General features: G+C 42.2%; 1 protein-coding gene and 4 long non-coding RNA genes across 14 annotated transcripts; 3 read left to right on the top strand and 2 right to left on the bottom strand.

The window, feature by feature from the left end:
• The first annotated feature begins 2,895 nt into the window (after positions 1-2,895).
• On the top strand, positions 2,896-9,603 carry LOC137481842 (uncharacterized). Its single transcript, XR_011003710.1, has 2 exons — positions 2,896-5,143; positions 6,600-9,603. It is a non-coding gene; the product is annotated as an uncharacterized lncRNA (long non-coding RNA).
• On the bottom strand, positions 6,770-12,114 carry LOC137481843 (uncharacterized). Its single transcript, XR_011003711.1, has 2 exons — positions 10,779-12,114; positions 6,770-8,730 (listed from the first exon to the last, which is right to left on the bottom strand). It is a non-coding gene; the product is annotated as an uncharacterized lncRNA (long non-coding RNA).
• An 18,253-nt stretch (positions 12,115-30,367) lies between these two features.
• On the bottom strand, positions 30,368-123,212 carry ARNT2 (aryl hydrocarbon receptor nuclear translocator 2). Of its 10 annotated transcripts, none has more exons than XM_068203768.1 (20): positions 122,790-123,212; positions 98,243-98,354; positions 92,536-92,583; positions 89,506-89,550; positions 86,771-86,984; positions 84,663-84,876; positions 67,528-67,630; positions 65,464-65,529; positions 64,982-65,067; positions 57,851-57,927; positions 55,774-55,908; positions 54,955-55,029; positions 51,110-51,261; positions 45,268-45,340; positions 44,987-45,110; positions 40,899-40,995; positions 38,183-38,321; positions 35,592-35,757; positions 32,950-33,086; positions 30,368-30,627 (listed from the first exon to the last, which is right to left on the bottom strand). In XM_068203768.1, the coding sequence occupies exons 1-20, from the start codon at positions 122,818-122,820 to the stop codon at positions 30,529-30,531; spliced, it is 2,193 nt and encodes a 730-aa protein (XP_068059869.1). In that variant the 5' UTR covers positions 122,821-123,212; the 3' UTR covers positions 30,368-30,528. The 10 variants fall into 10 exon arrangements, with proteins under 10 accessions (XP_068059869.1, XP_068059868.1, XP_068059871.1 ...); XM_068203767.1 differs by having other exon boundaries at positions 40,899-40,998; positions 122,790-123,031; XM_068203770.1 differs by lacking the exon at positions 122,790-123,212 and adding an exon at positions 116,079-116,252 and having other exon boundaries at positions 40,899-40,998.
• LOC137481841 (uncharacterized) lies at positions 80,792-82,710 on the top strand. The gene is made up of 3 exons (XR_011003709.1): positions 80,792-81,002; positions 81,804-81,892; positions 82,498-82,710. It is a non-coding gene; the product is annotated as an uncharacterized lncRNA (long non-coding RNA).
• A 1,326-nt stretch (positions 123,213-124,538) lies between the features above and the next one.
• On the top strand, positions 124,539-126,174 carry LOC137481572 (uncharacterized). The gene is made up of 2 exons (XR_011003552.1): positions 124,539-124,655; positions 125,870-126,174. It is a non-coding gene; the product is annotated as an uncharacterized lncRNA (long non-coding RNA).
• Positions 126,175-126,849: the final 675 nt, after the last annotated feature.

The raw sequence follows: 126,849 nt of genomic DNA, 5'->3' as shown, positions 1-126,849 counted from the left end.
GGGGGCCATTTCGCGCCCCCTGAGGGGTCTGTGAGGGGACCCCCGGCTCGGTCACCCTGGGGCCCACGCCGGCGGCACTGCCAGCCCTCGGAGCGGGGCGCGGCGGGCCGGGCGAGGGGCTCCCCGCGGCCCCCAGCATCGCTCCTCGAATCGCCCGAGTTGTGCAGCAGTGCCAATGGAGCTGCTCCTCCGCAGTGCCCGGCGCTCCGCTCCCCGGCTGCCGGGCGAGCTGTGCGTCCCAGGCTCAGATGCTCCGGAGGATCTCTGGATTTGCCGACAGTTTCGAAAGATACCTCGGAAAACTTAAAATGGTGCAATTGCAGAAGCCTCATTTCCTTAGGAAATGAGGGTAATGGTCCGTATCCCAAATAATTCATTGAATAAATTAGCCAATTGCTTAGAGCATATGGCAGACCCCATGCATAAGTGGTACTGCATCTCCAATGCATGCTTCGACCCTGAGAGCAGAGCACAAAGATTGTGGGCAAATGATGTTTATGTGTAACATTCTGTTGGTAACACAGGCTATAACTACAGCCCTTAGTTAACGAGTATTGCATGCTTGCTGAAAAAAAAAAAGTCACATAGCCAAAATGAAAATATAAGGAAAATTTCACCTCTGCAACTGCATTTACCCTGCAATTCTTACACTTCCAACCAGTGTCCTTGAGACATGGTGAGCATGTTCACTCCTTTGTCTTGCTCTCCTATTGTTTGGCCATTACCTAAGTGCTACACCTACGAGGAACAAAATTTCAAAAACTCAGGAACCGGGGTCATTTTATAAGTTACAAACCTGAGATGCTCTTTCATTTCATTTTTGTGGAGTAACGCTTGCCACCTCCAAGAAAACTCAGTTCAAAACCTGTGTACAAAAAGTTGGTCATGTGTGATAGTCCTTTGTCTTTGGAACTGGAAAGTCAGAAATGAGCTCAGCCCCCATCCAGAGCAGTCTTTAGTTTTGCTAACAATGGGAATTTTAGAAATGCTAAAATCAGCTGGCAATAATTGTGTCTATGCTGACTGTTAAGGGAGAAAATGAAAGGGAGAAATGTGTTATCTCCATCCAGCTTGAACTTGTGGCCTCTGGCATGGAGAGGATGTCCCTCCAGAGGACAGAGAATACCCAGTTAATTACACGTGTCCCAGGCATGTCCCACTTGGAGGGTGACAGGGTCCAGATATCAGGCAGGGTAATGAAACGTGTCCCACCTACTTGATGCTGGGTTCCTTTGGGTGGCAGAGACAGCCAAGGCACCCTGTATGGGTCAGGAAATGATGAAAGGGACTCCCAACTCCACAGACTGCGATAGGAAAACACGGAATAGATAAATGAGGGACCCTGTGAAATTCCTTGAGGATGACAAACGCCCTCAAGCTCCACCTCAGCTATTACAAGAGACATTATTGATAATCTGTGGGAAGACTGATACAACCCTGAGAAAAGCCTGACTATACCCTGAGAAGTGATTTGGCTGAGGAAAGCTGCAAAGAGCCTCTGTCTAGTGCTGCCCCTACGTGTCCCTCTCCCTGCACACACACTGAACTAAGATAAGAGCTGGAATCTGGGCATCAGCACCAACTGAAACTAACGTTCCTCAGAACCCTTTAAAAGGCTGTATGACGCCCAGAGCCAGACAGCAGAAGTTGTTATATTGTGAGTAGATTGCTACTCCAAAGAACAGGCAATTAAAAGGACAGTATTTCCCATGCACCACCCTGGCCCTTCCTTAGTTCATGCTTGCAGTAATGAAATTAAAGAATTAAAGAGTCCTCTTTGAATCAAAGGGGAAGTGTTAGAAATTTGCTCCTTGAGCTAATAGGGCTGTGCAAACCACATTTACTATCAGCCTTTAAGTAATTTTTGATGGACCAAGAAAGATGCCTCAGGCGAGCAGGGAAGTTCTTCAAATAGCTACCAAAAAGGCAAATAAACAGACCACACTGTAGTTGGTTATGTCTTGATTATTTCCATGTCCTGGAGCCTCACCATGCCTGTTGCAGGGGCAGAGCACTCCACACCACACTTCCTTTTCCTGAACACTGGATAGACAAAAGAATAGGCCAGAAGACAGTGAGACTGAGGCCAAAGAAGACACCTGGCAGCAGCTCTGTGAAGATTATGTATCCTGAACATCAGCTATGCCTGACTTCCTGCTGTGAGGCTGTTACAGCTGGATAAACACTCCTCATACCTGCACACCTGCAACTATCGTCTGCTTCAGGACTGGTTACAAACACCAGACTCAGACTAGGAAGTTCCTCAAAGCATTTTTTCCTATTTCCTGGACAAATTACTGCTCTTGTAATTTAGTAACTGTGTATTCCAGGCCTGTTCTAGGATATGTTAAAGCAGTACCTGACAAGCAATGTCTCTGTCAGCTCAAACACACTGAAATTTACCAAACTCAGGTGCAGGGCAAATAATGAAGCACTATTAATGAGCACATGTGGCTGTGTTCTCATCAGCCATGTCACTGTAAAGTTCTTTGCAGTTTCTGGAAAAAGGTGTGCTTGAAGGAAGTATTTAAAATAGAAAAATTAATTTGCTTTGGGAATGGAAGACCATCCCAAACACAAGAGAACCAAATGTGGCGGGAGCGGGTGTGTCTGGAAAAGAATGAATAGGCAACAGAGGGTGGCATGAAGAACTTAGTGGAGACATACCACTCTGGTGCTAGTGAGAGACTCATAGAATCAGAGTAATTTAGGCTGGAAAAGACCTTTAAGATCACAAAGTCCAACCATTAACCCGGGACTGCCAAGTCCCTCCCTAAAACATGTCCCTTAATGCCATGTCTACACATCTACTAAATACCTGCAAGGATTTACCTGAACCACTCCCCTGGGCAGTCTGTCCCAGTGCTTGACAACCCAATCCCAGTGAAGAATTTTTTTTAATATCCAATTTGAGCCTCTCCGGGTGCAACTTGAGGCCATTTCCTCATCCTATCACTTGTTAGTTGAAAGAGGCCAACTCCCAGGCAGCTACAACCTCCTGTCAGATAGCTGTAGAGAACAATAAGGTCTCTCCTGAGCCTCCTTTTCTCCAGGCTCTGGTCTCCGTATAGCCAAAACTTGAAGATGTAACGCCTAAATTAATCACCCAGGGTAAGCAAGATAAATACAGCCTTTGGTAGATGGCCCATACTTATGTTTTTTCTGTTGGGTGTATTCTTCCCTACGCTGTGCCAGCAGAAAGAACTTGGATTACTTATTTCTCTTTCTGCACCTGAGCGAGACTGTAGCAATTTTCTGCCACATAAACCCATGTAGCATTTAACTTACAGGTCTATATGGACAAAAATGTATCAATTGCTTTACCAGAATGAATAAAAAAAAGGTAAAAATAGAAAACTCATGGAGCTTGAATGATCAATTTCTTCAGAAATATGAGTCTAAGACAAATGACACTCTTCAGGGTTTAAAATAGCTTTCTTCTAGGTTTGCAGGGTTTTAGTCAACACTCAGCTATCCTCAGATTTGCTGTGAATACAGTATGAGAAGAATGTGGAAAAGGAAAACAAAGATGTACAAGTATCAAAACTTATGGGAGGGATGGTGGGGGAAGGGAGAAGTGGCAGCTATGTGATAATATACAATGAGGGTTTAGAGTCTTGATTTGCAGTGACTGCACTTTATGCCTGTCACTGGCAAACTGACATTTTAAAGATATGTTCTTGACTGCTTTTTCATGTCAGTATCTTTGTTCAGGCTATATCTAGGCTGATGAAAGGAATTTCAATTAAGGATGAAATCTTTTCCATGCTGTATTGAAATGCACAGGGTGGGAGCAGAGGGAGAATGGAGCAATGAAAGCTCTATAGAGAGTTCTTTAAGGCATCTTGCTGACACAGGACAAGATAGTTTAGGAATGCCTGGGGCAGTGCACTCTGTAGTGGTTTACTGTGCCTTTACAAAGAAACAGTGTGCATTCACCTTAGTGCCTACTGCCTGAGGCCATATATCATTCAAACAGGGCACTAAGGGTTTAATAAATCCCAATCTAGTTTAGTCCTCAAGGGAAGAGCAGTCTGGAGTCATTCAGGAGTGGCAGGGAGGGTGGCCACATAATGTGGCAGGAAAAGGCTGATTTTCACCCTCTGTATGTAAGCAGTATCCTGGGAAATGAAAGGGGTTATAAATCTGCATAGTGAAAGCCTTAGGGAAAAGAAGTGTGAAAAACAGTAAGACGTGGATATGAAGACAGTTCATGAGAGACAAAGAAAGACAATAAAAAACTGAGAGCAGGGAAAAAAAATAGAATACTAATTGTATGAAACCACATCAAACCCACTTTATCCACCTACTGTGCAATCACCTAATATTTGGGGTGAAATACAAACTAGCTCCCACTGAGCACTTTCATGGAGATGTATTTCTCCTTGCATGTTTGTCCTTGTCCACCATTTTTCCAGCCTATGTCATGGTGAGAATTTTTAGTTTGCTGATATATCCAGAATGCTCACCCAGCCCTTCCAGCTGGACTCCAGCTGTCATGGTGACTTTCAGAGAGCAGCTGATCCACACTCCACTCCTACCCGTGCATTCAGAGTGGGTGTAACAAGTGCATTCCAAAGGCTCCTTAGGACCTCAACATGTACCTGTCAGTGGTGCCTTCATTCAGGTCTGAATCTGGGCATTGAGGCATTACTGCTCAACAAAATCTGGACAGAGGCAGAGCTCTGTGTCACTGTGGCCAGACCCATAATCAAGCTACCAATTAAAAGTCAATTTGTGTATGTCTACAGCATTACAGAGTCATTAATGTGACTGAAGCATAGACATACATTTCATTCACTACAATAATTCAGCTGTTAAGATGATCTGATTTATCAGCAAGAGCCGGAATGGCTGTTCACATGGTTTACCCGTGTCCAGTTATTCAGGGCTGAGGCTGTCATATATGAAATCCTGATCTGAGCATTTGCATACAACTGCCAAATCCCATGTATGTTACAGGAACTGAAGTGAAAAACTGCAAAATTCTCCTGCAATAATGTGGGAGCTCTGATGGTGTATCACACTGTTCCCTGAAAAAAATTTAAAACTAGACCAATTGGTTTTTGTGTTTCCCCACTTTCCAGAAATCGTCAGAAAACATATGCTTCATTTCATCATAAACCTCCAAGGCATTTTCAAGGTCAGTGGAGATGGAGTTCAGGCTCACATTAATGAGTACTGGTCATGTAATTAAAATAGAAAAACATATTTTGGCTTCTGCATGCTACTGTGCGTCAGAAATCAGCAATGCTTTCTTGAAGCATGTAGACTCTTCCAACTGCATGTTAATCTTCACATCCAAAGCCTGAACCATATTCTTCAGCTGGAATAAACCCATGATAATCAGCCAGAATTTAATTTTTAAAAACCACAAGCACAGAAAGGCCAATGGTGATTATTTAAAATCTGTGGAGATCTATAATTTTTTTTTCTTTTTGACATCACTTAAATTTGGTTTTCTGAAATCATACCAAGCAAAAACACCGTTAGTCTGAGACCATTCCTCGACTTCCTGAGAGATGTAAATTTGAAAAGTAGGTCACATGTTTTTACCTGAAACATGCATTTGAGACTGAAAACCAGACAGCCCAACTCTTAAGCATTACCTACTCCTCTCTTCCTTCTCTTTAAGCCCTTATCTCCCCAGTTCTCCCCAGAAATCCTGGATAAAGCCTGTTGTTCTGTTAACATGCTTTTATCAGTTCATGAGGAAGCAGAAAACTGAAAAAAACCTGTGAAATGTATTCCCTCTTTGGTGGTGCTGCTGGGGGTTACTTTACCAGTCACTAGATGCTGGTGACACTTTCTGCCTTCTATGGCAACAACAGCAAAGCATCAAGAACTGCTGCCTGTCCCAAGCGTGATCTTTGATTTTGTGGCACTCATCTGGAATTCTCCACCCTGATGTTCTGAAAGCAAATAGAGAAAACTTTGAACAGATATCCTGTCACAGTGATCTGGAGCGAAGAGGTGAAGTGACCAAAACTGCTGCAGTAAACCAGCGTACACTCCACATGCAGCACTGGCTGAGTGGATTGGGCACGCACGGCCAGTGGAAGAAGCAGGGTTAGAGACAGATGAGCAGAGATGCTCCTCTCTGTGAAAAGAGTGGTAGGAGGCAGCAGAAATGACACATTCTGGCTTCAGTGCTCACCAACTGCCTACAACTATTACCATTATTTAAAACCAAATATTTTTCCTTTTAGCTCGAGGACAAATTCTGAGAAGAGAAGAAGGGGAGACAGTGAGCTGAGAGTCCTCTGTGCTGTCTCAGAGTCATTTTGTGGGCAAACTCAATTCCTCCACATTGCCTTTTAGTCACTGTGGTTTCAAAAGGTCAGATCCTGATGTTCATTGTCTAGGGGATATTTCCTAGAGAAGTCTTCTATGTTTGGTCCCTAATGTCTAAAAAAGCAGTACAACTACATTCAACATTCCCACAATCAACCTTAAGAATAATTTATTTTCCTCTTTACTGCAGTTATTTACATATTTGCCTCTATTCTGTACTTTCTTCAGATTATTGCATACAGTAAAGTATACTACTTTTTCATTCTTCAGTTTCAGAGTCATTCTTGTTCTTAATCTCTCTCAAGCTGACCCACAACTATTCTCAAATGCTGCAGGCTGGATATGGTACCCAACTGTGGCCTTACTCATGGTGAGTAGAATAGTAGGATGAGCTCCTAGCTTGTAGACTGCACTTTCATTGATCTACCCCAGTATGATGTTTGCTTTTTTTTTTTTTTTTTTTTTTTTTTTTGCATTTTCTAAGTAAGAGCTGCATGACACTGCTGGTTCCCATTGAGCCTGCAGTTCTCTCTCCCATACCTTTCCAGCTAACTCCTTCTTGCTCTGTTGGCTCTTTCCTCCATTTCTTTGCAATTGATTATTCCTACCAACACACAGACCATGGCAGTTGTCCTTATCAGGTTGCAGTTACCCACTTCTAACACAGTCAACACACTCAGCACCTGCAGAGCTGCAAACAAACAGCGCTGAGCACAGAGTCTTGGTCAGGTCAGCCCAGCCTTTTTAGGAAGCACTTAATATTCTTATTTTCACACCCCTTCTTGTCTATAGAGAACAAATGCTGCCATGGCTGTTGGCCAGCTAGGATGACTGAGAAGGTTTCCCTGGGAGCCCATTACGCTGCAACTGCTGTGGGGCAAAGTGCCAGCCTCAGCCCAACCCATATGCCATGAGCCAGCCCTCTGCTGAGCTTTGAACCATGACAGGCAGGAGCAAATCTCACATTTCTCCAAAGAGAACAAAGATTTATTTTCTTTTTGACTCACAGTACCTGAAAATAAAAAAACAAACCATAAACACTATTTACCATCGGATGAAAAAACAACTGTTTTCTCTTTTTTTGCTGAAACTGTGATGCAACATCTGCTGATATGGGGTACTTCAGGGCATATGTGCTTACTCAAAAGATAGTTTTTTCTGATGTGTATAAAGCTTTCTACAGATTTGTCCCCCATCTTCCAAAACCTCACACTGTGTTATATGTGATTATCAGCCTATACACACGTGAATGCTGCCAATACAGAACAAGTCTCGTTGTTCTTCATACTTTTGTCTGACAGGGGTGTTTAAAGAGATGTGCTGCTAATCACTTTGACTGCAGGAGTCTGGGTATGTAAGTACAAAGAGATTCATTACTTACCGGGGAAGCAGCAGCAATGAAATCCACTGCCAGTGACGTGGAGGATAGACCTAAAATGAGAATAATCCAAGCTACTGTGATAGCAGATTGATGTTAAGTAAGTAATTAGAGAAGGAAAAATGAATGGAAAAGGAAACAGATGTAAACCAGCTTAATAGTTATTTTGTATCTTCTTGCCAAATATATGTTATTATGGTTATGTTACTGCTGCTTTTAAATCTCTGCTAAACAAAACATATCAAATATGGAGAGCTATAACATTTTCCTTCAGGGCTACAACCCTGGTGGTTCTGCCAAGCTCAGCTTATTGCATGAACCTGCCAGGATGCTAAATAGTTAATGAGGAAACAACAACTACATTTATAAGAAAGAAAAAAAGGTAGATGGTCAGTTCCTTTTGGTTGAAGTATTTGGGTTTTAAGAATTAACACCAAGGCACTGATAAAATACATGGTAATTTCCTGAGGAAAGATTAGAAGCTTGTGCTGAAGATAAAACCCCCAAAGTATATGTTTCCCTGCCTGGGCTTTCATGTATTAATCCTATATGGATTGAGGGTGTAATTAGAACAATTCTGTAACAGTCACAATTTGATAAGCACCATCCTATAGCTAAGCACACATTCCTTACTCTCCCAAGACACAGGAATATCTCACTGCTTTCACTTTGTCCAGTACCAAAAGGGAGTTTGGTGCTCATGTTTGTCAGCAGGTAATAAAGACTGGATTCCACAAATGCGATAAGAGAGAATGCCTCACAATCCTCCAGAGCTGTGACCAGGCTGACAGATCTTTGTGCACTGGTTATCAAGAGATGAACTCTTCCTTCCCACAGCTCTCAGCCTGGTTCACATCAGCAAGACTTTCAGTGACTGCACTGATGACAGAGCTTCATCCTAGACCAGCCTCGTGTGGGCTCTGAAGTGATTTCTGCAGGGAAGGAACTGTCATGAGGTGGTCCAACACTGGCTCATTGCTCTGTGTATCTGCTGGTCCAACAATCTCTTTTTAGTCTGACCAAGGCCATTCTTGGCTGGAAGGACAAACATTGCAGAGCTGGAAAGCAGAGGAGGAAGGTCTGACAAGTTCAGTAAGATACAGGAAAATGTCCCTTGTGAAACGCAGCATTTTCCTCTTCCTGCACATTGGTCACTCAGGGAGAACAGAGGAAAAAAACCTTTTGTCTGAGTCATTCACACAATACTAAGAAAACTACTTGGAACTGTACTCCAGGGAGTAGCATTACACTAGGATAACGGAGTACTTGAGTGAAGTCAGGTTCTTTCATTTTACAGCAAATATTGCAACCTGAATGCTGTTGTTCATTTCCAGGCATTTTGGTGATTCAGCTAGGCAGGTGTCTGTGTTCACAAATTGCAATAACTGTCTCTATTTCAAAAGGGAAACGACTACAATGCAGTGCTTTAGTTGCACTGAAATGGGATTTTTTTTTCTTAAAGAAATTGGATGAATTTTAGCTCTGATTAAGTACTTAATCTGGTGCTTAACTTGAAACAGTTTGGTTTCCATTGACATGAATAAAATTCTCCACAACCAGCTAAGTAACCTTGCTGCTTTTCTGGACTGTGTTCTTTTAGAATTGAACAGTTCTCTTAGTAAATAGTAGTCTAAGCATAACTGTAGTCTGATTTAAAAAGAAAGAGTGTTTAAAGGGTAGATCCTCTGGCTTCTGTAATTTTTGGGTTTTTTTAAGAGAAAGCCTTCTGCCTCCCACTTTGGGCCAAAATGCAATTTTTTGAGGTATGGAATTCCACTCTCACAGTTCAAATTTCAACAGTGATGGCAACATTTGCAGTTTTGTTTGCAGTAATTTCTAACAAAAGGATTACTTCTCCCTCTTGGATACATTTGTTTCTTGTAATGCTTGATGCAGTGCATCCATTTGGCAATAAACTTCTCATTGGGGAATTACAGTCTGTTGGGTTTTTTTCTGTCTGAAGTTTCTCAAACAGAGCAAGTCCCAAGTTAAATTTATCTGAACTAACATAAAGCATGATTTGCACAGATGTTAAGGCACCAGACCCTCCTTTCCCTCACAGCACCGCCCAGGTGTTCCTCCTACAGAAACCAATCATAAGTCTGGTGAAATTGGGGTGAAAATGCAGCTTCACATGTCATCAAAAAGGCTCCTCTGTTCAGAGTGAGTTGAGGTAACCCCTTGCTGAAGCCTCAGTGTACACGATGGACGGTGACCCACTTCTCCAGCTTGGGAGGCTTGGCCAGTCTTCACAGAAATCAGTGAAACCAGGTCAATTAACCACAGTGAAAGAACTGGCCAAAGGAACAAACAGGATGGAAAAGGGATAAAGTGATAAAGGAGCTAAACACAGATTGAGCTGAAGTGTTCAGGGACCACAATTCATGTGGCCAGAGGATAAAGGTGAAGTTCAATGACAAGGTTCCCTGGATCCTCTTTTGTCCCCATCTGCGCATTCTTTAGTGTGACCCAGTTTCCCCTTGGCTGTTGGCACTGGGGAGAGCATGGTCCATTCCGATCAGGATTTTATTTCTAACCCCACTGCACTGAAAGGAGGATCCAAGTTTACACTGACAAGGTAACTGGGCCCTTGGGGTTAGATAGGGGCTCAACACCCCCTTCCTCTTCCCAGCAGCAAATAGCTCAGCAGGAAAATGGTAAAACAATTGGCTGGGCTGACAGATGTTCAGTCTGACTTCAGATGATGTAGGAAAGCCTGGATCTGCAGATGTTGATAGTTTTCTGATTGAAAATCCTCTACTGACATACAGATAGATTAAAAAAATAATTCTTTAAAAGCACAGCAAACCCTTGATTTATGTATGCACACAGAAGAGTTGTCACCAGCTTTGATACGCACTTCCTTCCCCAGAATCCCACCGACTGTGCAGGGCAGAGATGCAGCCTGTCCTCCACTGTCAGGGAAATGCTGGGATCTCATTACAGCCTCTCAGGTCGGGGCATGGGGGCATTGCCTGTCAGTCCCTTCTTCAGCACCCTGACAGGAACTGCACTGCTGAAACCCAAAGATGATTGAAATGTTAATTGCTTCCAGGACAGTGTCAGCAGCCTTGCCTGGCTGAAAGAAAAGCCCCCGGGCATTTACCTGAAGGCAGACGAGGATCCTCCTTATGCCAGGTCAAAGCAGACCAACTCCATTAATTTCAGCTGAGTTTGGGCTTTTTCCCCTGGAAGAGTGAGCGCTCAGAATCTGTTCTCAGTTCATTAGTACAGCTTAATGTGGAGAAACCAACTCTGCAAGATGGGAAGTTAGCCATGAAATACACTGTTAATACAAGTAAGGGAGCAATGACAGACATCAGAATTACTCTGCTATGCTTATGTTCTGGGAGAGGCAGAATCTCAGCAGATCATTAGCAGGGGGCAATGAAGAAGTCCTTGGGCAAAATTTTGCCATTGCTCCCAGTAATTGCCTTCAAAGCAACTGGGAGTTTTTAGGTGAAAGGTCTTGTACAACCAGAATGAGCAGTTAGTGACTGAGTTTTTCTGGCTGTAAATCAGAAGCATTGAGACCCCAAATACTCATGGTTTTGCTAATGCTAACAGAGCAACACAGACCTTCAGAGTCTGCTTACCTTCATTTTGTTTTATGTTGTACAGCCAACAGACAGATCACACTAGCTTATTCCAAAGATATATTTTCTTATACACAGATGGTATTCGAAAACAACTCTGTATATAAATTCTCCAAATACACAATGAATTAGTGATCTGATACACAATAAATTAGTTTTCTGTGCAATCCTCCCAACAGGAAGCGACGCATGTCCAGTGACTAAAACCAATATTATTACTTGCTTAAATAGAGCAATGCATCCTGTTGTTGTGAAGGATAAGCTTTGATTGAAAAGGGCTGTTTTTGCAGCTTCAAATAATTCAAAACACTTTTTTTTTTCAAAAGAGAAAAAAAAAGTAAAAGTTTTATTCACTTCTAAGCAGCAGCTTTTGGCATATTTCCTTACAGAAGACACTGTTGTGTCCGGCTATTACTCAACCACTAACATTAGAGACATTAAAGTTGCAGGAAACACAGTTCATCTTTTGCGTAGTTAGAAAGGACTTGGCTTCCCAATTACCCTGGAAACTGGACTTGCTGCTGGGCAGAAAACCACAATTCACAGTGGAAAATAATAGTTGATATATGAATATCTACCTAAAGGCTAATCAGCAAAACAAACAACACAATGACGTTGTTTGGAGGAAATTAGTCATCAGTATTCTCTAGCTTCCTTTTGTTTTAAAATCACTGCTCCTCACCAGTTTAGATAAGAATGGGTTAATACAATCTGTTGAGGATAAGAAATCAAGCTGTTTTCAAGGGCCAGGCTGTATTTTACAATTGTCTGCTGTTGACCACGTGCCTGTCGACTTCCAAGGGTCAGTGCTCCAGGCTAGTCTGTAATTCAGATGTTACTGCACATCATGTGATGCTAAGGGTCCTAGCAAGCATTACCACCATGAAAGACATGAGAAACTGAGGGTAGAGTTGGATCAAGTTGGTGCATGTTCCCAACATATCTTCAGTGGTTTCCTGCTGTATTCAATGAACACACCTTTAAAAGTTTTCTCCCAGTTCCAGCTTCATTGCACACAATTTAGGGAGGATAACCAGCTGAATAGTACAGTGACATAAACGTCTCTGGATCTGAGCTAACTGCAGTGACTTTGATTTCCAACCTAATTACACCAAGAGCACCAGTCCCTCTGCGGCCAGCTGTGTGACTTAGAGGCAATAACTCTGAAAGGGTATGTTTGCTTCCTTCTCCATTGAGAGACCATGCACACAGCATTCCAGAAACCAACTACTATAGGACATGCTTACCAAACAAACAAAAAATGCCATGAGTCCAGGACCCACTGATGTAAATGGAAGTTTTTGCTGTTCATTTCACCTTGGCCAGTGTTTTCCTGTCCCCAGTCCACAGGCAAGACAGGACAGAGACAAGTTGGTGCTTGGAGCTTCCTGGATGGTGTGACTTCTCCTTTAAGGTGGTTAACTCCTGTTTATTAAAAAAAAAAATAAACCTGCTCTGAGACTGGTAAGCCCCTTTGCCTCTTACATTTTAATTAGGCTCTAAACTCTATCAAATAACCTTGATTACAGATCTCCATTTAAAATTTAAGTAACCCATTGTATTTACAGCTTTCTGGCCAAAAAAAAAGATCCAGACTCACCAGTGTTTCACACTAGGTTTCCCCAGGTCAGCACATAAGTTCTGGCGGCTTTAGGCAGCTTTGCCCTACATCCACTATAGTGCATGTGGCTCACACTGAACTGGAAACTGCTGCCAAAACAGTCCATTTTGATGTGTAAACCAGAAGAAAGGTCACTGTGCTGAGGAGCAGACAGGCACCAATACCAGTGACGTGTGCAGGACCTGGAAAAAGCATCAACCTCTGCGGGTGAACACGATGACAAGACAGTCTGGAGCTGGGCCTCTTTGGCCAGTCTCACCCTCCACCCTGTACACTGCTTTGGGCTACCTGGTATGGACATCTGACCAAAGAGCAACTCTGGCACAAATTTAGGGGTTGTTAACCACTGGCTTTTGTTTTCATGCTTTTTAAAATGTAACTGTTTCAGTGAAAGAAAGAGAAAAAAACAAACAAAGAATCCTTAATCCAAACACTAAAACTCTGTTTTAAAACTTCGATAAAAACGTTACTTTTTTCTCACCCCCCCACCCCAGGAAATGACTCAGTTCTAGAGAAACATCCAAAAAAATCAGCTCGTCTGTTAGTGTAAAAATCAATTAAGAAACCCCAAAACACGATATGAACAGCTGGCTTGGCTGAATGTGTCTCCTATCTGTGCTCTTCCCTTGTCTTGCCTGTTTCTCCTTTGGCCTCCTACCCCACAGCTGTATCTGCTCTGTCCCCGTCCTTCCAACTGCTACTTCTTCGAACAAATTGGTGCTACTGAGTCATTAAAAGGCCAGGCTCCTACTCTTTCACCTCATCTCCTGCTGTCAGAAGCTCCTGTGGAGCTGCCCTTCTGAGCTCACCTCCTCCTTCCTCAGCCACAGCCCCTGGCACTGGAACCACAGTCATCTCAGACCTGCAGGAGTTCAGGACAGAGTCAGGGCTGCTGCCAGCAGACTACTGGGAAGAGGATCTTCTTCCCAGTTTGTCCTGAGGCCATGATTTGCCTGTCCCAGCAGCAGGCTGTCTTAAGCAACTACTTGCTGGTTGTACTCCATGGATATATCCTTTAAGCCCCATGATTTTCACAGCCTGATAAACAATGCAAATATTTTCTGTGATCACTATCCACCCAACATTTTCAGCCTTGGCCATCCATCAGCCCCACACAAGCCTGGGCAGGATCACACCAGTCCCTATGGATCACTATGCTCCCTCACTGTGCTGTGGCTGGCTGTGCAGGGATAATTGTGTGTAACTCATGTAGCCACCACTGCTCCACACGAGTCTCTTGGGAAGGGGCTGCCCTGGCCCAAAAGAGACCTCTGGGAACAGGCTGGGTCCATGCCAAGTTTGGCAGCTCCCCCAGCAGCTGTAGCTGCAGACCAGGGCAGCACATCAGGGTAATGGTCAGCGGTAATGAGCTGGTAGCAAAGTTTGAGTATGCATCTGCTGAGGATCACAGGGCTGACTTCATTTCCTTCCTCCTGGCTCCCTTGCCGTGCTCTGCCCAGCCATTTGGCCCAGGCCTGGCTGTTATCCAGCCAGCACCTAGTTTCATCAGGGCAGAGCCACAGATAACACTGGCTTCCCAAGGTGTGGGACAGCTAGTAATCACTCCACTGAGCCTTTGTGAGCATATTTTCTTTCCCAGGAGCCACCAGATCTCCCCAATGGCATCTGGAGAACATCCAGAGCTGATGAAGCAGTGAACAGGCACTTCCCTGTTATACCTGCCTGAACTGGAGACCGCAACCAGTAAAACAGAGAGGAAGATTTCCAGTCCCTTGGCCCATGAGGCTGTCTTAAAAGCTGGAGACAGGAAACATTATCTGTTAGGCAATGATCAGTATTTGTACTGCAGTGGCTCTGGAGGCTCCCACTGACATCCTGCTCCTGTTATTCTGGGCACAGCCACCAGATTGAAAACAGACCTGGCTGCAAAGCCTTTGCAGTTGAACTCACCTATGTGAATAAATCAGACCTGCCCTACCAACAGACCGGAAGCTATGGGCTTGGCTCTTCCTTTATAGCCAGGACCACTAGTGATCTTTGGAACCTGCCCAGCCTATTCCAAGCCCAATGTACCCATCCCCAACCTGGAGGATGCTACTGAGTACCTGGAAGGACTGCAGCAAAGCTGAAGGAAATGCAGTAACTTTCAGGCCTCCTTTTCCTCCCCAGTAGCTCCTCATTTGATGGATGGTTTCACTCTTAACCCCACCACCTTTTGTAATTCCCACAATGTGAGACAAACACCAGAGCTGGGAGAGAGACAAGAACTTTAACTCATAGTCACAGCAGGCAGGTCCACAGCACAGCCAAGCGCTGTACCAGGTCATCTGAAACTCAACCCTGTGCCCAGTCAGCTGACCAGCACCACCTTTCATGCTTTTTCTTCTTGTGTTTGAATGACAGAAAAATTGTTTCATCAAAGTAATTTTCTGGGGTTTTCAGCTTGGAATAAGAAGCTTCCAAGAAGTGCAGACCTGCCTATCTGGAACAGAGTGCTTCTTGTTTTTGAATGGTAAAGATGAAGTTAATTGCCAGGAAGTGGAAACTGTGCTTTAATATCTTGGCAAAAGCATATATGATGAGGAGCTGTTTGCTCTGCTGGACTTGCAGTGTTAATAACACACATGTGTCTGCTGCACTCTGTGCCATCAGGAGTCAGCAGGAACTGGATGACCTGCGTGGTGTTGGATCAATCGTTAATCAAAACCTGGCAGCTGAGCCCAGGACGGTGCAGTGAGGAGTTAGCTGGGACAGGCAGAGGGGTGTGCACAGGGATGTGCAGAGGGATATACAAAGGGATGTGCACAGGGGTGTACAGAGGCATGTGCACAGGGATGTACAAAGGGATGTGCAGAGGCTGTCCCCAAATCAAACGCTGCCTTCCATCCCTGCAGGCAGCATCACTGTGAGCCAGATCCTGCACACACACAGACCTGGAACTGCCTGGATCTGGCATCCTTTTCTGGACTGAACAAGGACACCAGGGCAGAAATACCTGACCTTGGGATCAGTCAAGTACATGCCTCTTAATTAATAAACGTAACAAAGTGCTTATCAGTCCCTCATTAGTAAAGATTATTCTCCAATGTCTGCACCACTTGCAAAACCTGGAGCTGGCTGGGTCTGTTCCTTCCTTATTCTTCCCAGGAGGTATACGTGCAGTCAGCACTATTTAACCATTCCCAGGAAGAGATGAGCTTTCCTGAAAGGAAATCAGTGTTTCATCTCCACCCAGAAAAGTCAGCAGGACTGGATAAAATCCACAGTCCTGTAAGTAAGCCCAGGGGCACAGCTAGTGAGCAAGGCTTGTACAAGCACTTTTGGTCCAGATGAAAGGTTCATGAAAAAAGACTTAAGCCTCTGAGTTTCCGTACTTCCAGTGTGAAACAGAGAACACCCAGCCTGGTTCTGCTCCCCCTGATCTCCTTCTTTCCCCTTGGCTTCCTGCCATTGTCTTTGGCAGAGCTAGGATGGTTGTGGGAGCCTAGGGAAAGGGGGCATTTTCTTCTCCTGCCCATCAGAGCAATTACTCGTAGCCCTTTTAGGTATTTTCCAGCTCAAGTGGAGCTCAAGTGTCCATATACACACAGACATATGTGGACACATTTATACAGGAACACACACCTACTTTAGATATATATTCCTGCCTGTGCACGCATTTTTATGGTGACCTTGGTCTGTCAGAAAGCGTGTCAGACTCATTTCTGCCATGCTCATGTAATTCCATCAGCAAGCACTCAACTCCCAACGTTTTTCCTGCAAAATGACGATGTGGAAGGACAAGATGAACACACCATGGGAGTGTAGCCAGTCCGGTGCTGCCTTACACACTGACACCACATGATGAAACTGGGGGCAATGGGTGGCCAAACTGGTTTGATGGTTGTGTAACACAGCTTGTCACAGCTCAGCTCCCAGTTGCTGTCCCCATCCAGGAAGGACTCAGAACACCACTTGACTTTTGCAACAGTTGGCCTTTAGGCCAGGCTCTGGGCTCATCAGGGCTTTGCTTAGTGCACCTGAGTGCCCTGAAGCAGTTTTAGCATCCTCCCTCCCCTTCTGGCAAATCCTGGAAGAAGTTCAGCCCCTGGAAGGTGTTTCAATTTGTGGCAGCAGCTCCAGTCCCCTCCACTGCCTGTACATACCATGTCATAAACACACATCCCTACTGCTTGGGACACACTGGGTGCTGGAGCAGATTCCTGTAACTGTAGATTTTTATGCTGCTGAGGTTGGTTTTTCCTCCCTTTCCCATTTCTGGGACAAGCCAAGGCACCTGGATTTCATTAGTTTTGGTGCTCTACTCTAGGAAGCAAATTCTAGTTTGAGAAGGACGCTTTGCTTTTCACATCTTGCTTTGAAGAAACTACTGTTTAAAGAAAAATGTTTTCTCATCCAATGTCATCACCAGTAATGCTGAAAGGCTGCTTTCAGCCTGCTGGAAACTGGCCTCAGGGAGACCTCAACACCTGCTAAAACCCTGCCAGAGCTGAGGCCTCTACAAAACTCCTCCACCACAGTCCTTGTCAGCAGAATTCAGAGCCAGTCCATCATCTCGGACAGCTTACAAGGCATCTCTTCCTCCAGCCTCAGCCTCAGCATCAGGGAGAGTGGAGGAGCCCTGTGTGAGAAAGTCAGGTCTGAGGGACCCACCTGCAGCTTCACACAGCTGCCAACAGCTGCCAGCTCAGGACAGGGCTGCTGAAGCATCTCCTGGTGAGACTGGCAGGACTCCCCAGCCTGCTCGCTCTGTGTGGGGCTCCACTCCCGTGCTCAGCTCATCCTCACTCCTGGTGTGTGAGAGACCCAGAGCTGCCTACCCAGGGAGCAGAACACTCTGCTGGTGCACTGAGGCCAGGTAAGAGGTTAATCCACCTCGTTGCTATCACTGTCAGCTCCAAATCTCTGTACATAGGGCAAGTACCACACTCAACACATCCACAGAGGCATTTTCTCACCCACTGGGTGGGGTCAGCCCCTGTAGAGAAATCCAGCCCAGAGAGGGCTGGGGATGGGAAAGGGAAGGGCAAGGAAGAAGGGGGAAATCGTGGAAGCAATGGTCCCAGCAGGAAACCCTGATAAGAAATAAGTCATGAGAACTCCCTACCCATGATTTGCTCTGTGAGAAATATCCGCTCTCAGCATTGCCAACCCAGGCGTTTTCTCTAACATCCAACACTCAAACTTTCTTCCTGCCTGTACCAGGCATTCCTGCTTTGTTAGAACACCTGGAATTTCTGAATCATCTGTGATTTCTTTCACTGTGACAGTGCCTTTTGATATCGATTATCCACTGCCCAACAAGATAGCATGAGTGGGGACTGCAGGCTCCAACATGGTCCCCTTGAACAAAGAATAAAATAATTCCTTATCAATGCTCAGAGCCCCAGCCTGAGCTGAGTTGTACTTTTTGCAGTGCTTGGCTCATTACTTACTGCTGTCATTCAGACTCTAGCCCCAGAAAACCTCCGTGGACCTTGAAGACTGTCAGACAAGTTTGCTGCAGGTGACACAGCAGGTGAATGTTTCTCTTTCCTGTTGTCACCGTGCGCAGCAGAGGAACAGTGTTGGATCTCCAGCCCTGCAAGGGTCCACCTCCCTGGGGAACCTGGCTCTGCATGTAACTGCTGGAGAGGAACAGAGAAAGTACTACTGATAAACACTGCAGAAACAACGTGATACATATGTGGAGAGCAAAGCTGAGAGCCAGAGCCCGCTCCTGCGGCGAAAGCATTCCCGTGCTGTAGAGCAGAGTGTGGAGCCGTGGGATCAGGGAAATGCTGTCACTTAGCAACTGCATTAACACAAGAACCAGAACCAAACTGTCTGAAGTGAGAAATGTCACTATTTTTTTGGTGCAGCTGTGCCTACATGCTGGAGCAAAGGGAAGCGATTTGAGTCCTGGGGTGCTTCACAGCCAAGAGAAGGGCCCTTAACAGTGAATAAGGGAGTGAATACAGCAGTGGTGCTCCTCTTAAGATGTGAGTCCCACTACAAACTGAAACATTTTGTCAGAGGAATCAGGTCATTCAGGTTCTGAGGCACTTTACTTACCCAAACCTTTTTATCCTTTTTATCCTCAGAGTGGTAGTGAATGGCAACCCATCCTCTGTTTTTTCTAACAAAACCCAGCAAAAATTCATTGTATTGGATGCTGCTACAACTGCATTTGGGAGGATGGGTCACATTAGTGGTAAATACATCCCCTGTTCTTCTGCACCCTGCAATGCACAGACAGAAAAGAGGCATTTCAATAAAAGAATAAAGATCGTTTGTTGGGTGGTTGGCCATGTCCTACACCAGGCAAAGTTTTGTCTTGTCATAATACAGGCAGAATGAGAAAACACAACAGTCAGCATTGAGGGTGCTCACTCATTAACTGATACCTTTGATTCTTACAGCAATATATTCTTAAGCAGGGGTGAGTGGTCATCAGCTGAGGAAATCTCGTAAGGTGAAAAGAGGTACCCTTCCTACCTGCTATATGGACACCAACCCATCTGTCCCCAAAAGCAGCTCTCAAATCAGGAACCAGGATGGAAAGCAGAGTCTGGTAGAGAGGAAGAGGTTCACTGTTCCAGGGAAAATGAACTTGGTCATGTCACCCATAGCCCCAGATATCAACATTTTCTGTAATGCTTTTGTTTTTCATTTCCTTACTTTTTGTTTGTGAAAATATCATCCCACAGGAGGGATTAAGGATTTGTGCTTACAAATAAAATAGACTATAACTTGCCTAATGGGAGCAGTTCAGTTTTACATGGTTGTCTCTTGACATGTTTACACAGCTGGCCAGATACCATTAAAACATATTTTCTCAGGAGGCAGTGTGGTCTACTGGAATGAGCACGGGCCTAGCAGTCAGGAACTCCCACGTTGTAATTTTGGGTCACCAGTGGTTTGGCTTGGTGCACAGAGCCATCTAACCCGACAGCATGTCAGCATCCCAAAATGACACCTCCTCATGAGAGTGTGATGCTGAAGATCCACGTGTTAGTCCTGAGGTGGGAGAGGATCAGAGCCCTGATGTGGCACCCAGGGCCAGAAACACACAAATAAAGACTCTGGAGGGATGGGTTGGAGATGCTTCTGCATCTTCACCTCTGGTGGGTTTGGCTTAGGCAGTCCCTGAATCAGAAATGATGCACCTGACATGGTCCTGTGCAGGCTGTCCTGATCCAAACTGAGATCATCCATGAGCACTCCACTCATTCATGAGTAGTACTCTTCCCAGAATGAGCACAACCTTCTTGGAGAGACCCCCAGAGCATTGCAGATCCTTAGTGAAGTGAAAAAGTCAACAAGCAGCAGCGCTAACTTTTAGCTCAGGAATATTAATGGCTAAAAACCATCAATTTCGAAAAAGCTGATGAGCCTATCAAATATTACATCTGAACAGAAGCTTGTATAACAATAGGATTTTAAGTACCATGGAATGGTACTAGTTCTAGCTAGCTCTAGTTCCAGCTCAGGTGGTTAAAAATCAAAGAAAACCAAAACTGATATAATTGATAGTTCAATGATACTGAACTAGGGCCTACACTGTGACACCACTGAACTTCCAGCCTTCCTTCTTAGATTCCTTCAATCCAGGATACTTTTGCACAGCATCAAGGTTACAGGGTAGCCTTCACATCTGTCCTACTAATTGCATGGACACCAATCCATAGTTCTGGGTGATGATCATGGAATTAATCCTATAGGAAAACATTTCAGCTGCTAGCTAAATTGTGATCTCACCCATTAAAGATCCTCCTTGTTTACTTCTCCCACTGGTCACGTCTGGTAACTGCTGTGTTTGTGTTTGACTGCTGTTAAAAGGATTTTATTTGATGGGATATTGGAGATTCTCCAACAAAACAACGTTCCAAACCAGGCAGGAGCTCTTGTGCTACATCAAGATGGTCTCTCCTTTCTTGGTGTCTCAGGGCCTGTAATAAAAAGTTGCTTGCAGAATTCAGGGACTGGCTATGCTGACAGACTCTGCCTGGGCTTTTGCCAGCAACCTCAGGGGACTTTTGTCAACAACTTGAGTCATTTTAGAAGAGAACTGGTCTGCTCTTTAAAGAAGGATGGGTGTGAGAACAGCTCAGCAGCAGAACATCTGACAGGTGATGTGGTGCAGAGCACTTTCTCAGGGCTTCTGGATAAGGGGAAAGGATGAGTCAGTGGGTGAGGAGGTGGTCACAGCCTGAGTCTTATGGCCATGGCCCACAGTCCTGGGCCCGCTCTGCCTGGCTGAGGGAGGCCACACGGACTTTTTAACTGGGTCAGGGTCAGCAACCACGTCTGGGTCTTCCTGCTTCTCTGACACGGTGGCTGTGCTGAGGGCTGGAGCTGACCCCACTGAATCCCAGGAACACTGAAGGTACAGCACCACATGGACCTCCTGGGAAAGCAGGGCTCTCCTCAGCTTGAGACCTGGTCAGCCAAGGCTCTGTCCAGCCAAGGATGGAGACAGCAGGACCTTTGGCAGCCTTTCCCCAAAAACTCTCTGATAGAAGATGTCCAAATTGCCCCTCCTGCACACTCCCAGCTGTGCCCGCAAAGCCCTGCTGTGACCAGTGTGATTCAGCAATCAGACCTTCTCCTCCTCCACTGCCCAGCTCCGAGTCTGGTGACCAAACAGAGGAAGCTGGAAACAATTTCAGTGGCATTTCTGGGCACAGTTGAGTAAAGTACCATTTTTACCTCAATTTCATAGGTGACAGGGAATCAACAAATCTGACAAGCAGCATTTACTTTCTCAGAGAAACATGTTCTCTTCTGGGTGGCAGACTTAAACAGCAAAGAAATTTGTGCCTTCAGGGTATCTTTAACCCAATTTTAGAACCTCCTGGAAGTCAGAGCTATTAATGGACTTGTTGCTGGAAGCTCAGCTCCAGTGTTTTAAATGGCTGTGAAACATGCTCCTGATGGGAGAACAAGCACAAAACCAAGAGGAAAACAGGAATCTGTTATCTGATATTCCCACCCCTGCTCATAAAGTTCTCTTTTTCAATGCTGGAGTCTTGGCTGCTGTTAAAAAGAGTCCTGTAAAATTGCCTTGACACCTTATCAACATTAGTACAAAAATCCACCCACCCTTCACCAACACGGTGGTGCAAGGGACAAAATGGGGATTTTACTAACCTGTCAAAGAAAATCTGCTTCCAGGACTTGACAGTTCTGCGATGAAATGTTGTGTGTCTACAGTGATCTATAAATATCAAATGCTACCTTTCACTGAATTAAGATTTTTTGCCTTTTAGTAGCCTTATTTATATAGATGACACTTGCTTCAGTGGGTTTGCTCCAGTATTTCATTACCAGCTGATATATCCAGGTCAGCCTTGGCAGGTTAGTGCAGAACCCCACTCCCTCAGCAGGATCTGAAAATTTAGGCCAATTCGCATAACTTTGATGAACCTTTAGAACTAAAATGATTAAAATGACAACTTCCATTGATTCCCTGCTGAGGCTGCTGACCTTAAATTAGAGAGGTCACAAAAAATATGTGAAGAATCTAAATAAACTCCAATTCAGAACTCCATTAGATTAAACATCTCTGTGCAGTGGGGGGATGAATATGGCTTAAAAGAAGTGCACAATGCTTTATAGTTTCTCAATAATTAAAACTTCTCATAGGAATTTCACTGAATACTTTTTTCCTCAACCTCATCAAATGCAGTTTTTAAACAGACAAACGCAAAGATAAGCACTTCAAGTTACCAAAGTATCAATTCTGCAAATTTTTCACAAAACTGCAACCATCTATCTTCAGGGTTTCATAGATTAAAATCCAACCATTGTTCAGTCAGAGGGCTTGGTAGTTTTCCGTGCCATATCAGAAGGGATGCAAACATTCAGTGTTTGAGCTTTGTGGGTGCAATGACAACGATCCCTTCCTACGTCACCAAATAAATCATCGGGCAGGAACTTTTCCTGACTACACAAGACAACCACGATGACACATGGGCTTGGTATTGAAGAGGCCATGACTCCTTGACACTGCACAAAATCACTGTCCAAACCCAGACTTTCTTTCACTATAACTTAATTTTTTCCATTTTGGAACAGAAGCTGAGCAGGAGCTCTGGTGGGCTGAGGAGGAGGTCCAGGAATGCAATCCCACCTCTGCAAGCTGTGCCAAGGGGACATTGTGGGGAGGTGACAAGCTGGTGTTTCCAGGTATCCCTTATGCAGGTGAGCTCCATGTCACTCCCACTTCCCAGAGCACAGCATGCTGGAGCAAGCTGATTCCATCTGTCCCTCACATCCAGGGACCAGCCTGAATTACCACAACCAGCTCTAAATTTTCAGAGTAGTCTGCACTCTCTTGGTGGCTGGAGAAAGCACCATCAGGTTACAGAAGAAGGATGGGACACATCCATTAACAGTCCCATTTTAAAATGAAATATAATTAAATCAGCAGCAGCACTGTACAGTGCTGCCTCCTGATGAGTTTTGCTCTGAATTATGTGAACCAGAAACAATGTAACATTTGTTGGAGTGTGATTTACATGAAGGAAGGAATCCCACAGCATTTACAATCCCTCTGAGAGTCAGGCTTTGGTATCCCTGGTCTGTCACATGCAGGAGGTGTTGAAGAGAGAGGAGGGCTGCTTCTGAGACAATTCCACTGGACAAACTCCTCCACTGAGTGGGAAGTATTATTACTCAGCCTTTGCACCCTGCTACATGCACTGCAGTGAAGGCAATGGGTTGTGTTTACAGGTGCCAGTGCAGTGTGTTCATTTAGCAAATTGGAGGCCTCAGACAACAAAGCAAACAGCAACTCAGGTCTTCAAAATCCTTGCTCCTCAATGGTAATGGGTCTATCAGGCTAGTAATTCCAATGCTAAATGGAAAATAACTATCCTGTGATTTTATTTTGTAGACTGAAGCTGCTTCCCATCAGGGCCACACAGAACTGCACTGAGCTCCAATGGAAGGGTCATTAGCCACAGCACAGCCAGGGATGGGCAGCAACTGGGGGAGGCTCTGAGAGCCACCCAAAACATGTTTGGGATGACAGAGTGCACCAAGAAGTTCAACCTTGCACTGCTTCTTGTTTTCAAAAATGATCCAAGTACTTAAAACCTCACCTTCCTAACTGAAAAGAGGTGCTTGCTATTTCTAACAGGCAGCAGGATACCAAAGTGATGGGGGATCTCTAACAAGGGGTATGTGTACTGGGGAAAGCTCCAAAGCTGCAGTGGGGCTGTCCTCTGTCCCCAGGCTCTGTCTGCACCGTTGTCATTGCAGGGGTGTGGGTACAGCCCTTACACTCTTGTCTGCAAAAGCCATGGCAATGCACTTCTGCATTGTCCAGGGTGAGCCTAGCAGTGACATTTTTTTTCAACTGGGTCCCAAATGGCACATTTTGTATATCAGTATTTAGTGCCAGTCTATAATTAGAAGATAATTTTTTCCAGAGCTAATGAAAAGATGCCCTAGCAACCCCTGGATATGATCCCAAATCCATTAATACAGCTCAAGTGATTCCATTTCATTTTATGTGGGACAGACCACGAAGTCGGAGGAAAGATGCTGCCAAGTATTTTCAACCAGGAATATGTAGAAACTTGGTAAAAAAGGATAGAAGAATTCATCCTGTATCTGTCCCTGTTATATACAACTTGGAGAGAAACTGGGAAAATTAAATGAGTATACTTCCTGAACCATGATGGTATTTTGATAGAAATAAGGCTAAGAAATAGCTCTGATGGAAAAATAAAGAAATATGTATTTCTATCACCATAATGAAGTTATGATTCATTAGTGCCAGCTGATAGAGGCAAAGATGTTGAGTGTACCAACACAGTGAGCCTTTAGCTGCATTTTATCCCTGCGTGCCAGCCTGGATGGATTTCTACCAGTGTCCTCCTGAGACCATCAGTGACCATCAGTCACCAAACACGTGGCTCCATTCCACATCCAGCATCACCAAACCCAGATTCCACACCACAATCAGTACCTCCCAGCACTCCCACACCCAGCTGTCACCACAGTGCCCAGAACTACACTTGATTTAGCACGTGAGAGTACAGCTAATGATGACCCACATGAAAGGAGTGCTAGGAGAGATCTTAGAACAGCCCAGCCACACTGTACCCTGCTTGGCATGGGTGCAACACCCATTCTGTGTGTGCCTTTCCGTTTGGATAATGTTCTTCAAAAGCAACTACAAGCCTTTTAAACTGCACCAGAAAAGCAGCAAAGAGCTGCCAGGATGAAAGTGGCTGCACTTCCAGATGGGGCTCAAGGTCTGGCACATGCCTGTTCATCAGAGATGCTCACCAGCACCTGAGCAAATGCCAGAAGAATGTCACTTCATTGAAAACCCAACTTTCACAGCAGAACAGCATGAATGGCCCATTTTCACTGACCAACCTGTGTCTCTGGGATGAGCACAGTGAGCAGAGCCCAGTAGAGCAGGGGGGATGGCGGCTGCATCTGATTAATCCCATCCCAGTGCCCCAGTTCCCTGGCAGATCCCAGCAGAGCCCACGCCTGTTCTCCACAGGCAGAGCCCTAAAAATGGATTATGAGCTGTGGAAGCAGCACCTACCCCATGCCAGGAATGCAGGCCCTGGAGCACAGTGTCCTCAGCTCCTGCCATGGCACAGTCACCAGCTTTTTGGATTTATGAGCAAGGTAAGTCCTGCTCGCAAAGTATCAAGCAGACAAAGAAATAACAATAGAAATGCAATGAAGACCCACAGTGAAAGGCAGATGTACCTTACATAGGCAATCTGAAAAGGTCACCAGAATGTTTGTGACAGGGATACAAGTATTTTTTAACTTTGAACAACGAGACCAAAAGGTAGACAAGGAAACCACTGTGATACCACCCCAGGGAGCAAATAAATTCTGCCCCAGACCATGAATTAGCTCTAAACCAATTGTGTTCTAATGAAACCCTCTACAATACAGCCACCAATTCACACACCTCAGCATCATCAGCAGAACAGGCTGTTAATTAATGTATTTCTGGAACACTTTTAGAAGTTGAGCTCTCAAACTATCATTCCTCTCCTGCTCCCTCTGGACAGCCTTTACAAGACAGATGAAAGGGGAACATCCTGTCCCCAACTACACAGCACTGGAGGAGATTTCAAAGACAAAGATCAATGCTTCATCTTCTGATTTTTGGCATGGATCTTATAATTCAGGGTTATTTCTTACTTGAGAATTCCCAACAGCACATTTTACTTATTTACAGAAAGACAGGAATTAACAACAGCTCATGACATTTTTATTTTAATGAAATTTAAAAAGGCAGTTATTAGTTATACATACACACAACTGATTCTGTACTTGTTAGTCATAAATATAGAACATTCAGAAGTACAAAATACACTTTATCCACAGCACAATTTCACATCAATATGAAGAGTTTAAACAGATACGTAACCAAGTGCCTAACAATGACATAAGCCCATTTTCGGAGTTGTTTCCTATTTTTTTCCTTTCCCTTTCTTTTTTAAAGACCATTAATCTACACAAAGTAATCAGTGCCCACAGTAATCAGTTTCATGAAATGCACTCTGGTTTAGAGTAGGAGAAGTCTGACCTTTTAAAGACAATTAGATGCCATCACCTTTTCTTTGCTCCATTAACAGCAACAAGTCCAAGCCCACATTCTTTTCTTTTCACAGTTAACAACTGTGAAAAATGGGGCTCTGGCAAAAATCACCTGAAGCCAAACTTGAGCACTGCCAGGAAAAGTGAAAATATCTGAACTAGAAATTAGTCCACTCGATACCTTGCAAACAAAGAGCAACAGCAGTATGACACCGATAAGGCATTAATGACAAAATGGCTGTATCATTCTTGAAAAAAGAGTACACCTATGTATAAAAATATATGCCATAGCAATTGGGTAAATCCAACACTATTTAACACTGTGCCAAAAGTAATTAAGAGTTAAAAAGGCAGTTCTGCAAGAAGTATTTACAGTTTCATACTGTATTTCAAAAGAAAAGAAAAGGCAACAAAGCTACAAATGGAACTATCTGGTTAAAGCATCACTGTAGGTACTGCCAGTAGCATTTGTACAAATAATGTGATGGAGTCTTGGACTGTTTGTCTGAATAAATGAATATAAATATTTTAGTATCTAAAACTGTCTCAGTCTACATGTCTGCTCCTTGAAATAACTCACCCAGACCATCACTATTTGCAGTTTCCTGCTCCATGAGTTTAAAACCCAAAAGATTCAGTTTCAAGAAACACTGTGTTTGCAACAGTTCAATCAGAAATCACAGCTTTATTTCCAGCTTAGGAAAAAAATCCACAAAAGAAATGAGAAATCCACCACCTACGAAATTCTGGAAACTGGAAGCCGAAGTGCCACCAAAGCTACACCGACAGCACGTAATAAAAACATCAGCATTCCCAATGCACCTTATAACTGCAGCTATAGGATAAGTTAAGTTGCTGTAGTAACGAAACACAAGATACAGCACAGCCAAGGCTACACAGCTCTGTCAGCCACAGGACCTGGGGTGGCTGTCTGGGAGCAGCAGGCACGGACACGGCAGGGCCAGGGCAGAGCCCTGCAGCACGAGCAAAGCCTCACCTGCAGCAGCTGCTGCCGCAGAAGCACAAAATTGCCGAACTCGTTAATTGCTCCCTCCTCGCTGGCTGGCAATGGCAGCCCAACGCCTCCCACCCGGGCTGGGGAGATGGGGCAGCCAGGAATGGCAGAGGAGCAGGGCAAGGGTGGAAATGCCAAGAATAAAGCGCTGGCTCAGGATGGCACAACAGACAGGGAAAAGCCAAACCTGGCACTATCCACACTGCCCTTAACAGAGCAGCCATCGCCTTCCCCAACCAGGAAGGCAGAAGGAGCCCACAAGGTGAGAAGCAGTCCATGCTCTGATCCCTCAGGCGTACTGACTTCAAAAAAACAACAAGAAAAAGAGAGATGTGCTTAAATTTCTTCTAACAGTGCACTTTGAATTGCACAGCCAAAATCTGTACACGGGAAGCCTTCTCCAGTAGTAAAAAACCCACAACACACTGAGGAAGTTATCATTGCTGATGTCAGGAGAAAGAAAATTACTTTAAAAACCTTATTTTAAAATTGAATTCAGGAAGTAAAATAAACTATAAATATACTCAGAGCAGTTTGTTCGGTAAAATAAAACACAGGAACAGCACTTTTTAGCTGAATTCATTATTCACTTTACAGAAAAATTTATAAAAATTTCAGAAGAATTGACATTTATCATGTCAAGCATCTTCCGTGGAGAAACAAACTGCTCACCTACTGCTCCCTCCCTCATAAGTAGCCCCTTTCAAAACCCTGCAGAGACACTGAGCACCTCACTCACTGGTGCAGAATCCAGGCACCTCTTAGAGACACCAGTGAACTTTACTCTGAGACAGCAGAACTTTCTTTGCCTCTCCAATTCAATGAGCAGTCATTTATTTGAGCAGCATGAGGGGAAAGGGAGATGGCTCCAAGAGAATAAACATCCACGTATTTAAAAGCAAAGTGCATAAGCACATGGCTTGGTCACCTAAGATGGTATTTTCCTCATCTCTGGGGTAGAAGAGATAGGAAGATTTTTGTTTGTTCTCAGTGTGATTTGGTGAGGCAAGTGCAGACCAGGAGATCTGAGGCCTCTCCAGTACCTCATCTAGAGATACACAAAACTGTCCTAAAAAAAAGACTCCCTAGCCCCACTTGCACATAGGGTAAGAGATTGGTCCCAGATTTAGTGAGAGAAACAGTACGGAGGACTCTTCCTGGCTACTGAACACGACATGCTGATCTGGGAGAAGGCTGGGACAGCAGAGTCAGATGGGGACAGCAGAGTCAGAAGGGCACAGCCCCATCTGTGCCACCTCTGTTCCTGGGCCACGCTCACCCGAACCCTGTGTGGACAGAGCGGGCTGTGGGGCAGGGCCTGCCTGCTCCCCAGGATCTTATCCCAAAAATATGGACTGTGGTGATGTGCACCCTGTCCCCACTCAGAGACACCCCAGAATTCAAGAGTGGCTATGAGAAGGCAGAGCTTAATCCTGTGAAGTCTAAGAATTGCTGCACACACTGAGATCTTCTGGATGGGGGCTATGCCCTGGGGCTGTTCTTCCCAGGTCCGTGATGGCCCCTGGATGGCCAAAAGCTGAGGAAAGCTGCCTCCTCCTTCTCCTCTGCAGAGGCTGCCTACCAACACCCAATGAACAACCTGCATGCAGGAACTTGGGGCTTTGTGAGTGATTCTTTCTCCTCCTATCCCAGAAGAAATGATCAGGATAAAATCCTTACAATCCAACCTCTGTAACTCATCACGCATATGAAATACTGACCAAAAAAGATTCCTACCACATCTCTCATGAAGACATATGGCAGGTGACTCGCCCAAGAGGAAGATGATTAACTTACCTCTGTGGAAAAAAGCATACAGCATTCAGAGCAGTCAAGAGTCCTCAACAAACTTGGTATGCTGAAAATCCCATATTTAACAGAACAGGGTTAACAGGGTTTAATAGAAGCATTGGCTTGAGAATCCAAGCAAAAATTCAAGTTATCACTGTGTATGCAGTGGACAATAGTCCAATCAATATCTATTACCAACTCACCCTAAAAAAATTATACACTACAAAACAATCTCACTGCTTGCAGCAAATGAGCTTGATTGATTTCCTAGTAACAGGCCACCACCTTCCACTGTTAAAATGTGAGGTTTCACAGTATAAAAAAGTACTTCACAGAAATGAAATGCAGCTAATATAGAAAATGCAATCTTGATGTGTTTACAGTCATTTTTAAGAGGCAATATTTTTGGGAAAGCAAGAACAATAATAATTAAAGCAGCCAGTGAGAAATGTACAAGGTTATAGGCCTCAATTCAGTGCAAAACCAGACTAATAGCTTATGTAAGTAAATGTTTGTTCTGAATAGAGAACCACCTGAATTAAAAGTAAGAACACCTATGTGAAGTGATGGAGACTCCCACGATACTCAAATCCTTCACATACATCATCAACCTTTTCAGTACACTCCAGAATGGACCCTTTGTAAAGGCCAAAGAAACCAGTACAGGAAATCACTTCATACAGCACAAGATATACATAAAGTACCAAAATGTACACACATTCAAGTTTAAGTTAGAAAAGGCAGAGATGAATCTTCTGGTGAGAGAGGCCTACATTATGTTGCTTAATCTCAACATTTAAAGTGACCTAAAACCTACAAGAATCAAAGAAAACAGAATATTGTGTCTGCTTTCAGAAACTTAAGCTTAAAGCAAGGCATCGAAATTGAGCGGTAGGCACTGTAACGAGACATGACCTTACCTTTTCTCTGTTAGTCTTTGTTACTTTGTTATCTATTGAAAAATTACCATTCAAAGGAAATATTATGCATCATTCACATTCAAATATTTGAGACTCAGAGATTTTTTTTTTTAAAACAAGCAAAATTTTTATCTCTGAGGTAGGTGACAATAAAATAATTAAAAGAATGGAGCTGTCAATGAACACTAACAAGTGCTGGAGCTCCTCTGTTGGCACTGACGCACCCCAAGGAGGAGAGAGCAAGCCCTACACCACTATCTGAAACGTGAGAAATGTGTCTTCTGGTTTAGTAGCTTCTACAGAAATGCAACACAGAAAAAGCAGCGCCAAAATTACACTGAAATGGCCTTGGAGAAGAAGAACTTCCATTTCTGCTTCGCAAGCTACTCGGAAAATGGTGGAAACATGCCCAGGTCAGCAAAATCTTCAATGTTGTAATTGCCAGTACCCTGTGTTGGATCCCCAGGCATCGGCAGCATGTCCTGCACAGTAAGGAAAAACCAAAGTGAAGTCTCACTTGCCAATACATTATCCAGACACAAACTGGTTACTGTTCATCTTTTCAGTGTAAAACCGGAAAAGGGCAAGTTTAGATAAATAAGGTGAAAACCAGACCTGTGCAGAGGGTTGGGCTAAGGTTTACATGCTACTTATGTTTTGCTGGAGTGTTTCTGAACAAGAAACGGGACTTAAGTAGGGCAGTTTTGGATTGTTCCTCTGAAATAAAACACATCTGAGCTGCCTCCTACTCCTCCCAGACTGAAACAGCTCCCCTTGGGATGGGAGCTACATATGGAGAGAAGCAAACTCTCTGGGTTCTGCATGGGGAGTGCATGGGGATTGTACAACATCTCACACACTGGAGATGCAGCTGTGTCAGGATGGGTTTGGGCAAGTCTCACATCCTCACCAGCACTCTCTAGGTGAACGCTGCTCTGTGGAACACTCAAGACTGGACATCACCCCAGCTAACAAGGTATTCAAGCACCTTCATGGATGTACAGAGGCAGAGGAAATAGCAGGAATTTCTCAGGAGAAATGGGATTTCGTGGTAATTGCTCTCACGTGTCTCGAGCCAAGTGAAGTCTCTGCAGGAGGCTCCAAAAAACACTCAACCTTTCCTCTCAGCCGGAGACTGAAGCCACAGGGAGAAGATATCCCTTGCTGGGAAAACCAGAGTTTATGCTTGCTTTTCCTGTCAGTCCTTACAATAACAAGCTCTTACCACAAAGCCAGGGATGGCTCACTGTCCTCACAATAAAACAAAACCAAAAAACAAGTAAGAAAGCTCATGGGATCTGCTCTGTGAAAGAACTGAGAGCTGCTGTGTACTGGGAAGTTCCTCCAAAATAAATACTGATTAAAATCCATCCTAAATCTTCACAGCATCCTTGTCAATGTGGTGAGAGAGACTGTGAACACAACTGGCAGTGTCTGAGCTGCCAGAGTCAGACTTCATTTTCTGACCAAAACTTGGACTTCTTTGATGTTTTCCCACATTCTCTCCCAGCCAAGGGAAGTGTAGCTGCCCCCTCCTGCCCACATTTCCATCTCCATTTCTGCTGCTGGGGCCTCTGTGGCAAAGTCTCCTCAGGCACAGATCCAGCAAGGTCTCCTCTTGAGTCTGCTTCTGTCCTTAAGCCCAGCTAACCCAGGGCTGACTTCGGGCACAATCCAAGTAAATTCATGGAGGCCTTTAAACTCATCCAAGTTTCTTATCCCATCCAGCTATTTCCTAATTCCCTCCAAATGCATGCTCACCTCCAAGAGCTCTGCAGATAAGCCCAGCTCTCCTTTCCACTAACTTCATGAGAAGTTTGTTAAGAAACAAGCAAGACACTGCTTGGAGCCCCATGTCTCTGCTGGCCATCAAACCATGCTGTCAGCAGCTCCACTGAAATTACCCTGAATATCCTCTTGGATAGCCATTAACCTTTGCCAACACAAAGAGATGCAACAGACCAATCTTGCCTGGGCCGTGGGCTAAGAGCATGCAGACAGATGAAGTGCTGTTGTTTGATCTTGTGTGAAAGCAATGGTTCATCCACACAGGAATATTCCCATGCTCACAGCTCTTCTGCAGCGTTCTTGCACACGAGCCCAGTCTTGCAGGTGAATTTACTTTCCAAAAGACAAGGAGGTGCCCCACTTCTAAACCTTGTTTGGGGCTTGAACTGTCTTTCTTGCATTTATCTGCATTGTTTTCTTGTAAACTGTCTTCTTCATCTAATTCAAAAACCAGTTATACAGGGACAGATATGTTATTAGTCAACTTATGAAGTCCTACTCTATAGTAGGATTTTACTATCTGTAGCCAAGACTCAGAAATATAATTAATTAGGTAGTTGAATATGATTGTTTACCACCTATCTGATATCTGACTGGGTTTAACCTTAAAAAATTATTGTCCACTATCTTCTGTGCAGTATCAGACTCCTTTCCTGCTTGAACTGTCAAAGAGAATGACATTGATATCTAATTGAACTTGAGATGTCGGAGGCCAGCACCAGGATAAGGAAGACACTCCACTTGGGAATACTTCATAGGTTCTCTGCAAAAGATGAAAGCCCTAAGTACAGGGTGCAAAGAGAAGGGAAAACAGCATTCTGCATCAGCAAAGATGCTGCTGTGTGGCAGAAACCCAAAGCACCTCAGTAGCTAAGGGCAGCTAAGAGCAGTGCAGGCCTAGGGCAGCACGCAGCAGCAGGGAAGGGCTGCCGGCCCTGCTGCACCTGATCCTCTGGGGCCACGGCTCTAACTCAGAGCTGAGAGGTGAGCAGAGGGACGCTGGGCTCACTGCTCACCTGGAACACCTCGGTCTGGTTGGGCTGCGGGTGCGAGTGCTGGTCGCCGCTCTGCTGGTTGTGGTGCTGGCTCTGCCACTGCGACCACACTTCGGACGGCCTGCCCTGGAACTGCCCGCTGCTCTGGCCACCTTCAGCTGGATGGGGGAACAAAAGGCAGAAGTCAGAGAGCAGCTCCTCCAAAACATCTGCCTGCTCTGGGGTGGCATCCATCAGTGCCTGGATTTGCAAAGGAGCCTTGGAGAAAGGCCCTGGGTGACACCAGCCCTGGGAGGAGGAAGCTGGAGGGAGTTTCAGCCCCAGAGCAAAGCTGAGGGCCATGGCTGCACAGCCATGAACTGCCCACAGCAAAATGCACAGTGACACTGTGAGCCAGGCACTGGAAGAAATTGTCAAGCGTGCCCCCCATCATTTTAAAATCATAACAAGGACTATTTTTCATTTCACTTAAAAGCCAAACTTCACCATCTGAATGCTGTTTCTCTTCAAAACACTAAATTCTTATGGAATAGTGGGTGCAGAGTTTGGTACTCATCTAAGAAGCATGTAAGCAGATCCAGGATTTTTTAAGCAGATGTAGAAACAGTATGATCAACAGACAACAGCCTTGCTGATTAAATACAGGTATTGCTGGACTGTCCTGTCCTCCAGTGATACATCTGCAAAGTGATTTATTTAATATGCAGTTCATAGCATATTATTATCCTGTCAATATGGTGATACTTTCCTAAAAGTCTCAGGCCATTTACATCTGACAGAGTAACACAAATAGCAAGGCTTTATTGTAAATACACTTCAAATGATGATTTCAAGGAGATTAATTTCTTCTAAATGGCCTACCAGAAAAAAAGCATGTTGCCACACATTAATTTGGTTACCTATTACATATTACATACATTTTTCATGAGTACAGCAATAGATAGCACTTAAGCTGGACTCATTTTACCCTGCATTTCTACAGACTGGCACTGAATTATAATATTTTTGGATAATTTCCCATTCATTAGTTACAGTATCTCCTTCTAAGAACTAGCATTTTAGAAAGCTTGCCACCAGGCTTATGCTTTTCCTCCAAACATTTCTTCCTCTTTTTTCTTGATAATTTTTCTTTTTTCTTTTTTCTCTATAACTGCTCCAGCTATTTTTGCCTGTTTCCCTCTCACAGCAGAGGATCAAGCTGTACATGTCTGGTTCTTCCTGACCACCAGCATCCTCTGCCAAGGGTGCCAAATTTCCTGTGCCAAACTTCCACACCTGTGCTATGCCAAGTCTATGCTCAATCATCTCAAATCAGCCACTACTCACAGTCATGACTTCAGAAAATACAGACACACATATTTAACCCAATCCCTTTGGGCAGCAGCTAAGCCATGCAAAAGAGATAAAGGGAAGGTTTTACAGGAAAGCAAACAGGCTGTAGTGATGCATTTCTATCACATCCAAAGTAGATGATTACAATTCTTCCCTCACTGACATTACCACAACCAGTAATTCAGCTGACTCAAAAACCCTGCAGACATTTTAAGAGCCAAAATAAAATTCATCTAAGCTACCCTTTAAAAGGAAGCTGCAAGTTTGTTTTGTTTTATTTCCCCTCAGAACAACACACTGAAATTAACTGAGTGAAGCAAATGATGCTGCTTTTCAGCAGAACAGCTCCTGCCAGCCGGCGGTCGAAGCCGCTCGTCTCCGTGAAGGCTGGGTTATTAATAGCACCCAAACTGATGTAGGTCAGGAGATGTTTCTCATTAAGTGAAAGGGTTCTTGCCAAGTAGCTTAAGCCTGAAATACAAAGCTGTCTCATAAACAAATGTACAATGCCTGGTGGAAATGGAAATGGAGGGAGGGATAAGCTGGGTGGGAAGAGCTCCATCTCAATGCCCTTTCTCTAGGCTCAGGTCTGTGCCAGGTCTGTTCCCCAGGGACAGGAGCAAACAACACACATCAGTGCACTGCTACCTGTGCCTTTTGGGATTGCACATTATTATCACCCAGTGACATTTTTAATGGAATCCATTATATATTTTACTCTTGAGTATTATTCTTCTGGTGGCGTGCAAAAAACTTACCAAGGGGTTACCTACTGGGTCACGGTCTGAAAGCCAGCAAATTAGCATGTAATAGGAAAAGAAAACCATTTCAAAACATGGTACCTACTCTAATTAGGTTGGTAGCACTGGGGGTACAAAATAAATCCTGTTTTCAGCCAAACTTCAACATGCAATCTCAGTGTAAGAGGATACCACTATGAAGAAGATAAAAAATGAAAAAAAAAGGCAAATGGAACCAGCTGACCACAATTTGAGAGGATGGTTACCAGTCCCATAAGCAAATTTTGGACCTTTCAGGATACCACTTACTGGGAAAAAATAAAAAAGTTCCCTCATATCAGAAAATGACAATATTCTGAAGTGTGTTGGATGTGAAGGAGATGGAACATGGAGAGAACAGGTCAGTTCTGTCCTCTCTACTCAGTAGCAGAAAGCAAAACCCTTTCACCACCTGGGCTTCCCAACTGATCCACCAAAAGAACAATAAAAACCAATTTTTACTGATTAAATTTTGGAAGATTTTTAATGAAGTCAATGCTGAAGAGTTTTAATTTCTACATGCATTTTTGTGTTACATCATTTACAACTCACCAAAGCCAGCACTTCGGTTTGCTAAGCTGGAGTAGGCATTCCCACTTGGAGAAGAGGTGGCTGGGCTGGACAGGGGGCTGTAAGATGATGGGTCAGCTGGGTAGGTGTGACTTGTTCCAATGCCAAAGGGAGACGACTGAGCCTTGCCAGACTGAGATGGAATTTGCTGAGGAATATAGCATTAAAGAAGGAAAATGTTTTATTGTTGGGGAACAGCACACCAGAATTACTTTTTACATAAAGCAAAGACTAAATAAACTCTGTGGATGCCAACAGGCACATTTCTCCTGTCTCAGCTGTATTTCATTTCTGTCCAAGAAAGCTCACTGCTGCAGGAGTACAACAGACTATAAACCAACACCTACAGCTCTCCTGCCGATTAGCTCACAGGTACTCTGTATCAGAGCTACTTGGAAAACCAGCATTTCTTTTACCACTATTATGAGGATTAATCTCAAACTCAACAGGTATGAAGAATTCATCTTTATTTTCCAGGTGTATTGATTTTGCAGTGCCACAGTGAAATCAGTTATCTGGATGTCTTGCAGGACACATGCAGGTCTCAGTGACCAAAGTCTCCAGTGCTTGGGGCTAAACGGCCAAAGAAGTTTCAAAGCTAATGAGCTGCTTTCTCTCCTTGCCTGTGAAATACAGACAGCAGTTACTTTGCCTTGTAAAGGTCTTGGAAGGGTGAATCACCAAGTCCTGGCAGAAAGGAATAAACAGCCTATCATTGCTTTAATTGGGCAACTGAGTTAATTTAAAAGTACTAAAATCCAGCTTACTGTCATTTCACCTATAGAATGGCTCTGTCACAGGACCTCCCAGAATGTTACACAAATGGTTAAACACTGCAGAGGCTGCTTTGAGACATGTACAACTGGTACAGTGAGACTAAAGGGAGTGAAGTGTTCCATCCAAAGTCATGTGCTAATGTATGGTGCACAGACAGGATCTGATTATAAACCATTTCCCACATTATGAGTAAGTCCAATAGTCCTAAGAAAAACTCACTGCCTAAACAAGCCCACAAAGAGAAATTGAAGGTGATTACACCTCTGGATACCTGTAATGATGTGCACTGGTAATCAATGCATGCAAAGGAAGCTGTTCTTCCCTGGAAGAGGGACAGGGAGCAGAATGAAGCCCCGACAATCCAAGAGGAAAAGGTCAGTGACCTGCTACACCACTCAGACACACACAAGTCCATGGGTTGGGCAGGATCCACGCAAGGGCACTGAGGTAGCTGGCAGAAGTGCTCACTGAGCCACTTCCCATCACTTCTCAGCAGGAAAAATTCCTTCACCAAAAGGGATGTCAAGAATAGGAAGAGGCTGCCCCAGGAAGAGATTGAGTCACCATCCCTGGAGGTGTTTAAAAGATGTGTAGATGTGGCACCTGGGGATGTGGGTTAGTGGTGAAATTGGCAGCAGTGGGTTAATGTTGGACTTGGTGACCATAAAGGTCTTTTCTAAACTTAATGATTCTATGATTTTTGGGCAAATGAAGGGGAGCTGGGGGAGGAAAACAGATCCCAACAGGCATATAACATGTGGAAGATACTATTAAGTCTTCAGTTCAGTTCCAAGCTAAGAAATTTTACAATTCTGAAGGTTTCCACAATGGCAGCAGGAGCTCGGCATGTCACTTTTGCAAGGCTTAGCTATATTTTACTCTGTTTAAGATGGAAGAATTAATTCCAATTTCCTTACACTCACATCCAAACTTGGTTGACTTGGACAGAATTTATGCAGTAAGAGGGATGAGTAATTTTAGTAATTTTCAGCACCTTCCATATCACTTGAAGAAATGAGTTAATGTTGTGACTGGATTTCATTAACCTGGTGTGACAGAGAACCATGACACTCTGAGGGCTGGGAATAATCACTGATTAATGTGGAAACAATTCACTTATTGGAAATTTATTTAGTGACCACCCCAACATGCCATTCCAGCCTGCCAAACAATGAGAACTCAGGAGGGATTAAGAGCATCACCATTAAGATCAAACTTATTTCATATTATTTGTCTTTTAACAGAGTTTTGAACCATTTTTTTAACTGTTACACAGAACAAGAGGTGATTTCTGGGCTAACAGTGACAAGCACAGTGCTATGTGCTGTTTCCTCCAGCACACAGCAGTGTGAGCCACAATGGGCAGTGCTAATGGAGGGGCACCAGGCTGAGCAGCCTCTGCTCTCAATCCATGCCTAGATTTGCACATGGCCCTTCTGCCCACCCTGATAACAGTGGGTAACACTGCTGGGTGCAAGGTCCTGGCCCAAGAGAGATTTAATTCATAGGATTAATACAAAAGCAGAAGATCTGTCCTTCTTCCTTCATCCAGTGCACACATAAAACAAATGCAGGACAAGACCTTCCAGTGGGGTTTGGGTCAGTGCCACCTCAATGACCACCATCCCAAACCAAGAGCAGTTACACACAGAGCAGCTGCTCACACTGCCACACCTCCGCCCCAACCACAAATTAATTACCCTGAAGTCATAAATGGGTTTACTAACACCTCCGTAAAAAGCACAGAGAGTGAAAATCTTCAATGCCCACGAAAATAAAGCACTTGAAATCAATACCTGTCCTGGAAATGGTGGGCGATTTCCTGTCCAGGCCACCTGGCTCTGGTTGAGCTGCCGGGATATCTGTGTCAGGTTCTGGCCTGTTGAGGAGGAAGACTGGATGTCGTTGACACCAGGCACGTGCACCACGGATGAACTAAGGGTTCAGAACAGACACAGAGCCTCATTTGTAGGGCCTATTCTCAATGCAGAAATTGTATCCTAGATAAAGAAATACTGACAATACATTAAAGCTAATTATTCAATCTGTCTTGATAAGAAAGATGACTGAAAACCATCACAAAACTATGGAACATACTGGCATTCTAAATGTCAGTCCTAATAGACACAGCAGGCAAAGTGATTTTGAATTAGACTTCAGTAATCTCTTGGAAAGGGCTTCTAAGAATAAATACAGTCCCACACATGGTGCATACATACTTAGCCCCACACCAGTTTAACATTTAATGCATAAAAAATCCAGCTTGCAGAGAGTACTGCAAGTACTTCATCACAAATTTGTGCTTAAAGTCAACAGTGTTTAAGCATTTGCTTAAATGCCATTCTAAATGAAGATGGGCACAAAAGATGATATTTATAAGCACTTCTTTATTTGTTTCCTGCCTGGGAAATGAAGAATTATGTGCTACATATTAAAAATAAGGGCTTTTAATTCCTTTTTTCACCAACTGATGCTAAAGAAGAACAGGCAGTTGTATACCCAGGCAAAAGAATAATCAAGACAGGAGTTAAACTCATGTAGTAACTTTGGAACAATAATAATAATAATAATAATAATAATAAAAAAAAATATTTTAAGGAACTTGTTCATATGTTAGCTGTTTCCTACTTACAGAATTTCACTACAGAGAAACACCCAGAAATCCCTAATTACAAGAAAAATTTTATGAAGGAACTGCTCCACTTCACCATTTTATTCTCATGGAAGTCTTGAGCAATGGAATCTAGACAACTACACATTGTGACTGTACTTTTATATATAAAACCATATTTTTTACATGTCATATATAAATGAATAGAAATGAAGACAGCACACAAAACCACTTTTGTGGATCCACTGAAACAGCTTGTTCCTTTCTCCTATCCCATCCCTATTGTTTATTTTCACAATCTTACAGAGAGAAAAGAACACAGATTGGGAAAAGAAGTAAACAAGCCTCTGAGCAGAGAGAAAAGCAGGAATCTGAATCCTTGGAAAAGGCTGACAGAATCCCTCCCAGAGTGTAAGCAAAACGTGGCAGGCATTTGAATATGTGAGTTCTTAATCTGGATTTCTTACTGCCTAAAAGCAAAGTGGATGTTTAGAAATTCTTTGTAGAGTTTCCTAATTTTTTAAAAAATCTGTTTTGTTTTTATTTTATACTATCACAGAGTCTCCAAAGAGGGAAATGTAAACCAGAAAGTCCATCTAAATCTGGCTGGAGCACACAGCACCTGATGGGGAGGGCTGGCTCTACTGCCAACACCTTCTCAGCTGGACTGGCAAGTCCCATCACCTAAGGAGCTTGGGCTGTATCTGGAACTGTACTTTGAAAGCAGATTTCTGCAGAACAGTGCCTAGAGGCTGCCCAGGCTCAGTGACTGAATGGGCCAGGCTGGAGATTATACAGAGGACAGGGCACTGAGGGTGGAAGTGCTGGAAGAAATGAAAGCCATTATTTGATGTAACAGAATAGCAGTAGGAAAAAAGCTACAGTTAAACATCAGGAATTAGCAAAGGAAATGAACAGAACACAATCCAAACCACCAGATGGCAAGTCAGTCACCCAGTAATACACAATATCCAATTAAAAGACATTTTACTTTACTCTCATATCTCCCCAAGTTATACTTGGTTTAATTTGACAAAACACACTCACATGGATCTTATTTCTCTTCACTGAGATTATTAGCAATTACAACTTTAAGAGCACATTGGTTTAAATAAAATCAGTGTTTGCCAAAGTTTTCTAGTTTGAGGATCTGGCAGGTTCTGAGTGGCTGTTCCTTCACTTTCACAGCCTTGGCTGGTCTGAACAGGAGAATGAAACTCCAGTAAGACAGTGGTGATATCACAAGGCACTAAGGTCAACACGATTGCTGTTACCACACTCTCCAAAAGCAACTGGAACCTGTATGCCAGCTGGTAAGCAATGACTCACACTCAGAAGAACTCAAAAATGCCTTGGAACATGCCAGACCACCACCTTACATGTATTTGGAAGCTGCCTTAGAAGAGTATTCATGCCCCTGTCCCAGTCCTCACCTGGGATTGTGGATGCAGAATCCCTCTGTTCTCTTTAATACCCACATCAATGCCCTTCAAGGCAGCCCTTCAGCAGGAGCAGTGACAGCTCTAAGTGCAAAACAAATCTTTGTACCCTCTTAGCTTGGTTGAATGTTCCTCCGATCTCTGACCCTGTCCTGTCACCTCAAAGAGTTATTTCCCTTCAGAATTTGTTGCTGCTCCTTAGCTTTCTTCCAGCTACAGTATCACAGCAAAACGTACCTACTTACCAGCCAATATTTTTAAGAGAGATACCCAAATAATCTCAGCTTGTAAGCCCAGCCTAAGTGCTGAAACATCACCAGCAGTGAAGCGTAAACAAAGTAAAATTCATTCATGTAAAGAAAGCTCTTGCACCTTGGGTTGGTTTTGTTTCCACGGTACTGCAGGGGGACAGTTTCCCCCTCTCAGACAGGAACTGACACATCCAGGATCTGCACTAAATACCTGAAAGTCTTTCCCGAGTGTCCTGGCTGAAATGGGCTTCCCTGTGAGTAAAGCTGCTGGTTTCCTGCTGTGGATGCAGAGGCCATCATTTTTTTATCTGCTACAAGAGAAAAACAAATCACAGAAAAATAATTAATTTAGGGGTTAGAGAATGAAGGAAAAATATTTAAAGACAATTGCAATGTATGTTTTCTTCCCTTCTTCAGGCTTCATGAAGAAGCCCTGTGGAACACATTAGGAACGACACAAAGTGACAATTTAGTGTGAAAGCAGAGGCACAGTTGGTTTGTGTCACCTCTGTGCTCTCCTCACAGGCTGTGCCTCGTTAATGCCACTGTTTGCATGGCTCAGAGCTGGGAGCTGCTCCTGACTGCACAGAGCACAGCTCTGGCCCAGGTGGGGAGCGAGGGGTGCCCCAGGCACAGGCTGGAGACGGGAACAAAGCTGTTCTGGAAGAAAGGTGTGAGGGGCTGCCCAGGGGGATGGAGGCATGGTACAGGAAACCAGCCTGGTCTGAAGAGGGTGTGATGCATGAGCACCTCTGTGGCTCAGGTGAGGGCACATTTCTGCCACCAGGAGAAGTCCTCCAGCCCCACTGCTGTTACCACAGACGGTCTGCACGGAGGTGGCAGCTGAGAGCCCCCACCCTGCTGTGTTACAGAACCCAAGGAAAGGTGTCCAGGAGCTCTCTCCTAACCAGCTGACAATCTGCTTCCCGGGACAGCCCAAGGAGCACCCACCTCCCTGACAGCCTGGTGGCACTGCCTGCTCATGGCAGGGTGACAACCTGCAGCCTCGCCTGCATCCCAGGTGGCTGGAGGCACTCTGCTTCTGAGTGTCACCAGACCTGCACACCTGAGCTGTGGCAAGGCAAAACACAGGTCTGGTGTGGAATTTGCTGTCCTCATGTGGCCTGGGGGGGAGCCATGAAATAGGGTGGAAGGAGGGGTGGAAGACAAATGAGTGTAGTGAATAAATTGCACAAAGAGACGCCATTAACTTTTATAGTTTACCCTTAATGTGGCAACTGGAGATCAATCTCTAATTGAATGAAACAAGACTGGGTGAACAGCACCATTTGGTCCCTTAATTTAATTTTCTGGTACTGGATTATTCCAAAGCTCAGGGAAATCTCACTACTACTTCTCTTTAAATAATTTACAGGTCTGCTACACCACCCTTTATTCACCTTCTCCATCTCCCCTCCAAGTGCAACACACCCTACAACTCACTGATGGTTTTGCACCCATATGTTGCCATGTACTTGACAGGCCTAGAAATCAAGTCTGCCCCCTCACTTTCCCCTTTGCTCTTTTCAGATTCCCACTCATTTCACAAGATGCTCTCTCGGACAAAAGGCCCACTCAACTCACAAGTAACAGAAGTATTTTTTAGGTGTTTAAATTTTTTTTTAGCTTTCTCTAGCTTTTAGAGACCTCCTGAGTGTGACTCACCAAAGGCCTCCAACACACAGCAGCTCTTCTCTGTTACCTAAGTTGTACTTACATTATGTTCCCAACAAGAACCTAACCTTGCCTCTCAAAAGAAAAATGTCACCTCAAATTCCCTCCCAGGAGCCTCCGAGTGTGGAAGTCACTGATGGAAGCTGGTATTGCTTGGCTTTTTAATACAGAAATTTGTAGAAATTCCTCCCTGGCTACCTACAGCCCAGCACAGAAACCAAGGCTGGGCTGCAAAGCTACATGCTCATATGTTAAAAAATACAGCAGGGAGAAATGGGGACAAGGTGTGGAGAAGGTTGTGCATACAGCAGGAAGAACTGAGAATGGGTGGGCGTAACTCTGAGAAGGACAGATGAATTTGTCTTTTTCTGCAGTAATGTCATCCTTGCATGAGATGTCCCATTTTCTAAGGCCACCCTTTGCAGGGACACCAAACTGTCAGGGCTAGAAGAGACTCAGCCAAAATCCTGCGGGTGCTTTAGATATTTGAGAACAACTCACCAGAAAAATTGAGAGTGCCCCAAATGAACTGTAATTCCTCAAGTGGAGCAGAGTTGCCATGGCAGCTACCAGGGTCTGTGCCACAGGATGAGGCCAAGACAAAGGGAACAGCTAAACTAATAGCAAGCAGCTAATTCTCCTTCCTGAGTTACCCTGAATGCTCTTTAGCCTCTGAATCTGGCCCACATCTCTCCCATCTGTATTCCTACCCAGGATTTTTCCTACAATTCTCTGCTCTCACCTTTGGTACAGCACTGATTTTTTTGTTTGTTTGTTTGGCGTTCTTTTTGGTGAATTTTACCTGTTTCTCTCTAAACTCCACGGGTCAATGATGTCCCTTCCCCCAGCAGGACCAGTACCTCCAACGTTTCTGCCTCTTCAACTGAATCTCTCTCTAAGAACTGCATCATCCCATGTTTCAAATCACTTGCATGAACTGATGAAGCTAGGTTTCCACTCCTAGCTTTTGGGGTTTTAATGAAGTGGGGCCACTACATGCAATTCTAGCAGCACTCTCCCTGTGTCAGCCCATGTTCTTATAGAACAAGATCGGGTATCAACATAAGGCCAATGTCTGGCAGGCTTGTCAATATTGGTTTTGGACAGGGTACCTCATCCCTAACTGGGAACCATCCTTTATCATTCAGAGGAGACCTTGATCACAGCTCCCATGAGAAATTCAGAGAGGAAGAATGTCCCAAAAAAAGCACAGCCTGTAAACTGATAAGAATGAAAAGAGAAATGGCATTTCCAAGAACATAACCTCCCAGCTACCTCACAGCTTGTGACACCCTTAACCCTAACCCCTCCCCACAAACAGCTGAGAGCTGCCTGAAAAAGAGCCAGTAAGGCAGCCAAAAAGCAAGATGTTCTTGCTTGGAAAAACATATTCTGGTGTTTAGGGCTGGAGTCTTGCTACCTTCTAATGGACCCCTTTTATGGCCTCAGCTGTTGACTCCACTGCTGGAGTAAACAGAGAAGGATGAAGAGGAATAGCAGAGAAGTCCTAGCCACAGGAGGACAGAGTATCAAGTATATATTGCAGTTGCAATGTCTTCTCCAATTGAAAAAGCCAATCCAGACATAAGAAACCAAGAGCGAGGTCACCTTCCAACACGCCTGGAGTCAAACCCTGTGGGTCTCTCCTCCCTGCACTGCATGACACTTGCACATTGATTTATTTAAAACAAATGTAAAAATTCCTCTTTTTCAGTGAGGACAGTTAAGAACAATAAACAATCAGTGAGCTCTTCCCCAAGCCATGGCATTGGCTGGTTTCCTAAAGATGTATTTCACATGATCCCTTCAGCTGCCAGTCTTAGTGGTTTCTGTCTGTTAGAGCAACAGGCAGCACAGGCTGGGGCTACTTCGAGACAGCTCCATCTGTCTGACTGACAAGTTAACTGGCTCTTACCTCTTACAACAGGGCTGGGAAATCCTTTGGTGAGGGCACCAGTAAGGACTCTGTCCTCACAGTAATTTCCAAGGAATACAGAACAACGTATTGCTTCTGAGACTCCTATCACTCTTAGAAGAACTTGCTAAAATTTTTAAAAGTTGTGGGAAGAAGAGTAAGGACTCCTCACAACTAGGTAACATCACTGGAGATGCCTCAACTGACCAGAGAACAAGTAAATTGCTGGCAGCATATGATTCTGAAAACATTGATACAGAAGCTGGTGATTTAATAAAAAACTGCAGCCTATCTTAAGACTATATGGTAACTTTCTTGTCCCTTTTTACAGAAATATGTCCCTACTTAGAAAAATGAATTTACCTATGCTGTTCAGGAAAGAAAATATACACTTAGAAATGGAATGGTCTGCTCAGTATATTTAATATCTAGGAGCACTGCCTAAGGTGTCCCTGTGAAATGAATAGAGAATCAAAGCCAGGCAGCTCTGGTGACACAAAAGCCATCCTTCCCTCTTTGAATTTACCCAGTCATCTTTAGGGAAAACACCAACTAATGACAAATGCTAGGAAATGTCCCAAAGACTGATGCCGCTTAGAAAATTCTCTGCCACGCAGCAGTTTCTCTTCAGTCTCCTGAAGCTGTGCTCTACATCATGTAACCAAGCTCGACACAGTATTATAAATTAAACATCCGGCACATTCACTTACAAGCAGTTATTCCAGCAAACATCTCAGCAAATCTAGGATCTCTCTCTTGGGAGAAGATAGCATCAGGCTTTTCCACAGACTTTCCACCCTCATGAACATTAGCTGGTATACTTGGAACAGGCACCTGTTGAGATACAGAGAGGAAGGTAATTCCCTCTACTGTATTTGACAAAAAGGAATTCAGGGACAGTCACAATGTACTTTTAGTTTTGCTGAAATCTGCTGTTGTTTTACATCTTAAATGATCAGAGGCACAAAAAGAAAAATCTGAGAAATTTCACCTGAGATAAGTCATAGGATGACAGCCCATCTCTTTGATGTACTTCGAGTTCTGCTTGCTGTTGCTGAAGTTGTCTGCAAGGGAGACAAAATGACTTTCTTACAAAAACCAATTCAGATACAAAAAGGAATAGTCATGGTCTCTTATTTTACACTCCCAGTGAAACGTGTCTCAGATGATTTACTAAATCCTTTCCTGTGAGATCCATCTGTTTTTACAGCTTTCTCATTGAGAAAACCTGCACCACAGGAATGCAACAGGGCACAGGAAGAATTTTGCTGTGATAGCACTGAATGGTAGGTGGATAAGTAATACAGGATGGAACATAATCTCCTTCTAAAGGATTTAAAAATTCACTATTCTTAATTCACTGTCTTCCTCATGTTAATGATGAACACACCAGACCCCCTCTCTGATTCTGCTGAAGGAAACAGTAAGCTTGCTCTCCAGGAAGATGCCCAATGCCAGAACACCTCAGCAGCTGGGAAGTTATCCAGATGTTTTGCACCTTTGATTAACAGTCCCTTTCTGCTGCTTGGTCACAAGCAAAAAAACTTCTGGCATGGAGATGCACAGGTAGAACACTCATCCTTGTGAGGCTCTTGGCTCAGTTAGCAAAGAAGATATGAACCCCCACAATTATGCTAGCGCTCAGAGACTGGATTAAAACTGACAAAATACTTGGGTTTGGTATCTGTAAATGATCCTTGACAGTGCTCACAGTTTGTGTATGTTTCTGGCTTCTTTCTGAAGGAAAAATCACACAAAAAACGGGAATTACACACCATGTGTGTCTTTCCCCAAGAGATGATACTTGGACAGGAAGGAATAGATGAGATTTTGCAAAACAGCAAAATCATGGATTTGAAATTCTGGAAAATTATACTGTATTTTTAGCCACAGGCTTAAATTTCAGATTTTCATTTTAGATTTTCAAACCTTCTTTTTAATTTTCAAATAGATTCAAATGCCAAGGGACTGAGAGACAAACTTGCAGACAACGTCAAATGACAAATTACACACAAACTGGTGGAAATGTGAGGAATCACTCAAACAAGCTACTGAAGTAAGTAATGCATTTTTCTATCCCTTGAAGCTTTTCCAGGAGACACTTTGGTCAGTTTTTATGCTCCATGGCAAAAATCTGCATCCTGCAACAAACAGCAGGTCAGAGTGAGTGGCTTAAAGCCTTCTGCAAGCCTTACAGTGTGAGAACACATAATACAGGGAATAATTTTTGTCCTAGCAGTAACATGCAAAAAAAGGCAGTCCTCCAAGCCATTAGAGAGCCACAGATTTTCCCTATTATTTTAGTGAACAGAAAATTCCTAAAAATTACCTCTGGAATGCAAAGACATTCCTTGTTCACAAGCATAAAATGCAAACTTTTCCAACAGAACTATGGGAGGCAATTTAATGGTGGGGAATCTATGGGGAAGTTTCTAAATACCACCCCGTGGACAATAAACACCCATTAAATCCCGTTGTTAACGTGAAAGCTAATTACACTGTTTCATTTGTTTTTATTACCACCGACTCGGTGCGTGTGTCAATAAACAGCACATTAGGTTCTCCTCTGTTCCTTATAAAGAATGTTTTCTTGATTCAGCCATATACATACAAATGAGCCAAACCAAACAGCACACTCACTCGTTATTTGCTTTGTAGGCACTTCTCTAACTTAGCGCTCCTTTGCCCCTCTCTATCTTTCATCTCTAATACTCATTAAGCTGCACTACAATATAAACACCACACTGTGCTAACAGCACTGAACTTTGGGAACAACCTCCCAAAATCCATTTCCTATAAAAACCAAATAGTTGTGTGTATCTTTACTGAACCCTGTGCAAGCTTTGCTGCACTTAATTAAGATTGAAATGCAAAGCCAGGGTAGCATCTTCTTTTGTTGTTGGCTGCTACTGCATAAATAGTTTAAATGGTGCTTGAAACCTGAAAGAAAATGTGCAGCAGTTCATGGAGCAGCCGACCAGAGAGAGCTCAGTGCTGCTGCTGCGGCTGCTTGAGACCCTGCCATCTCACCAGCCCTTCTGACAGCCAACACAGTCACCCAACTGCTGGACAGGAAAAATGAAACAGAACAAGGATTATCATCAGTCTGGGGCAAAACTCAAAGTTGCCCTCTAACTTTGAACCCAAAAATTGTCCTTGGTTTCACTTTCAGTTTCAGGGGTTCAAAAGTAAATGAACAACTTCTTGGCTCTACAGTTTACCCAACACAGCAAGTGAGGCATTGTCTGGGTCAACAGTGGATTCTGTCTGTACTGACCCACAGGTTCAGTATGAAACTAGGAAAGCCCCTGGCTTGGGAAAGAATGGTTCAGCAAATCTGAAGGCTTTGACAGTTACTTCAAATTTACTTTAGTAAATACACATGGAGGAAAAAGGAAGACAGTGTGGAAGTTCTTCTGACATTTGAGAGGATGCTAAGCTCTGTCTATGAAATCTGAAGTCACTGGTTCCCTTTCCAGGCATCAGAGTAAACAAAAATGATTTGAACTTTAAAATTAACAAGCTCTTTGGTGGGAGAGAAGCAACAGTCCTGCATCCCTACCAAGCTATTTTTATGTAATACAGGCACACGTGTTTCCTGTGTCTGGTTTGGACAAAAGCAGAGTAGTAAAAGCCTTGGGGCTGTGGTTGTAAAATCCTCTTTAAGAAATTCTCAGTATCTCCCTCTTTTAGCCTAGAGCTTCAACTCACCCCTGTGAAAGGGTCTAACACCAGAATCAGACAGACCACAGATGACATGAGAGCACGAGAAAGTCATTACCACCACTACCACCAAATGCAATTTCATCAGCAGAGTTGATCTCTTTAGGATTTTGGCCCAGAAGAACCCAGAGCAGAAAGCATCTCTCCCAGGCTGATTCATCCAGCAGGCTGCTTCCCGCAGCGACCTGGGCCAGCTCACTCCAACACAACAAATCTCGAGGCTCAGGACAACCACAGGACTCATAAATTCACACAGTGCAGCCCAGGACTTGCGGCTTCCAAAAATGAAACATCAAGTATTCCACACAGGCCAGAAAAATACATCTCTTCTTCATTTTGATGTATATACATATGAATATATGTACATATAAGACCTTTATATAACCTGTCACCACAACATTATTTTATTCAAACACTGCTCTATCTGTATAATAAATAAACACTGATAACAATTATTTTTTCTCTTTGGAAATCAAACAGTCCCAACTACACAGGAAGATGTGGTCAAATAGGGGACTCTTCTTTTCAGCCCAACACAGCACAAATGTGAAATGTTAAATGCTTCATTTCTCCAGGAAGTTTCTCTTGGATGACTACACCCAAGTGAAACCAGGAGAAGTTTTATTTGCTTTGCTTTTTTTTTGCAAAGAACTAAGTGAACATTTGAACCTAATATTTCCTTGTCCTTCTGTACCAAAAGTAAGTTTGGACATTGCACTGTGTGAAGCTCCAAAGGAGTATCTTTATTTAAAAAAAGAAAAAAAAAAGAAAGAAAAAAGAAACAAAAAAAAAAAAACAGAACAACCAAACCAAGCCAACAAATAACAGTAAAAATCAATGAATCCCTGCACAACTGGAATCATCACTGCCCTCTACAGTCTTTTGGGAAAATGCTGTTCACTGACCAACTGGAGCTATTCCATTAACAGATGCACACAGATGTAAGTACTGTGGCTTTAAACTATCCTCAGTTAAAAACTGATTTAAACTCACTTTTTTGGCTACATTGTCTTTACGATTTCATGCTGAATTTTTAACTACTTCAAGCCTGGTTTTTATGGGGCTGCCTAGGTTACCACAGTGATAGGCATATCAAACCTGTCTCTGTGCCTTCAGCTGGGCAGAGCAAGGCATCCCTGCCTGGTCTCCATGAGAAGCACCTTGCTGGTCCCAGAGCACCTTCCAGGAACACGTAAGGATGTCCACACACACCAGGGCTGGTGCCAAACCACCAGTCCCAGCAGCAACTTAATGAGAAGTTGGCAGTCATCAGCTACACCATGACGTACAACTCTTCAGGGCAGCTAGGAAATCAGAAGTCAAAACATGACCCCAAATGTGGGAAAAAAAAAAAGCCAGAAACAGGCAGGAACTGCAGTACTTTACAGTAAGTCCTCTTTGGAAATCTGAGAACTGGGAGAGAATAAGGGGAAAACCAAAACCAGTCTGAATAATGCATTCTTTCTACTATTCAAAAGCAGGAGTATAATGGGTTGTATCTTGCCCATTTCAGAACATTTTCAACATGACAGGAAAGAGGGAACATCCTCTGTCAAAGTAGCAGCAGGCAACTTCCATATTAGGTCAGCATTTCTGGGTTGTTATTCAAAGCTAGCAAGAGAGATGGAAGCAGAGCCAGGAGCTGGCACAGTCCTATTCATCACAGGGAGTGCTGTGGTGCCAAGCTGAACTGTACAGTGCAGGCTCAGAAAAAAGCATTCCCACAGTCAACGCAACACAAGCCTCCAGCCCCACTTTTTCATCCGTGGCCTCTTGGGAACAAAGCACAATTAAGCCAGCCTGGGACAAACCTCAGAAGATGTTTTTTTACTTTGCAGGCCTGTTTTTGCATATACAAATTATTTGAAAACGTATTATGGGACAGCAGAAATGTGAAAATAGCTATTTTGATGCACAGTGCAGACAAGCTGTCTGATTTCAAGACACATTTGCCTGTTTTCAATGAGCTTAACTATTCAGTTTAAGCCCAACTTTTTGGGTATAGAGAAAAACAAAAAGAGGAAAACAATTGTGATGCTGGGTTTCACATAAGTGAATGCACAGCCCTTCCAGTCCAGGTACGTGCCAAAGAAGCAAGACAAGGAATGCCCAGAGGCACTTCCAAACTCCAGTGCCAAAGCCCCAGGGGTTTGGTTTTGCAGTGGAGCTCTCAGCAGGCACCTCCAGCAGCAGACTGCTCGTTCAGCATTTCCGATATATGGTCTAACAGGCTGAGATCTCAAACCCAGTAATTTCCTCCCAGCTAAAGACTTGGCAAAAAATCTCTGGTCAGACCAGAAACAGATTTAGTTTTAAGAATAGATTAAGCTTACATTGGGAAGAAGAAACATTTATTACAGAAACTCGCAATATAAAGCAATCAAGGCCAGATTAGGTTCTGCAGTTATTGGCTGAGAACTCAGCAGGCTCCAAAAGCATCTCTGCTCAGTCCACAGAGATCAACCTCCACCATACTCTGAGTGTGACCTCCTCCTAAGAGGCCAAATGAAAGATTTTTGAAAATATTAATTCCAAGACAGATAATTTCATTCTCCTCTTAAGATCAGGAGTTGAATCATCCTCATACTTGGGGATATTCTATCAAATCTAAACTATCAGGAACCCTTCCCAATCAAACCTACTAGGAAATAATTCTGCCAGCTTCATTAGGTCATAAAATAGACATAGCTGAAGCAGAAGAGCCCAGAACGACAGAATGGTATGATCACAATGAACATGGACATGGAATTTTCTTTTGGCTCAGGACTCAGGCTAACCTTGCTCCAGTATCAGGACAGCTGTTGTGCTGCTGGAAGCTCTGCATTAGTTCAAGGCAGCCTGGACTGAGATCAATGGCCTTGTCTAATGACATAACAGATAAGTGACGTTTCCCCCCAGTGCAGCCAGGCCCTGGAAGCATCACAGGATAATGACACAGGGAAACAGCTACACTGGGAGATCTCCTGATGCAGCAAAACCCTGTTACAGCCTGCACTGCTAGAGAGAAACAAAAACTATCTGCTTAAAAAATTGGGATGTGCTTTGCAGCGGAAAAGAATGGTTACAATTCCTTCAAAAGCACGGAGGGGAGCACCCAGAAAAGCACATACTTGACGTTAGTGTTGGTGCAGATGATGTATTCAATCTCATCAGAGTAAGGATTCTGAAATGTGAAGCTGCTGGTTCTGATCAGCATCCACTCCCGGTTTTTGGTGCGAAAACGATACATCACAGACAGGACTTGACCTTTCAGTTTCACCACCTGCAAAGCCATTTGGAAAGGTTAATAACAGGAGATTGCTATCTGCTGTGCAAATGAATAATGAACAGCAGCAACTGGTGCATTTTAAACTTGAAATCCAGAAAGCTATGGGGACAGCAGAGGAATTTTTAATTTGGAGAGAATATGCAAAATCCTATCCATGTTTACAGCTATCTCCTTCAGATTGAAATCCTCATGCTTTGTCGTACAAAATGCCAATTTTCAGCCTGCTTATAAAAAGAACACAGACTCAGGATAATCATCAGGTTGTGCTGTAATCCCAACACAGAAACTTTTCAGACTTTTCAGCAGAAAAAAGAGTGAGCCAGTGTCTGCATGGAGAGAACACTGATAAGCCACTGCCGATTTTAATAGTATAAATTCCTTGCTTGCACAGGCCATTTGTTTGTAACTAAGAATTCAGATGTCTGGGTTTGGTAGCTGAAGTTTTGTTCAAGTCAACAGCTGGGCACCAAGTGAGGATTAAGAAGCAGCCAACTAAAGTACATTCAAAGCAATCTTCTCACACTGGCCCTGGAACTGCATTTCACATGTTATCCAACAATCTGGGGTTAAGCCAGAAGAAAACTTTCATGGTTTTAGGTCATTCAGCTGGCACTTACCTGGCCTATCTCTGTTTATATTTTACAGCTTTTCCACCAGGCTATCCCAGGGTTGCCTCAAGGAAGGAAAGGGAAGGTCTACTGCAAATAAATGCCACATCTTGTGGATTTTCAATCATTAACATCTGGAATTTACTTTTTATTAGCCATCTGTAGCCTGGATTCTCTAAAAGTAGAAGTCCCACTATTTACCCTCTCTCTTCATTGACAAGCAATTAGATTAAGAAAAATGTTCCAATGCTGCTTTTTTCAGAGATTTGCACACCAAATTAATCAACTGGATATGGGACTAAATGGAAGAATGCAAATAGAAGACACTGCAAATAGAAGACACAACAAGCTTTAGTAAAGCCCAGGAAAGTACAAAACCATAATGAAGTAAATGACTTTTGGTTGGTTTTGCTGGGGGCTTTTTAATGCTTTTAGAGGGTTTTTCTGAGCTCACTGAGCAACATTCTTTTATCAGCAATTTTCTACTACCACACCCAGGGCAGAAACCACAGAGCTGGTGTAGAGTGTGCAATCTGAATACTATTCTACTGGGTATCCAACAGCTGTATACTGGACCCTTTGATATTAACCTGTATTTGTTTGTCTTAGCCTTGGGACTATCTTATTCTGGCCTGATTTTTCCCACCCTGATGAATGAATTTATCTTCCCAAGGAAATGAAGCTCTGAGATAGATACTGGCAATTGACCAAAAATTGCAAAACCCACCCTCCCTCCCTCCTCTGTTATGCACCAGCCTGGTTCTGATACTGTCAGTGAATCAGAATCGTCAAATTTTCAGGTTTTAGGAAAAAAAAAGGAAAAATAGTTTATTTGAAATCAGAGTTACCTTTTTAATTAAGAGATTTTTAAGTCCAAACTAATAATAATAAAACAAATGTCAGTGATCTATTACCCTGAAACCCTGATTAAGCAAACAGTAATTCTGTAATAATATATAAAGCAGAGAGATTGCTGGTGGGAAAATCCTGAACTGTCTTAAGACAGAGCACACAAACAAACCAGCAAAAAAAAATTCAAAGCCAATGATTAAACTTTACTTTCTTATATTCTTTGGAAATAAAAACCACCTGTTGTAAAGCTTAACTGTTTACTTCAGTCTTTTATTGCACGATGGCAATAACAGCTCCAATCTGCTACTGTACTGAACAAAAATACACCCAAGAAGGCATTGCCTGCTAAGGAAACAACATCTATTTTCATAGATTGGGCATAGATTGAGTGAACAGGAACTTTCACTTCTAATTGCATTTTTTTCCTGCTGTCTTTTGGTATGACCTTAAGCAAATCATGCAGGTCCCTGATCCAGCAAATCACTTATGCACATGCCTAGCAGTGAGCGGTGACAGTGGAGTCCCCAGCGAGTTCAGGGACACACTGGCAGCCTGCCACAGCCTGATCTCCCTCCCCGTGAACACAGGGAGGACCAAGTCATTAACTGCAATGTTCATTAGTCAGCCCTGCTGAGACCCAGGCAATCACTGGATGGATTCCCTGCAGAGCATGTTTGACAGGCCATTATCCAGCAGCTCTCTGTCACTGTCCCTTGGACAGATGAGTGGAATCAATCACTTGGGCACCACTGAAAAACAGCATATGTGTTCTCACTGCTTCTGCGCCGCTGATGCCATCAGGCACCAGTTCAGGGAGCTGAACCAGCCCAAAGCTGGAAGTTCCATGCAAAAGGAATTAGGGCCTCAGCCTTCCCAGCAAGTCCACCAAGGCAGCAGGATGGTAGGGAGGAGGGCAGGCAGGAGAGAAGAAGGGAAGCAGGAGCTGACTCCTGCTGACAGATCAGAAGGATTCGGCTGCAGCATCACATCCCCAGCTGAGGTGGGGCACAGGAGATGTTCTGGGTGTGGTGACCTGTTTAAAGCATTGAATTCTCACAGCTTCTGAATCAATATCTTGAATTTAAAAAGGCTGCTGTTTACACTCAGTCTATGCAAGGGAACTGGAGGCACACTTGACCATGGGGCTGGTAGTCCCTGTTGAAGGGGGGATGGTGAGAAACAGCTCAGAATGACGAATATCTTACACCATCTCCAACACTTCTGCAGAGACCATAACCTCAGTTTCACAATCTCTTCTAGGGACACAGTATTTAGTTGTTTTTCCCCCAGAGACTCTGTCTGTGCATGCCATGACTGAACAAACAGTTTGCTATACAAATTACTTAGAAGTCACTTCATATCCACATTTCACAGCTGAAAATACATCTCAGCATCCAGCTCAGGATCCAGCTGATCCAGCACAAGATGGATCAACACAACTTGGTTGAGCTATTGGCTGTTGTTAGAAAATCTGGAACCACTTACATCAACTGAGCCTCAGCAACAGGTTAAGCATCCTGTGCTGGGTGTTCTGGTGCAGCAGGAAAGGCACTGAAAAGCCCAGGAATAAGGAGGGAGCTCAGAGAAAGCCCTGCTAATGCATGTCCCAGACCAAGCTGAAACAGCAAGCTCTGCAGTGGAATAAATGTCACTGATTCAGCTGATGTAAATGTGGCCTGTGGTAAAAATGAATTCAAATCAGTAACTCTTCCTGTATGTTGTATTTCTTTTGTTACTTCCCTGTACATTTCAATTTCTAACAGAGAAAAAGGGCCAAATTACATGTAGATGTAAAGTGGTGTAACTTCATTAAAGTACATGAAAAAGCAAATCATCTGTGCTAGCAGAGAACTCAGTTACAAACAATCCAGCATCACAGAGGGATGAAACTACTTCCAAGTCAACAGCCCATCTTAGAAGGTAAATCATTTTGGTTACCACTTAACATAGGGGGATCAACACAGGCATCTCCAAAACAGTTCACTCTGTGCAGCAAAAAACCAAATATATAACTAGAAGATTTATTTCTGAAAATATTGTCAATCCATGCTGCAGTTTAAGCTACCATTTATTATGCAGTTTAACCAATTGATAACTGACCAACAGATTGTTTTGTATCTTGCCACTTCTTCTCCTGCATAAAAATAAAATAAAATAAAAACTACATCTTTGGACAAAATAATAACAAAATAATAAAGTGTGGAACAAAAGGAGCAGGACACAGCACCTGTTGGAAACTCTCTCGCAAATGGCTTTGGTCTTCAGGATGGCAGAATTCTAAAATATCTTTCCCCAGAAGATCCTAGAATAAAACATAAAGCTATGTAAAAAACCCACACTACAACACAAATCCACATGCAGACCTACAAGTCATTTTTGCAAACACAAGATCTATCACATTTAACGAGACTACTCAGTTAATCAGGGATGAACCATACAAACAAGGTTTGTAGGCACCATGCCCCATGTTTTTACAAAAAAGTTTAAATTATTTTCTAATACCTGTGGAATGGTGTCTTGAAAAGACTGACATCTGCTACTACAGCTCATTTTATGGCACTAATTTTTGTAAAAACACCTATTACAAAGCAATTTAAAATAAAAAAAAATTAATAAGCAGATGAACAAGGAACTACTTTTGCCTCTAAGTTGCAACTGCTGGGAGTTATCTGAGGAAGAGCTGTGGTTCATTTACTATTCTACTCAGTTCTGTACTAGCCTCCTGTTCAGAGGAGCAGATGTAAGCCTAAAGGAAAATAGATGTTGTAAATTATGTTTGTTTACTGTTCAAGAGATTGGCAGAATCAAAGGTCTGCAGGACTAAAACTCTTTCCAAGCACTGTTAACTTTCTATCACAGAAATGTCTTCACTGGAAAGCAGTGCAAGGTTCAGAGCACTCTGCTGTTGGAATTTTAATCAGGTCTAAAGGTATCAACAGCATTCAGTGACCGATGTATGAATTATCAGCTACAAATACTTCATGCTTGCAAGTGGGATTTTCTGCATTAGCTCCACCCATTCTCCACATTCCCAGTGGCCACAGACCTGGGGCTGGTAGCCAATGACACTGATGCACCTTGGGTCCACAAAGGTGATGACTCCATCAGAGTTGTGCCTGGACAGGAACTCCGTGGGGACCGACATGCCGTTCATGTCCATGCACACGGGAGAGCTGGTCACCTAGGGCCAAGAGAGTCCACACCAGTCACCCAAAGCCACATCTGACCCCACAGCTAAAGGACAGAATCTGCTGGCAGACTGCTAGCAGCTGAAGGAAGTAAAATAAAACAACAGCACAGATAAATGACAGAACTGACTTTAGTCCAGTTTGCAGGGCAAATATCTCACCCCATGGCATCTATGGAGGATTAACAGCACAGCAGAGAAACAAACACACCAGAGGTTCCCAGGAAGGGGGGATATACTGAGGATGTAAGTCCAGCTGGACTCATCTCACTTTGCAGCACAACAGGCATCGTGGGTCTCTGTAAACCAAGAATGAACGACTTGCAGAGGACAATTCAGTCCACTCCTTTTAGAATAGGAAACCAATCCATACATAATCTGTAGACCTAATCAACAGCACTGCTCAGACTAATCACTCCTGTTTCAGGTGACATGAACCTCACCTGAAACACCTGAACCAAGTCCTCCAGAGGCTGAGGTAGGGGATAATAGACCAGCAAGTGGCTGCTCATAATGAAAAACAGTTCTCTAAATATTTCTCAAATCTCACCAGAGAGAACTGTGTGTTTTCTCTCTGCCTGAAACCTGTGCTATCAGGCCATTTCATATCCATTCTTTCCCACTGGAAGTACAAAGGAGACCACTGATATTTTTACAACTCCCAGAGGTATCTCTGCTAACAATGCAAAATGAGCAAAATCTCTTTTTTTTGCTGACTCAGAACTGATTAGCCAGTTACCATATGCAAGATTTCAACTTGCTGTTAGAGAACAAGAGTTTTTAATTTGTGCACCCTGACTCCTTTCTGATTTAACCCACCACAGAGCTTCCTCCTGCCTGCCCTCACATACCACAATGGCTCCTCTAACGTAACAGACGTCCTGACATTACTTGGAAATTATCTTTCTTTGGAAGCTGTAACACATAAACCCCGTAACTTCCTTCTTTTCATTAGTGGAATATATTACTCTTGATTATGAAAGCATGATTAACCTGAAACCCATCCTGCAGTACTTGTGTAGCTCTGCCATGGCCATGGAGAGCCACTCTGCAGATGTGCTAACACTTGCAGGCTGTTCACCTCGGGTCAGATGGGTTTGGCCCCTGTGAAAGGGTCTTTCCACCTTGTCAGGAGGAGTGATCCCCTCCTAGCAGATGGCAGCAAGTCCAGGGGATCATGCAAGAGGCTCAAACATGTTCACCCACAACTGAATTCCCAGACCAGGAAGATAAAAACTGCCCTCCCCGCTGTGGTGAAGGAGATTCACCATGACTGCTTTAGTTCAGAGCTCTGAACTCTGCTCAGCAATGCACAAAGGAGGAAATGCACTACAACAATTGCAATCCCCTGCACAAAAAGGAAGGAAAATTTTATTCTCCCAGTTCCTTCAGCTCACATCTCATCTGAATGCATAACACAATACATGCTGAGAACAAAGCTATGATTTCTGAAGTGCCTCTTGACTGCTTTATCGTCACCATTTTCAGAATAACTCCTGCAATCATAGTTTTCCAAGTAGTTGATTAGTCAGAGAGTGAATGACTGGAAAAATGCCAGGGAGCATATCACTGGCTTTGGGGGTCACGTTTTAACCCACCCCCTGCAGCACCTGTACTGCCACATTCCTCAGTGCCTCCAACACCCCAGCCCTACACACGCTGAAGAATGGCAGGTTTGTGCACACTCATCAGGAGCTTCTCTGCTCTTGTTACTGGATTAAGTACACACATCAGCCTCAAAATCACAATTTCATTTTGCTCTGCTGACAAGTTCTAGACAAGTCACTGACTGCACAGATATCAAGGCACTTTATAAACTGGAGGCATATTAGAAGTTAAAGGCTAGTAGCAAAACAGTGTGCAAATCTTTTATAAACACACCAGAACAATGACCATGCTTTCAGAAACAGTTTGTATATCGAAAGACTGGCATTACCTGAAGCCTTCCTATTGCCACGAGGCAGTATTTACTACCTTGTCCCACATCAGCATCTTCTTCTGGTATAGTCATTCCTGGAGTAAATGATAACAAATACTGTTATAATTAGGAAATTGAGATAAACAAGAGATGCTGCTGTCCTGGCTCTGTACTTTTCTAGATGCTTTAAATCTTACAAAATAACCTCATTTTCTTCTCTGAGATTCAGTCATTATTTCTGGGTTCAGATCAGATGATGCCTCTCAGTTGTGCTGAATCCTGTATACCTCAGATGAATACACAGTACCCATAGCAGCAAGTCTGGCTGCTGAAGACAAAGCAGATACTGAAATTCCATTATACACCAAGATGGACAGTAACATTTCCATGAGTGCTGCTCCACCAGCACGTTATGGAACCATGGGGTCACTTAACCATGGTCAGTGAATGCACACTATGTTCAGTTTTCTTTGTGAATAATATTTTATAATGAGCCTTAAAAACAAGGCACAGCCTAAATTAATCACTAAATCCATGCTCATATTGAACAGCTGGTTTTACTTTTTTCTATAATGAACTAAACCTGTGTTGTTACGCTGAAAGACTGAAAAAAATGCGGATGCTTTGCTAACTCTGCTCGTTCCAGCTGTGTAACAGGAGTAACTAAATAAACACAGGAACGGTTTCAAAACATTCACGTGTACTATCTTCCATCTCAGTGTTTCACAATTAGGAACACTCAGATTAGCACTGTTTACTTGCTTGTTGGCTAAGGCTATTTCCTTAGCTTGAGCTAAGGCTATTTCCCAGCTCCAGTACTGAGATACCAAGTTCGTATAAAACACTTGAAAAAACGTCTTCCAGGAGTGACACCACTGACCTATTTTAAGTGATCTGTAAACTCTTTCACAAGGATTTTCAAGGAATTCAGTCATAACAAGCAGTTACTCATTTAAGAGGCACTTCAAAGCATTAACGAAACTAATTGCACAGCAGCTACCATTTCTGAAACAACAGCCACTTTATTTTTTATATTTATAATCCCCAGTGTAAGCCAATCTTTGGACAGTCCAGAGGATGACAGCACACCACTTTTGTAAATGACACCTCTGAAAAACCATTAAAAATGCTGCTGAATGGAGTCATCTCTACGGATGTCATTTTGTATAAAAACAGTTGAATCTTATCTGACAATCAGCTTCCAAACAGCATTTTTCAGGTATTTTTTGGTCTTCACTGAAGCATACAATAAAATTAAATACACCAAGTATGGAGGAAAACACCTCCATGTTTTTGTATAATATATTGAGACTTGTTCTGCAATAACTTCACAATCTGGGGTACACACCATTATTTGCAGCCCCCTACTGATAACCAGAATTTTATCAAGGGGTCTCAAGAGCTTTACAAAGGAGGAGGATTATTATCTCATCAAAGAAGTGCTGTTTTAAGGACATAACTCTAAGCATTCTAGCTGGATAACCTTAACCAAAAGATCCCTTTCAAATGGGGTTTTCCATTTGAGGAGGACACATTTAAAGCACATTCCCTTGACCTCAAAAGCTTTTTCCAGTCCTTTCCTTAGTGGCACAGAGTATTGCAAAGGACAGCAAAGATACAGCTGGACAACTTCCACTTTGCATAATCTTTTTTTCTCTGTAGCTTTCAATAGTGATTTCCTTTTTAGGAACTTGGTCCATGCTTGCTACTGCTCAAATAGAATCAAAGTAACATAAACAACCTCCAAAATTAAACCTAGCCAAGAAACATTATTTCTGATGTCATTCTGTTGACAAAGGGAGGCTGTTGTTCTAATTTTCATCTTTTTTTTTTTCTTTTTTGCCCAAGATGGATTACATTTGGTCTGTATAGCAAAATGGAAAATGTCTTAGTTGGGTTATGCCACAAGACACTCTATGAGTAAAAACCAATCTGCCTGAAATTAATCAATACATCACCCAGTGGATTGTTAACCCCTTCCCAAAGTGCCTAGAGAAAAAATATGACAAGAAGATTTTCTGCTTCTCTGCAATGTAGGTGCTACTACTGGCAGCATTCCACAGAGAGAAATTATTTTCTTTATTCTTCAGCAGGTATTTCCAAAGATTCTACTCTGGGTGTCTTTATATGGGAAGGTACATTTGTAGATGAGATTTACTTTTCTTTAGCACATTTCCTATTGAGCACACTCCAGTATGGACACGTAAATAAAGATGTGCACTGCACTTTCGACCAGTTTGTCCAGCTCTTAACAGAATGCAATATTGCTCCTTAACACCACCAAGTCCCATCATTACCTCTAAAAAAAGTTGTAAGAGCTTGGAGGAAAGCAGCCACGAAAATGACCTTTAGGGAGCATCAACAAAATAAACATACTTCAGTTATTCACATTCTTTATGTGTAACCCTGGGAAAGGGTTTATTTCTCAACACCAAATATACACCCTTCTTGAATAATAAATACAGTGCTGTGCTTGCCTGAGTTCACATCACAGCTAAGCTGCAACTGAGCATCACAAATAGAATGCTGTGCCATCAGAGGTTGTATTTAATTTCCAAGTGTCCTCTCTACCAGCAAACAGTTTCCCACCGGGCAACAGCATGTGTTGGTGTGGACATAAGGAACTTTTTAGTTTTCCAAATGAGCTTCCAGTTGGCTCTAACAACAGAAAAGCTTCATTTTCTGCTTTCTTTCTCTACCCTTCTGCCCCACATCTGCGAGACACAGAACAGCGCTGGTGGACTTAAGGTTTTATTTCACTACACTAAAAAAGAAATTATTTAAAAAGATGGGATTTAAGTGGTCACTAGCAATCCCCTGATAATGCCTGTCTTCATTAGATGCACTTCTGACAGTTACTTGCCAGGGAAGGAACTACACTCTGTGACTTTCTCTCTCACACAAAACAATGGAAACAGGCTTTCACAAAAAAAGCAGTGGATAGCAGACTAAGGATAAAAATCTCGTGAAAAACCCCAATACAAACTAAATTAACCACTCCTTTAAATATAAATAAAGCCTTAAAAATGACAGCACTGCAAGGAATATTCAAGCAACTATTTTGTTTTGTATTGGAAGAGGGAGTACTTTGCACAAATGTCCAGATTCTGGCCAAAACTTTAAAATAACCTAACAGCTTTGGCATGCTGTGGTTAAGATCTTACCGTAAGTCTGACTTGGAAGACTAAAATGTTTCTTTTTTAACTAAAGAGAAAAAAAAAGATTTCAACATTATCTGAATTTAACATTATTCTGTGACTCTGTATTTGAAGTTTCAAAACATGTATCTATCTCTTTGCTTCACTTCGTGCTTTTGTGCAGATCCTGGCTTTGATTTACAGAAAACTACCAACATCCTGACAGACTTTATCTTCTCTCTTCACCAAATCTTATGCCACAAAAAGAAAGCAAAACAAACCTATTAAGAAAATATCATATGGACCACAGAAGACTCATTTCCTTCCAGGAATAAGGTATTCAGAGGGAAAAAAAAAAAAGAAGAAAATAAAATCTTGCTTAAGTTGAAAACAGGGAAAAAAAAACCAGGAGAAGGTCAGCACTTCTCAGTTTTATGACTGGCTATGAACGTGAAGCACTGTCTAGGCTGAGGATCACAAGTTCCATCTGTGCTGCTCTGCTGGGAACAGAGGGACAAAGGCTGGGATTGCTGCTCAGCCAGCTTCAAACAAGGAGTCCTTTTACCTCATTCAAAATAACCCAACACCACTCTCTCATTATTTAACCAAACATCTATCCAGGCTGGCTGGAACATCCATCTGAAATATCTGACTCCTTTTTCCTTTGACTTCCACACCAAGTTTACACCTGATTACTTGAGGCCAGCATATAACCCATGGGGAAGAAGTGTGTAGGCATCACATGCCTGCTTTTGCACTTGATCTTAATTTTACCTGTCGTTTTAGGCACAGTGGAGAAAAATGAACAGAACATTAACACACAGCCTGAACGGAGGGTGAGGCAGGATTCTTCCTCTGTTTTCTCTCCCCTTTCTCAGTGAAGAAGGGGCTGAGGACAGCCTGCCAGTACATGAGCCTTGCTGCTCTACACAAGTGAGAAAAGCCACAAAGGCAGGCTGGATGTGCCAGTGTTTTCATGCTGAACACAGACCTGAGCAATAACACAACAAATCCAGTCCTTAAAATATGCCACCAGCTGTCTGCAGCTTATTCATTTTCACCTGTTTGAAGTACTCAGATTACTTCAGATTTGCACAGACGCATCCCTGCAGCAGCACTGTCAAATAGTCTATCACACCAATAATGATCACAAAGCAATTCTCTTCTTGCTTCTGTATCAACACTGATTTATTCAGTGTGGGACTAAAAATCTGAACACTGGCTACAGACAACGCAATTCAACCCAGAAAGAGAAAATACCAAGTGCTAAACAAATAAGACTAAGTACAGATTAAAAGCATTTGATAATATTGGTTCTTTTGCTTGTGAAAGTACACTTCATATTGTATATTAGCTATGTAATGCACATGCCACACTGCATGCTTTGAAAGAAAAGGATCTGGAGTTTATACCAGTGTCCACTTGGCAATTGAAAAATAAATGAAAATTATCTTTTTGAACACTGAATTTTAAAATAGCTGTGATTTAGCACAAGCCCATTTATTCCCAAGAATCCAGAGACCATGCAGGGCTTGCTGATTTGAACAAAGTAATTTTATTACAGGGTAGAGAAGCCTTGGCAAATTCCATTACTGCTGTAGTTATCTCATTTGCTCTGCAGATTATGGTTGGATTACCACTGGAAATGAGAACAAATGCAGTGATGTCACTTATTTACTCAAACATATAGGGGAACAATTTAGCCTATAGATATTCCCATTCAACTTTGAAAGCCATTGGATACATGGCAATCACCAACACAAAGTGGGGAAGACTGGGAAGGCAAATAAACACTCATGAAAAAGGCACTGATTCAATTCTGTGTGCCCTGAAAAAGGCACCCAGACATGACTAATAGAAGTAACAATTTGGATGGTAACATAAAAGACCAATAAAATTCCACATAAGGCTGTCAAAATCAAAAACATCCCTTAGGATTAGTTTGGAGGCATTAACATTGTGGAGGAGCACTGGGATATCATAAGGAGCACCATGTGATTTTGAGGATTGGAGTAATAGAAATGGGATGAAATCCAACATTACTAAATGCATAAGCATGCACTTGGGGAACAGTAACAGTCATAAGCTAAAGCAACAGAAATAGGATGGAACTTGATATTACTAATTGAAACATCACACAATTCAAAGCAAGATTTGCAGCTGACAAGTGAGAAAAAGGCAACCTGGAAGATATATAAATTTATATCAGATGTCCCAAGATGGCTGCAGGATGCACCACACTAAAGAGAAGGATGCTACACTGCCAGGCAAGACAGGAAATATTGCTTGTGTTATCCATCACTACAATCTCATCTGAAATAAGAATGTATAGTGCCAGTGACCTACATTTTGAGAAGTGAAGTGAAAACATGAACAACTGCAGAGAAAAACCACAAAGGTAAAGAGAATGCATTCTGAGAACGGAAAGCAGAAGTGGCCTGGATTTGCAAAGTCCAGGCTGACAGAATACAACCTCCATCTGGAAACACACCACAACACTGGAGAGACACAGAGGCACTAGGCAGGAAAACCTAGACCTAGACCTTCAGTGAATAAAAATTTCCCATAAAATAATAAGCAGCAAGGTTTTGGAAGAGTTGGGATGGGGAAAAGAACCTCACTAATGCCAACTGGGATTTGATACCTGGCCACTGGGCACTCAAAGACCCAGAAGATCATTTTAATCCCAAGCTGCTGTCCTGCAGAACTGGGGGCTGAAGGGCACACACTGCCAACATCAGGACCTACTGCCAACATGAGTTCATGCATCTATAGCTCTGTATCAGCAACATACACCCCTGAAGAGTCAGATCTCTTTAAACATCCCATAATGTGTGGAAAGATTCTCATTCAAGCTAAACAAAATCTTAATTGACCTACACCTTCTTGAGGAGACATACTGTATATCAAGGTCGAATTCAATTACATTTAGAATTACCAACAGAAAAGTACATCTTTTTGTAGAAGAAAACAAAACAGAAAAAACCATCCATTTCCAGAGCACTTTACAGACCCTGTGCTCTCTCACTTTTGAGATAGAAGCAAAATTGGAACATCTTGACTCCTATTAAATCCTACTAGCAACAAGAGGGGCAGTTTTCCTCTACTTCCAAAACCACATTTCAGCAAAAAACTGATAAGAAGTTCACATCTGCATGCTGTTGTCTGCACACCCCTGCACATATTGGGTACAAACCACCTCTGAGGACTCACAATCCCTGGATCAATGTGATTTATGGCCATGGTGTACAACCACAAAAGGGCAGGACAGCTCCTGGTTTGATTCATGCCAGCAGGCGCTGTCACATTGCAAACAACCTCTTCAACTCCTGCAAACGCCAAGGTCAAGTAACCCCACTCATAATGAGGTCTGGATGAGCTCCACTGTCTCTTCTTGGAATTTTTCAAAGGTAAATATTCCCATAGGTAATACTGAGTTCCAGCAGGTAAATGTTTTTCTCCGTAGATCAAAGTGGTATGCCAAGACTTGATTTCCAGAAAAACAGCCTCAAAACAGAATTTATCACACATACTGAACATTCTCAAGTAACACCATTACTGAGAACTTCCATGTGTCTAAAGTGAAATTACACATTTTCATATGTAAGTGCTTGCAATTCAGTACTCAAGTATAAAAGCATTAACTGGTGTTTTCTAGAGGTACACAATCCTTTGAGTCCACCTTCTCAAAATCAGGCCATTTTTATATTGGTTTATCAACATAAGTTGAAAACTTTTGGCCCCAGTTTGTGGAATCCTGCATTACTGGCAATTCCTACAGGTCCTCTGTGGCAACGAAATGGAGAAGGGTCTCACACGGAAAACAGGGATGCCCTGAGTGAGTACAACAGCTGATTTCTTCTTATCAAAAGCTTCTCAAGGTGAGCTTTAATCAGCTACCCCACTAAAACTCTCTCTGTTTTTCTAGCAGCAATGGCACCTGAGCCAGGTTTTCAGCTGTCCTAAGGACAATTTGGTGCACACTGCCCACTTTTCCACAAGGGATACAAACCTGCTGGTGGCCAAGCCTTGATATAGCCAGTGCAGTGGACAACAGCATATTGTGCTTCACCTTCTTTCACTGGGCCCAGGCCATTCCTGAATGAACAAGAAACACAAAAACATCACACTGACATGCAGAATAGCTTTATGCCTTCAAACTATGGCTAGTAATGATTTACCAGTATTTGTAAGTTATGCTGGAGACACCTGAGAATCAGCCTAGGGGTCTGTACACTGCCAGCTCTGTTATGCTGCTATTCAAGCTGTACCTGTTTTCTGTAGTATTTCTCTGACAAAGATATGGAAGACTGATTCAGAGCTGGAGCTGGTGCAAGACAAAGAATCTGAGTGACACATGCAAGAGATTATGTTTGCAAAAGGATCCAGTGTGTGCAGGAGCAGGTAGCATTCCTGGAGTGGGCATTAGTCCAGTGGCAAATGAGAGGGCTTAGGGCAACTACAGCTGCTTTGTGGTAAATTAAGTAATAGTACCTGTATCTTTTTCTCATGGTGGTTATTCTGTTCAGAGGTAAATGATCCAGAGGAGCATTTCCACACCTAAAAGTAAATTAGTATTTTAAAGGGCTCAAAAATGAATATAAATACACATGATAAAAAGGCATTTTGAGATTCATACTGCTTGTATAAGAAGACAATAGTAGATACTTATTCCTGGCAAAAAGTTGCATATTCATGTTTACATAGAACGTGCTGTTTCCACAGGCTGAGCTTTTTAGATGTGCTATAAAAATCTTCTTTACTTTAAAAAAATGAAAGACACTAGAAAAAGATTCCCTTCCACACTCCCCCAGAATAAAGACTTTGAAATTTATATCCCAAGGCTGGCTAAAGAATAGACACACTTCAAAATGCCATAAAACAGGGGTGAAAACTAGAGAAAAATGTCATGCCCCAAACATCCACACAAACCAATCTCAGCGTTCCTGTAGCTTCCCTAGACAGAAGAATTCCACTGCCATACACCAGCCCATACACCATTCCACTGCTATATACCATTCCACTGCTACAATGTCTGTAGACATCAAGGATAATGTTTGCAAGATCAAACTATTTACACTGTCAAGTAACTTTGTTTAACACTTGTTCATGTGTATTTTGTGATATTTATAAGTATGCCTAACTGTAAAATCTCAACAATCCATCTGAAGCTAAGTAAATAGTTTGAAGGGTAAAAGCAGTTCATTTTTAATGGAAAAATAATAACAACAATGTAAGAAGAAACCACAAGGAAAGTTCACATTATCTGAGGCCCATTCTTCTCAGAAGAATTTTCTTTTTATTCCTTTAATTTTTTGTTCTTATCAGTCACTGCCAAGGAGAAGAAGTGAACAACTAAAATAAGATTTAGAAATACAAAAACAGAAGGGTTATGGGCATGTGTAGAATCACTCTCATGCACTGGAATTTACAGAATCAGGGTGCTAGGAAATGACTGCAATCTGAACTGTTTCGAAAGCTGTAGAACAACTGCAAACAGGACACTAGGCCTGGTTTTCTATGAACAAACAAGTCTTCCTAACATGATGTGCATCCTGGGAGGAAGAAAAAGCAGTGTTCTCTGTGCTGCTCTGCTGGGCTGTATTTCTTCCCTCCCAGTTAAGGAGGAAAAAGCTTCTATAGCTCTGAAGTCTGACCTTGCAGGTATAAGTCTATACCTTACAAAGGCACCCAAAATCCATACATTCAGCACCCTCACAGGACTGGAAGAAATCCACCACATTACCAAAGTACAGGTATCTGTATTTTAATGTGTCAAATACTGTGCTTTGTGTGCTTCAATCTGTAATGAATTTTGCAGTGCTGTTATCAGCATTTATACTGATACAATTATGTCCCTTCCCCTCCTAACCACAGACAAAAATTTATTGCAATAGCAACAGGCATTTTAGCCTATTAGCACTAAAACAAGAGAAGTGCTCACAAGCCCCCCCCCAAAAAGCACTGGGCAGACAAATCTCTTTAAAGAAGCCAAAACAATGCAGGAGAAGTTGGAAAATTGCAAATGAAAACCCCTCTAACAATTACTCATTTATCTAGCATCAGCCAGCTGACATCTGGTTAATTCATACCAGGCTTAGGCTAATTCCTACATAGCTGGCAGCTTTGCAGCTGAATTCTTGTTTATCTTTAAGATTCTTTTAATATTCTTGGTTTGCTGAAAAAATACACAGAGCTGGGTGTTCATAACACTTGCGAAAGCTTTGTTCCCAAAGTGTCAATATGAGTAACTTTCCTAGAAAAGACAACGGCTATAATTCCTGGGGTGAAGCTGTCATGAAGTTCTCTGGAAAAAGGAACCTACACCCCACACTCGTAAGAATAACTACAACAGAAATGAGGTGCTGTTTGAACTGTTAAGGAAGACTAGTTTCAGTTTCACACCAGCTCCTAAAGCAAGTATTCTAGAAATACTTCATGGCAGTGTGCCATTACAGCTTTAGTTTGTAATCAAGGCCAAATTAGTGCAACAAAATGTCTGAAGTCTAAGCTGAGACAGGACTGGAACCACGATGGGAACACAGGGTAAATGCATACCTCATCCTGCAAATGAAGGAGCGCCTGGATCCCATGCACATTCTCATGGAGGACTGCTGACCTTCCTTCTTTACTGTCCCCGTCTTCAAGTCCAGGATTCGTCCTAGAAATACCAGGGAGCGCAACTGGTGTTCAGTACATAAATTTAATTCCATTTACTAGAAACTAAGATAACAAGAAATTCATGAGCTGAATGCCATTAGCCTAGTTAGGGGAAAAAAATACCAACACAAAAATCTTGATCCTGGTCTCAGAGGGGAGGATGCGCTGGTTTCACTAAAGATTTCAGCAAAGCTGACTCTGAGCCACAGGAGTGATGGCTCTTTTCTCAGCTGGCCCAAGACCAACTTCCAGGGCAGAGTCAAATGCCTGGAGGCAAACAAGGCAATGACAGCAGGCACAGCTTTTGACTTGATCTGCTTGCTCCACTCTTCACCAGAAGTGTGGATAAAGCAACTTTTATCAGTCCCTTGACAGCTGCTCCTCTTTCCCTGCGCTTGTGCCCATCCAGAACACTCTCACCACAGCACCACCTCAGTCAGAGCTGTCAGGATGGTGAGATGCACAAAAGACCAAGCTTTTCTCCTGGATGATGAGATACAGGATTTGTCACAACAGCCCTTGTGCTGGGGCCCTTTTAAAGTTGCTAAAAAACTCACATGTTAGGAGCATTTCTAAAGGCTAAAGTTCATTTTCAGACAGATCAGTGAGATGATCTGATTCACTACACAGCAACACAACCTTGTGCAAGGTCCAGGGCCAGACCCTGCTCCCTACAACCCTCAGAATCACACCACAGGCACAGCTTGGCAAAGGGATGACAGTCACCAAGTCAATTCAAGAGAGGACAGGAGGGAGGGAATGCATGCAGAGGTATGAAGGGGGTAACAGATTAATTTTTTCGTTTAAAACAGAAGATTGATTACTACTACAGGTTCAGATCAGGGATTTGAGTATCACGCAGAATCCTTCTGCTTATCACCAACAGAATGGATTTTCACATCTAGAGCTCAAGTGCAAAGAGATGACTACAAAACCCAGCACAGACAAGAAATTAATCACTGGACCAGATCCACAATGCTCAAGGGCTGGATGCAGCCACAAAAGTAACAGTGGGCCAGAGAAATGCAGTGGAACAGCTGCCAGGCAATTAGATGACAGCCACCAGTGCTGACAACACATGGCCACGAACAAACCCACATGTTTAAGGTGGGTATCTTTCAGTAACTGAAACTATACAAGCCTAAGTCTTCCCTGTGGTGTAAGTAGCCAAATTTACACAATTTAAGGCACCTATTCTGTCTGTACTGAATTGAAGAAAACATGCTGAATACATTCAAAATCTCCCTCACCAGACTGACCTAAAAGTCTCTGTCCAAAAATGAAGTTCTGAAATAAACTTACTGCCAAATACTAAGTTCACAATTACTCTACCTCTAAATATTGACTTCCATCTATGAATGGGAATGAAATCATTATGTAATAGTTTTCAGATAAGGAGCTAGGCAGCAGTATTTTAGTTTTAAGCTATACTCCAGATAACTCCTTCTGGAGAAAAGCCATCCCTGCCAACAGAAGGTCAGACCTCACTTGGTGTTATCTCCAAGGTATATCTCAGATGGCTGAGAAGTCAGCAAGCCTGGGGAACAACTCCTAAAGGTTCTTCAATTTAAAGCATTGGGCTATATATTAATCCTTGTCTATGATTCAGGTGTGAGCTGGGAAGAAATCAGACCACATTTTCCAGCTCAGCTGTGCTGACCCCACGATGCAGGATGGATCTGAAATTCTAACACACTTAGCACATAAATAAAGCACATAAAGACAGGATATATGTGCAGGATCCAGTGGCTGTCCATGTCAACGGGCCAGTCGAGTCAAACCACTAAAAGCAATATTCTCTTAGGGCAAAAGAACTTTGTCATACACACAAACAAAAGAAAAGTTGTTTTCTGTGCACTTTCTTTTTTCATTCCAATACAAATTCTTGAAGAGACACCAATATTAATCAAAAAGCACTGAGAGTGAATGTAACTCAAACAGCTAATAGAAATTTCTCTGGTTTTGTCATCAAAGAGCATCTATAACAAAAAAAAAAAAAAAAAAAAAAAAAAAAAAAGAAAAAAAAAGGCTATTACACAATTATGTGGCCAATAAGTCTGAAATTGCTGAATTGCTGACACGTGTTCCTTTGGCATGTCTGGAACCACCAACAACAAAAGCCAGAGTTTTTAAATTTAGCTTTTTGTTTGGCAATGTCTTTGAAATATGTACCAGATAAATAGAGTTCTAAATTTTGTCCTAACTTACAAAATCACTGCAGGGGGTATGTGAGTCAGAGAAACGTTTGCTGTACTGATACTATGACAAAGCTCTCTGAGCAGCTTGTTTCAATAGTTCAGCATACATATGTCAACCTTGTAGAACTCTAACAATATACTACAGATTCTGAAATAGAACAAGCAGTTTAAACCTGGGATGCAACAGTTTGTGTCTCATCTGTTATTAGAATCTTATGATCAAATTATATTAAAAAGAGGAAGAATTACAGATTATTCATGGCTAAATATCAATATATAGAATTATAATTAACAGACTAAATCAAGCAAACTGACATAAACTGCACTTTAGCCACACTGGCAGCTCAGCTGGCATGTGCTGATGATAGCTCTGTCACAGAATCATAAAGTATTCCTACCTCTGTTCCAACATCCTCAGTGATAAAAGCTCATTTAGGTTTCTCCATGGGACAAACACAAAGCACATCTGATGTTGAACTTGGAAATTACCTTCTTATTAATAAGAAATAATCCAGGATGCTCTGACAACTTCTGTTAACCAAACAGTGCATGTGTGTATTTTTTTTTAAATTTCTCATTCTAGTTTCTTCAGAAAAGCCATTTAACAGCCCAGTGCCAGCACCAGCTGGATCCTTTACGAGCTTCCCCATAAACTGTTAATTGCACGCAGCTCATTTTTGTGTTAAACTTTTCCCCTCTCCAGCTCCAGACACAACCCTGGGATGCAGCAAGTGCAGAAGCACTGCTGTGACTGACACTGCTGTCTTATTGCCCTTTACAGCAGCTGCACAACTCAGAGGAAACCAGAGTTTGCTCTGCTGAGAAGGAGAAAGTAAACAAATGAGCACAATGCTGATTAAAATGGGCACATAAATCCCTCTGGCTGGTCTGGGTATAGTTGATAATTTGTTGAAATCTCCCCACTACAGTCCCCATCCAGAAGGCAGTATTGCTTCAACTTGTAATAAACCAGTTGTTCTCCAAGCAGGAAACCACTGTGTGATCCAGGAACCTGATGTCAGCTGCTGTGACAGGAAAGGGCTGGCACACAGGCACACGGAGGTGAGGACAACAGGCAATTCATTATTTGGGTAGAATTAGAGAAGCCACATCAAGCTCTTACCAGTAAAGAGATAACAGATTGAAGTACTGAGGACACATGCCAGAAACATTTCCTGCAGGGTGTTTTCAAAGATGCTCTAAAAACATTCTCATGATGATCAAGGGGGCAAATGTTCACGTTGGCACCGGTGCGTCCCTTTCGTGTGCAAACAGCAACTGGATTATGCACAAACCTTCCCCTTTTGGATCTCCAGTTCCTACTGAGAATGTTCAAACTTGTGTTCTGTGCTTGCAATGTTTTGAGATGAACCTAAGCCAAGGATTGGCCTGAGCCTACTGAAGTTCATGGGGTTTCAAATCTGGGAATTTGGCTCAAATCCACTTTCACACAATAGCACCAGCCTGTCAGAAAATTTTCCTCCATGTTTATGCACTGCATGCTAAGGTTTATAGCCTGGTAATCAAACACAGTCTGTTCTTTTTACTTTTTTCAGGTTTAGTGGGTGGGTTTTTTTTGTTTGTTTGTTTGTTTTTGTTTTGTTTTTTTTTTTTAATTCAAAACTCCATAAACTTCAACACCTAATTCTACCATGAATGCTTTTTCCTCTGCTGGATCCCCAGTTCCTAAGAATGCTGCAGTCTGTAACTAGAAAGAAGGGTTGTTACATAAGCATGTTCTTCTGCAAAGATTTCAGTGCAAGTTGAAATGGTTTGGTCTAAAACAACCATACAGTGCCCACATCCAGTCTGCAGCATGGAAAAACCCAGCTCAAAGATCTCAGAAGAAATTTGGTTTGGCCTCACGTGCACAGAAATACTGCTGGCAAAGCACATGATACAATTTTCCATTTCCCTCTAATTCATCAGTAGATGGATTCCTGTCTTGCACAGAATTTTGGACCTGATAGGGAAACAGTCTGACCGAATATGTCTCACCTTGACCTCAATACCTTCAGCAACCCAGCAAGTTCCACCTTTTAGATGATAATGTCTTGTCTTACAAAGAAAAAGTTAGATATTTCATAATTATTCTCAGCCACCGACTGTCCACATATTTCTTTCCAGGCAAAATAAAATAAAGGATAAACTAAGTTTGGTTTGGACAAGATAACAAAATATGACTTTGTGTTCATCAAAAATACTCCACAGGCTGCTCAAGGAAGACAAACAGAACACAGGAATACTGCACTCAAAAATCCTTATAAAAACTAAAACCATCTTTATCTTACTATAAAACCGGAAAAAGCAAGACCAGGATGGAGGAAAACAAGAGGAAATAATTAAAAATAAAAACAAAGTGATGGTCAAGGTACTGCTGCTGCTGAACACAGCTCCAAATGTAGGCTCCCCCTCAAACTGAAGGGTCAGAGAACAAAGGATTTTCGTGGTGATGTTCTGTATTAGTACATTAAGTCCTTAGAAATTAACAGAAAAGATCAGCTTAAAAATCTTTGACTGCTCTACACTTCATAGAGAATCAAGATCCAGGTCACTGTTTGAGATAAACAGTCAAGTTCAAGAAGACAAGGTGAAACTCTTCTTGAAACTGCAATTTATCAGTTTACACATGTGCACTGACTACAGCTGAGCATTCAGCTTTACACAACCAAGGTGCTCAGCTGACAGAGCTCTTCTTCAAAATAACAGATGCATTACAAATACATAAACAAAATGTCTCCAATAAGAATAAACAGCCTAAATTTGATCAATTTATATTAAATTACTCTTGATACATTAATTCCAGAGCAATTATTCTGCATTAATTCAACAATTAAAAGAAAATAAGAAAAACTTTACAATGTACTCCCCACAACTGTAAGGGATACAATTTTATCTCGTGTTTACTGCAGCTCAGCAAGTGCTTTAGGCTCTATTAAGTATAATAAATTTACATCCACCCTGTGGATTCCAATATAAAAAAAAAATACAGAACACATTAAGAATCACAACTGCTTTGCAAACACAGCATTTGAAGACTCTCCTTCCAGGAACTCACATTTACATAAACCAGAAGTTTGCAATATACAAATAGAAGAACATACAAATTTTTAAAAACCCCAAAACATGGACAGCCTTTTTTTAGCATTCTAGGGTTTATTATTTACAGAAAGGCAAGGCTCATAAAAGCAAAGACTTTCCTACCACGCACATACCCATATCAGAGTACACACCAAGCAATACAATTTTAATAAAACTGTACTGACAAAAAGTGCATCCCTCTGCCCCCTCATCGAGAGGAAAGCAAACACTCAAAACACAGGTGAATTTAAGACCATCCTCACTTAAAATTACAAACTAAGGGCAGAAGCACCAGACTGGCATCAGTTACCCAGTGCACCCAGAACCAGTGCTGATTTTCACAGCCTGCCCCTCGCTCACATCAAGGTCACAGTGCAGCTCCCAAGGCAACACCCACTAAGCTGCTGTTTACTGTAACATTCCTGCTTCACATCAGTCAGAGGGTGAATGCTCTGCTCTCAGCCTGTCTCCCCTGTGGTGCAGGAGCCCCTGGTTCTGCCTGGAAGGTGTCGGGTAGCACAGGTCATCCCCTGCTGGTACCACAGCCTTTATGGACCAGAATCACCACTCCATCCCTGGCTTACAGGAAAGTGAGGACATGGCAGGGGTGAGGCGGGGGACAATGACAAAAATGGACACGTTCCTATCATGTGGAGATGGCTGATGTAATCTAAATCTTCCATGATATTAAAATTATGATCCTTTCAGAAGTTTCAAGGACCAAGCAGCACTGCAGGTGGAAATAAGGTCTCTCCACATATACTTCCCACTCTTGCTTCCCAGCTAGCCTGACTCTACAGAGGATGGGACCTGCTCACATGGGATTGCACCCTACCCGCCTGCTGTACGGCAGCACAACACTTGTACCTCTCCTCTGCCATACAGGATTTTGTGCTTGCTAAATTCTCCACAAGAACGAAGCCAAGGGGACATTGCTATACAAATATCCCTTGAGAATACAGTAGAACTGTAAAATCAGTCAGCTCACACAGCCTGGAACTACATCAGGGACCACACAGGACTTCCCAGCTGTGATCACAGTGCACACATACCAACCAAGAAACTTGTGTGATGTTGCTCTTGCTCTTTGGCTCTTGCTCCAAAGCTGGCACTGCCTTCCACCCAAATGTTATGAGACTGCTTCAGATCTCCCAGGCTGGGGCTTCCAGAGCCTCATGTGCTTGCTTTATCCTGCAGCAGGAAGCAGCCCCATAGCCCTACCCCACTGCACACACCACTACATTGCAATACACTGATAAATAAATGTATTGACATACAGCACAGATTTGCTGTTAGCAGACATCACAGCAACTTCCAGAGGACTTCTACATCTTTATTGTTATTTTAAAGGTGAGGACACTGAACCCAAAGGAATGATTTCTCCTGCCTGCAGTCAGTCAGCAGCAGAGGTGCAGCTAGGAACAGGGTCCAAACTCACATGACTGACAAGAGTTCTCAAAATGCTGTAGCTGCAGATAAAAATAGTCAGTAATATAATGCACAGTGATTCTCAGTGAGTTTGTATAAATCTCATGACACCTGTATGTTTAACAGGGCACAATCAGCTTAAATTTATGCTTCCAAGAGAAGACTACAAGGCTGAGTGTCCTATTTATATGCAGTGGTAGCCTCTGGATATATCAGTATAAAACCTGAAACAAATTAGCCTAGAGGCCATGAAGATGCTCAGAAGGCAGGAGCACCTTTACTATAAGGGGAGGCTGGGAGAGCTGGATTGTTCAGCCTGAAGAAGAGAAGGCTCTGGGGTAATTTTAGAGCCCCTTTCAGTACCTAAAGGGAGCTTCCAAAACAGATGGAGAGAGATTTTTCACAAGGGTATGGAGTAAAAGGACAATGACAAATGGCCTTAAGCTGAAGAAAGGCAGGTTTAGATTAAACATGAGGAAGAAATTCCTCACTCAGAGGGTGGCAAGGCCCTGGCACAGGATGCCCAGAGAAGCTGTGGATGCCCCTTCCATGGAAGTGTTGGATGGAGCTCTGAGAAACTTGGTCTAGTGGAAGGAGTCCCTGCCCACGGCAGGGGGGGAGTGGGGAACGAGATGATCTTTAAGGTCCTTTCCAAGCAAAACTATTCCATGATTATAAATATAAACCATCAAAGCTCACTCTCCTCACTGGCCTAGCTTCTCAGGGGGATTACTTGAACCACTCTAAATATGTTAAGGTTTACATCATCTAATTGCAAAAGGCGTTGTATAAGCATTAGAGTCAAGTTATGACATTCCTACAATAGAATGAAGACTTGATCCAATCAACAGCAAAGTTAAAAAAATAAAAAATAAGTAATGCAATTGAAATGCACCTATTTTTAAATTTCTGTCTGTTCCCTACTTACCAACTGGAGACACTGACCCACAAGGGGGAAATTGAAAAGCTTTCTCACCCCCTCTTGTTTTTCAATAAGAAACCCCTCATGTTACACAGTTGTTTGCTTAATACAACTTGTTATTACAAAAGCTCAGAAGGCCAAAAGGTCCCTGCTGTGCCTGCCTTCATGTTTGACTAACCAGTCTGCATCATGTCATTCTCCACAGTGTTGGGCAAATATGCATCATTTTAATTAAATTAAAAAGGAAACTATGTGGGCTTTTGAGCCTTGCTATTCAGTTAATTTTCAGGGACTATCTGAAGGGATAGTGTTACAGATCACATGCAAGTCTCTTTGCTGATGGACCTGGAAAAACTGGACTAGAAACTGGAGCAAATAATTCAAAGCATATGTTGAAAGTTAAATCATAACACAAAAAAAACCTCAAAAAACCAACCCATAAAACACTTTAACCAAATGTATTTTGAACTCTCAAGAATGGTTACTGAAAGTATGAGGCACATTCAGAATATTAAGTAAAATAGCTTATTAAAGCCCATACAGATCTCTAGACGTAAGTACACAGCATCTATCTGTGATCTCTGCAGGTGTTTTCATTCCCAAAACAAGTACCTATGACAAAGTTCATGGCTCCATGATTTGGGCAGTTGGGGTAGCCCTTCTGTCACAAATATCAGATGTACCTGAAGGAAAGACTGAGCTGGAGAAAACTATCACAGTAACACCTGTACAAACAGCTCCTTAAAAGACAGTTGGACCTTCTAGAAAAAGGGATGGAAAACCCAGAAACTCCAAAGCACCATCAGCAGATACTCCCAGGACAGTACAGCTACCTAAAATAACACTGGAATACGTAATTTATTCTTTTACCATTCACAGCTGCACAATAAATCAAGACACAAACGTTGAAAGTAGCTTCTAAACTAACCTACTTGCTTCCCTTGGATGCTCAACAAGTAGCTTTGCTGAAAAGCCTTTCTGCCAAAAAAGCTTCCTCTCCTGGCATTCTATATTATTTGTACTTCATTATCAAACTCAAGTAACTGGGATTTATGCTTTGTTAGTAAATACTAGTATTGTCTGGTTCTGAAATCTGGCTGTGGTGGTACACCATGGAATAGTTCATTAGAGGAAATAATGACCACAAGATGACCTTGTAAGATACATTGCTGTGGACAGAATTAAATTTAAACACATGAAAAGGGAAAGAGAGGGAGAAGAAAAAGGCTCAAGGATGCTGTCTGGTTGTTTTTACAGGTTCCTTCTTTAGTTCAATTAAAATAAGGTGTGTGGGGCAAAACATCCATTATATGTTTTTTTAATTCTCTTTTTGAAGACTCCAGACACTTAAAAATCACATGCAAAAGTCTCCACACTACAAAAATAGAAAGAAGAATGTTTGAAGACATAAGTTCACATGCCAGGGACTGCAATAAAACAGACTAAACTAAAGAACACTGCCCGTGGGCCATGCTCCCACTCTGGTAGTGAGCTGCCCCACGGGAGGCTTTTCCCTCCACACAGCTCTGTGCAGGGCATCAGAGAGGAGCCAGGGGGACCTGTGATCTCAGCAAGCTGGTGGGAAGCCAGGGAAGGACCAAAGACCCAGAAGTGCTGTCTTGGCTGCCACAGAGCTGAGCCTCAGCTAAGGATGGAGAGGTGAAAGCAGCACGGGATAAACCAATTATGGGTGGAATATTCCTACACACGAGGCACCCCTCCTCCCCACGCCTCCCTAGGCTGCTACTACAGCTCATCACCAATAACAAAATATTTCAGTGCCTTGTACTGACTTCACTGAGACAACACAACAGACAAAGCTCCTGCTCCACGAGGCAGATGTTAAAGCTGCATTCTCCCAGCATCTGCTGCCATCAAAGCACTGAAGAACTTGAGAGGGCTGCAAGTTTGCCAGTGCCAAAACCCTCCGGGCACACTTGGACTGTTTTACTGCCAATGTATTAACCAAGGAAGTTGTTCAGGTATTTGTAAAACTCCAGTATTTTTGAAAGGGGGGAAAACCCCACTAACTCCATACAGCCCATCATGTTTAACAAAACAGAGGAGGCTGAACAAATATTGGACATTAAGGAAGTATCCACCACCCTTGAAACCCAGCAAGTGAAAGCGATCCAGTCCAACATCTGTGATAACAGACCCAAGAATGCAGCAGTTTCCAAGTGGGAAATTCAAGGTGAAGACTGAATAGAAACAGCAACCACAAAACCCACTTGCATGTGCATGTCCAAACACCTGAAAATTCACCCTAAAAGCATTCCCTAATGCTAATCAGGTGCAGTGAGTCTGTCTCAGGAGTACTAGGCTAAAGTTGTTTCCTTGTTTTGGTAAAACCATGTACTGACCTCTTTAAACCACCATTATAATTACCAAAGTAATTTTTAAAAAATGCTATTTATTATCACTGGTTTTTCTTCCACTACTATCCACCCTAATGGAATGTGTCAGCAGTGGAGAGACCACTGGGTCACTGTGTTTTTGTAAGAGTTGCTTTTGAACTGCTTTATACATAGTTGGCTTCTCCCAATATTTAGGGTTCCCCCCCGCCCCCCAGAAACAGTCCTAGAGACCAAATGATAACAAAATTCTCTTGGAATGTTTGAGAGATTAAATGTACCATACATTTAAAATATGATCATTTGAAAGTACCAATTTCTTGAGAGCAGACTGTTTTTTCTTATTTCTGTGTTACTGTCTAGTGTGTCAAAGGGCAGGAATGGCACTCTAGGATGCCCTACAGTCACAGGTTCCTTGTTTCCTGCACTAATTGATTTATTTGCAAACAGAATGGGGATGGAAGAAGCAGGACATTCATTTCCTCCATCCAGCACGTAAAAATCCTGCGGGCTGAACAGACTAAAGCTGAAAATCCACAAATTCCTATGCTTGGCACTGCCCAAGTTCTAAGGCCATCTCTGGCTGGCACTGTGACCACCCTGCTATGAGAACAAGCAGTCCACAAAAATATGGGTAGGTCTTTTTCTCTGGAACAACAGCACAGCAATGGGCTGGTGTGGATGGAAAGTCTCACATCTGAAACATCTTCCTCACTCTCAGCAATGCCAGTGGGACCACATAACTCTACTGAAAAACAGGTATCACATGATGATTTGGTAGTTGTCAACAACAAGGCAAATCTCTTTCCAGATTTCACACTTAAAAGACAAAAAGATGCCTTGCCAAAATGGGCTTTTTCTACAGTAAAAACAGACTGGAACCCGAAATATGCTGTTCACATCAGTCACTCATATACATTCTATACATAGCAGTATATTTCAAGAATTGTTCCTTCTTTTTCAGAGCAACCACAGTGTTGAAGTATCTATTTTCAGAAATCTCTGTTACCTTCCACTGCAGGTACCATAATCCTGACACAGCTGTCTCCAGCCTCCAACACTCCAAGGAATAAAGTGGGGGCTGTGTGGGTATGTGTGGGTGGGTGGAAAATCCCATAAAAAACTGAGTCAAGTCTTGGACAGTTCTGCAGAGACATAAAAGAATTCAGGACATATCATGTCTATGGAAACTTTCTCTCCTCCCCATCCCACCAGCTTCGCTGTGTGCTGTTTACTGGGTGCCTGCTTGTCTTCGCTCTACAGCTTGTGATGCTTCATGGACATTCAGTGAAAACCTCTGTTGTATCCTGGATAAAAACCACAAGTAGCTATTAACTCTCTATAAACAAAATATTATACAACTCATTCCCCACCTGCCCAGAGGCAACTGTCTTACTAAGTCAGTCACCCTGTACTACGATGTTAAAATCAAAAATGTTGGGATCTGGTTTTAATTCTCTGTTCTCTGACTTCCTAATCTGCTGGGCTGGGCACGTTTCAGAGACAGATGGTTCTTTAGGGTTCATGTACTTAAAAGAGCTCACAGACAGAAGTAAAAAAAAAAAAAATAAAGAAATCAACTGCTGTCAGCTGAAACAGCCCTTCACACGCAGAGTACCTTTCTGATGCATAAACCTCTGACAAATGTGCTCTTCAGAACCAAAGGCTACAGAACAAAGTCCCAAAGGAGCTCTACGACAGCTTCTTGTTTAGTCAACTGTCTCAGCAAAAATACGCTTCCCTGAAAAAAGGGGTTTTTTATTTCTTTTCATTTCTTTTTCCCAGGGAGTGTTAAGAGGTCTGAGTAGAAAAGTATCAATCTTTGACAAGTATCTTAATGTCTACAAAAGACAGAAAAAAGACAGACCTTCTGACAATATATTTTTGATATAGAACTTTTGGCACAAATACCTGCAATAGACATTTTTACCCCTTTTTTTTAATAAATAGGCTGATCCAATTTTAAAGTGGATGCGGAGAAACTAATACAGCAGTTTGCCAATAGAGAGCAGAACTCAACCCATACATTGTTTTGTTAATATATTGCTTTTCCATTAAACATGAGTTTTACTATTACTGATGATGACGTTTACGGCAGAACGGGATTGTATTTGCCAGGACTGTGTTTCTTGTCATGGCTCAACTCAGTCTTTGAATTTCTTTGGAGAATTTTATATGTGAAGCCAAAGAGGAGTCTCATCTAGCTCTTCTCTGTATCAGCTGGAATTCTAAATAATTCATGTAAAGTCAGAGTTCAAAACACATTTGCATTCACTTGGCTGGTTGTCAATTTGAGAACCATCCTCTTCCTTCTAAGAAAGATCAGGCAGAAATCAGAGCTGGAAAACAGACATGGCAGTATAAGGCAGCTCACAGCACAAAAAATCCTGTGCTGATTTTCAGGAAGATTATGCGTTGAGGAGATAAGTTATCCCTAATTTTCTCTTTCACATGGTTATTTATCCTCTGTTCAGTGCTGTGGAATGCCTTACTCTGCTTCTTCACTGGCGAAGTGCCTGGTCTCTGGCACTTCCCTCTCTCGAGCTGAACACTAGTTTTCTCATTTTTACAATTTGACTCTATCTACAACATCTGGATTTTGTGGCTGTGTCTACAAACTACTTGGTAACGGGTTTGCAGCTGGACAGAAAACTGCCTAAGCTGAAATCATCACTGCAAGACAACATCTTATTAGAAGGTTCTGCGAGACAGGTTCCCCAGTCCAAATCTATGCTTGCATAGCACGGAGTGATGCTTCCATAATATACATGAACCACAGAAAACTGTCACAATGCTCCTTTCTTCTCAAGAGATGCCTATCAGCTCAACTTTTGCTGTGGTCAGTCATCATTTCCATCATAAAGTTCTACTTTGTTGCACTTAAAAAATATGGCAATAAAAGATCTTGCCAAGACTAAACTTGGCATACAAGTTCTGTCCAGAAGTAACCTCAACTAATCTTTGTCAGCTAGCAAGTGAAGTGACTTAGTCATTTTTAAATCACTTGTAAATGAAAGCTGTAGAGGTTCTGGTTCTCATAATTTTCTTGCAGTCACTGCTCTGCACTTTCAGCACCCTTTAACTGTTCAGCTGGAACAGTTTGCAAGGACTCCTGGGGAACCCGACTGTCCTGAGGAGCCTTTGTGTCATGGGTGGGATGGCATGTGCTGCTCCTTGGCATATTTCGGGTTCCAGAGGCTGAGGCTGAAGGGAGATGTTATAGCTGATTTCTATGTGCTGTGCTGCCTGCATGAAGGCAACAAACCTGGGTGTTTCCCATGTGCACCACTGCAGATACTGGGTGCAGGAACAGGGATCTTACAGCCCTGACAAGCACATCCCAGACACATCATGGAATCACTGGGAATATTTCCAGGCAACCACACAGAGGTGTCTGTATTGATCACTCTTATTTCATGAACTGCTTATGGACAATTAGAGCTGTAGAAATGAGTCCTGTAAAGTGCTCTGAACACTGCATTTTAACCGAAGGACAGTCTACAACAATACTTACTTAGTCATTTTTTTTGAAAGCTAATGTAGCAGAGGAATTCTTCAGAAGTGGCTTTTCTCTACACTTAAATCTAAGTTCTGTCTGCTCCCTGTACCATTAGAGATATGTTGTCTGCAACTGAGAGGCTCTCACTTGCACTGGGGCTGAGCCTGCACCTGAACCCAACATCCCCCAAGTTCCACCAGTGCACCCTGAGCTCAAAGAGGTCCTTGCTAATGGATCCTCCTGTGGGATCTGATCTTCATCCATATTTGAAGTTTTATTTTGACATCTGCAGATTTTGAAGAACAAAGAGGGAAAATGAATTATCACTCTGAATATCTGCCCCATTCTGATTAATCATGCACATGACGCACATAAAGACTTCTTGGGAGCTCAGTTTTTTGCCATCATCACGGCTCAGCTGCTCTTTTCTAGATCATTTCTAACCATTCATACACTTCACAGTTCAGCTTTCATGTTGCTACAATGTGTTAGCAATTAATGCACAATAAACAAGCAGACAATTGTTCCATTTCCAGGGAATAAAATCTCCAAGGACACAAAATTAAATACAAATTATCCATCCTTCCCCATATCCTAAGATTTCAAGGAAGAGCAAGCAACTAACTCCCAAAACACATCACGTGGTTGAGGCCATGGTTGACAGACACTTTAATATGACATACATTTTACAGCTCCTGAAGTCCTGTCTCCTCCTAACTATTCACTTCCTGCTTCTCCTTGGTGTTAGTACTCAGAAGAGTTTGAGAAATCCCATCATCAGGTGGGCCAAACAGTTGTCTGTACCAAAACCAAGGGGCTTTAGCTTAGTTTAGCTTTCAGCAGGTCAACCCCTTGCTGTGACTCATATGTAAGTACCACAGAAGTGCCAAAGGAGGAGAGGGTGAAATGAGGTGAGGATTGCATAAGCTGTGTGACTGCCAAAGAAATGCTCATGTGAGCACAGCCCCAGTCCCAGCCTTATTCCTGGGGGCAGAAATGTGAGCGGGAGCCTGCTTCCTCCACTGGCTTGTTCTCTGTCCCTCCCCATTGGCAGTGGCAGCCTCCCAAGTTCTCAGGGTCTGCAGCAGCATCTCTGAGCTAGCAGGACTGCTAAGAGGTGCTGGGAAAATCCCAGCAATACCACACTAATGATCAGCACTTGTAACAAGACAATTACAACCAAAGGACACCACTCCGATCTGCTGCAGGGCAAGTGAAGTCAGTCCTCAGTCAAAGTCCTCAGACAAAATGCTGTCACTGCTTTCTCAGCTCAAGGGCTGAAGGGCGAGGTTATAGCACTGAGAAAATGGACCCTGAGAATATGAGGAAGAGAGCAAAATTAAAACTCATAACACACTTTCATTTCAAAATCTTTTCCCTAAGCAGATCCTGTGCTCAACAGCCAGACGTTACTACAAGATGAGGATGTTCCTACTGCCTAAAGCAAACTTCACTCTGAGCAAAAAAACATTCCAGATGCAGCTGACTGGCTTGTGGTTTCCATCACTTTCAAGCTCTACATTGCCTTTTGTCCTGCATGAAACATGCCTTTGGAAAGCCAAGGAAGACTTGGTTCAATAAACACCAAATTAGAGGAAATGCATTTGCCTCCTTGACATCTTTTAAAATGTCACTAAAACACATTATTTCAGGTCACTGCAAGATTTCTTTCAGTACTTGTTACAAAGCTGCTGCTCTCAGTATGGCCTGTGTTACAGCAAGGGAAGTGCAACTGGCTGAATGGACTCTAGAATCTCCTTTCTCCTAGAAGGTATCTCAAAGGAGCAAGAGTGATGGTGCTAAAGTCCTGCTGCCCGCTGCTTATAAACAAATTGAGGCTGGACTGACAGTCCTTATAGAAGACTGCTTCTCTTATTTAACAGTACCTTGTGGAGTGGAGGAAATACAAGTTTAAAATAATAAATCTAAAACTTTCTGGTTATCTATATGTTCCAAAACCTGACAGAACTACTTGTATACAAAATTACTGTACTTTACCAGCCACACCTTTAAAACAAAAGTATTCAAAAAGCTGAGCAGGCAACCCTGCTTTCCTCATGCTGGGAAAATGTTCAGCTGTCCATGTACACCAGATTTACAGGCCTTCTGTGTCAATCTGACAACTCCAAAAGATTCAGGCAGGGAAAAGATTTAGCTCTATAAATACTATTGAACTTCTCTTTCCACTGGCTACAGATCAATTCAGTGCAGAAGAAAAGCCCATAGATAAGGCTGGAAAAAATACAGAGTTGGGTTTTCACAAGTGCTCTGCATTTGTCTAGTCCAGCTCCAGTTTGAGCAGGTTAAGTCCCATAACTGAGCACTTTTGGAAGTCAAAACATGACTGTTCACTAAGGCTCTGGAGTAATTGCTTCTTGGACAAGATGGTATGTATGTTAAAATGTATTAGAGGCTGCAAAATAAAAAGAGAGGTTGTGCTCTTTTGCAAGTCTCGTGGTATGAAACTCAGCTGGTTTTGCCCTGCACAGGTTCCCCTAACTGTTCACTTGGTTTCTATCCATCTGGAGTTTCACCACAGAATTTTGCTTTGAGTTTCCCATTTGAATACATGAAAGCTCTGCCAAAACCACATCACATTCAAACCACAGGAAATCATGAATTTGGCACTGTTTTGACATAGAAGCTGTAAACAGTGTGCAGGTTCACTCAAAACTGGATCACTGTCCTTTGAGTTATGAAACACAACAAAACTTCCAGCAAACCAGATCAGAAATCTTAACTACTAAAGCAAAGAGAAATTATGTGACTTCTGCTAGGATCAGGGGATTTTTTAATATTATCCCCTACATTTTTTCCTTCAGCTAGAAACATAATATGTGAAGAATAAAAAGAAAAGTTAAGTTTCCTCCTTTCCAAGTTTGAGTTACAACAGGATTTAGCTAATTCTCACAGCTCTAACATATACATATCCTATTAAAGACAAGGTAGTTTCCTATTGGCAGCTTTGAGCATGAATAACTAAAAGTCAGAGTTGTAGATATGAATATGGTTTAGTTTTATGTGCAATATGATAGGTAATCAACTTGCAGGTAACTTACACGACTGCACAGGAGCTTCATGATTAAAACCCAGTATATTTTCAGTTGCCAAACACTGAAATTTTTACCCTCAAGATTCCAATTAGCAAACCACAAGGAACTTGTATGAAAACAGAAAAGTCTAAAGTATGATTTTTGACTTCAAATTAAACACTGCCCTAAAGAAACACATACTTGTAAAGAAGTCACAAGTTCATTGAGGATGAAATGAAAACAATCTAGATTCCAGACCATGCCTAAGAACAATCCAGATTCCAAACCAGAGTCTGAATGCAGAGCTACATGAAAGTGGTTTGACTGAAGTCAGTGAATAGGAAGCAAAATGCAGTCACTCAAAAGAAGATTTATATTACTGTACTGCCTGCAAGAAAACATACTTTTTATCTAGCCAAGTTTTGCTTTAACCAGATTTTTACACCTGGCACTGTGAATGTCAGGAAAAGCTCTCCAGGGATCCTGAACACACAGAAGCATACATCAGCCATATCTGACCTGTCATGGAGTTTTCAGATGTACACAGTTGCTCTCGCAGCTTTTCCACATCGTCTGGATGAACCTGCTCGTACAAAGTGCTGCCAAACCATTCCGACTGAGGCTGGTTCAGCACAGGAGTCACAGAGTCTGACACGTAGATCACTCTTCCCGTCTCAGCTGCAACTACAAACAGGAACCCGTCTGCAGCCTCCAGGATAAGGTGTTTCAGTTCCTTCCAAAGAAAGGATTTGATTAGAATGCCAGCGAGGAAAGGGAATTAAATATAATGTCTGTCACTGTCAGAGAATATTGTTTTCTTGTGATCTTAGTAGCTGATCAAAACTGAGACAGAAATTTTCACTGATGTAACAATACAATCAAACTTGCAGCAAGGCATAAATTGCCCATCTCAATAACAAACAACATTTCATTTTCTGTTATTGCCTTTCATCTGGTGATCTCCATGCACTTAAGGAAAATAAACAACTAATACTCACTGTATAATCTGTGATAGGCATCTAACATTAAAAAATAAAAAGATATTTCAGAGTACAAACAGAGGAAATGAACAGCTCTAACTCATGGCAAACTCATCCCTTAATTAAAAGCTCTGAATAATTTAATTGGAAAGAAAGCAATAAGACTTTCTAGTTTGATTCTCCGTGGCCCTGCTCAGGATGAGCTCTGTTTGTAAATTAAACAGTCAGCGGACAAAAGGCAGAAAGTGTAATGGGATTGAGGAAAGAATCTCCAGCCTCTTCTTCCATTAGGGGCCCTAAGCCACTACACAAGAAGGCTCTATTGCTTTTTGACTTCTTTTTCCAGCTGGTGAGTATGAAGCCTCAGCATCACCCAGAAATACTCCCTCTTTCCTTAAGAGAGCTTGAAAACCTCTCATGGCAAAGGATGATAACCACCACTCCAGTTCCTGGAAAAGCAGCTTGAACAGCCTTTGGTGGCTCCAGTGACCACCAGAGCTTGATAAGATACTGCACCTGGAACTCAAACACAGAGCTCTGGACAAGCCGAGTCCCATTCCAGGTGGGACAGCTCAGCAGGGCTAGTGTCTGAGTGGTAGATATTAGCTGATAAGGTGAGGATAAAAATCTGGTGAACTACTAAGAAATGGGTAACTCATCTCAAGAAACTCAACCTGTAAACTTCTGCTTTGTTTTAGAGAAAGCACATTGATCCTGAACTACTGACTAAACAAAAAACCTCACAGCACAGCTAGTCACACTATACTGAGGATAGTGTAATCAGTTTTGCACATTATTAAAAAAAGATTAAAGCAAACTCTGTATTTCTGCAAGGTTTAAAAAACGAAAAAATTGCAATGAGAAGTGACTAGGGTGTGCCACCAGCAGAATGGCACAGTCCCTCCAGAAACACACTCCAGGAGAGCTGGAATAAGTAGTTGTGAGCACTGAGGGGTCAGCAGCAGCTGCTGTTTATCTAAGAGAAAGAAGTATAGCCTCCAGCCGTAACTTCCATGTGTAAGTGCTTAAATCACTTCAGACCACAAAAATGAACACTACACCCATAGGACTTCAAAAACAATGGAGGTGGTAGGAATTTTCAATGTGCTCAGTAAATAGAGTTTTCCTTCAAGCACTGGGTGCATCTTCCTTCTTCCATCAAAAATGTAACCAAGAAGTACCTCAGCCAGTACAGATGGGATTCATCCCTGCCCAGTTCAGCTGCTGGGAACTCCAGCATCAAGACTAAATGATGTTTTTAACCTTCCTCTAATCCCCAGAGAAAGAGGCAGGTCTTTCCAGACTAATTTTTTACTTATTTTAGAGAATCTCTGCTATGATGGGAAGAATCCAGATCTGGAGGTGAAAATTCCTTTCTTTGAGGCAGTGAGTGACTTGTTTTTCAGATGGATGGATCTCAATGGTAAGAATGCCAATTTGCTTCTCCAAAAAGAAGGATCTGTCACAGTGTTAAGATCATGTCCAAACCGTTACAAAAACTGTCTGTATTCACACCTTGGATATGTAACTGGTACCAGCTGCTACACGACAGTGAAGGATCAAGCTGAGGCTCTACTCCTCTCAGCATTTCCTCACACCTTTTAAGACCAAAAACCCAGGGATAACCAACATTTTTGTAAATTCTACCTGTTCTGTAAGAAAGGAAGGCTTGTAAGCTCCATCAGTAGATTTGTTTCCAGTGCCCCTCATGGATTTCATGTGGGAAACAGCCATGCGAAGAATGGTCAGCTTGTCGGGCTTACGAGCCAGGGCGCTGCACGTGGGCACCATGTCCGACAGCTCGGTGATGTACTGGGTCATCTTATTTCTCCTGCGCCTCTCAATCTCACTGTGATTCTCCCTGAGCATTTAAAGAAACACCAAAGCAACAGGAAAGAGATGTGAGCAGTGTAAGAATCTGAATTGGAGGTAATGAATCATAATGCTTCGCACTTGTTTTGCTGTTTGCACCCCAGGAGAGCAAAGTGCTTTACAAAGCCAACCGCTGTTATCCCTCCGTTTACAGACAGAAAATCCAGGCCACAGACAGATAAATATGATTTGCCCATAGCTGTGAAAAGAACCTGTATTTCTATTTATTGGCTTGTGGCCTTAATCTCTTAACCAGTTTAATCTCCTTTGGTTTAAGGTCCAAAATGAAGTAGAAATATGTGAGGCGCTAACATCTGCCAACTCCAGTCAAACTCCCAGATTTGCTGTGATGCATCTCTCAGCTTTTCATAAAAGGTGTCCTTTAGAGGAAACCTCTCACTAACAACTGGATCAGCAGGAAACATCAGCACTGACTTATGAAAAAAATCCCTCTCAGTGACAACACAGATCCCAAACAATGCTGTCTGGAACACCCCACATCCCTGCAGGGAGTCACTACATGCTTGCAGGATCAGACTGCAGCACTGGGATCATATATGAGATAACAGTACATACCAAAAAAAAATCCCAATAAATAAATAAGTATGAAAGACAGCAAGTAAACATCCAGCTTGTCAGACATAGACTGGAATTTATGTTCAGGGACAATCTAGCACAGCAGGGAAGCAACAATGACAGTACTTGATGCTGCCCCAAGTTGGGCTAGGCTGCAATGTTCTCATCCTTTAGAGGAATCATATGGCTGAGGTGGTGAATCAAATTTGAGAAATCCCAAAATGGACACCACCAGACTCTTTCAGAAATAAACATCTCAGAGTTCAGTTTTCCCATTCTGGAAATCACCATTGCTTGGTCAGCATTAAGGAATCACATCAATATATACATCTGAAATGGTCCAAATGGACCTAGAAGGCTTCAGTGCCCAGCACTTATTCTTCTCATACTGTACCTGTCAGGTGGCAGCTAAATACAAGTACACGACAGGTAGATGATGCTTCAGTTGTCAAAGCAGCATCTTCCACTGATTTCAATGAGCTGTGCATGGCATTGTCTTGTGGGATCGCTGGCTGATCCAACAAGATGTGAGAGGTGATCGCTTGGAGAGTCCACCAGCATTGACTGATGTGATAACACAACATTAAAAGAAACTGCAACATTCTTTGGAGCTGACTGCTATGAAGACTGACCATGAAAGCAGAAGCTAGGCTTGGCACACATTTTGGACACTTTTAGGAATTAAGCCTTTTCTTGAAATGCAGGAAAGAATTGTAAGCTGCTTCCTGAAATAGAGGAATGCAAGGGCTTGCCCTGCTTTGGGTATCCTGCCCCTGCACATACAGGTGTTACATGCACGAGGCACAGTCTGCAGAAACAACACTTGTTAGGGCTACATGCAGTTATTATTCCTGTGCTTACTGTGTGATATGCAGAAAATCCAGCTGTGAGAGCCCATGGCTGCTCAGTAAATTACAGCCAAGCCTTGCCTGAGGTCACTGTCCAGGACACTGTAACAGTGAACCTTTCATTTCACCTGGCTGAGGAACAGCCCTCGTGTGGGTCTGCACAGATGTAGGAGGGAACAGGGGGAGTTGGATCATACACACAGCTGGTGTGACAGTGCACATGTACACAGAGCACACATGTGTACATGCCAGCTGGGACATGCAGATAAATATGGACACGGGGAAGATAAAAGCATTTTTACATGATGAAAGCTTGCTCTAAGTTCAGCATTTTCAGAGAAGCGGTGGTTAAGAAAAAGAGAGAGAGAGACAAAGAACAGACAGATTCAACATACATTTCACACTTGTAAGTACACAATACATTGTCTACCACTGAAGCATTTTAGTACTTCTGGACATTGAAAACAACCCTTATAGTAACAAAGAGACTGTAAAACTTCCTGAGAGAAAAGGGGTATCCGAATAGTCCATTTCATTTATGATCTTAAAAGCTAGAAAGTAATAGCATGTTAATCTACTGGCTGTGGAAATGTTCAAGCAGACAACACCCCAGAAGTTTCCTGAAACTAGTTCAAATTTAAATCTTTAAAAGAAAAAGAAGGGCTGTGTTCCTCTTTCAAAGTATGTGTCCTAGGAACCCTGGCATTCACAAACTTGTACAGAATGATGTCCTAATTCTGTCATTTTTAACGCTGTTTTTATATGGAAATTACAAAGGGACATTAAATTTTGGGATACAGGGGAGCTGATCCAAAACCACTAAGGGTTTGTATTTCTGAATTCAAGTAGTTTCGGAACAGCCAAAAGATCAGTATGAACAGCATTATATAAAAGAAAGATGGGGGCAAACCATATTTGACTTCCCTTTTTCCTACCTTTCCCTTCTGTGTCAGCAGTACTTTGATCATCATCCCACCTAACTCAAAATAACCATCTCTCCAAACTAAGGCACACGTACTGAGATTTTATGGACACGAACATCCCCCTCTTTTCTCTCAGCAGAAGAGCTCTACAGGACACGCCTACCTTGCAAACTTTTCCTTATCACCAGTGATTTGATCACCATCATACCTAGAAATAAAAGATAGTACATCAATCAACAAGGGTTATGCACTGCATGATGGCCAACACACAGCAGAAAGCAAAAAAATTCACAATGACAAACCATTACAAATAACAGCAAGAAAAACAAGGGAATGAGAATGATACAGCAAAGAAAACACAGAGCCTGATCCAAGCCATGCCAATCCAGAAACTTCATTTGTATATTTACAAAAAGAGAAGACACATTTCAGTGGATTTAAGCAAACACTTTGACATACACCGATTTCTTGGGAAACTTAACAAGCAGCACCAGTACAGAAAACACCAGTGAGCTTTTATCCACAGCAGGGCATGAAATATTCATTGCTGTGCTGGAAGTGAACGGGCTGTATCTGTTCCAGCTTGCAACCACAGCTCCCTCCATTCAGCAGAGGGCACTGATGGTCCACAGATAACACGGAGGGCAGAGACACGGCTGAAGGGCGATGCCTTATGTAAGGGAGCCTTCAGGAAAAAGCTCTGAAGGTACAGACACTGCACTGATTGTCGTGGAGGCTGGCAAAAGGCAGGCAGGCAGGTGAAACTGCTGGGTAAATAGAAGTGAAATTTAAACTGGCTTAATTTCCTAGAAGTAAACAGGTACCTCATTCCTGCTCAAATCAACAGAAGCTGGATGCCCAGCCAGGGATGTGTGGTGTTTGAGCAGCACCTTTGTGGAGGAAATCCCACCAATGGGAATTTTGTCCTGTGGGACTAAAGCTTCATTATTTCTGAAGCATTGTCCCAACAGGCAGCAATGTGACATTTCAGTAAAAAATGACATGCTGCTCCTCTTTCTCTTTCCTAAAAAATGCACGAATCATTTTAAATTGGATTTTGGTAGCATAGTTATTGAAAGATTCATTTGTTTGAAATGAAACTGCTAGTTCCAAAACACAAAATGTATGTTTTGGAAAACACAAAAATAAGGTAATAGCTTTTCTAGAAGTGAAGACTACAACTGCTCAAGAACAGTTAAATGAGATTTTGTACCAAAATGTAAAATTTTGTACACCTTTCCAGAATGATGTAATTTATTACAACAGACAGTCTATGAATGTCCCATGTATTAGCAAAGATGTAATACAGCCTAAATAAGCATGTTTTTCCACTTCTAACAAATCAATAATGAACTTTTTCTGTTTTTCTGTCTGAAATGAATTAAAACTAATTTTAAGGAATTCACCTATGCAAGTTCCTCATTCAAACAGTGAAGACAAAGCTTAAGCAAGCCTTGAGCTGTACTTCTTTGTGTTCAACACCAGCACCCTCAGAACATTCAAGTGACAATGCCACTTTATTCCCCTTGACTCTGCCTGGAGAACAGACTGAGACTGAGTAATTTTCAGAAAAAAAAAAAAAACAATTCAATGAGGAGCGGGCACGTTACAGGGGAAGCACATGCACAGGCTCTGTGTGAGATGAGGGGTCATGCAGGGATACCTGAGCTGAGCTGGAAGCCCTGAGGACCAGAGTGTGTCACCTGCCATGGAGCACTGTGCTAGGACCACTACTCCTGTGCCCCCACCAGCCTGGGGCTTGGCTACTCATCCTTCTCTGCTTGACTGGGCTGAGGATGTTATTGCCTCCAACTACTGGGTTTTTTTCCCTTCCAGTCTCCCAGCTGACCTCTGCACACATGCTCCTTCAGACACTTCAGACAAAGCCAGCTGGGTTAGCTTCAACATTTAAACAGCAGCTCTTTGATAACTAAATAATTTTGACCGAAACAAGCTAAGGAATAAGTCATGTGAGCAATCTGGAGAAGGGAACAACTAGAAGACGATGTCTGAACGTAGCCCTGGGTGTCTCTGCATGGTTTTTCTGTACTCTCTAAAACCAGAACAATCTGGGGTCTATACAGCATTTAAGACTTAAATATCAGATTTTGAACTGACACCTAAAATCAACTGAGTCTAATCACAGCATACTTCTCTATTAAAAGCGATGGAATTATTGGCTCAACCCAAATTTTGAAAGCCAAAACCAGAATGGGGAAGGACCAACACATATGTATCAGGGTGCCCAGAAACCCTGATGCTTGTGCAGGCACAAATCAGCTCCCATTCCTCACATATCTTGCTCCCTTAACATGTGTGTTCTAGGACTAGGCCCTCAAATGACCAGGGACTGGTTCTGTAAACGAAATCAACCAAACAGGAGTGCTGCTGGTCTTGTCCAGTAAATTATGATATGGTGCCACAGTGTATCTTCAGCACACTTCACTTTCTGACTGGAATAACCCTGTTAAACCCTACAGTGACAGCTGTGCTTCAACATAGCTGCTGCTACAGAGCTGCAATTACAATGTGGATAATCAGCAGTTACCCACAGCCCTCAAAGTATCTACACCCCTCACTGCAGCTGCTTGGTTTCTAATGAAAAAATGCAAACAGTGTGACCAGAAAAAATAAAGGAAAAATGAAAAAAATGGCAATGAGGCTTTACTGTTTATTTCTAGCTTTGAATATTCCATGTTAATTAACATTTTTGTCAATTTTTACTATTCAGCTACACCTAATGGTACATAATGTAAAGCTCATTAAATAAAATCCACCTCTAGGATCTGCTAAATTGTCTTAACAAGCAATTAACATCTGAAATAAATTAGAAATTAAATTTTATTTTCAGTGGCCGAAAGACAACTTCAGCAATGTCAAATAACTTAAGTCCATCTACAGCAGTTGAAATACTAAGCTAAAAATCACAAGTTTTCTCATTTGATATAGCTGCAGAGTGAAATTGTGACACACACACTGTCAGCTTTATAAGCCAATAACTACATTAGGCAGGTTTCTGACAGAATGCCTAATTTTCAGAGGGAGCTGATAAAAAGAGTATCTGATATTTGGGCTGAGTTGCTGGCAAGTTCTTCACCCGTATTTATATTGATTTTCAAACACCAGTAATGAGACAGCTGTCTTTCCCCACTGAAAGAAGTCAGTGATTTGGCCAACTCTTGTAAATGCTCACCTTGAAAATTTGCTGGGCCCCTCCCCATCTTCATCATCAAAGTCCATTCTGTAAAAGCAAGATTTCCAAATCAGCAATCAAGGCGTTGGCAAGGGTGGCATGAACATTCAAGGCAGCTGCTCTCAGTGTTGTTAGATTTGTGTTTTGCCTAGAGGTGTTAACGACGGAGGATTCCAGTCTCACTCATCTCCTCCAGACCTAGGAGCAGCTCATCAGCTGATTTATGTCCCAGACCTTCTCAAGGCTGTGGAAGAGCCGAGTTCTTCCTTGGGCCAAATCCCAGCCTGCCAGTTTGGCTCCTCCAGGGAGCCACAAACAGCAGGAACCTCTTTGTTCACTTCTTACACAGACAGACTAGGAAGATTATCTTCCTAATTTAGACATCTAAATTAGATTCTGATTAGGCAGTGTGATTGCATCATAGATGTTATCACTACGAAGTTATACAGTAGTATAATTTACAAAGCATTTTAGACATTTTTGTACCTCTAAACAGAGGTGGATAAACATTTATATGCCCAAATATAAGGATGTAACTCTGCCATTAAAGTAAACAGTCAAGCTGATATAAAATATCATATACAATTATTGTATTAGTGTATTTATTTTAATAAAAATACATTAGTATGATATACAGACCTTGATCAATCACTTTTAATTTATGTAGGTATGAAATTATAGTTCTGTTTTGCAAACATTTTCTCAGATTTCTTCAACACTCTAAGCTTTCAGTGTAGAAAAACTTCATACCGCTACAGATTCCATGTCTCTAACACTGTTCATATTAACAGGTATAAGTCCTATTAAGGGAAATAACCCTTCAAAGTGACAATGATATTTATTTCAGTATTAATTTGTCATTCCTACCAATGACAAACTGAGATTTGTATGTCCAGAGTGTGGGAACAAAGATGCAAAACCAGTCTCTAAACCTACATCAGCATAGAGAAGTAGAAGTGCCAGTCAGGCACTACCTTCCTAAATTCTTCTAAATTCTTCCTTCTTAAATTCTGACAACCAAGACAGACTGGCCCATAAAAGAAGTGTCTGAGTCACAGCAACCTCCGTACAAATGGAATGAGGGCAGCAAGTCAGCACAGGAACTGGACATGGCTCTAGAAAAGTTACAATAATATTTTCCAGATGGTAACAGTGATTATTCATTTCTGGAGGAAGCAAAGAGAAAACCATTTTCCCCAAAGAGCTTTAAGAAAAGCTGTGCATTTAACTTGCTCAGCTTTGATGCAATCGCCGTTTTCACTATAAATTACATCTTTGCTCACCTAATTACCACCAAATCCGCTTCCAAGGTCCTCGTGCAGAACACCACCGACCCCCAGTGGCCACTGGCCTCACCTCTGCCACAGGGCTGCAGCTAAGGCAGGACCCAGCTGCTGCTGCCACCCCAAATGTGGCCCTCAGGGCTGCCACCAGCAGCCTGAATCCCCCTTGATTCACTTGCAGCACTCCCAGAAATCCAACATTTACACATATGGTACAGCCCAGGGTCTCCTCTCACCTACCTGCTTCTTCCCCATATGCAATAATGTGACATTCCAGAAAAACCTTCCCATTTATATGAATTGGAATATTTCTACCTGCACTGAAAATGGAGAAATCAATGTTACGGAGAGCTGTTTGTTTACAGGTGGAGGGCAGCACTTCGATGGCTCCACCTGAAGCCTCTCACAAAAGCATCACATCAGGCACACCCTTACTTGGTTTCCCTGGCAGCTGAAACACATCTGAGAGAAACACAGATTCAAACTGGGGGGAAAGGGCTGCAGAAAAAATTATACACCTGTGGGGGAAAGCCTTTTCTTCAGGGACTTTATGAGACTCTGCTTTAATCTGGGACAGATTAATTTTGTTACTCTTTTCCTTCCTCTCCAGTACACTGAGATCACATGCCTTGGTGGATATGATTCTATGATTTATTTAGCTTCCAGCCAAATACTCCAGCTGAGTGCTAAGGGATGGGTTTTCCCCAAAATCAAATATTAGCTGTTCTGCATTCAATCTAGTTTATTATTACTGGAATACAATGCAGAAAATTAGAGATGATAACAGTTTAAGGCTTGATCCTGCTGCCTGCACTGTATCACCACCTCTGAGGGAGTGAGGGTGACTAACACACCTATTTATTTCGATGGATATCAGCTTCTTCCTTAAGGAGATTCTTGATGGGTTAATGTCCTCAGGTAACACCTCTCACATTTACAGTGGGCTCATCACAGCAGAATCTGAATGCATAGGGTATAACATCAGTCTGCACCAGACTAAGTCTTTAAATCTTTAAATAATGCCTTTGCTTTGTTAAACTACCCAAACTCCTTTATTTCATACAGAAATTGACCATAAATTTAATTTAAAATATCAATACTTTAAAAAAATGCAACAGCAAATGTATCTCTGTTCCATCTTTGTTAATAACACATTTCCTAATTTCACTGTGCAAAATGAAAAACCCTTTGAAACATTAAAAAGAAACTCCCTTAGATATAAAGTCATTGATTCCACTGTCCTGCCTGATCCATTGTGTCTGCTTTACAGCAAGCCAGAAGGAAAGGCAGTGAATCAGTTGTAACCTTTAGTAGAACACAGCAGAACACGTAAAAATAATATTCCATCAACCTCCTCATACCCTGACAGATAAGATCTTCTGTTTAGATAGAATATACTGCACATTAGCAAAACAGTAGAAGCAGCCTCCCAGAAGACAAATGACATCATTTCAGAAGATTCAGAAAGACTATCTTTTATCTTAATTTAAAATTCCCATTAAAAAAAGGCTTTAAAAAAGAGCTGCACTATGCTCTTTTGTTTTGAAGAGACAGCATAAATCTTGTTTTCCTCTTTCATACTGTTGACATCAATCCTGAAAAGGCCTGATGCATGAGGTACTTATTAAAATGTATTTTCCTTAGAAGATGTGTGGCTACCATAAATACAGTAATAAAAATACTTTTAAAAATTAATTATTCTCAATTAGAAACATTTTCATTAAAAAAAAACAACAAACCAAAATGCCTCCAACAAGGTGTACCTGCACATATTAAAGCATTGACATATGAGAGGATTTCAACACTGCAACAAAATTATTATGTTAAATTCCCAAGAAATGTCAAAAGATGCTTGCCATGATTACACAGTGTAGGAGGAGGGCAGGCAGGAATGGCCAGGAGCAAATGCAGCTGAGAAGCAGATGGGGATCGGTATTACAGCCTTTTATTGAGCACACTATTGAGGGGTGGAATGGTGGAGTGAGGTGTCTTTTTCCCAGATTTTGGCAGTTCTGGTTCAGAGAAAAGGCAAGACTACACCATGAACCAAAACAAAACCAATGCAACTGAAACCAGCTCATCCAAAAAACCCCAACCCTCCCTGCCCAAGTACAGACAGCTCAGGAAGGTGAAAAAAGCCCCTTATCCTCTAATACAGTGTCTGCATTAAAGCCTGCATTAAAACCACATAAAATAAAGAACTGAGGGTGCATTAATCCAAGGTAGTCATTGACCACTGCAGTGCATTACCTTATGCTGTCACTTTTTTCTATGAAGTAGTTGGTATAATTTATAGAAAGGAAAAATATTTTTCCAAGCTATCAAAGAAGCCAAATGCCGACACGGCAGAAACACCTTCTGGACAGCCACTGAGTTTAAACTGATCTATATTCAAGTCCACACAGCAATTATTCTGCCAGCTTGCCTCAGCAATTATGAAAAAAGAAACAATTTTCAGAGATAACCAAAACTGGGAAAGCTGGCTGGGTATGCTAGCTCCACTCCTTTATGTTTGACACAGAACACTCCTAAAATGCCCAAGGATTGAGGTGTACGAAGATGTATCACCAGAACAGCAGTGAAAGGACCAAGTGTTAGCTGCAACTTTGTTCAAAGAGAAGCTCACAGGAATTAGACACAGCAGGCATTCTTTCCCTCAAGGTCTGAATAGACACAGAGCGAACATTAAAAAAAAAAAAAAGAAAAAAAGTAGTCTCAGCTCAGGCTTGGAGAAAGGCAATTAATTCAGAGCTAAAGTGCACAGATGAAATACCACGATCCAGGTATAAAAGTGAATCTATACTAATTTACTCAATTAACATGTTAAAAACATTTAAAATAATTTGATTTAATGTTCCTCCCACCCTCCCTTCCCTTCACCTTCTTACAAATAAATGACAATACTTGAAATGCAACAGTTAAAGCATTTCAATTAATATCAAGTCAGTATTTAATATCACAGTCAGCAGCATCAAACCTTGGCAACGGTAAATTGCAAACTGATATTCAGAGCTGACATGGTCTATGATCAAAAAAGAGATCAAATATCCTACAACTCAAGTACAAAACCTTATCTATGTTAGGTAGCAATGAAAAGATGTTAATGCTTTGTCTTTTCTTTTGAGTGCAAGTTTAAAAAGGTTTTCTCGCAGCAGCTTGAAAATAAAGTGTGATGCCTGTCAAAGACAGATTTTAGGAGTTTCTCAAACCAATTTCATACAGTTAGCTCAGCAGAAGAAAGGCACTCAGTGGGGGGAGATATTCAAACTGTTCTGTCCAAAGGAACACCCCTCAGAACAACCATCCAGAGGGTTCACAGCACACCAACCTCGCTCCGCATTCGAGGCAAGGTCAACCTTCTCCCTTGTTAATTCACTCCAAGACTGAGACTCCAGCATTGTTATTGGAGCAGACACACAAAGCTGGACACGTACCTTGGTGAACAATCCCTAGAGCAGCTCTTGCCAGGAATAATGTCCTCCTTAGCTGTTCGCCAGTGAAGATTTCACTCACTGCTGATGCTGTTAAGCCCCACCACCGCCTGATTTAGGACTAAATATAAGACTAATCAATCTCTTTTGAGGAGACTCTCAGATCAGTTATCTCTGAGAAAGCATCATCCAAAGACCATTACTATTTGTGATCAACCTTTGATAAAAACAGGAGGGAGTTGTTAACACTAGAGAGTAGTTTTCTGCTCTTCCCAAGCTCTCGCTACACTTTTCTTCTAACACAGAGAATTAATATGAGTTGCCACAGAGCAATCTGATGTGGGCAACTACCCCTACACCACATCAGCCTCTGACACTACACAAAATAAATTTTCTTCTTTAGCAGAGCCCTCAAGCTTGTATAAGAGCTGAATTTGATTCAGGCCCTCCTCCCAGAAGACTGTGCTGCTTCCAGTGAGACCTATAATATCATGGTCCACAATCTCTGAAGAGTGAGCTCTCATGATATTTCTGTACCTGGAACTATAAAGAAAACATCTTTAATAGGCCTCTCTTTAAGAGATTCCAAGTGTAACCTTCAGATGAAATTGAGTAAGTCTGCATTTGCAATCTTGCTACCTTTTTTCACTTGTAAATCACTGTGAGATTAAATAGATATAGGCATTAGGCATTCATTATATCTACAAAAGCCACAGGATCCAAACTCCTTTCTGGATGCTTTGCCAAACCTGAAAATCTTTTGAAACAAGCAAAACAACAAGCCATATGCTTATCAGCAAGTTTGATCTTGCAGGAAGAACAGATGCATTGAAGAGAAAAACACAACATCAGTGACTAATGTTAAAATGCAGTTTACGTAAATATAACATTACATAATAAACACACACATATATACAGGTGCATTTTGAGTTTTCCAAGACAAGTAATTTCCAATTTCAGACCTGAAAAAAAACCCCAAAAGAGATGGCTTACCCAGAGCGACGCTTTCCTCCTCTGGAAGGCATGGATCCTGCCATCCTCACTTGTCCACTCGCCATCGGAGCCACTGGCAAGGCCACGGAGCCAGGAATGTCTGATGCCATTTCTGTAAGGCAGAGGTAGGGGAAGAGGTGGGGGAAATCCCTTAATCCATTACCTTCAACGAGAAACCTCTGCTGATAACATTAGAGACAGGCCCTTCCCAAAACAAACAGAGAAAGCTTTCTTTTTTATTTCTAAGGAAAAGTAAAGCCCTCCTACTAAAACCCAGCAGATTCACAGATCCTTTAGAAAAAGCCCACCTAGATCAACAGACATTACAGTGCCTGGGAGACAGAGAGAATTGCAGGCAGGTATCTCTGTCATTCCACTGCCCTAATGGTTCTCATTTGAAGTCTCAAAGAGGCTGTTAGATGAAGGCCAATAACCTTCTACAACAGTTAAAGTGCTTGTACAGAAATGCAGAGTTGAATCCCCAAGGCAAACAAAGCTGTGGATCATGGTACCAGGGTACCAAGAAAAATAAAAGTTCAAAAACTCAGTTTGGGAGAGAGACCAAGAGTTGAGAGCAGAGATGAATTATCAGGTGATACTGGTTTTTATTATTTATATTCTGGAGGCATTCAGAGGGCCAGACTGAACTCGGAAGAGCTCAAAGGCTTCCTGCATTTCTGTCTGGTGTCTTGCAGAGCAGAACTGAGCCCAAAATCCAGGCTGATATTTATCCCTCTGCCAGGGCTCGAGGTTTAGCCACAGGTTTAATCAAACCTCAAAACTCTGATATGAGAAACTCATCTTATGCAATGGTTTTTCAGGCTGCTAATGGCAAGTACTCTATTAATAACAGTCCATTACACTTCAAAAAAGTAAAAGTGGAACATAACATATTTATACCCTTTTCTTCAATCCCATTTTTAAGCATGGGATTAAGAATGTTTTTCCTCCATATAACTCTTATAAACTATATGAGTAATTAAAACTTTTTCCTAATGCACATATACTTTATTCACTCTGGAGGAAAAATCTGCAGTCAAAACATTTAATTATCTTGAAAGAAAATGCATCTTCCTTCCAACTTTTTTTAAAAAAGACTTGGCAAGGTATCTGGAGCTACAGCTAAATATAATTACTAATGGAAAGCAAATCTCTTTAAAAAAATCCTGCTATTTTTTCCCCTACAGATAAGTATGAAATAACTTCAATTATGGAAACAGGAATCCATGTTCTTTCATTATGTCTGGAGAGCACTTCCATCTCTGCCACACTTTATACACATCCATTATGCAACATTATGCATTTCAAATAATAACATTTTATCTGTTCACTGATTTCATGGATTTCTTCTAGTACATTTAGTTTTATTAACTCCTTTCCAACTAAAAAGCAACAGAGCAATCCAGTATTTTTTAACAAAGTCTGCAAAGCCAAACAATGGGACTGCTGCCTATGCCCCCACACCACAGAAAGTGGCTAAAGCTGCAACTGTGTGGAAACACAACATTAAAGCACATTAGCATATCTCCAGACAAATAAAAGCATCAGCATGCAAACAACTGATAAATCACTATTTCCAGAATAAGTACCCCTAGCTGTCTAATGGCCATAATTCACTCAGAACATTCAAACTCATCTCTCATGGATACAACCGAAGGTCATTCTGAAATGCTCTGCTCACTCATTTATTAAAGCAGATGGTAAAAACCATAATAAATCTACCTGCAAAGTGTCCTCGTCACTCAGAAACACATTTTCATATCAAGGAGATCAGATTTTTTTAAAGTAGTAACTGTAAGACAATTTCAGATCATCTCTGAGCAATATTTTAAGAGTAAAACAATACTGTACTGTGATGAGAAACTCTTGTAACCTCATTTTCCTCAATCTAAACCAAAGACGATGAAAAAACACACCAAGGGTTGCATTCAAAATCCAAAACTAATTGTTTAAGGTAAATTTACAGCTTCCCCAAACAAGGAAACAAAGCCCCCTTGCTCTCCTTTATGCACTCCATGCTTAGCGGTGCGAACAAAACAGGATGAGCAAACCTTTCTGTAGAGCCCTTGCTCTCACTCCTGACAAGTCAGGGAGACCTAGTCAGATAGTTTTGATCATTGTCCTGTTTAGGTGGTTGTGCATAGGCAGAATGAGATGCTTTTCTGCACGTATTTTCAGCCTTACATGTATGAAAATGTAAGAGGCAAGGGCAGCTATCAAGATTCAAGTAGGAAGGACAAACAGAACTGTGTATTTTTTATAAAGAGGGAAAAAAAGTTAAAAGGAATGGCCAAAGTAGAGGTTCAGTTATGTCAGTGTCCAAAAACACTCACGGTATAAGCTAAAGAATTACTGTGTAGATATCTTGATTCTACAGAATTGCACATCAAACACAGTGCAATAAAGTAACTTCTTAGACAAATCAGCCTTCAGATAAGTCTTCATAGTCTTGGGAGAATGAAACCAAGCTCATTGTACTTACTGCTCTAGAAGGTGGTCTTCAAAAACTTCCATTTCCAATATATGAGCACAAGAAGAAAAAAAAATTCATCAGGGGACGCATTGACACTCATGCACATGAAAGCTCAGCTAAGAGGGAGGAAAGGCTCAGGCCTTCAAACCACAAGACTTTCCATTCTGCAGCAGTGTGGTGCAGTTGTATCAGTGTGTAAGGCACCCAATTTACCTTTCCATTTCAGAGCTTCCCATGTCAGAGACATCACCCACAGAGTGAGCTATTGCAGCTCTCGTGAGCTGCTCGAGGTGCACATACACTGCTGAGAAAAGCAGTCAGCTTTCCAGGCTCTCTCTCCTGAAACCACAGAATTAAAAGTTCTGCTGATGGAGAAACCAAGAGGCTTTGGTCTCTTTCAAGCCACACAGCAAAGAAAGTAACTCCGAGGGAACAGCACCATGGAGCATGGAACACCCTGAACGTGACCCAGGCAGGGCAGCAGCGGAGCTCCTCACACACTACCCTGGTGTTCCAAGGGTGACACCAGAGCACTACAGGAGGACTCCAGGGACAGAGATGACAAAGTGATCTCAGTGCTCAGCTGCAGCCAGCTGGGTGTCAGGAGCTCTATCCAAGTTGGATGGCTATGCAGAAATATAAACAATAGATCATGGCTATAAGAACTTAACTCAGAAGAGCTGAAGGCCTCAAGAACATCTGGAGAGAAGAAGGAATGGATCTGAACTGCTTCCCAAATTACTTTCATCTCTACTCATTCATGAGAATATAAAAAAAGAAGCAGATCTTGATGATATTTTTACATTTATAAATTATGCCTGCTGAGGAAAGTAAAAACATTGACATGTTATCTCAAAAACAGGGGCCAACCTTGGAAGGCAGAGCCAAAAGCAAAATCTGATGGAACAATCAGGTGCTTCTCTGACCAAACATGTGTGAAGTTACTTGTCTATGTATGCTCTGGAAAGAAAACAAGAGAGAGAAGAAAAAATGGCACTCATTAACTGGAGTCTCAGACAGAAATACTGTGATAGAGAAGCATCCCAAGGAGCCTATTAGCATAAACAGAACAAAAAAAAAAAAACCAGGAGAATGCATCAGACACAGACCAAAAGAAAAAAATAACGTAAGAAAGTCTTAAGAGTAGTTCACAATTCTGAAGAGTTACATAAATTTAGGGCAGTCTCAGCCACTCTGTTGGAGCATAAATTAGTATGGAAGCCCAAACCTGCAGCATCAAGTTGGTTACAGATATATTTAAAAAACCAACAAACAAAAACAACAACAAAAAAGACATGCTGAGTCAACAATCATAAAGATCACGTTTTCAGGCTTATCTAAACCCATGTCCAGATACACATTAACATTAATGTTAATGCTCACAGAAGTGTTTCATCAGCAGTAAGTGCTGGGAAACATGGTGTTCTCTTTCTGAGATTGAATGCCCAAGGAGTGGACTTCCCTTCTGCCAACGGAAATAAACAAACATTGCTTACTCTACCCAAAATTAAAGCACAAATGTAAGGGTACAGTTCTCAGGAAGTGAAACAAGGTCAAGCTGAACATTCATGAAAATCATCTGTAACCATCAAGGCGGAGTTCTGAACAAATTTCTTTATAATCTTTAAAAGTGTTAGTGTTTCTTAGTGTCAAATAGAAATAATTTTTTTGCTGAAAAAATGCATACGGTATTTCATTTGGAGGTTAGAGAGTTCCTAGAGATCTGCCAAAGAACACAGAAATGTTATCAGAACAAAACCCAGCACAACACTCGCAATCTTTAGCGAACAGTCCTCCAGCTGGACAACACTTAACAGCTCTTGTCTTATCACTGTCATGTCTGGGAGCAGGCCAGATCCTGCACCGAATATTTATGTTCACCTTGGGGATCCCTGAGGAGCCACATTAATTCAGGAACAATGTAAAAGCAGAATTAGTCCCTCCATTTCTGTCCAGACTTAATTTCACTGCTGAACATTCAAAGTTTGGATATTACACTTTACTTCAGTGTCACATTTAGGTCAACCCCAAAATATTTATGGATGTTTCTGAAATAAAAGATAATCTGCAAACGCACATTAAAATACTGGGGTAAAATACAGGGATTTATTCCCCCAAAATCCATGTTCGTCTCAAGCTGTTACACAGATCTGCAAAAGAAATAGCTGCTGTGCACTTCAAAAAGCAAAGCACAAAGAGCAAGCTAAATGCTGCACAAGGATACCATGAAAGTGCACGAGAACCCAAATCAGAGCAAGAATTACTGAAAAGGGCAGCATGCCAGGATGAACCCGGACTTCTCTCTTTTGCTAGGGAATTATTAAACCACAGCTCTCAAGCCCAAACTTTAAATCTTGAGCCCCACCCCAGATCCAGCGCCTGAAATGCAGCTCTGTCTTGTCTCTGACACAGATTTGTGACTTGCTGGGGTATCCCCCAGAGAAGGGCAGCTCTTTGGCCAGGTGTCCTCACAGGGAGCATCACACAGCTCTGGAGATGGTGGCCCCAGCTCTGCTCCTCTCTGCAAACGACAGCCATGCATCCTGCTGAGGAGCTTTAAAATGCTGTGCATGACAAGATTTTCTAAGTCTATCTTACAAAAGGTCCTGTTAATTACACTATTTTCAGCCACTCGAGCTATACTCTCCTTGCCTAAATACAGCAGACATGGACAGGGCCAGGTTTAAACCCAAAGTCTACTGGAGAAATGTTTTTTCTGACTCCCAGAGACTTTGAATCTCTGACATGAGCTGTGAGGACCAGTTCCAGGTTTGCTATTCTGTGCCAGGTACCACTGAGCATGCTCTCCACAGGGCTCCTTTATCCTTCAGTGTCTACTGTAATAAACACGACCAAAGTCAGATACCAACACCTGACTAAACGAGAGGAAATTCTACTTTTATCAATACAAATGTGACAGATTTCCAGCCACTAATCCACAGAATGGCTGAGATGTCAATCACTCCAAGTAAATGTGGATTTAAGGCTAAACACAGAATTATGAAAGCGTCCAATCCCATCAACAGCATCGTACACAATGATTTAAAAATGTTCTTTTAAATATTCTAAGAAAGCAGATTTTAAAAACTTCTTTAGAAACTGTATTTTTCATTACCCTGAAGTCATACGGGAGTTAGATGCATCTCAGTTAAATGGTTTTGATTGCAGTCAATTGCAAGGGGGATTTTCTGCCTAGCATAGAGACATTTAAGAATAAACTATATCATAGCTCTTACTTAGAATATGCCAACAAAAACATGAAGCCATCATGTAGTCAAAAATATTTCACAGAAACACTAATGCTCAAAATCTAGCTGTATATTTAGTCATTGCTTTTACATATTAACTACAGAGATTATAAAACAGAGCTCACTCTCAAAGACTATAAAAAAAAAACCGTTTTCATTGTTCCTGATAACTCTGTTAACACTGTTTTACTTGCATTCCATTGCCAGACACTTTAAAAAGACTGCACATCAAAAACATCTACTGTACAGAGAGGATATGCAGAAAAGCAAAAACATTCCTTGCCATGCTCTCGACAGAATTACAATTACAAATAAATCACAAAATATAAGATATCCCACCTTTAAGGAAGACTCTTACAAAGATGCTATTTCTTTCCTGTGAGCAAAACCTTCTTGGAGAGAAATTTTATCCGCATATAAGAAGAGTCAGAAACCTCTGGGAAGAAATGTAGCAGCATTGGTATTCTGCTCAGAAAATGTCATCACAGATCTGTTTACCTTAACTGTGGACCATGATTCAGCCGGTGACAACCGTCTTGCATACTGATCAATTTATTTGCAGCAAAATTACTAACATTTTCTACTTTAACCATTTAGGTTCTGGAAAGAGCTACTAAGACAGGAATAATATAAAAATCCTAATTAACTAAAAACTTTCCCCTCCACCACAATGCTCTGTGGTTTGGGGTGTGAGGGGGGCCCACCCCTAATCTTGAAGATAAATTAGGGCATATGGTGAGCAGTTAATAGAGAAACGTTCTCTTTTTCAAAATGAAGATCAGAGCTTTATCCTCTGCCTGCATCCCAGGTGAATGTTAAGCATACTCGAAGCGGGGGGGAGATGATGAGATTGAGCTGCTCAGGTGAAGGGGCACTGTCTGTTCAGCAGAGACTGGGACCAAGCATTTAAGAGAGTGGCCTAACTGGTGATCCAGAGGCCAAATCCAGTTACCTCGCTCCCTGCCTTCTCTGCTGTGACTCTGCAGGAGATGCAGGGTCAGTAACACACTTAAGAGGTATCTGCCATATGCCCCACCAGTAGACTGGAAGAGCAAGTTTTGAAGTCAAAGAGGTGAAATCCTCTATGGTACCTCCACATTTGACTGCTGTGTTCACACAAGCCATCCATGTGGGATGTTCTGGGATCTCACTCCAAGCCATGCCCTTTTGTGTGCCCCATAGCTCAACAACACCACCTGGATGTACAAAAGAAGGTGGGATACAGACAAAGAATTGGAAATGAACTGTGACAAAAGAGACTTCTGGTCTACTTTAGCGGAATTCGTGCAGCTTGATGGACAATGTGAGACCAATCACTGCAGGATGAGCAGCCAGCACTCAAAACCAGGATCCTCTGAAGCATCCAAAATTAGATATGCCATGCAGAAACCACAGTACCCAAAAACCCCACTGTGGAAACATCAATCTTATGATCTGTAAAACCAAAACATTATTTCATACATTACTGGCTGATTTTGAATGTTATTTTGACAGCACTTCTTACTTTAATTTCCAATTTTCATGTTACTCACCTTATTCATTCCAGTCATGTTGGTAATTCCATTCATCCATACCTACCTTGTGGTCAAGGCACAAAAATTTCCAGAGACATGATGAAGTAAGGAAAGGATGTGGACCACAATCATATTCACTGCCTAGATGACCAACACAACCCATATAATTGAATAAACTTAGAATCAATTAGCACAATCCAGAAGAAGACAGAAGTCACACCTCTGCACCCACTGCAGAGAACGCTATAGACTAAGAATTAAACTTGAAACAAGACAGAAGATGCACTGGGCTACTTGAATTTAGCCTGGGAAGAAGGGAAAAGGTAGCTGCTTCTTCATTCCTCCTGTCTTCCTGACAAATGGCATTGCACCTTATCCCCCTATATTTTTCCCTGGCTATTTTTCCACTTCTTATTCATAATTCCATGTTATCTCTTGACCTATTCAGCCTCTGACTGAGGTGAACTATTTCTTGTACTCTCTTTAATAAAGTGCATCCAACTGCTGACAAGTCTTGCCAAACTACAACCATTTCCCTCAAAAGATGTTGCTGAAATTCAGAACAGGGAGCAAAGGTTAAAAAAGAAGTCTTAATGGCTCCTGTTCTGAAAGCATGTCTCTAGTCCTGGAAAAACAATAAACCTTCTCAGAATTAAAACAAGGCTTGTGTCTGCACTGAAGAATGAACGTGAAAACCGACCTGAACCTAAGCACCTGGCTTGCCTCTAAAATTTGATAATCCTTCCCCTTGCAGAAGTAGGGGCTTTAACTCAAACAGAAGAGCACCCAGGTCTCCACCATGATTATGATGGACTGACACATTAGAAGAAAAGTACTTCTTACACTTCCAAAGTCTGGAAGTGCATTTAGGAGTGAGCCAGAAGCAAACCCAAGGACCTGGGGTAGACTCACATTGATAACACAACCTGAGCCTCCAACACTTGGCAAACGTCTCAGATATAAATAGTTACAAGTGGGAAAGTGCACATGCAAATCGGGCAGGGAAGTAGGGCAGCTACTGTAAAAGACCAGTTTACAGGGAGGATGAAAATCTGACTGAGAAAGGCTGCTTCAGGATTGATGTAAACATCATTAAAAGAAGAGAGGCAGGTGCTTAGCTTACATGAAGGGTCACAGTAAAACAGCAGACAACAGCAGCAGGACCATTTAAGGTGTCTGAATGTGACCCTACCTGGTTTTCAGCAACTACAGACACGATAATGCAATCATACAACATAATTCCACACTTAGTTGCCTCTGCATTAACATGCCCTGGTTTTATTGACGGTATTTTGGTTGACATTACTGACATGTGGCAAAGGTGCCAAGCAAATCACCAAAAACCAAGACACCCCAAACTATGCATCATTTCCATTTGAAATGAATGGTGATTCTTCCTCCTTCTTTGACATTTTGTATTTGCCAAAAGTAACTGCATAATTATAAGTTATGTGCAAGAAACAGAAGGTAACATTCAATGTTATTTTCCATACTTTTTACTGAGCATCAGACTAGCAAATAGCATATATGGCTGTTCTGTTATGTACAACTGCCCACAGCTGACCCATTAATGAACTCACAAAAACTGTGCAAGCACACACCCAGCCTGGGCAAACAAACATGAGGAAAAAATAACAAACTCCAAGGACTTTCTTTCAAATTTCTCAGAGACAGATCATGCTCCGTCCATTAAATCTTCATTTAACAAGTCTGCTTCATTTATCTTGTTTTGGTTGGCACTCAATTAGAAATTCATGTACAGGACAATTTTTTCCCCCTTTTTAAAACAGAACAGTTGCTGTATTTCATGCAGTAAAACATCAGGCGGTCAAGTGGAAGCTGCAAGACCAGCTAAAGCTACACCAAAGCCAGGCACAATAATCCTGAATTAGGCAAAACATCTCCATACAGCCCTGTCCACAGGACTATCACTAATTTTTAAAAGGGCCTAGTAAAATTTGTTGCTTAGTAAATAATTAAAGAGAATAAATTGAGAGTTACCCAGTTGGCAACTGCAAGTTAAAAAAAACCAAAAATAACCCACACAGCCATGCTCTCAGCTTTACTGTCATTTCAGTTATGGATGTGTTTTGTCATATCTGCCTCTACATCCTTAAGATTTATTGAGATTGGACTTCTGTCTACACAGAAAGAAAAGCCCTCTCATCCAACCACTCCCCATCTCCTGCCTTGCACAGCATCCCAGTTATGCTGGCCGCTCTCATGACTACATATATATACACATACATACATATATATACACAAAGAGATACAGAGATAGGTGTATGTACACACATATATAGGTATTTTTGTATACACACACATATAAATATATAAATAAATATTTTTATATTATATAACTATACCTATAACTATAAATATAAACACCAGAAGAGTTAAGCCTGGATTCCTTCTCCCACTACATGGCTTCTCCCCTCCTGGGTGTCACCCCAAGCCAGTGCACTCCTCAAAGGCAATGTCAAAGTGTTTCAGCCACTGTCACACTATCCCACAACTTCCCCCTTCTCATCTTTCTTACCCTCCCTCACCCTTAGCATTTTTGGCAAGCTTTCCTGAGCAATCACAACTATCTCTGGATGCCCCAAACTCCCTACAATGGGTATCTGTGGATGCCAAAAAACGATATAGGATTTATGCAGAGCCTATCCAAAACTGTGGAAAAGAAATTCACTGAGCTCTGTGAATCAAACATCACTGGCTGGCTGGAGGGTGGGACGGTAGCCATGGTAGCCAGGGAAGCACCACACAAGCTTACCCTGATTTTATACTCCTTCAAGCACCTGCTTTTGGTCAGTGCTAGAAAAGATAGGAAAATTTTTACTTTCAGGACAAGACAGCATGTTTTTACATCAGGAGCAGCAGAAGTAGCATTTCTTAAGTGAGTTTCTTCTACAAAGGGAAGAAAGATAGGAAATTAGCCAATTACTGCTATTACTTTATTTCATTAACAATAAAATCAAGCATTTTCCATTGTATGCCCTTGCTCTGGATCACTGATTATTAATTTTATACTATCACTGTTGATTTTCTGTCCTAAACTCATCTTGTTTCCTTTCCCTGTTCTATAACGATAAAAAAAATTTGCAAGTAAATTTCCTTTTATAAATTCCTATGTAACTGTTTTATGATAAAGAAATAATAACAGTAGTAATTGCTCAATAGTTTATCTGCACTATGTCATCATTTGAGGCTTCATTTTTGTTCATTCATCTTCAAACTATTTATTTTAAAATAATATTACCACAATCTTCTATCAAGTAGTCTGGCTTATTACTATCTATCTAGCAATTATTTTCCAGCAATAGAAGCTGGTTTAGATTTCAAGCATTTTCAGTGCTTGATCACAAATCTATTTTTTCATGTACAAGTTCAACTGCCAATTTGTGGAAATTATTTTAAAGCTTCTATTAAAATACTTGCAATGGTATACATAAAAAGAAAACAGATCAATACCGTGGCTCTCCAGAGTTTACATCCTAACAAGATGACAGCACTCTAAACTCCTATCAAGTACATAAAACATAGTCAATAGCTGTATAAATGCAAAGAAATAAAGATAATTGGTAATAAATCTGTCCAGAACATTCACCAAAATGGATTTTAACTAAATGCAGATCAGGGGCAGCCTAGCTTTCCCAGAAATCCAATGTCTTCTCTCAACTATTTCATTTTTATCTCTAACCAGAAATGCACAGAATTCACATGAAAGTCATTGCCAACATCACTTGTCCATATTTTCTGTTAATTACAGAAGAAATCAGCTATCAGATTGCATGAGCATGAGAGGCTGTATTTATGACTATAACTTTTGGTTCACATTCAAAGAAATTCAACAACATATTTCTTAAATAATGAGCAGAAATGTTCAAGTGAATAATAAATTCTTGCTCTCCTCTGACAATTGTTTCATAAAAATATTCTTTTAACTCATTTTCACTGAGCACTGTTTTAAGTTCACAGGTGCAAGTAGTTACATAAGTTATCCTAAATGCAGAAATTTGAAAATGCATGGAGCCAGACCCAAAACAGAAGTGTTATCCTGTCCCTGACGTGGCGACAACAGAGCACGGGGCAGTCACCAGGAGGAATCTCTACAGCCACTGAGGAAGCCCACGAAGGCTTTGTACATCCTCTTTCTGAGAAAGTGGTGACTGTCAACCTCCATCCCACCAAACCCAGCACCACTGCTCTGGTGGTGGCCCAAGAGCTGCCCTGCAAGCCACACTGTGGTCTTTGTGGCGCTCCCAGCACACCAGACCGAGACATTCACTCCCCATCAGCTGCAGAAAGCTTGGGAGCAACACAGCCCAACGACAAAGGTGTAAAATGTGCACCACTCTGATTCAAATTATTCACTGAAAATTACTGACTCGTGTCCTTCAAATGCCTTTATTATTTATTACAAAGATTTTTAAGTGTGCCTCAGAAGGGTCTGTTAATTTTAAATTTCATTCAGAACAGCAACTTGCGTTACCAAATACTTAATTATGAGTAAATTTACAGTGTCCTTGGGCACTGTGGGTAATCAGAATGCTATTGTTTTCATTAAACAGCGTTCTATTGATAGCACTAATGACTTCAGTTCTGCCTGATCAACAAGCAAATGATGCTTATTTGATGTTATGATAATTAATTAGCCTTTCAGGTGTTTTTACACCACAATTCATTACTAAGAATAAGATTTTTTTATGTGAAACACCTTAAAAAGAATATTGGTATTCGTCAAAAACACATTCTAAAAATAGGGTGTGGTTCAGTACTTATTTCTTTTCTCACGACTTCTAATACAATGTTCTCTGCCTAAAAACTGCAGGGGAAAAAACCCACATTTAACTCCTTTCAAAAACCCAGCCTGAGCCTGAGCATTGTAAATACTCACTTCATTTTATGCCTGTCTGAAATTCCTTTAAGTCAAAGGAGATTTTCTGATTAAAATTTCTTTTCTATTTTTTTCTCTAAAGACTGAAGAAAACAGCCAACCTCACTTTCCCACAGCAGCAAGAAGAATCAAAAAATATGACTCCGACGGGGTGTACAAGTGAACAGCCATTATTTCTCAAACTCCTTACTCAGTTTACAAAATACCGTAGTCCAGCCTCCAGACCATGGAAGAGGGCTATGGATAAGAAAATTCCCGATTCAAAGTGAACTGAATCTCGAAAAGCCACCTGAAAAGAGTGCACCAGTGTTCCCACAATGCTCATCTGTCACCAATCTGGATGTGTTCAGTTTAATCTCCCAACAAGGACAACCTTCAGAACATCTTCTGATGTCGTAACTAATCTGATACAACAACCCACATTAGCAGTTACCCTCCTCTTTGCAGATGAGTTTCCCAAACCCGAATTTTTCTGCAAGAAAAAACCCCACATTTCAAATAGAAGTTTTCACTGCCCCTTCACTTCACTGAATATTTTTTAGAACATTCTTCCTTTTAGGTAATTTCACATATTGTATCTTTCATGTCTTTAAATAAAAAAAAAAAAAAAGCAATAGAAGTTCACAAGATTTTGGGTTCTCAAAATTGGATTTACTGTTGTTGTTACTTTCTAGAATTTTTTGTTCCTACAAATATTCCAAATGGCACACCCCAATGTTATGGCATAAGGGAAACCTTTATAGGCATGTAGAAAATACAAAATACTACGAAGCTCTGCTGCAGAATATTCCTTAGTGTTACTTTAAGTTTCCTCCCAAGAATTTGTCATGAATTTTGGAACACTTTTTTCTGCCTAGCTTCTTCCCAGAGCTACGTCCTGAACATATTTCATAAAACTGAATCTCATGCTTTTTTTTTTTAAATTACCAGTTTAACATAAGAGAAAATGCTGTTTCCAGGTGGGCTGTGCTAGACATTCTGGAGTGATAGCAGTAATAGCCATGCTCTTACTTGCTTTTTCAGAATTACAGAATACAAGATTTGCTGGATGTTCTACCAGTGAACCACTAAACAACAACAAAAAAAAAGCATATAACAACAAAGCATTGTTTTTCTATGTCCCCATATTCACATTAAACATGATTTGACATCCATTACAAGCCACTTGTTCCCAAAAGCATACAGACAGTTCTGTGCATATATCAAATGCAGAAGTGAAGAATGATACTGAAAAAACCCTCATTGTAAACAAACTGGATGTTTGTCAAAAAACAAGCTGACTGTTTGTCTGTAAATATTGACCAAAGTAAGGTTTTAGCTTTGCTATTTGCTGACTGAAGAGCAGCACAGGCAAGTACACAGGACACACAAGATTAGTCTGAATTCCAAACCTGGCAATCAGGTTCCAGCTACTACAGGGACTCTGTGCAACAAAGCAAACAACCAGTGGCAGTCACGTGCATTTACCAAGAAATCACTACAAATACTTTATCCTTACATTTCAACATTAGAAAGAATAATTTCATTTTTGAAAATATATTTACTTCCAGGGACAGCTCATTGAATTTATTTAAAGAGCAGTTTGAGTTAACTCACTAACCAAATACCCCCTTATAATACATTTTCCTACTTTTAAAATTTAACTTGCAAATGCACAACGAACACTTGAAAACTATCTCATAATTTTCACTCAGTGCAACAGTATTTTTCATATAGTTTGATCATCTCTTTGGTGTATGAAGCAATGCATATTTTGCTCTCAATCTTAATACAAACTGTAACTGGATAAGAATAAACTAATGCATTTTTCAAAGACAAATTTAAGTGTCAAAAGCAACCATAAGACAACACGATATAAGCTGTAAAATCTATATTAATACTTAAAAGCCAGGTGGATTGTTGCTATTTCAGCACTGAAATAACTATCATGTGTATATTCTTCCAAGACATTTAAAAAGTACATTATCCAAATATTCTACCTACTCTGTAAAGAAAATACAAATTAATGGTTATTCATGTGCCTGGAATAAATAATAACTGCTGTTTCCAGAGAGAAAGAAGCTGTATATTTTCCTTTTCTCTCTCTATTTCTTCCCAAAGGGAGGAAAATTTTTCACTAATCCATCATAAAAGTGGTTGAAATAAAAGTCTATTAATAAAACATTATCAATTAGCACATCACAATGAAACACATTCTCTGCTTGTCCCAGCATAGGCATCTTACAAATAAGTCATTTTTACAACTGATACACATGAAAAAACAACTCAAATTACACAGTCTTACAAACAGGACTTGCAAACCAGTGGTAAGATAAATGAAAACAAAAGTCAGATGACTGAATCGTGGCATGTGAATGTTATTTGCCAGTGATTCAGAAGAAAGCCTGTAGTGAACTTGAACCCTGCCCATGGCCTGTACCACGAGCCTGCCTCCTTGCCCTGGTTGATTCTCAGACAGGAGGCAGCCAGCCAGTGACACATGAGAAATGTGCAGCAGCCAGGAATTTTCCTGCACAGCGACAATTTACCAGTCTCTGAAATTCTTATTTCTAATCACCACATTCATTTTAAATTTAGCAATGACGAAAGCATATTCGTCCTTAGGACAGTCCTGAAAAACCCAGAGAGGGGCGTAGGTGGACACGATGAACGCTGGAGCCGAGCTTGGATACACCGTCATTGACCTCCGCTGAAACGCTCAGAGACGGAGCCAAGGCTCCTCAAACCCTGAACCATTTACCACATGCGCGCCCTTCCTAGAGCAAAGTGAGGATTGGCATGCTGCCTGTGCCTCACTCAGCTCTGCCAAGGGCAGAAAGGCTTTTGCACATCAGTAGATGAGGCAGAACCAATTCCTTAATGTCATATCAACCTTTTCATCAAAGTCGTCAGATACTACTTTAGAGAAGGAATAAAGAGGCATGTGCCAGCTATGAGACTAATGAATAGCTCTCCTCCAGCAAAACATAATTCAGCATGAACTCCACGTTACTGTTCTTTCCACCCACTCACACATCCCCAGCTGATAGTACTCAACCAAAATGCCAACAAGTAAAACCACACACCTTCTAATTCAGCTACTGTACTCCAGCACTAATATTTCACTCCACAGTGCCATCCTACAGCTGCCTAACCTCAAACATTATTTACATATTTACGTGCCTCCTTTTTTAAAAACATGCATGGAACCTGGAGGGAGAAACACAGGTGACAAAAGGGAACACTTTGGAGAGCAAAGATATTGAGACTGGCAGCTTGCCCTAAAACATTAAAGACCATTATAAGTCTCACTCCCATTTACAGTTCAGAACCAAAGCGTTCTGAAGCAGTAGGAGAACACCACTAAAACAAAATATGATTAAGTCTTGAGTCAGGAATCAGTTAGGAAATGTATAATGTTAGCTTGTCTGAAAAGTGAAAGAGTATCAAGATATATTTAAGCAAAAGACTAATACATCTCAGAAAGGTACATGTTCATTGAGTGTACCAGAAACAGATCAGAGAGTACAGAAAGTCCAGGATCACTCGGGTTTTACTCAGAAGAAAAACAACCCAGCATCTGTGATCTTTCAAGAACCAAGGCAAGGGAGAAAATTCCCCACTGCTGTCTTATTCTGTGATTATCCATAATGGAAATTTTATACTTAATTTTAAAGTATCTCTAATGGGCTATTTTTGGTAGGGGTTCCATGTATAGTCTGATCTAGAATGTTTTATTGTTATTGAGAATCCAGTTCCAGAGAAATAGTTTCACTTGGAGCAACCCTAACTCACAGATGGCAGAGAATCCACAGAGACATTACACATTTTTAAGAACTTGTTTCAGCAAACTGGGAAATTTGGATCCTGTAGGACTCAACACTGGCATTTGGGGAAGATTGTTATGTTCACTTAAGACATTCTTAATTCCAGCACTGCACTTTCCCCTTTGCTGGAGATGCAGCTAGAAAATGAGAACAATTTTCCAGTCCTCATAAGAGAGCTTGAAAATGCTCCTATGCTTTTCACAGAGATTGTTAATTTACTTCAATTTCAACAACAAAAATGCATATTTCAAACCTTCACTAGCACACCAAGTAAATTTACTTTTTTTTTCCCCTTAAAACAAATATTTTCAGATGAAAACATAAAAAACTTAGCAGAGGATCTCTTACCTCTGAAACACTGAAATCGTGACATGGTACCAATAATTTGCCATTATATTCTTACACTGAAAATCCCATTACAATAAAAGAAAGTTTTAATTATATAGCCTTGATTTCTACTGGTCAAACCACTACTTGCTAAAGAAAGTGCAAAACATTTTCAGGGTGAGACATCTATATGCAGAGGGCCAGAGTATCTCTAAAGATGCTTAATAAAATTAAATCCAAGGAAAACACTGGTGTCCCATACTGTGACATTAATATGACTCACAGGAGTAGCCAATAGAGTGACCACAGGGCAACCTCCATGGATTGATGCTGAATGAGCCACCTCTCAGTGACTGGGAGCACAAGAATTTATCATTTCAAACGAAGCTTTTCTAGCTATCACTACTTTAAGTGTTTAAAGCTGGGCTCAAAACTGAGCTAGGAACTTTGCTAGCAATTCCACTGGACACAACACAATGGAAATCCAGCTCAGCCATGGCCTGGCCTTACTAACAGCAATACAATTTTTTGTCCATGAAAGGATGATACATGATGCAGAGGGCAGTGACAGACAGTAGCTAATGCCTTTTAATATCTAATTTTATGGCTATAATCCACTTCCCACAGCTACTGTCACAATCAGCACCTCATTTCAGGGGCTGACTGCTGCCATGTGTGAGGGTCACTGTGTGCCGGGCTGATTAACCACTTTACACGTGGCAGAAGCTCAGCAATTTAAAATACCAGCCTGGTTCTCATAGGCTGGTCACAGTTAACTTGCCACATAACTTTAGCAGCCTGGCCCTCTTCAGGACACTACTGGGCAACTTGCAGACATACCAGACACAGCCTGGTTTTATTTATTGCAATAGTTAAGTGGAGACTGGGGATGCACTCTGCAAAGCACAGTCCAGAAGACAGGAGACAACCTCTGTTCTCAAAAGAATTTAACAGAAAATTGAATAAAATCTGAGACCACTGCACAAGTTATTTTAACTCCTCTTGCATTCAAAATAATTAGTTCTATCCCAAGTTCTAAAAGCATTTCCAGTTCAGTTAGAATTTTCCATCCAGATATTGCAAGCAATAGAGTTTTAAAGTATATGCATTTCAAGGGCATTTAACAGCACCCAGATGCCCACCTAGCTTCACTAATAGAAACAGCCAGCAGTAACAAGTTCCTAAAACTACTTACTTGCATGGAACTGTGCTCTGGTTTAGTACTGGGAAAGTATTAGACATCATTTTTCAAAATCAAGCCTGCACGTTCTTCAGACACGCAGGTTCCTTTGCTTTTACCTCTGAGGAATACAAATATGCAGTGTTTTTGTTCTTTGCAGCTCAGTGATTTACTGGCATGCCTCTTCCCATAAAATATTTGCATATATCTGAGAGTCAAACTGTTCTGATACATTCTGTGTTTGCCAGGAAGTGAACGCTTCACTTCAGTGTAACTGAACATTTAAAGAACGACAGGCACCAGGACAAATGGCAGCATAATTAACATACCAATGAAGAGCCAGTTGTTAATTACTATCCATTTTAGGCATTTTGTATGAGCAACTTACCTGAAAAGCCTTTCCATCTGCATGCTGGCAAAGCCAGTAATTAAACAATTCAACACCCCTTTTGCTTGATTAGAGAAAAAATTACAATTATTTTATATTATTCTACTTGTCATATGCAGTTGACATTTAGATGAGAAAAACCTGCAGCAGCTCAGATCTAAGCATTTGAAATTAATACTATGAGCTGTCCTTGAACAAAACAACAACACCCATCCAGGGCAGATGTAAGCTAATAGAGGCTCCTAATTTGACACAGCTGATTACACCTCCCAGTACCTGCTGGGCTGCAGGGAGGCAGCACAGAAAAAGTACCACTTTTCTCTAAGGGGGACTTCAGATGCTCCCCACAGAACAAATCTGAATTCATAAGCTGTTGAAAGACTTGGGAGTAACACCAGCACAATGCTAGGATTCATTTACATTTCAACAAGACTGAGAAGTCAATACAAAGCTCAGCACAGAGAAAATACAGTAGTTACAGGAGTTGTGAAAAAGGTAGAGACACCTAAGTGTGAAAAGCAGGATTGAAACCACAGGACAAATACCAAAGATAAGCAAAATGGAAACAAACACTCACAAAAAGGAGAGAGGAAGCAGAAAGTTTAGAAGCACTTATCAGTATGTTGGATATCCAAAAGAAAGGATCTCTCTCCCTGTGCAGATGGCTTCGCTCAAGGAAGACCAGCGTGCTTTGGGTACAAAAAAAAGGAAATTACATCTATCTTGAAACCAGCTTCTAATTCATTACGCATCGCATGACTACGGCCACTAATCCATGCCAACAATAAAACTGAGATCCATTTGAAATTTTGACTATCCAAAATAAACTCTGAATCAGCTCTTGCTAAAAAATTGTCATTCTCCATTTCATCCTAAATTTTCAAACTGTCATTTCTGCACAGTAAAGGCCAGATCTTGCCAAAATCCGGTAACATTTTGTGACAAAGTAGCTTTCCCAGAACAGACAGACAGTGCACAGTCCATGGGGTTTTATCCCATCTATTAATTTTCTATGAATATTTTCCCATCTATTAATGTGGATTTTTATTTGAAACAATGGAAGATAATGAAGGATTATTTTTCTGAAGTTTTTTCTTTCCATCTATCTTACTTGCGTTACAGTCAGAAGGCAAATAAAATGTACCAATGCAGCCCCATAAAATTTTTCTTTTCCTCCTTGACAGAATGATTGATACAGTTGGGGTGACAGGAAATGCTTTAGAGCTGAACAAAGAAAACACTGTTAGCAAGAAGTAAACTGTACCAATGATTTCTAGAGCAAGCAAGCACCCACCCACGATCTCTGGAATGTCACATTTTTGCCTGTGTTGTCCAGCAAATGTAATGTTTTGCAAGAAATATGTTGCAGAATGGTGAAGGAGCACCTCTGACTTTGCTGATTTCTTTCCCACATAACCTTTATCGAGCACAGCCCTACAGCCAGAGAGGCAGCTGGGGTTGGTGTCTGCACACATCTCTGCTCTCCCCAGAGCTGGCCAGACAGAACAGCTCATCCTGAGCTGATTCATCCATCTCTAAACACTGCTGGCCAGCCAAAGACACTTTGCTATTGATAGACTGGAAAATCTGCCAGAGATCTACACCAAGAGTCGCGATCTGAATTCCCATCTCTTAAACTCAAGACCCCTCTTTCTCTTTCCTACAGCAAATTTTAATAACACTGTAATTTCTGCAGGTAGCACTGAATTAACACATTTTCCATTCTTGCTTGTCAGTTATGAAGCAGTAAGCCCCCCAAAATTACTCTGAGCGACACACATATCTGATCTTCACAACCATTTAAGCATAATCTCTGAATACATCTTCATAATGACAGCCCCATTTCTGTCCTCTTAATAACAATAATCACTACATCAACAGGGTTATTTTGCCTTGACTATTTTGAAAAGGCTATTTTTTTTCTTTCTACCTAATCTCTATTGCAATTTTCCTTTCTGCTAAGAAATATCAGCAACACCATATGGTATTACAAAAATCAGCAATATCTCTTTTGTTTTGCATTTTTATTAGAGCAATGGGGAAACATTATTCTATTGAAAAAAAAAATTGGAATTAACCACAAGCTACATATGCAAATTTTAAATAATTATTTTGTGATAGAAGAGATGAAATTTTTTGTATGCCCTATACCTATATAATAGAAATATAAAAATAATGGCAGTTCAATGCCAGTTACTGTTCAGTACACAGTCCTGAAGGACAAAACATTATCTCAGAACAATTCAAGAGGCATTGGCATCTCATACTACAGTTTGACTGAATTAAGGACCAACTCTGCAGTACGAGAGCTATGAAAACGCGAGAAGAAAAAGATCTGCAATGTAAACCTCCCATTAGCTAATGAGTGTTCTAATTTTGAAACCCTTTTTCTTAACTTTATCCTAGAATGATTACTTTTTTGCATACCAGAAACATCAGAGCTCATTATAACCTCCATCACTACAACACTCCATTTACTCCCCAGGATGCTGTTAAATTGATTTTTTAGTTTACTGGATAGTCTGTGTTGTAATGAAGGGCAGAGAGACAGCAATAAAACACAACTTTTGAGCTTTGAGTTGAGTGATTTTGAAATCTAAAACACTGAAGTAGATTCTTTTTTTTAATCATCAATTTCAAAGCTGTTTGAAATCTAACGAAAAGAATGGCCAGATTGTCAGAAAGCCAGTTCCTTCTGGGAATGTGAACTGGCATCAAAAAAAAATTCTTCCACAGCACTTGGTAACTTCAGCCCAAATGTAGGACTGGGTAACAAATTATTTGGTTGTCAGAATATCTAGTTCAAATAGAAGAGTGATTTCTCTCCACTTAACTCCCAAGTCAAACAAACACATAAAACCCAAAACCACCTCCCAGACCCAATGCACTTACCTAAACCAAGAGCCTAAATGCAGGGCTTACAAGTCTTCATAAATATGACAGAAAATTTGCTGTTAACTCATTACAAACTGAAAGTAAAGAGAGCTAATTTAGTAATATTTAAGTTAAAATGCCAATTTTTTATATTTTGGATTAGCCATGGGCTGAAAGTACCCCTCACGACCTGCTGTGGTTGCAGCAGTAATATCCTAAGCCCCAGCTACTCCTCTCTCTCATGTCACAACATCTCTACACAATTCTAGTTGATACCCTTTGGAAGACATATTCTCCATACCTTCATTTGGGGCTCTCTGCTTAAAAAGGAATCACTAAAAGGAACATTAGGGATTACATTAACAACTCAGTTACTTTTTTTTTTCCAATTAAATATAAAAATACAACCTTAGGGATTTATACAATCATAAAACATAGCCAAAAATGCATTCTGTGGGATCTTCCCTCTAAAGTAACTCTAGATAAACTGCAAAATTTCATGCTTTCTCTTGACTTGACTTTTGAGTTCGTGGTATTCTGGCAATACATCTGTGTGTACTACCTTCCATTCAGGGGTACCTCAGTGGGGAGAACTGAAAGGATGCCTTTCAGTTCATTTCTCATCACCTGACCACAGCAGAAAGTTGCTGCTCACCCATCAGAGTGAGCCAGACTGGAACTCATCACCCAAAACCAGCTGATGTGTCAGGAAAAAAACCTCCTAAACTCATGAAGAATTTTATGTTTTCATCCCACCCTGGCTAACACAAGAATCACCACTTCATGTATCACACTCAAGTTAAGTAAAATCTGAACCCCAAGAAGCAATAGTTGCGGATAAAGTTTGCATTCCAAAAATAACACCTTTAAAACAGACATGGCACTAAGTTACTTTGCTGCAAGCAGTAATACACAAAATGCTTGTAACACCTCCACAGTTTTTTTGTTCTTAAATCCCATTTAATATGCCAATCTTATTTCAGCAGGAAATAAATGAACTGTGATGCTTTGTGCCAATGCAGATGAGCTTCCCACACACCTGTATTGTTTCGCACTTCAGTTTGTCACCCAGAGTATGAGAAACCAACCCAGCACTCCCAGCCAGACCCGTTCCCAGGCTGAGCGTGCAGCGGGAGGAAGCAGCTTACCCCACACAGCCCCTCAGCTGTGTCAGGGGGATGCCCAGCTATGCACCTTCACCACAAAGAACCATCAGTGCGTCTGACACAGCCCAGGAAGCCCACAGAGGCGGCCTTACTGCCACCACAAATTTGGTCCCTGACACTGCAGCTCCCGTGAGCCTCAGGTGGGAAAGGATGCAAACTGCTCCCACTTCTATGAACTTCCCTAACTGAAACTCTCCATTAAAAAAAGATCAGTGGGAAAAATGATAAATCTGCATCTAACACAAGAGAGAAGATGCTGCCACAGAGCACTGCACGGGTCTGCAGCAGGAGATCCCAAACTGAAAGACTTTCACTTGGTTAGAGAACATCCAGCTTTTCTCTCTCTGGTAATCCCCATTCCACTATCTAGAATATGACTAAAACCACATGTATTTGTATTGTGGTAGCTGCAAGTTAATGTCCTGCCTAAATTACCAACTGTTATTAGAACCCCAGACAATTGCTTAATAAAAATTTAATCATATTGTAATTTCTAATCATCATTAAAGATGCTTAACAAGTTAATCCTCTATTGTGCTCCCCTAACACTGCAGATCAGAAAGTCAACTGGCACAAGGTGGCACAGCTTCACCAATACTAATAGGGCTACTCTCATCTTACTCCAGCTGAGGATCTATCCCCAAGAGAAAACAACAGGATTAAAATCATTTCGCTGCAGAGTTTGACTGTTTCTCTGCATTGCTTTGCAGTCACTTATTAAAAAAAAGAACAGTGACAAATTATGATTTGAACAAGCCACAATACAAGTCCAGATATTTCACACAGTTTTATCTTCTGCTGTCCGTGGTAGAGCAAAGGCAGCACTATGCTGCAGATCGAGGATCCCCTTTCCTCACAGCTCCCCACTTCGACTTCGCCCCGGTGTCTGACAACAACACTTCTCGCACAGAAAAGGTGGGAGGATCACTACCAGGCAGCGAGTTTGTCTGTCAGCTCAGATCCGCTCCAGCCGCCCAGACGGGAGCAGAATGATGCTCTGTAACCTCAGCCTTGTAGAAGGGATCTTGGTTCACTTCAGGAAGCCAACACCTTTCCTTATCCTTCCCACGGACCAGCAATCTGTGCTTCAGAGAGTTTGAGGACCACACTGCAAGTCAACTTTCACCGTGTCACGTGCACAGAGATGCACACAGGCAACACACTTGGCCCTTCTTTCCTCTTTTCTTTACGTTTCCTCAATAATCCCATTACAACCCCTCAATTCACGAAGTGGTCACAGGAGAACAAAGGTGAAGCCCTACTCAGAGTTAGGAGCAATCCATGCATGCCGTACCTCGTGCAAGCACATCTCTCTGTGGGTTCAGCCACAGGCAGGTGGGTACAGAAAGTGGAAAGGGCAGGTGCCCAAGGGCCACCGGGCTCTGCTGTAACTCGGCAGTTTCAGCACTGACCTCTAAGCGGACAGGGCTGTTCCTTCAGTGTGCAGCCTGGAGAGCAGACGGGAGAATGGCAAACCAAACCCAAGTCAAAAAATGCTGTTTGCATCCTCCTCTGTCTGCAAAACTGATTTCACTGAGTGCACTCAGTGAAACTCTCTGTTATGATGCACAACATGGTACCCTGGAAGCTAAACAGTATTAATTTCATAACCTTCCCTTAAGTATTAATTTTCATTTAATATGTAGAGTTCTGATATTAAAACCTACTCTGATTGACAAATATCAGTTTCTGCTTACTGTATTGGCGCTTACTGAACCAAATTCATTGTTTATATCATAATATTTACTTTCAGCATGACAACTATACCAACTAAGCAGGATTTAATCTAATGAACAAGCTTTAAACATTAGTTGGCATTTACTCAAGCAAGCCTTTAATTGTCAGAACTCAACCTGACTCTACAAAAAATGACACAATGCAAGCACATACTAAAACAAGTAAAACTGAAATTAACCTCTAATAGAAATATTCTTCCTTAGTACTGAGCCCAGTGCAAGATCTGTCATCCCACTTATTTTTAGTGTCAGATACTTGTTGATCCACACCAAGCTGACCCAAGTACATCTCCAAAATACTACTCTGGCCTTTCATCCAAACTCACTTTATTCCATCACGCACTGAATAAAATAGATGTTACATCTCACAGACTCGTAACAAAACGTCGGGGAATGCCTTCCCTCAGGCAAAAAAAAATGAAATGGGAAAATGCTTGTAAGTTTCTTTTGTCAATAACTCTAGTAGTAACAGCAAATATTTACTGCATCCTTTGAAATAAAACAAACACAGGGCACATGCCGAGGTGCCCTTGGTCAGTTTCAACACCGTTTTGGCTTCATGAGCCGACAATAAAGCTGACAAAGGTAGAGGCAGGGAAAGCCAATGTTCCTACTCATCCCCAGGGCAGGCGCGGCTCCGCACTGCCCGCCCCGCTGTCCTGCTGCCCTGTGCCCGCGGATGCTTATGCACAACTGTTCATTTCTGCAGGGCTGCACCGAGCGCGGGCAGCCGGGGCCAGAGGGGCGGCGTGTCCCGAGGAACCCCCACGGGCTCCCGGCTCTGCCCGGCCCGGGCCCCGCGGGGGCGGCGGCGGCGGCAGGAGCGGCGGGACCGCCCCGGGGCTGCGGGGACCGCGCCGGGCCGGGCGGGGGGAGCCGGCGGCGGGGGCGTGTTGTGCGGCGGGGCCACCTGGGGCGAGACGGCAGCTACTCACCGGGAGGGTTTACCGCCGCCGGCGTTGCCATCTTGTCTCTGAGAAGAATTAAGACAAATGCAAGAGGGGCGGAGGGATGCTCAGAGCAGCCCGGGGGAAGCGCGGGAGGGGCGGGCAGCCGGCGCCAGGGCGGGCGGGCCGGGCGGCGCGGGGGCGGCGGCTGCTCCCGCCCCGGGACCGGCGGCGCTGCCCGCTCCGTGCGGGGCGGCCCAAGATGTCCGATGGCCCCGCGCCGCCTCTGCTCATGCGCCGCGCTCAGTGAGCATGTGCCGGGCGGCCGCACATGTGCGCTGGGCCCGCGGTCGCCGCTGCCCGGCCGGGACCCCCCGCAAGAACCGGCGGGAGCCGCCCCCGACACGGCCCCGGACCGGCCGCCCCCCTCGGGGCTCGAACCCGCGGCCCCGGGGCGCGAACTTCCCTGAGCCGGGGGCAGCCAGCGGAGCCCGCGGGCGGGAGGGGCGCGGGGCCGTGCGTGGGTGCGGCCCAACGCCCCCAGCACCAGCGGGGAATGGGGCGCTGAGCTCCGGCACTGAGCGGGAGGGCTGGGGTGCTCTGTGTCACATTTACATTGAGGGAGGAGGTTGGGGTGCTGTCCTTGACCTCCGGCACTGAGCGGGAGGGCTGGGGTGCTCTGTGTCACACTGACATTGAGGGAGGAGGTTGGGGCGCTGTCCGTGAGCTCCGGCACTGAGCGGGAGGGCTGGGGTGCTCTGTGTCACACTGACATTGAGGGAGGAGGTTGGGGTGCTGTCCGTGAGCTCCGGCACTGAGCGGGAGGGCTGGGGTGCTCTGTGTCACACTGACATTGAGGGAGGAGGTTGGGGTGCTGTCCGTGAGCTCCGGCACTGAGCGGGAGGGCTGGGGTGCTCTGTGTCACACTGACATTGAGGGAGGAGGTTGGGGTGCTGTCCGTGAGCTCCGGCACTGAGCGGGAGGGCTGGGGTGCTCTGTGTCACACTGACATTGAGGGAGGAGGTTGGGGTGCTGTCCGTGACATCCGGCACTGAGCGGGAGGGCTGGGGTGCTCTGTGTCACACTGACATTGAGGGAGGAGGTTGGGGTGCTGTCCGTGAGCTCCGGCACTGAGCGGGAGGGCTGGGGTGCTCTGTGTCACACTGACATTGAGGGAGGAGGTTGGGGTGCTGTCCGTGAGCTCCGGCACTGAGCGGGAGGGCTGGGGTGCTCTGTGTCACACTGACATTGAGGGAGGAGGTTGGGGTGCTGTCCGTGACATCCGGCACTGAGCGGGAGGGCTGGGGTGCTCTGTGTCACACTGACATTGAGGGAGGAGGTTGGGGTGCTGTCCGTGAGCTCCGGCACTGAGCGGGAGGGCTGGGGTGCTCTGTGTCACACTGACATTGAGGGAGGAGGTTGGGGTGCTGTCCGTGACATCCGGCACTGAGCGGGAGGGCTGGGGTGCTCTGTGTCACATTTACATTGAGGGAGGAGGTTGGGGTGCTGTCCTTGACCTCCGGCACTGAGCGGGAGGGCTGGGGTGCTCTGTGTCACACTGACATTGAGGGAGGAGGTTGGGGTGCTGTCCGTGAGCTCCGGCACTGAGCGGGAGGGCTGGGGTGCTCTGTGTCACACTGACATTGAGGGAGGAGGTTGGGGTGCTGTCCATGCCCTCCTGAACTTAAGGGGAAGATCGAGGTGCAGGTCAGCACGCCCCAGAGCTGAGCAGATGCCGAAGGAGCGCTGTAGAACGATGTTGCCACCATCCGTGTTGTCCCCAGATAATGACATCCCTTTCCCCCTGAGGTGATGAGGTTCTCTAGAAGGTGGAAGGGGGACAGAGCCCCTTGAGTTCACGCTCATCGAGTGTACAAAAGTGTCCAGGAATTCAGACATTCTCTGTCCCTCCAGGTAGAGTGTATGAATGGTCCCATATTTCTCTAAAAACCTTGCTTTGGCTCACACTGCACTCGCTTTCATGCTAAGTAGTGCAACTGAACAACTGATCCTTTGTAACTCAGCTCACATCTCAAGGCTTTGCATTGCAAACACAAGGACAAAAATACACTTTCAATGAAATTGGAGATTCTTCTCATAATCTCATAACTCGGGTCTTCAAGGGGAAACCCCCCCACTATTCCAGAATTAAACTGCAAGATTTCTGAAAAGCCACTGGTGTAATAACTGCAGCAGTCATGTGTAATGTGTGTGAAATAATTGGGAAAAAATAATGAATTTTGATGGCTTTGTCATCCCCCTGGAATGCTGCAAAAGCCTGTTAATCTTTAAATGCCTGCCCATGGCTGTGCTCAGTTGCCCTGAACAGCCCTGCAAAAGTTGATGGGAGCAGTCAAAATGAAAAGTTGCAAATCAATCCCTTGCTTTGCCAAATGAGTAACCTGAACCAGTTTATCCATTAAGATGTAAATTGGCAGAAAGGCAGGGAAAGCATGGAGGCTGTGTTGACTCATTTCCTGTAGAGGAGTTTAATCAGAATGGCACTAAATGCTCCTGGTTATCTAGAAAGTTTATTTTATCTTTGATTTATTGTGCTTTTCCCTATCAGATGTGGAGCCGTTTTTCCAAGCATCTCACTGCTTTAGTGCCTGCTGATGCTGTAGAGTTTTGGATGCTCAACAGGCAATCTTAATTCTTATCTCAAGGCATTTACCCTGCTAATACTAGACTGTTAATATCAGCAGTTTTGTAAATGCAGCTTATTTCTGTTCAGATAAAACATTGTGATTTGATGAAATCTTGGTTATAGTTTTTCTAGACACTTACCTTTATGAGGAAGGCAAAATTTGGAGTGACTTACCCTGCTGCAGAGTCATAGCTCAATTCCTTCAGGTTTCTGCAAAGTCTGCTGTTCAGATTGCACAGGTAATGCTGGTCATGAAAGCTTTTCCACCAGCCTCCATTATGTCAGGTAACATATGTGCATAAAGGTTAAAAGGTCAAGTTCCTAATACTCTAGTGATAGTAAAAAACCTTATAAAGCCAGAATTTATAGCATTAGGCACTCCTGAAGTGTCCTCTGAAGACCTTTACAAGTGTTCAAAGGTTAAACCTTATCTCTCTCTTACCAAAACACACTAATATTTCTTATTTCGTTCCTATTTTAGAGATAAGGAAGCCACCCTAAAAAAACTGGAGAGATCTGACAGTGCACTGTCGTAGCTTTCAACAGACAGATGGAATAAGTCCTACAAAGACTGAATATAAACCAAGGAAACTACTCAACTGCCTTGTGCTGTCCCCTTGCATGATATTCCGTGAGATGTTAGATTAACCCAGAAAAAACACATTACAGGGTATTTGATATTGTGCTCTGCCTAAATAAGACTTTGGGGCTTAGAATGGAACAGGTTCTGTCAAATCTTCTGTGATTCAGACATAATTATGCAAAATAAAGCTGCTTTTCTTTTTTTGTTTGGTGTGAGCTTTGTTGACACGCTCTGTTCAGTTTCACACGCAATTCTTTGTTCACTTAAATAGATTGAGAAATGAATTGATTTTCTCTCTTCCCCATCTTCTCTATCTTAATAGCCGGTATTAGCAGAGTCCTTCAGAATCCCTGAAACAATCCATAAATGAATGGAATTATTCTCTATTTATCTGTAATACTCTACTTCCTTGATGTCTCGTCCTGAGCCTTTCCAGATCTGTGGGGAGATCCATAACACTGGCAACAGCTGCTCATAAAATTGTGTTGTAGTTATGGTGGAAATGCACACTCTGTATTTTACTTGCACTGTAATTTAAGGAACACATACACAGCAAAGCAGGAAATCACTTTAGTTACAGAATGAATTCATGTTTTGTTAAGTTCATGCTGAGCTATGTACCTTGAAAGCCTAAATCCCGTGGAATGGGGCTCCTCACAACAAAAGCAGGGACAGGGCTGGACTCTACCCTGGCACTTGCAGAGAGATTAAGCAGAGCTGTATCAATATCCAGCACAAAATATTATGGATATGCAAGATAGCAACATGCAAACTTTTCACTGCTCCTGCGTCACAACAGGGGGTGCGTCACCATTTTAATAAAATTACAAACAAGTGTTGACATCATGTGTAGCAACAGGAAAATAAACAAATTAAGA

Source organism: Anomalospiza imberbis, chromosome 13, assembly GCF_031753505.1.
Source record: "Anomalospiza imberbis isolate Cuckoo-Finch-1a 21T00152 chromosome 13, ASM3175350v1, whole genome shotgun sequence".
NCBI classification, from domain to species: Eukaryota; Metazoa; Chordata; class Aves; order Passeriformes; family Viduidae; genus Anomalospiza; species Anomalospiza imberbis.
The sequence above is the reverse complement of the archived record's forward strand: the minus strand, read 5'-3'. Positions and strand labels throughout refer to the sequence as shown.

Coding starts and splice junctions, on each gene's coding strand:
- ARNT2 (XM_068203767.1), bottom strand. CDS start 122,820: ATGGCAACGCCGGCGGCGGTAAACCCTCCCG. Junction 65,530..67,527: donor TCCTTCATTTGCAGGATGAG/GTATGCATTTAC, acceptor ATTTACTTTTAG/GTGTGGAAATGCTCCTCTGG. Junction 33,087..35,591: donor AAACCGAAGTGCTGGCTTTG/GTGAGTTGTAAA, acceptor TCCCCCATCCAG/CTGAAGGTGGCCAGAGCAGC.